The following is a 144,179-nucleotide window of genomic DNA, read 5'->3' on the forward strand; positions in this document are numbered from 1 at the left end:
GCTAAATGCAAAAATGAGGGTGATGTTTGTTTCTTTGCTCATGGATGTTGTCATCCCTACAAATGTAACAGTGTTATTGCTGGGTTATGCCTTGAAGAAGGTAAACCAGATCCTGGAGCTTTTAACTGAACACTATCATTTATTTTCATGTCAAAAAAACATAAATAAAATGTGTTTGAATTTGTAGTTGTATATTTGTTTTCTATTACGGAGTATTTTGTATGGTGAGATATACGAAACATTTGTATAATGATAAAGCGCACACTACTTTTAAAAGTGTATGTGTAATTTACATCGTTGTAATTGTGTACTCCGTGTAAAATATCACTGGTACAATTAGAAAGACATCATTATGTATGCAGGGTTGGTAAGATATAGGTTGACAATGTCCACCTCTAGCCTCTTCTAATTTAATGTGACAAATTAATCCTATAACTCTAGTTTATTTTCCATCATTATTGTTTATGATGCTTCATTTTTTTTTCCTTATTTAATGCGTCGACAAATTAACCTTATAACTTATGTAACTTGTGCACACAACTGGACATTAGTCTCTATATAACTCCGGATCCGATAATTGTTGGTTTACTAGCTTAATTCCAATATATTGAATAACAAGATCACCATGTCTTTTGCACTAAAGCACAAAATGATATTCAACTTTGATGTGTTTATTGCGTTGAATGATCAAATTTACAACAAAACAAGTGGTAGAAATATTGTGACAGATGCTCGGGACAAATTTAACTTCGCAACAATGGAAAACGAACCATGATGTTTTGGCAATATTATAAGCCAAATAGCTTAATATTATGCCTATGAAAAACTTATTGGACACAATTGTTTGTTTGTTTGAGCAACAAGCTAAAAGTTAGATTTGAGCAGTCAAAGATCACATAACCTATTGTAATAAGCCGAGAACTATTAATTACTTCCAAATTTACTTATAACATTTTGACTGGACACGCTTGCAAATGCACATGTTTGACCGTTGATATCTTTTATTATATATTTAAATAATTATAAAAGTTTATATTAAGAAACTATACATTAAATAGGCCCAACAACATTTTACATGATTACATTGACTTTCATATAATAGTAAAAAAAAATGATCATAGTAAGATGTGTAAATAGTGTAAAAAGTCAAACCGTTGCGAGTAATTTGGAACGAAGAGAGTAAGATATTGTAACACTATGTGGCGAATCTTGAACCAAAAAGTATGTGGGAAGGGGGTAAAGTACAAACTTAACCATTGAATTCATATTTAAGACTATTTTTTTAAAAAAAAAACAACCCCTATATATTTTGGTCTAAACTTTAACAACACCCGATTAATGGGGTTCATGCTAAGTCTAGCCGAGAGGTAGTTATCTTTGACTAGGTTCACACTTCTTAAAAAAAAAACAAAAAATAAAATAAATGGTTTTTGACTTAACGAGCAAGAAAATAGACTAAATTATCAATAATCATACTTGTAATTAGCCCTTAATGTTAGCTACACTTTTTGACAAACCTCAAAAGTGATACCCAATTTCCATTTAAATACATAAAGTGTTATCCAAAGACCAATACCCTTAAGACATAATAATTGTCTATATTAGTCCCATTTATGTATTAGTGTCCTTATAAATCCAAACATATACAAGTATCAACCCCACTTAATTGAATATTTAGGTAATCTTACTAGATATAGAAGTTAATCTATCTCATGTTAATTTATTGCGAGATATTCCAATTTAACCCCAAAAAATTTAACAAGTCACCCTTAATCTTGAATATTAAATATTAATTTTTCAAATTGGTTGATCTATAGCAACAAGTTAATGTAAAAAAATTTCCATGAATAAAAAAAAAAATCAAGAGATTAAACGCGTGATGTTTAATTATCGTCTATATTTTCCTAACACTATTTAATAAAGTTCTTTGAAATGAGCAATCCACCTTATAGCACAAGGTACAAGTCTTACTTTATTATGATAACTAGATATTCCATTCCTATAATCCTATAACAAGTGTAATAGTTAGTGGTAATATTTGACAAAAGCTTGCTAAAGTAATCATAGCCCTAGAAATCAAAGTATGACTCGGAAGGCTTTGCTTTAGGAGTCCTTTTCATAGCCAAAAGATTAATCACACTTACACATTAATAATACATAATTAACTATTAACAATTACACTTATATTGTCCTAATACATCACAAATTAAAGTGTTGCAGTTGAGTCCAAAACCCTCACCTATTGCTTTTACTTGTTTTCGTACATGATTGCACATTGCTTCAAATCCGATAACGTTTTTTTTTTGGTCGAAAACTCGAGATTGGGTTAGTCTTAAGTGTACTTTCGTAATTAACTTTCAGCTAATGATCTTTCAAATTAGCAAAAACTAATCAAATTTAGAAGATAATTTCTGGGACATTTTGTGAGAAACTACCTTTTAAAGCATTTTTTTTTTTGCGAGAAACTACCTTATAAAAAAAATGTTGTAAAAAACTACCTTATAAAAGCTAAATGTTGTAAGATACTGCCCTTGGTCAGAAAGTGAGAGTTGACTTAATTTTTCTGGCGTTGACCTAGTCATGTGCCAGTCACGTGACGTTTAATTCATCTTTCCCCATTTCCCCCTAATTTTTCCCCAGCCTATCCATATAATACCCAAAATGAATTAAATGTCATGTGACCGGCACATGACTTGGTCAACGCCGGAAAAATTTAGTCAACTGTCACTTTCCGACCAAGGGGTAGTATCTTACCACATTTAGCTTTTATAAGGTAGTTTATTACAACATTTTTTTTATAAGGTAGTTTCTCGCAAAAAAATTGCTTTAAAAGGTAGTTTTCACAAAATGTCCTAATTTCTGCCTACCTTAACTCTTAAGATAATTAAACTACATGCTTTTCTTGATTTTAGACATCTTTTTCACCCTTTTTACTTTAACTTTTTATTTTATTTTAATGTAATAATTGTTTGGTCAATTAGTGGGGGGATTAGATGAGATGAAAAACAAAATATTTATGCTTTACTTGTACAGAAGTCATTCTCTGCACTTGATGATTCACTCTTCTTTTCTTCCCTTTTGTTTTGGGTGGGGAAGAGAGTGTCCTTTACTTTTTGGGATCCTCTAGTTTAAGAACTAGTATGTGTGGATTAAGCTAAGGAAGAGCTTTTTCTAGCGAAACCGCGCTTTTTACGACGAGTTTAGATAAAAGGCCAACATTCCTTTCTCTTTGAACTAACACTGCTGCTGCTTCTTTAAAAAAAAGTTCCCCTGTTTCTATCTATGCCTTTATAAAACTTGTGTACAACTTCAGATCATTCTCAAGTACTCAACTCTCTGTTTGTCTCTCTTTCTCTCTGCAGGATTGGCGAACCACGAAAGTTGATGAGTTTCATCTCTGTATGTACTTAAATGGTTTTCATATCTGTATGTACTTGAATAGTTTCATCTGAATAAATTGGTGTGCGCGATGTTTTAAGGGCAGGTTGACAATCTAGAGGGGGAAGATGGGTACAGCGCAGATGCAGTGTCTGCAAACGAGCTGGGTTGTGTTTGCAATTCTTGCATTGATCATCAGCTCAAAGTTGGGTGTTTCTGAAGCTCAACTCTTATCGAACAGTAATGAACCAGGTACATATTGCTGAAATTATTGCCTTCTATTACTGTAATAACCTGCTGAGAATTAAACTTCCACGATTAATAAAGAATATGCAAAGCATGATATTAGAATTTACATGAATTTTCTCCTCAAAAATAAAATTTAATCAGCAATAGTACAGAGGAAACAAAATTAGGAGACATGATTTTGTAACAAACATAGCATTAGTTAACAATTAGCCATACAATATGCAATGGCGGGACTCAAGGGGTGTACAAGGTTTGTAACAAATATACTAATTAGCGATCATGGTTCATACAGGGAGTACATCGGTGCCAATGCTAGATCCCTTCAGCCGTACCACATACAAACCAAAAGATATAGTACGGGTAGATCCACTGGAACAATTCAGCAACTACAGAGGAGGCTATAACATCACAAACATCCATTATTGGAGTGTAAGCCCACCATCTCTTTCTATAATAACTCTATTAACTAAGTTCATATATTAAAAAGTTAACATTTGTCTAACATAGCAACTTGTTTTCAGTCGACTTTATTTACTGGAATTTATGGATATGCAATCGGACTGTTATGGCTTATCACAGGCATTGTGTATGCCATATATCTACTAACAGCTTCTTGCTGTAGAAGTACAAGCAAGAACCAACAGCTGAAAAACAGAACACCATGTCACAAGCCGTGTTATCTCTTCCCTCTCATCTTCACCACATTTTTTGCTATCCTAGCAATGTAAGCCCTAAAAACATTACCATATTGCAAACTACGAAATATATGCCAAAATCCAAATGCATATGATAAGTACATTCCTATGTCGTGTTAATGATATAGAAATATAATTTCAGAATTGCATCTGGGGTGGCTCTGGAAGGAAACATGAGATTTCATTCTGAAGCAAACACAATTATGAGAGTTATAATCCACACTGCAGATCAGGCATCCAATACCATATACAACGCCACAGGACCGATGAGAAAGATTGGTGCAAACTTACAGCAACAAGCAATGGATAGTATTGGTGGAGTGGATGGGGCTGATACTACAGATATGGCTGCAGCGGCTAGCTTCTTGGCTTCGACATCTGACAAGCTCGATTATGCAGCAACTGGCATAAAGAAACAAGCTCAGAAAAATAGGCTCTTAGTAGAGAAGGGTCTGACAATATTGTACGTAATATATTCCTTTGTATTTCCCTTGCCCCTAAATTCCTTTTACAGTCTCTCTCTCTCGCTCAGTTTTCTTATCCACATGAGCTTGATTGCAGGTATATCTTGACCATCGTCACCATATCCATAAACCTAGCTGCTGTGATAGCTCTTACAGGTAACTGCTTCAGATCATATAAATACGTAGTTTACAGAAAATGACAGCTTAGAATCACACTTCGTTGGAAATAAAGATAATGTCAAAACTCTATTCTTCTAATCATCTGACAATAACTTGTCTTCAACTTGCAGTTTTTGGTATACTGAGATTTCGACGAGTACTATACATGTAACTACATCAAACCTCTAAAATAACCCAAGTTGTTGAAACAACAAATTTAGCAGTACCAGAAAGTGCTTACTGGTTCTTTAAATTTCTGCAGGCTAGTCGTATTCTGCTGGATTCTAACAACCCTCTGCTGGCTATTCTTTGGGGCATATTTCTTCCTTGAAAAGTAAATTTCCACTCTTCTAATTGATTATCAAATCTCAATACCTGTAGCTAAGTGAAGATCCCATAACCTAAAGCAGAGTCAATAATTAAATAACTATGCAGGTTTTCCTCCGACACATGCCAAGCTCTTCAAGACTTCCAACAAAACCCAGATAACAGTAGCTTAAGCTCAATCCTTCCTTGTGATGAATTTCTTTCAGCAAGAACCGCATTATCTGATGTTGGCATCGGAGTCTATGAAATTGTTGACCAGGTAATACATAATATATTGAGATGATACCATACAATCAGTGATGCTCATCACCTTTTTCATAAAATCAAGTAGCACCTGCAATGCCAACTAACTCGTTAAAGTTCAGCTAGACACCATTAATCCTGTACATATTTTATGACAGGTGAACACAAATATCTCTCTTATGAGGAGTTCTTCGTTCCCAAGTCTCCAATACGTATGCAACCCTTTCTCTGGACCACCTGATTTTACGTATCAACCAGGAAACTGTGCATCTGACACAATTAAAATAGGAGATAATCCACAGGTATGCCAAGAATTATTAACACCACTACACAAGAATGCAAATACTTCAATAATTGGTGGGCTAAAAAAAGCCTCATTTTTGCAGGTGCTGAAGATGTTCACTTGTTCAGACACCAGCGGGATAAGTTGCCAGGGAGGAATTATAACCGGCAGTGTTTACAATGTCATAGAAGCTTACTCAACTTCTATACAAAATCTGCTAAATGCATACCCAGATATGGAGAATCTAGTAGATTGCCAGCTTGTAAAACATGCATCCTCAAGGATCCTAGTCAAACACTGCAAACCATTGAAGAGCTACGCACAGACAACCTGGGTAGCAATGCTGGTACTTTCAGTGGTTATGGTGATCTTGGTCCCAATATGGGCAACTACTGGTTATCATGAACGAAAACATCATTTTGCAGATGGTTCCATACAGCCAAATACCACAGATGCAAATAATCTGGATCCTGAAGCAGCTAAAGCAACTATTGAACACCAAATCCAGTAGTATAATTGAGATATAGCCACATAAAGCAAGAGAATTAAGGCTCTGCAATAATATAAGAGTACGAGAGTAGGGATGCCTGGAAGAAGAAAGCAATACAGGAACTCCTACACACAGACAGGCTAGAAAAACTGGAAAAGTAACCCAACGGCACCAAGCTCTCCAAGTAATTATAGACTTATAGCGTTGGAGAGAACTAAAACACACTATTTACGTCTTTAGCATAGCCTGACAACCAACATTTTTGTTCAGAAGAAGTGAACAACAATATTTTTTATAATGATTGTTGATAGATTACAATATTATAATGTACATATAATACTGGGACCAACCCCATGAAAGGAACACAATGTGTTGTAATTGTATTTTGTAACACTATATTCAAGAAACTACACAACTTTTATAGTGAAAATAGCCTGTCAAAGAAGAAAAAAAGGAAAATTAAGATAGGCTCTGTTTTTTGGGAGGGGGGGGGGGGGGGGGGGGGGGGGGGGGGGGGAGGATCGAAGCCACACCACAATGCATAATCTGGCGGCAAGAAAAATTAACCCAATAAACTGTGTGGTGCAAATATGTATGAGGATTAACTATGAAACATTCAAAAGTAAGTAAGAAAGACAAGATACAGAAGCACAGAAAGAGAAAATGCATTGGAGTAGCTGCATAGAACACAGGTTATCAATGACACAAGGATTGTAGAATTATGAGCGCAGAACGAAGCACACTTATTGTACAATATTTGAGAGACAGACAGCTTCTATACTCTTGAGTAGAATTACAAGTATATCGCTCAGAAAAAGAGAATAGCATATTATCTGCTAATAATAGAAAGTTAAGCAAGAGAAAAAAGTACTCGCAACTTGCAATAAAGATCTAGAAAGGTCAAGTACTTACAATATCTTGTTGTAGATCAGAACAGAGAAAAATTTAGAATGTTTAATAAAGTAATACTTATTCTTATACTCAATAAGGGGTATCAATTATCACACTTGATCAACCAGAGAAGAAAAAAAAAAGAGAAGAGAAAAACTAGAGTAGACACTGATAGAAAAAATTGTGCCATGTATATAAATCATGAGAAAGATTTTCTCAATAGAAATATAACAAAGAAGTTACAAGGAGCCAGCTGTAGATTTCATTAATTCCACGAAGACAAAGTAGCTATGCTGTAAAACCTCAAGCTAACAATTCAGGTCGAACTACCTCCATCCTGCAAAATAGGTGCAATAGGTAATGAGTATGTTGTCCAAACACCCTGTTTTCTGTTGAGCTGCAGTTATGGGCAAGGGGTTCCCAAAAAAAAAGTATTGCAGTGAACATAATTCAAGCACAATGGCCAATTATAGAGCCCCAATAAGGATCCTCGTCATAGGAAAGACTTAAGATTTGGATCCAACTATAAACAAAATTCCAAAGCAAGCTATGTCTAAGCAAATATGTCTGACTTCAATAGAAAGCAAAGGTAGCAGGAATCTTTTTAAGTATAAATTACATACACCCCATATACTCATCCAAACGAATAAGCATATCCTTTTCAGAAATTCAGAGCCCATCAAAGAGTAGGAACATGTTTTATCATTTACTGAACCCTCACTTATTAGAAGTTTAGAACATCTCTGCAATCACTTACCCTATAACCCAAGAATATCTTTTATACATCATTGGAATCATTGGAATTTAATTAAATCTGATAATCCAAATCAATAATATCTTTGCCTCAACGACCTCTGGGATGGTGACGATCTCTATATGTACGCTTTTTCATACTAGATTCCTACTTTTGTGAGCGACCCCAACACCCTTAACATTTGTTGCTTTAATGTAACAAACCAACAAGGAAAACCTAAGTGCCAGGATTAGACAACCTAGAGATAAACCAATATTTAATCAATTAATCTTCATCTTCTTCACAAAGCATACACTTGCTTGCTTTATATAAGCTGCTTCTAGAAGTTAATCATCGGAGACGCATCATCTAAATGGAAGCTACCATTGACAAAAGACATTAAGAGTATAGATTTGGTCCTCTAAACAGCCTAAGTAGTAAAGGATAGGAAAACTTCGATGTTCAAAGCTATGGAGTTACTACCTCATGCCTGCTGAGCCACTACTCCTTAGTTCTCACTCGACACCACAACATGCTTTCATTTCTCAAGTAAAAAGTCTATGACACCTCCCAATTTTGCTACACTATACCACATTCTTGTAATCCACTACAATCACTTAAAATTATATACCAACAGAAAATAATCGACACGACAAATGTGACAAGACTGACAACCACAAAAGAAAGCTAATCTCAACCATAGTCCACAATATATGCCAACAACCAATACATAATTTCTACTTCCATTAATATAAAAGCAGCTCGTCGCATCACAAATTTACAGCAAATTTACAAAAACATCTCCATGTAAGTATGTAACACAAGTAAATTATACTCATACAAACCTTAATTCATATCATTTCACAGAACCCCAAAATTCATGCATAATCCAATAATAAAGACAATGCATACACCAATATTACAACTTCCACTCACATAAATTAAAAATTTCTACTCTATCAAAGATATAACCAAAAAATTTCAAAAAAGTACCTGAGCATTTGAATGATGAGGAACAGATTCAAGAGTAGAAACCCTAGCTTCAAGAGCGCCAAAATTGTCCTTCAACTGCAAATTCAAACGAAAAACAACAAATTTGAAATCAAAATTAAAATCTAAAAGCAAATAGAAAACCCTAAGTAAAATGCATGAAATCAAAGCGAAGAAAAATTGGAAGTTGAAATTGGGAGAAAATACTTGATTGACGAGAAGGTAGCGATCTTTGAAGAGGTCACGATGAAGGTAGTAAGCAATGGTGCCGCCGGTGAAGAGAGCGCCGGAAGTGAACCATAACAGCCGTGTTCTCATCATTTTCCGATCAAATTGCTTTTAATCCTTAAAAAGGAATATTTTTGTCTAAATGTAAATTAGAAAGTCAATTTGGAGAAATTTGTAATTTTAAGGTGAGTTAAAACAAGTAAGGGTAACGGCTCCGAACCCAAAACCGTGAATCTCCCGGACTGTTAGTTTTTGTTCTTCATTTGATGATTAAAGTGAGGGGTTTCAAACCAAAATTTATCCGCTATCGTTATACTTATCCGCTATCGTTATTGTTTATGTTTTTTTTAATTATTATTTAATCATAATTACAACATTTAGCTCAACCATACAAGTATAAATTAGCGTTTTACACCTGAAATGAACTTACTAGACCTAATTAATTACACATTGTTTTTCCATCTAAATTAGGATCAGACTTGAACCGACCTAGGACTTTTTTTTTTAAGACTATTTGTGATTGCTAGATTCGTAATAGTGTGTATTTTTTTTAGTAGGTAATTTTCATAAATTTTGTTCATTACGAAAGTAAAGATAATTAGCAATAAAAGCCGCATAATAAAGCAATAAAGAGTGATCCTCAAACTTATTTTTTCTAATCTAATTTAAAATACTCGTAAGTAAAAACAACGTGATCTAAGCACAATCTAATTAGGTCACGTTCTCTTCACTTTATTTTTGCCGATATAAAATCATTTTCACATATTAAAACTTATATTTGTTGATCTTTATTACTCGTATATTTGTTTTATAAAATATTGAAGATGAGGAGTATGATCAATTATTTCCACCCTGAGCTGTGTGTGCCATCTCATCAAGTTAGTTTATAACTAACTCTTTCTGGAAGTTTCTGCTGTAACAAACTCAGGCACGAGTTTGTTGTGAGTGCTGACCTCATTTCTTTTTGTAATAGACTAGTACTATATATGTTTGTTCTCTGAGATCATGCTTTTGTAATGCTGATAATATTCTTCTTTCTGATTTTTCCCTTAATACATTTTCTCTCATATTTCTCTCTCTAAACTTCTTGTTCAACAAGTTTTCTGCATATTTCTTCAAATTTCATCATGGTATCAGAGCTACTGATCGATTCTTCGGTGCAATTTTAGTTCAATTTCTCCAGTTTCAGGCATTAATTCTTCATCTTCTCCTGTTTTTGGTTCGATTTCTCTGTTTTCTTCTCTATTTTGGTTCTGCATTGTTCTTTTGTTTCTGGATTTCTGTGTTTCTTTGCGATTGCGCTTGATTGATTATGGCTGGAAATACTCTATCTCTTAACTCCTGCAAATGTATATTTTTTGCATGTATATTAGAATGTATATTTTTTGCATCCTTCTGAAAATCCTGCAAATCCTCTTGTTTCTGTTAAATTCAATGGTGATTGTTATAATGATGAGTGGCAACGAGGTATGATCATTGCCTTTGCAGCTAAGAATAAGCTTGGATTTATTGATGGAACCTTACCTAGACCACCTGCTACTGATTTGCTTGAGTCTCAAGCTTGGGATAGGAGCAATGCGATGATAATTGCTTATATTTTGAACTCTCTAGATTCTGGAATTGCCAGAAGTGTTCTATATTTTAGCACAGCTAGAGAGATCTGGAAGGATCTTGAGGATCGTTATTCTCAGAGTTCAGGTGCTCAGTTGTATTCATTACAACAAAATATGCATGATATGAGTCAAGGATCTAATAGTATTGCAGAGTTTTTCACTAGCATCAAAGCAATTTGGGATCAGATCTCAGGAATTAATCCTATTCCTTCATGTACTTGTGGCAAGTGGAGAAGTAGAGAAATGTTAGTATGCTTGTTGATAATCAACATCAAGCCAATACTATGGCATTTGCAATTGACAGTAGGAGATTTGATTCTTCATCAGGCTCTAGACCTGGTGTTCCCAAGTATCAGTCACCTAATACTTGGAATAGAAATTCTTCTACATCTTTTCAGCAAGGTTATAACAATAACCTTGGGAGGGGCACATCATCTGGCCAGAGAAGATTTTCTTCTTCTCTTTTCTGTGATTACTGCAAAATGCCTAGACACACTGTTGATAGATGCTTTAAAATCATTGGATATCCTAGCTCTAATTCAGCTACTAAGAACAAAGGGAAGAAAATAGCAGCAATTGTTTACAGTGATGATGCAGATGATGATTCTTGATTAGGGGATTTTTATCCACCAATCACCGTCTGACAAGTGGACCAACCAGGTTCCGCCACGTGTTCTTCACGAAGGCCAACAGGAACCTGCCACGTGTCAATCACAGATACGTCCTCCACGGACCACTTAAGACACGCCACGTGTCCACCCATGCCAAATGGGACAACCGGCCATCAAGGCCCAATTCAGTCTAGAGGCCCGATCAGCCCTAGGTTTACCTTAAACCTAGAGAGTTGCACGCTTCCCAAGGCTATAAATACCCGATTAATCCTCATTAATCAGGAATCGAATAATTAAGAGATCAAGCAGAGAAGAGCAGACTTATTAACAACCGGCTAATCTCGCTAACAACGCAGACTACCAACACTAAGCACTCTCATCTAGAGAGATCTCATTACTTTAATTTCTGTATTGATTACTCCTTAATCGGGTACTAACTTGACCGTTGGAGGCGGAGCTCTCAGGAGTCTCCGTTATTTTGCAGGTACAGGCGTCCGGTTCCAGTCTCGGAATTGTAACTCTCCCGCAGGACATCGGAAAACCCCGAAACATTTGGCGCCGTCTGTGGGGAGAGTACTTCAGAGATGGCATCCAAGTCTGTACCGACTCCAGAAGAGAGGCGTCCCCTAGACGACCCTCAAGTTCAGTCGGACCATGATACCGAAAGTGAATTTGAAGTTGAAACTCATACAGCTCCAGACGGGACCCTAAGGGCCCGACGTACCCGTCATACCGAAATGAGGGAACGGGAGTATCTTCAAACAGGAAGCGAGCCAGCAGGCGCACCGCTTGCTCGGCAACAGCCGACTGATGGGTCTGCTCCCATCACAAGGAACGAACTCATGACCTTCATGAGGGACTTCAAGGGAGAGATCCAAGAGTTGATCAACAAAAAACCGCCTGCTTCAGTCAAAGAGCAGTCGGCCAAAAAACCTTCCACTTCACTGAAGAGGAAGCCAGTTCAAGGGCGAGAGGCGACTCCCCATCCTAAATCCAAGAAGCGGGAGCCGTCTGCTCTTGATTTCACAAAACTCCGTTATCCTACGGGAAATAGGAAACCGGTTCGTCATATTCAGGCGGACGGGTCAAAGCAAACGTTCACAGATGCTCGGCACCTGCTAGAGCAGAAGAAGAGTGACCGATTATCAGAGTCGGCTTCTACTTCAAATTTTCAGGACAGTTTGCGAAATGCCTCGATGAGGCCAACTCAGTCGTACCATGAGAGTCAGTCAGGCGGCACCTCCCGTCAGTCCGGCTTTCATAGTGCCCAGGCGGTACCAAACTTGCCATTTGTGCCGCAACAACAGTATTTTATGCAGCCACCTCCATTTGGTGGACCTGCAGCAAAAAACGTCCAACCTATGGACTGGCAGCTACGGCTGCTTAGACTTGGTGAACAGCCGTCGGCCTTCTCCAAGGAAATTACTGAAGCCGCTCAGCCGGCCAAAGTAAAAAATATTCTAGTAGGCGCCTATGACGGCACTACTAACCCAGAAGACCATCTGATGGCATTCACCAACCTGATGTACCTTCAAGGGTTGGATGACCCCACCTGGTGCAAGTGTTTCCCAGCGACTCTCAAGGGAATCGCACAGCAATGGTTCGGCAACCTGCCGACTGGTTGCGTAAACAACTTCAGGACGCTTGCTTACTTATTTGCCTCCAACTTCGCTATGAACATCCCTGCGAAGAAAACGACCCTTGATTTGGGAACAATTCAGCAGGGTGAAAAGGAGGGGCTTCGTTCCTACATCAGGCGGTTCAACCTGATGAGAATACAGATTCAAGGGTTACCGGATGAGGTAGCTTATACTGACTTTTTTAGAGGTCTCAAAGACGGGTCTACCTTCAAATTTGATTTAGTTCGAAAAAGGGTGGCGACTCTTCAAGAGGCCTTGATTGAAGCAGAAGCCTATATACAGGCGACTGATCTGTGTACGATGAAACAGTCGGACGGGAAGAGGTTCGACAATAGAGAGGGACGACAGAAACAGTCGTCCAACAAAGATGAAAAAAGAAAAGAGGTCTGGGCGGCTGATTCCCCTAAACAGCCGGCCCAGAAAAAGAAAAAAGAATTCAAACCATACTCCCCAAAGTATGTGTTTAACAAGGATAACCAGTTTATCCTAAAAGAAATAAAGGGACGGCTCTCAATTGAGAAGCCGCTCCCCATGAAGGGTTCTGCGAGCAACCGGAACCAAGACAAAATCTGTGCTTATCATGATGACATTGGTCATCACACCAATGACTGCATCAGTCTCATGCGGTACCTAGACCGCTTGGCTGATCAAGGTGATCTTGACACTTATGTCAAGAAATCTACGGGGAATACTTCCTCAAAAAAGCAGTCGGCCAAAAAGAATCAACAGGCCGACAGTTCCGATACAGATGATGCAGTCGTCTACACCATTGCAGGCGGCTTCTCAGGAGGCGGCCCCACTATTAGGGGCAACAAAGATAATATAAGGCGGTTAGATGTAAATTCCGTTCACCAAGAACGACCGTCCAAATATACCTTTCCTGAGATTGTCATCACTGAAGAGGATCTAGGAGGAATAAGAGGGCCGCATGACGACCCTCTCGTCATTGAATGTAAAGTGGCCAACCAGAGAGTTGGCCGAATCCTCATAGATACCGGGAGCTCTTCAGATCTCATCAGCAGCAAATGTCTGTCAAAACTGAAATATCAGACGGACTGCATACATCCGGCCTCCCACCCTTTAATAGGTTTTGGAGGAGGAGTCGTTCACCCCCTGGGACGAGTGGATCTACCCATTCGCCTGGGCGAAAAAGGGGAAGGACGACACATGGTAGTCCGGTTCCTAGTGGTAGAGGAACTCTCGGCCTACAACATGATTCTGGGTCGACCAACCCTGAATAATTCCAAGGCTGTTATAATCCCGTCACTTATGCTGCTTAAGTTTGAAAGGGATAATGGAACAGTCGGCTCCCTAAGGGGAGATCAGAGGATGGCCCGAGAGTGCTATCTCTCGGATGTCAAGCCCACTGTTATGGCCACTGGGTCAAGTGGAGAAAAAACAGACCTTGACAATGTCAAGGAGAGTGCGCCTGTTCAAGAAACAGACGACAGAAAAAGAAAGGCGTCCCAGACTGAGTCCGCAAAAAAAGCAAGAAAATAGCAATCATTGGCAGAGGACCGGCCGGATGAGTTCCGCCCTCAGCCGGCTGGTGAGCATGTGGACCTGATATTAGACGACTCCCATCCTGACCGAACAGTCAAAGTAGGGACGACTGCTCTGAGAAACCTTGGTGACGACTTTCACAACCTGTTGAAAGAATACAAGGACATCTTTGCATTTGAAGTCCATGAAATGCCAGGCATTAGTCCTGATCTGGCAGTACACAAACTCGCTGTGGATCCGAAAAAGAAGCCGGTACGACAAAAAAGCAAGAAAACGCAATCATTGGCAGATGCACTTTCGAAATTAGCATCATCCGCCTCCTCCGATACTCCTCGAACTGTGTTTTGGGAAGTAATGGAGAAGAGAAGCATCGAAGAAAATCCTATTGGAATTCTAGACAGAAGCTCAACCTGGATGGATCCAATCAGGGCATATCTGACAAACGGTACACTACCGAATGATCCTCAACAGGCGGCAGCACTGAAAAAACGAGCCTCCTGTTTTGAAATGATACAGGGAGAACTTCACAAGAGGGGGCACCTTCAACCTTTCTTAAAGTGTGTTACTCCTGAAAAGGGACGAGAGATACTAGATGATCTTCACTCTGGTTTCTGCGCTTCCCATATAGGTGGTAGGATGCTTGCTCAAAGGGCAAGGCGGCAGGGCTACTTTTGGCCTACTTTGGAAGCAGATGCAATGGAGATGGTGAAAAAATGTGACAAGTGCCAAAGGTTTGGCAAATTAATTCACCGTCCGGCTACTGACCTCACTACCATTCACAGCCCACTACCGTTTGCTAAGTGGGGCATGGACATTCTGGGTCCATATACGCCTGCTACAGGCGGCAGAAGGTATATACTTGTTGCCGTTGACTACTTCACTAAATGGGTAGAGGCGGAGGCTGTAAAGGGAATCAAGACGAAAGATGTAATTTCATTCATTTGGAAAAGCGTCATCACTCGGTTCGGGGTTCCCATGTCTATGGTTTTTGATAATGGTCCCCAATTTGAGACGCCTGTTCTCAAAAGCTGGTTGGGAGACCAAGGAATTGCACATTACTTTGCATCTGTCGGCCGTCCACAAGCAAACGGCCAGGTAGAAGCCTTTAATAAAATCATCTCAGACGGTCTCAAGAAAAAGATTGAACGAGCAGGCGGCCTATGGGCAGATGAACTACCACATGTTCTTTGGGCCATTAGGACGACTGAAAAAGGGGCGACTGGAGAAACTCCCTTCCTTCTAACTTATGGTGCAGAAGCTGTTCTTCCAATAGAACACTACGAGCCGACTCTTCGAGTAATGCTATATGACGAAGAGGCAAACTGGGAAGCTATGCGCCTGGCATTAGACTCACTTCCTGAAAAGAGGGGCAATGCTGTTTTGCGCCATGAGATCTATCGCCTGAGAATGACTAGATCATACAACAAAAAAGTACACAGGCGTCCACTCAAAGTGGGGGACTTTGTACTTAGAAAAATGGAAGCAGTTGGTAGGGCTAATGAGTCTGGCAAACTAACTCCCAACTGGGAAGGACCCTACCGAATCTATGAGGAAGTCAGGGACGGTACCTACCGTCTGGAAACATCAGACGGACAACCGTTGCCTCGAACCTGGAATGTAGATAACCTTAAAAAATATTTTTTCTGAATGATGTAAAGTAAAGAGCTACTTAATAAAGTTTGCACTTACTATTCAATTTTGTATTACGAGGGGCATGCCGTCTGTACCTTTACAGTCGGCTACTCTCCATTGAGTTTTTTAACTCTATCTCCAGAGGGGCGTGCCGTCTGTACCTTTACAGTCGGTGACCCTCCATTGAGTTTCACTCTTTATCTTTAGAGGGGCATGCCGTCTGTTCCTTTACAGTCGGCTACTCTCCATCGAGTATGTTACTCACAATACTTAGCTAAAAAGATTAGGGCCTGGCCGATCCTGTAACTAACAGGCGGCTACCCTTCTTTTACTTAGCACCTACGTTCACCAAGAACTTACCAAGGCCACCGGCCGAATGATCAGACCAGGCGCCAAGCCACCTGATCAAAACTACAAAACTAATTCGACCTGTCCCAACATCATAGCAGGCGTCCGACGGCATCCCTCCGGATGAAATTCGTCGCAGAGAGCAGCTCCCTTTTGGGTGGAACATTGTTCTATAAACTAATTACACGGCACCTATACGACTGTCCCCAAGGGCAACCACGTAGCCGTTTTTGAGACAAAGATAACTCTATCACTAACCAAACCAATGGTAGCAGTTGACATCTAAGTCAGATAACCGCCTGTATTACTTGGGATAAATGCAGGGGGTACCTATTGAGTTAATAGCCAACAAACATTGGCGAATCAAGGGGTCTAGCCGGCCTACGCCGCCTGGTACCTCTACTTCTCAAACAAAAGTGACGGCGACTGAGTAACTCCAAAGTTAACTCATAGTCACTCCTTCAAATTTAGTATGGAACCCAAAAAGTTTGAGTCGTCCGCCTGTTTTAAACAAACAAGGGCACTCGAACCCCTATTCCTACTGGATAACCTATTGAGTTAATAGCCAACAGACATTGGTGAATCAAGGGGTCTAGCCGGCCTACGCCGCCTGATACCTCTACTACTCAATCAAGATTGTGACAGACTAAGTAACTCCTAGGTTAACTTAATAGTCACTCAAACTTAGTATGGAGCCTAAAAGGTATGAGTCGTCCACTTGTTTTTAATAAACAAAGGCTCTCAACCAATACTCTTGCTAGGTTAACAAATAACAAATTAAAGGCCAACATTGGCAGTAAGGGGAAACAACCGGTACCCGCCGCTTGTTTTCCTACTTAATTCCCTGGCTACTAGGTAATTCTATTTACTTGGTCAAATTAAATAAAGAGTTCGAATACCGATTGATTAAATGGCCGACTGATCATCTATCCTGGAAACAGACAACCAGTCGTCCAGGGGCATAGGCGGCATACTTACTATTTGTACCTGTCTTAACGTTCGGCCATACACAACAGTCGGTCTAGTGAGCAAATTTCAAATACTTAGACAAATTTGAACCAAAACAAAAAATTTGATTAAAATGAGCCGGCCATAAAAGACCAGCAGAATATTCAAAACCCCGGCCCCCTGGCCGGGTAATTACAAAGCAAACGGCACGCAGGCCGTGAAAAGAAAAAATACTTAAAGCTTAAGAAGGGGGCAGTTCAGTATCAGCAGCAGCCGCCTGGTCAGCACTCTTCTTGCTGGACTCGGCCTTAGCTGCACCATCTTTTGATGCCTTACCCCCAAGTGGCACAAGCGCCACAACCGGCTCTTCCTCCTCCAACGCACCGTCCAACGCCTCTTCTTCAGCAGCCGCCAGGATCTGTTGATTATATATTTCCGAACACTAGCGGTACGTTCTTTCCCATGAGGCAAAGTCGGCACTGGGGAACAGTCGTTCCCAGGTCATGCGTTGGATTTGGGCGGAGTCTTCCACCATCTCCCGGACGAGCTCTTGTTTCTCTTGCTCGGCCTTGTCCGAGAGCTCTTGGGTAAGACTCTTCTCCTGGTTCACCAGGCGTTCTTTTACGTTAGCCAAAGATTTCTCCATGGCTTCGTAAGAGTGCATTTTTTGGCGAAGGGGTTTCAGCTCGGCTTTAAGGTTGGTAACGGTCCCCTCCAGCTCGTCAACCTTCTTTTGGGCCGTCTCTAGCTGAGCCCGAACAGCGGCGGTCGCCTGCGCCTGATAATAAAGAAGATCAAGGGTCAGTACTTCATTTTGGGCAATTTGAAACATTGCCTTATCACAGCTGGAGGCGGCCATAGCCTTTGCGGCCTTTACCTCTTTGTTTTTCCGATCAATCGGCTTGCGAAGGCTGTTGACTCGGAGCAGGGCCTAAGTACAAAGAAAAATAGGCGTCAGTTTCCAATCAAAAGAGTTAACAGGCGTCCTGGAACTCAAAAGCTCAAAAAGGTGCTAAGTATACCTCAGCTAGGACCCCTGAAATTCCATCGAGGTCAAGGGTGCCGGCACCCTTGACCGCCTCCCTGTCAGATGGAGGAACTACTTTAACCATAGACTTGGCTACCTCAACCAAGTCTAGTCCCTGGGGGCCGGCTGCATTAAGCGAAAGGAAAAAACAAGTTAGACCTAATCAAGAAGGAAGCAAGGGTGAGTTTTCACAAGCAAGTGTCCATACATCTAGGCGGCCCCGCCTGGGTTTTTGAAGAAGTGGCCGGCTGCTTCTCAGCCGCCACTGTTTTCCTGGAAGACCCAGGAGAGCTTGCAACAGTCGTCCTCCGGGCCTTGGGGTCCGGCTGTTGCGAGGAAGAAGCCCTTGGAGTGCCAGACTGAAAACAAAAAGAGTTAGTATATGCATAATACAACTAAAAGGAGAAGAGTTTTCAGAGCTTACCAAGGGTGCCTCCTTGCTGGGGGAGTCGGCATACGACTGTTTCATTAGCGAGACCCGCAGCATGGCCGCCGCAGTCTTAGATGCTGTTATTTTACTCATGGCGTCGGCTGAAAGAAATAAACAGCAAAGTTAGTAAAAATCCCAAGTAAACAAGGCGTGAAAAAACAGAGTATTCGTCAGGCCGGCTACCTCTAGAGCACCGACTGCCGAGGCCACAGGCGGCCAAAAAGTACTCGTCATAGAGCCACTTGAAGCTCGGGACGCAGTTTAGGGGTACTTGCTCTCGTACCCCTGAAGTAGAGTTCACCCTAGTCTCTACTTTGAAGAGTCCTTTGTCTAGGATCTCTTTTTTAGCCTTTGGGGGAACAGGCGGCATGCTGCGGCCGCCTGCAAGAAGAGGCGGATCCCTGTTCCACTTGTTAAAACGTTTGTTCAGCTCCGTGTCTGAACTCTCGATAATAAGGAAGGTGTTCCGCCAATCCTTCCATTTGTTTGCCTTACCTCTCGTCATGAGGTAACCCCTATGGCTTGTTAATTGATACCAGCCGGTACCTCCCGACTTAGGGGTCCGGCTGAGATAGTTCATGTGGGCGAAAGCCTCAAAACTTGGCTCCACCCCGTTCAGTTCGCACCCGGCCACATAGCCGAGTATGTTTACCCAAGAGTTGGGGGCTAACTGCCATAACCCCAGATCATACCCATCTAAAATCCGCTGAACAGCCGGATGTAATGGGAAGCGCAGTCCAGCTTTGATGGCCGCCACATAGCAGCCAAAGCAGCCGTCACCATAGCTGGTACCAGCCGGCCAGACGACAGTATCTTCTGGATCCGGCACAAACAGTAAATACTCCGGGCCCATTTTGTGGTTAGCAATAAAGCTCGCCACGTTGTCTCGCATGGTTGCAATCCGGCCCCGGGGTACCCTGCAGTAGTAGGGGGCGTTTTCCTCTCTGTAAGAGGCGGACGGCTCTGCCCAATTATCCCCCTTCTCCACTGCATGAGAACTTCTCGCCTCTTGTAGGCGGCTATGTTTTTCTTCTGAGCCAGAAGAACTATGGTCAGAAGAGCTGGATTCGGACTCGTCCCCTGACGAGTCCGAAGAGGACGACTCCTCCCCTCTCCTAGAGGGGCCCGCCTCCTCTCCCTTAGAAGGAGCAGAAGGAAAATTAGACATGTTCACGGTAAGATGGGAAGGGAACACCTTGGTCCCTCTCTCAGAACTGTCAGCTTGACAGTCGCCTCGTTCTACATCTGGCGCCTGGTCAGATGTTTCACTAAGGAGCACCCTTTGGGAGGAGCCGTCTGAGTTTGATATCATAGCAGTCTTTTTTGTTCTGGCCATCACGTTCTGCATAGACACAGATTCAGTCGGACTTTGTATAAAGGGCAAAGATGGGTCCAGAAAAGGGCAGGCGGCACTCCTAGTCCTAGATTCAGCCGTCCCCGGTGACCGGCTGATCACTAACTTAGGGCGTGTCGTGTGCTTCCATGGTGCCATTTCAAAAAATAAAAAGAAAATTAAGAGTAAGAGAACTGAGTTACCTGAATGGGTGACGGTTGATGAAGTCCTGGAAGTTCGGGTCAGTCGGCTTGTCAGAACAGGCGGTAGGCAGAAAAAGTCCGAAAATGTCAGAGCAAGTTCAGGGGTCCGAATGTTCTCGCAAAAGTTCTCAAATGTGAAAATGACCGAAGTCAGCACTTCCTTTTATAGGCAAAATGAGAAGGCGAAGGGTCGCTTCCAAATTCAAAATTTGGGCGGGAAAATCTCTCGGCCGTCTGCAAGGTGACACCTGTAACGGGCCGTCGCCTGTCACCGTGCGACACCTGTCACAGGCGACACGTGACCAGTCGCGTGCCACCTGTGAGGGGCAAATGATTAGGGGATTTTTATCCACCAATCACCGTCTGACAAGTGGACCAACCAGGTTCCGCCACGTGTTCTTCACGAAGGCCAACAGGAACCTGCCACGTGTCAATCACAGATACGTCCTCCACGGACCACTTAAGACACGCCACGTGTCCACCCATGCCAAATGGGACAACCGGCCATCAAGGCCCAATTCAGTCTAGAGGCCCGATCAGCCCTAGGTTTACCTTAAACCTAGAGAGTTGCACGCTTCCCAAGGCTATAAATACCCGATTAATCCTCATTAATCAGGAATCGAATAATTAAGAGATCAAGCAGAGAAGAGCAGACTTATTAACAACCGGCTAATCTCGCTAACAACGCAGACTACCAACACTAAGCACTCTCATCTAGAGAGATCTCATTACTTTAATTTCTGTATTGATTACTCCTTAATCGGGTACTAACTTGACCGTTGGAGGCGGAGCTCTCAGGAGTCTCCGTTATTTTGCAGGTACAGGCGTCCGGTTCCAGTCTCGGAATTGTAACTCTCCCGCAGGACATCGGAAAACCCCGAAACAATTCTAATGAAGCAGTTGAGACTGCACATATCTCTTCTGAACAGTACAACAAGATGATGGAGGTGATGAATGCTCAGCAATTGGATCAACACACTTCTTCTAAATCTAAGATTACACAGAATCTTGTGTATTCTAATCACAGTTCAGCTCATATGGCAGGTACTTGTTTACTTTCCTGTTCAAATTCTAAGTGGATTACTGATTCAGGAGCAGCTGATCATATTTGCTGCAATATTAATCTATTTCATTCTTATGAGAAATTCAACAAAACTCCTAATACCATAACTGTTGCTAATGGTAAACATGTGAAAGTTGAAAATATTGGAAATATCAGATTTCAGAATGGCATAGAATTGCAGAATATTCTACATGTGCCAGATTTCACTTTCAATTTGATCAGTACACATAAGTTGTGTAAGGATCTTGATTGTGAAATCAAATTTACTCATGATACTTGTCTTATTCAGGATCTTTCCCAGCACACTACACTTGTTCTTGGTAAACTGGAATCTGGTTTATATGCTGTGAATGGAGATTATACTGTCAATAAGAAGTGTGATAAACTGGTTGCTGATGCTGCACAGTTGAATAACTCTGAGGAAGCTAAGCTTTGGCATCTCAGGCTAGGGCATCTGCCTTTCAATAAGATACATCATGTTCTTAGTCATGTGTCAAGTTGTTCTGGTCGAGACACTATTTGTCAAATCTGTCCTAAGGCTAAGCAAACTAGAATTCCTTTTCCTATGAGTAGCATTAAAACAACTCATAGTTTTGAATTGTTACATATAGATACTTGGGGTCCCTATAGAGTTCCTACACATGATGGTTGTTCTTATTTCTTGACTATAGTTGATGACTTCTCTAGACATACTTGGACTTTTCTTATGAAAGCCAAGTCTGTTGTTGTTTCTGTAATAGAAAACTTTTCTGCAATGGTTAATAATCAGTTTAATGGCTCTATTAAATGCATTAGGTCAGATAATGCAAAGGAACTTTGTGAAGGTCCTATCTTACAGTTTTATAATAGATATGGAATTGTGCATCAGACTAGTTGTACAGACACACCACAACAGAATGGTGTGGTTGAGAGAAAGCACAGGCATTTACTTGAAACTGCCAGGGCCTTGTTTTTCCAGTCTAATGTCCCTATTTCTTTATGGGGGAAATGCTTACTCTGTGCCACACATCTGATTAATAGAATGCCTCTAATTTCTATTGATTTTTGTTCTCCTTATGAGAAGTTTTTTGGAGTTAAACCTAATTTAGGACATCTAAGAGTTTTTGGATGTCTTTGTTATGTTTCCACCATCAAATCTCAGAGAAGTAAATTTGATTCTAGAGCTTCACCATGCATTTTTCTAGGATACCCTCCAAACCAAAAGGCTTACAGAGTCATGAATCTTGAAACAAGGCAATTTGTTATTTCTAGAGATGTCTATTTTCATGAAAAACATTTACCATTTCATTTTCCTGACCACAACAAACCTCAACCTATTTTCTTACCCTTAGCTACCCCAAACACATCAGATTTTTCACCAATTATCCCTGAGCCATTTCTTTTTGATACAGATCCTGAGTCTGCAACCTCTTTCACTCCACCAAATATTCCAAACTCCCCACCTCATTCTCCAATTTCTGTTTCTTCTCCTATTTCTACTTCTCAACCTCTTTATGTCACTTCATCTCCACCTGTAAGACAGTCTCACAGAACTCATAAAACACCCTTTTGGCACAAAGATTATGTTACTGCTAATGCTCATTGGTGTAATATAATTCAGTACAGTGAGATCCCTTCAAGTTTTAAAGTTTTCATTGCTCAGACTGCTGCTATTTCATAACTGTAGACACCCATTTGTGTCTCCCCAAAACCAAACCCAGTGATGAATACCTTTCATGTCGAATCATAATCGAATGAAGCGAAAGTGTGGAAAGTCTAGTGTTGCGGATAGTTTTAATTCTTTTCTCTTCTCTCTGTTTTTGAAAACTTATTTTAAGAAAACAACCAATCCAGTTTGATTGGTCCATGATATGGGTCCAATAATAATGTAGTTGGATGGGGTTTGAAAAGAACTTTCCAACGATATATTATAAGCCCAATTCCGATGAATATCGAGGAAGTTATGGCCCAAATACTAAACTGGGCCCGATTTGGTTTTTATATGCGGCCCAATGATCTAGAGGAGGGCCTATTATTAATTATCATTCCTAAAGCTATTAGAATTGATTATAGTCTTTTAGAATACTCTAGGAGGTTCTTTTAAATCCTAATGGAGTTAGGATTGATAATTATGTTTTAAAGAGTTTGAAATTGAATAAAACTACTCCTTTTAAGAATCCTTGTTTTGTACGAAGTGGAATATATTCAGATTTTATTTTCGTGCCTCATAATATTTATCCAAATTTTATATGGTCAGATAGATCTTGAAATTATCTTTCCAATGATATATTATAATATTAAATCCGAATTATAACGAAAAAGATATGAATGAGACATGAAACTTTATCCAAAACTGACACCCTTCCACTATTTCGGTCATATATTTTTATCTACAAAATATTTTAATCTGATTCTAATTGTGTTAGAAAGTAGACTTTAAGAGATTTCCAACGACATATTATATGCCTTATTTGGACTTCCGGATCAAAAGATATGATAAAAACAAAAACGCGTTAAAAACAGGCTTGGCGCCTGACTCCAGGCATTGGCGCCTGGAACCAGGCCTGGCGCCTGGCTCCAGCCATTGACGCCTGGTGCTAGCCATTGGCGCCTGGCGCCAATGGCCAATTCCTGGCGCCAACCTCGTTTTGCGTGTGCCAGACTCTGTTTTGATAATTTATCTTTTTGGCTGATTTTCTCTATAAATAACGTCGTAAAAACTCCGTTTTCATTCACCAACTCTCATCAAGATTTTCTTGATTATTCTCTCTCTCTCTCTCTCTTTTTCTAAACTAGTCTTTTCTCAAATACAAAATTCCGCATTCACAAGATCTAGAAACACCTAGCCATATTCGAAGTTGCCTTCGCTCTAGACGTGAAAGGTTTAATTTCTGAGGGTTTGGTCCCAAATCTCTATTTCAATTATTTAATTTAATTTTTTTTATTATTATTTTCCTTGAAGTTACTAACGTGTGTATTTTGTTATTAGAAAGAGGTACGAGGCATCAAAGTAAGTGCTTTAATGGTTTTTATTGATGTTATGATGTAGAAATCATGTTTATATTGTTCTTATGATATTCCTAGTATCATGTCTAGGGTAATTTTAATATTAAATATGATTGTTATGATGTTTCCTATGTTCTTCCTAATATTTATGATTGTTAGTATCATGTTAGGGTTAAAGATTTGATTTTTATTGCTTAGTGACATGCTAGGGTTTGTTATTAATCTTGTTAGTATCATGCCTAGGATCTTGCTATTATTATGCTTTAATATTAACATGAACATGATTATGATTATAATTATTATAATTTATGATAATGATGATTATGAATATTATTATTATTATTATTATTATTATTATTTTGATGATGATTATTTTATTTATGATGATTATTATTATGACTATAATTTTATTATTCATGATTTATTATTTATTATGTTGCTTGATATTTATTTTTATTGCTTGATCACGCCTTTTATGCATGTTTAAAGGGAATTGGTACTTGTAATCACGCTTAATAAGATAATTAATAATCTTGTTAGGGTTAATGTGATTATAATTTCAAGTGATCGCCAATAATAGATTTATTTGTGCATTTAATATTCAACCAACATAGATTAAACAGGTTTAGGGTTAATTCTATTGATTGCATATTAATTAAAAAGTGCACATGAATACGATCAGAATAAAGTAGAGGCCTATTATTAGAGCAGGTTCAATCTCTTTTAGGTTGGATTTGTACCTTCATCCCCGAACCCTTATTTGGTTCTAGACCTTATGGAGTTGACGATCTCTTGGATCGTTAAGGGGTGTAACCTTCACCCTGTGAACGGTTTACAAGTTCCTAAAACTTGTTGGCGACTCTTTTGCTCTATCTTCTTCCCTTTTGGACGCCACCGTATTTTAGTGTATGATCACAGTGGGGTTCAAGCTAGTGGGATTAAAGCTTGAAATTATTCCCTACAAGAACCATCTAGTTATTTTGAGGCATCTCAACATCAGGGTTGGGTTGAGGCTATGCAGAAAGAATTGGATGCTTTGGAAAGAAATGGGACATGGAAACTTTGTTCTCTTCCAAAAGGGAAGAAAGATATAGGGTGTAAGTGGGTTTTTAAGGTGAAACTCAAATCAGATGGGACAGTAGAAAGACTCAAAGCAAGGTTGGTAGCCAAGGGTTACACTCAGGTTTTTGGCATTGATTTTGATGAGACTTTCTCACCTGTGGTTAAGATGGCTACAGTCAGATGTCTTTTGTCTCTTGCTGCACATAAAGGCTGGTCTTTGTACCAATTAGACATCAACAATGCTTTTCTTCATGGTAATTTGCATGAAGAAATTTACATGAAGGTGCCTGAGGGCATGCTTAATCCTCATAATCTTGTTTGCAAGTTAGAGAAATCTATCTATGGCCTTAAACAAGCTTCAAGGCAATGGTATGCAAGGCTCACTCTTGAGTTACAGTCTAAAGGGTTCAAGCAGTCCTTGAATGATTATTCTATGTTTCTCCAACATACTGATGCTGATCTTATCATCATTATTGTCTATGTTGATGATATTATTATTACTGGTAGTAATGATGCTGTTATTTTGGAGTTAAAGCATCATCTAAATTCTGTCTTCAGCATTAAGGATTTGGGTACACTTCACTATTTCTTGGGGATTGAAGTTCTTCATATACCTCAAGGGATAATTATGACTCAAAGGAAGTTCTCTACAGAGTTGTTACAGGAGTCAGGCTTTGATGTTTCCAAAGTAGCAAAAACTCCTCTGCCTCAGAAATTGAAGTTGGCAGCAGGAGATGGGGATTTTTGTTCTGATCCTTTTCTATATAGACAGTTGGTGGGCAAGCTCAATTTCCTGACTCACACAAGACCTGATCTTGCTTTTGTTGTACAGTCTCTAAGTCAATTTATGCAGCAGCCTAGAGTACAGCATATGGAAGATTTACAACATGTTCTTAGATATGTTGCCTACACTTTGGGTCAAGGAATTTTGCTCAGGGCTACAGAACAGCTCACTTTACAAGCATATTCAGATTCTGATTGGGGTGCTTGCCCTGATACTAGGAGATCTGTGACTGGTTACATCATGATGCTTGGAAATTCTCCCATTTCCTAGAAATCTAAGAAGCAGAGCACCACTTCTAAGTCTAGCTCAGAATCTGAATACAGAGCCATGGCGGCTGCTTCTGGTGAAATTGCTTGGTTGGTCAGATTGCTTACTGAGCTAGGAGTACTTCATTTGCAGCCTGTAAAATTGGGTTGTGATATTCAGTCTGCAATTTGTATTGGGAAGAATCCTGTGATGCATGAACGTACTAAACATATAGAAATCGATTGTCAATCCACTCGAGAGGAAGTCTTGGAAGGTCTTATTGAGCTCACTTATCTCCCTTCTGCAGAGCAGCTTGCAGACATTTTTACCAAGGCATTTCCTGTTCATCAGCATTCATATTTGACTTCCAAGCTTGGTCTGGTTTATTCAACCACCTCAAGCTTGCGGGGGGGTATTGAAGATGAGGAGTATGATCAATTATTTCCACCCTGAGCTGTGTGTGCCATCTCATCAAGTTAGTTTATAACTAACTCTTTCTGGAAGTTTCTGCTGTAACAAACTCAGGCACGAGTTTGTTGTGAGTGCTGACCTCATTTCTTTTTGTAATAGACTAGTACTATATATGTTTGTTCTCTGAGATCATGCTTTTGTAATGCTGATAATATTCTTCTTTCTGATTTTTCCCTTAATACATTTTCTCTCATATTTCTCTCTCTAAACTTCTTGTTCAACAAGTTTTCTGCATATTTCTTCAAATTTCATCATAAACTTACCGATTTTTACTGAACTTCAATTAATTTTACCGTATTATTTTTAAAGCGACAATAACACCCCTTTAATCTTCAAGTTTTCCATTATACCCTTAAAACCCCAAATAAGTGAATCGAGTTCTTAGAGAAAGTCAGAAAGAAGTATAGAGGTCAAAGGAGAGAGATATGGAAGAAAGTGGAGTGAATCCAACTTCTCCAGGGGTCTCCCCTGTTCAACTCAACGATTGCCTCGAAGATCTTCTCAAATTCATCCTTCAATCTTCCATTAATGGCACCCTTGGTTTTAACCTTGGCTTATCTCCTGACTTTTGTTCAGGACTTCTTAATCATGATGATCACAATGCTGAACATGTTAATCATCCTTTCCCCTCTTCTAATGGTAAGCTGTTTCCAAATTTTCATTTACGGGTTAATAATTGTTATCGACTTTTGCAAACAACTACCTTTTCTTGTCGGGTTTTGGGCCCAGAATACTCGCATCATTTTGACTTTTTACACTATTTATCCTTAATTCAACTCAATTACTATAGAATTATATAAGATTGTTGTTTCATTGCTAAAAATTAATTGGGTTAATGCAGATTTTTCAGAGGGGGTTCCATCACACCCTTTATACAAGAAATTTGCTTCTGCTTTGCAACAATGTATCATTTCTGGGTCATTCTTTTCAAGTAGTGAAAATGTGCCAGAATTATTATTTGAGGATGAATCATTGCAAGATATGAAAATTCAATGGAATGAGTTGATTTCTCAAAAAGGGTCTGAATTATTACATGTAAGTTTCTTAATTGAAGTGATGTATTTAGGATTAGTAATTGTTAAGGTATTTTTTTTTTTTTTTTTTTTTTTTTTTTGATGAAAATATAATTTCTGCAGATGTTGAACAGCATCAAATTTGAACTTCATGTTCAGGAGCCTTATTTTTCGCAATTGAAAGGTATAATTGGATCAGAAAAATGTACATTCTCTATTGCTGCCTTGTTATATATGAAGTGGTTATGTAGTTATGATGGTTTTGAACTTTTGATGATGTTGCAGATGGCATGAAAACAGTTGAAGGAAGGTGTGCAGTTGGAAACTATAATCGGTATACTTCATTGCCCTTGTTGGTTTTTATTGTGTGATTGAATGTTTCGAAAGTATTTCGTATTCTAATCCTCTAGGGTGCTGGAAATGATATAGTTTCTGTTATACGAAGTGTTAAACAATGCTGATAAAGAGACTTGGGAAGCTTTATCTAGTTACGAAAACTAATCACTCATAATGATATCTGATTCCACTTCATGTTAGGATTTCAATCATACTGATGTTTTGTATTTTGGTGTATTTGCCTTCTTGCCTGTATAGAATTCAATCAGGAGATTTGGTTTTCTTCAACAAGTGCTTGATGCTTGAGGTTCAGGTATTGATGTACTATTGACGTCGTTATATTTTATTTGTGTGATCAAATTGTGTATTGAGCCCTGACATGTGAGTACTTCCAGGATGTCCGCCATTATTCTTCGTTCTTGGAGATGTTGGAAGCAGAAACTTTGAAGGTTGTACTTCCAGGGGTACTGACGTTTGAAGAAGGTAATACTTTGGAACTTGTATGTTACTTATTCACAACTGCTACAAGTTTATTCTACGTGTATAGACAGCTAGATATAGCAGGACATGGGATATAAACCAGTCTAGGGAAAGAAACTACTTTGTATCAGAAAGTATTAGAATTTTTATTGAGCTTTCCATATCCAAGTGAAAACTACTGTGAAGTTCCTGATGTTTATACGGTGTATTTACTATTTAGCGGCAAAAAGATATTTTTTTTTAGTTGATCCCAATCTGTTTGCCTGCAGCCTAGAGTGGATAAGGATTTATTTGTGATCATGTGAGAACTGGACTGGACTGGACTGGACTGGACTGGTGGCCTGGCCTGGCTACTGCAGTACTGCTGCCTACTGATTACAAAGAATAACTAGGTTTTTATGTAGACAATGGGGAAAAAAAAAAATTAACTTGGCGCAACATAATTAATGTATTATTTTGGTGGATGCGGTTGATAAACCTTGGGGTTACTCTGTAACAACTCAATATTGGTGGCAATGTGGCATATATTTAGCATCTCTATGTATGTGAGGCTGTGAACAGAAAGCTTTTTTTTCCATGTATTTCTTTTACATTCAACATAAAAGGGGAATTGATTTTTTGATCGATCATAACAGTGTATCTTCCTATGATATCTCCAAAAATTCAATTTGCATTTGGCATTTGGCATTTATGGAATTGGGGCATTTCCATTCTTGCAACAGAAATTCTTACAATCTTATATTCTTAGAGGATATAAATGTTATGTTGTAGAGAACATTTCTAGTATGGGATATTATACCTTGGTAGGAAGTATAATTAGTTTGGAAGGAGTACCAGAGTCGTAATATAGAATCTTAGGTCTTTACGTAGTGTTCCATTAGCTTTTGGCGGGCTTAAGATTGTTTTGTGACATTATGCACTATGATAAAAGTGGAGTAAGGAACTTCCCCACCTTGGGAGCGACTAGTTTCACTGCTGAGGTTGTGACAAATCTAATATCATTTAATATACATGCTATGAGTATTTACTGATTGTTAGCCATTCTGTTTGTAGGTGTAAAAATTTACAGAAATTTCTACACCGAGGAAAAGGAGCAGTCAAATGGCGTCCTTGCAATAAGTGTTGACAGACCAGCTTCTCAGCCTTATGCTGTCTTATCTGATGTTATTATGGCAAGTTTTTTTCCTTCCTATCAGCCTCAATTTTTTGTTACTCCTGAAAAATACTACCCTCCCTGGCTCCCTAAAAGTTTGATTTAATTAAAAGTCTTCTAAAAAGGAAGTAATGTGCAATAGATGGATAGAATAATGCATTATTAATTTCAGAAGGTTGTTTTTTGTAGTATCTTAGATAGCAAAGTTAATTTCCCGATAGCTTTAGTATTATAGAGTAAAATTACAAATCGGATCAAGCTATGCCTCAGGTTTTTGCGTGTAGTTTGTGACTAAGAATAGTTGCATACAGTTGGAGTCTAATAGTATATCATCAGTATCATTTAGATTATTGTTTTTCAAGCATAATTGACACGGATATTGCCTTATTTTTAGAGTGTTTTATTAGATGAATTGAGAACTGGATTCTTCGTTTTCACTTTTAAGAATTTCCTTAAATTTTAAACTATACACTGAGCTAATAAATTGATATATTTTGTTGAATAAAAACAATTTGGTAAACCTTAGCACATAAATATTGGTTGTTGATATGAAATAACCTGTTCGTTTATTTCTGCCTTCTCATGTTAGTACCTTTTTTTTAAAAAAAAAAAAAAAAAAAAAATCATGTAAATACTAAATAGTACTATGTTGTAGGTCTTGTAGCATAGTGATTTAGTGACGTATTACTATGTTGAAACTTTTTTTCTTACAAAGATTTGTTCCACTCCCCTTAACTGTTTTTTATCCCCTGATCAGGGCCTTGGTCATAAGGGCATACAGAGCCTTTTAGGACTTAAGCAAACTGTTGGGACAATTTCAGATGCACTTCCACCTCCAAGATCAACTCTCCTCTCATCTTTTGCATTGCCGCATAAATCAAATGTATGGATAGTTAATTATGGTTTTTCTCTTATGTTCACCCATTTACATGTACTGTCTTATTAGGTTTCAACTTGTAGTGATTTTCGCCTTCACATGGCCAGAGACTTGTTTTGGAGATGGATTATATAGATGATAGTGATGTCATCATAGTGATGCTGTATATAGGTTTTGTACATAGATCAAAAGGTTTTTTACTTTTTCAATAGCATTATTTCTCCCTTTTTAGAGAAAGGCTTTATATCTGATACATCAAAGTATCTGAAAGATATTTTATGATAAAAATAGTTTGACCATCCAACAGTTACTTTCTGTTAAGCCAGAAACTTTGACTGTATGTTAACAAAAAGGACCTCCTGAATTTTGATCACACTATAATATCAGTATGTGTTTCTGGGGTTTAATTTATCCATCAAGTATATATATTTGTAAATCTTAAATATGCCTTTATATTTTGATCATTGCTGCATATTAATCGATTTCTTGGTTAACTCGAGATTAAAGGTTGTGCCTTGACTGAAGGTGCCAGAGCATTGACTAAGCATGTCAATAGATGCAGCAGCAATTATTGGGGTAAAGTAGAAGGAAATGGTGAGTATAATTTGCATGTGACTTTTGTCTACCTTTCAATTATCTTATATAGAAGTTTGGTTCAGGATAATGGTTGGAATGTTGGATGTTCTGGTTCGTCCTTATATCTAGCCTGTATACTTGATTCTCTGACTTATTTTTTTATCAGTACGAGACTAAAACTCGGTCCACAATTTGCTTCCATGTTGCTTTAAATGGACAATTTGGTTATATTTAGTTCAATTATGTGCCAGGCTGAAGGTTGCATTCTAGAGTTTTGTTAACCTGAAGATTGCTCACTTTCTGAATCTGCCTCAAACAAGCAGTCCATAATTTTGAATTCTTCTTTTACTTTCAGATTTCAATAAGAACCAGCTTGCCAATGAGGTCATAACACGTATCATAGGTCATTGTCAATGGTTGAATGTGCATATTGTCCAACCACATGGTGCTGTTTTTGAAATACGAAATTCTCAAGGTTATGGTGCCCGGTGGTCTGCAGATGGTACCAAGGTAATGCTTTATAGTTTCATGCATTTGCTTATATACAATTGCAGCTGGATTGTGAAATGAGCCAAATTATGGTTATCCATTTCAAAATTATGTCAATCAACTTGTCATCACATAATCCTCATACGTCTTAAACTTTTTGGAAATTCTCGAAGAATATATATATTAGACTACTAAAGGTTACACCAACATTATACTTCCCGGACAAAATTTAGTGTTCTGCCTCTATTGACTTTATATTTCCCTACCTGGTTACATGAGAAAAGTCCACACCACAACCCAAAGGTGGCAAATGCCACATTCCACAATCTACCTGTGGAGTACACTGATTACGCTCTAGATTTGCAATGCAAAGCCATAAAATTTGTAAACCTTTATCCCTTTCTCTGTAAACCTTCATTGAAAGAATGGCAATCTGATTTTTGCTGCAAAAATCCTAATATAATTTTGACATTTCATCACAGCCCACGGTTTTTTGTTAATCGATCTCTAATCAGCTTTGAATGGTTAATGATTGCACTGAAATTTCTGTGTCAATTGTACAGGAATTTTATACTTGTCTCATCTTTGTGATGATACTTTGTTTTGACTCTGAATTCCTTGTTTGTAATCAGTTCATAGGCTTTTTGGAACCATACATGGTTAATGGACATTTGAAGAAATGGAGGCACTAATTCGTTTGTGAGAAATGCGCTATATATCCGCTCCCAATTAATACTTCAAATTACAGATTGTAAACTTATACTGCATCTGTTTGATACTGTGATGTGCTGAGACTGATATCTCTTCGTACAATAAAATTACTCTCGAAAACCTGCTGTCTGACTTGCTATGTCATGAATTTTCTCTTGCTTGATTTGTTTCTTAGCATTGTAATTGTGCTAATTCCATACAATGTTTTGAGCTGCGACGTTCATAGGTGCATCATGAGATTGATATTAACGGAATTATAAAACATCTGCAGGGCTGCATTCTGTAGTGAACTAGTCATGATAAGGTTTTCAAGTATTTCAAGTTCATACTTGTGACTTTACTCCGTATGTGTTTATGGTCTTGTTTGGTAAAGTCGATAATCTGTATTAGGTATAGTAGTATTTGCACACACTAGCATATTTAGCTATAGTAAGCTTGAGACTTGGATCCCTCCAAGGGTGATGGGGCGGGTACAATACTTATTCGCCCCGGCGGATCTCTACTTAAACTTGATCCACTTACATCCCTAGAGGGCTAGAGTAGAAAGTTGTCCTCCTCACTATTATCTAACTGTTGCTTCTATATGGACAATACACCCCACTTCACTTCAAACTTGCTAATTGAGTTTACATAAATGAACAGGCCTTGCAAACATAAACACTATCATGTTGTTTCTATCACATCTCTATCAAAATCATAATCATAGGTCTAAACTTGTACTGTAATTCCTAGTAAGTCCAACTTGTAATTCCTTGCAATAGTATTAAAACCTAAAAGGGATAATTATTACTCTCTCAGATCAATAATAATCTACAATTTTGACTTTTTTCACTATTGACATAATAACTTTAATTTGACTATGATTTTTTACTAACGTATACTACAAAATATTTATCATTTAAAATTTTTTAAATAGATGTTGATATAAATTTTCATAACATCAACTTTTATATATATATATATATATATATATATATATATATATATATATATATATATATATATATATATATATATATATTTTGTTATTAATGGTTAAATATTTATATTTAAGGTCAAAATAGAGCGTTGGTAAGTGTGTTAAGTTTAACCGTGTCAATTATTATGAAACAAGGGAAGTTGAAATAAAATTTATACCCATATAAGGTGATCTTCAACTTAAAGTGTTCTTCTAAAAGATTAAATTGACTTTTATATCAATTGCTTTATAGACGGTCAAGACAAGTGTCAATTTGGGTATTTGAGTCGGCTTAGATAAGGTAAGGTAAGGTCAAGTTAGTTATATTTTTAAAAAAATTGAGTTATGCTAAATTATTACGTCCATATAAATTGGAATCTGAATTCGGTATTGTTCGCGTCGGTTTCAATTCGAGTCGATTTTAACACCTTTATGTGGAGTGTCAAAATCTGGCCCAACATAACCTTAACATTGGTAAATAATGGGCATATTTAGCAACATCGTTTGAGTAATTTTTAGGTAACTTTTATTGGTTTGACTAAGGGCATGTTCACATTTACTTAATTTCATTTCAGTTCAGTTTAGCTCCAATCAGTTCAGTTTAGCTCCAATCAGTTTTGTTCAGTTTAGTTCAGCTCCAAATTTACCTCACTCATAAAATATTAATTTCAGCTCAGTTCAGTTCAACTCCAATCAGTTCTGTTCAGTTTAGTTCAGCTCCAATCAGTTCAGCTCAATTCAATAAATATGAACAAACCCTAAGTCAAATCACTACTTAGAATAATAAAAATGAGCGTTTGACACGAAAATCAAAAAATTTAAAATATTTCGTTAGGTTTTTGACGGCAGGTGGTAAAAAAACAATTTTTAATTTTTTTGGTGGTAAAATAAAACTTTTGAAATTTTTGGTAGTAAAAAACAATTTTGTGATTTTTTTTTTTTTTGTGGTAAAAGTAAAAAAAATCCTAATTTTTATATGTTAACAACTAGTTTACAGCTATTTACAAAACACTCATATTTTAATTATCATAAATAATGATATTTTGATCATCTATCTTCAGTGTTAACAGTAATACTTGCACAGTTAACTACTACTTCTTTCATTATATATTAGGTTCAACTTTGAGGTATTACATGTGAGACATAATTTTTTTTAAAGTTGCAACTGATATGTAACATGAGAAAGTAGTACAACTAACGGCAATTTCTATGGCTATTTTGCCGAATGCACCCAACGTTAAAGGTATAGTTGTTGTCAAACTAATCACATCCATGTCTACCCATAGGCACGTCGATTAAAAGAACTATATGATAATAATGACATTACAAATAAAGTTACTTTACGTTACATTTTTCATACAATCTTTGGTTATTTTGGAATTTTCCAATAATACTCGTACGAAGTACTTGGTAGTTGGTATCATTAGATATATGGTACAAATATTATAGAGGAACACCTTTAATTTAGGGTTACTTCGAGTAGTTTTCCCATGCAACATAAAAATGAAGACAAGTTAGCGTAGAAGAGAAAGGAAAAAGGGGTTGGGCAAGACTTATAAAGGGTCCTATTTATTACAATGATAGCAATTTCATTATCGATCATCATCTTTGTTAGTACTTCTTGTCTATGTTTGAGATTGAAAATGATGGAGAGTTTGCAATTGAAATTCAATTCATGTCTCATTTATTTAGTATTTACCATCCAATATTACCAATTTATCACATACTAATTAATACGAGTAATACTTTGATAATTGAGTTATATGTTAAAGGACCAACTCAAACCAAAAAGGTTAAATTGATGGTTGAAGGCATGAAGCCCATGATCTGTTTTGACTGTTTATATACACTATCACGCCCCTTCACGCAAGAACTTGTTGGACGTGAAGTGTGGTTGCAGTATGACTCCTCCTTATACTTAGGGCCTGTTCTCATTGACTAAACTCAGCTGAATTGAACTGAACTGAACTGAACTGGATATTTTATAAGAGAAGGAAATTAGGAGTTGAACTGAACTGAATTTCAACGTATGAGAACAGACCCTAAAGCTTAAATTCCACTTTGAAAGGAGGGGGTGAAAGGAGGTAGTTGGTGGCTTATGTGATGGTCGGATAATCCAACAACTGAAAAACCAAGAGTTTTCTTTAACTAAAGAAGTTACATCAAAAATATTATCTCCTCTATTTCATTGTTAAAATCCGATGATTCAAAATACACATTCGAAACTAGAACTCGTGGTAGAGATTTGAACATGTACAAATATTACAAACCAAGAAAAGGTTAAGAAAGATCTTCACTTTGTTTTTCTATTTGAATTGTAAAGAGTACAATGAGATGATTAAGAAATGAGTAGGAAATGATACTAGATTGTCATTTTCTTATTATGACATTAAAAGGATCATAAGAATTACCAAAAGTACACATCCCACTTGATAAATGACTAGAGTGAAAATATGTGTTATTGGTAGTGGAGACATGTTATATCATGCCACACACAAATATTTTGTGTTTTTCTGCTTAACTTATATATTTGAGACATGGCATGTGATTATCTAGAAAGTATAATGTTTTTATATATTTTGTAATCATATTAATAGGAGTTATGCTCAAATGAAGCATAATATAATTGCTTCTTTCTTTTGACATGTTGGCAATTAATCAATTATTTAATTAAAATGTTAAATAATAATTCTATTGATATGATTTACTCAAATAGTTTTTATATGTACACCTTGTATTATCCCTTTTCATTTAGCTAGCTAAGTTGGGGTCTAATTTGGTCGGTTTTCTTGATTTGCCTACATGATGAATAACAGTGTTTATCCTGTTTCAAGCCCAATAGATATCTGTAATTAGTACAAGTTGTACTTTAATTGGTGTAATTTGCTTAAATTTTTAAAATCAGGGAACCTATATTAACAAGTGTTGTTGTGTTTTATGACTTGAATCTACAACAACCAGCAACTATTTAAGCTAGAACAACCCCTTACTCAATGCTCGTTACACTTTATTATTAATCAATTCGAAAACTTAATTTTGTAATACATGGGGTTACAAAAATTAGGTGTATTACTCCATATGACCATATTATTGTAATCGTTTACTAGATCAAAACTCCATTTTGTTATGACCTTAATGTGGTGCTTCTTCAACTCCTCACCCATCCACAGTTCAATGGTTATATGCAATTGGCACAAAAATATATCCAAAGTTCATTACGGAGTAAATATTACTCTAATTTATTAGGTATTGTACTCGTTTACTAGATCAAAACTAAAAATCTTGTACTATGTCTCTTAATTTTTCTGTAAGAAGAAATATATATTATAAGTACGATTTTATAGGATTTTAAAAATTTTATTTTTTTTAATAGAATTTATGAGTACAGTCCATTGAAGATATTATTAGTCAAGTTTGTGCATTGGAGTTTTAAGAACCATAAATAATAAACAGAAAGTTTTATATGTGGCTAGCCACATGGTATGTCCACTTCTCATAATCACATATAAGGCAATTGATTAAGTAATAGGGGATAACGGTGGTAAGCAAATGAGGTTACCTTAAGTTATTTAAGTTACTTAAATTAGAAAAAGGGATTACTTTCTTATATATGTGGAATTATTCTTTCATTTTTTACAACAAAAAATAGAGGTTACTCGAATGAACAAATGAGGATACTTAATTCTAAATTACTTGATTTTACTCGTATAACGAATTGAATTTGGGTTACTTTTATGGACAACATGGAGTTACTCTTATGAAATGATGAGGTTACTCATACATATAAATGAAGATTAATCTTATAAACCAATGTGGCTACACCATACAAGACTTAGGGCATGTTCACATTTACTGAACTGAAATGATTGGAGCTGAACTGAACTGATTGGAGCTGAACTGAACTAAGCTGAAATGAATATTTTATAAGAGAGGAAAATTAAGAGCTGAACTGAATTGAATTGAACTGAACTGATTGAAGCTGAACTGAACTGAACTGATTGGAGTTGAACTGAACTGATTGGAGTTGAACTGAACTGAAATTAAGTAAATGTGAAAAACCCTTACCCAATTATAAATGATGAGTAGAATTCATGATAACAAAGAATTTAATTATTATAACTTTTTAAACAAACATGATTAAAAAGAATCTTTAAAAAAGTATATCCAAACAACTAGTGTTCTTCTCAATGTTAACTCAAGTCAAAAAACTTTCATTAATAATTGTAACAATAAATATGAATGATTAAAAAGATTCCATATACGGAGTAATAAAATTATAAAATCTCTCAAATTAAAGGTATTTATACCAAATGATTAATTAGATTGTAACAACCTTAACTATTCATAATAGGGTAACAAGCAGGGGCGGATCTAGGGGGGGTTCAAGGGGTTCATTGAACCCACATATTTTTTGGAAAAAAATTATAAGTTTTAATTAGGTTTAAAACAAATTTTGGTGAGAATAATTATCACACGAGTAAGTTTGGCGCATTGGTAATTCTATGGAGAATAGAGCAGCGCGCTCCTTTAGTACCTTAGGTCTTGGGTTCGACTCCTACTGCCCCCCTTTTTTGTACTTTTTTAATAAGTCATATTTCAGAAATCAAACATCAGACATTTTTCCCCAAATTTCCAAACACCAAAACCCTAACTTTAAAAAACTCCTTACATAAAGATCGGCACGCCGACACCGCACACTGAGACACCGACGGCCGACCGGGCTACCGGCGAGGCGGCGACCACCTCACGGAGATACGGACGAGTGGACTGTGGACGACTGGACGAGGGACGACTCACAGACGAGTTTTGATTTCGAGTTCTTCTCTTCTACAATTGTGACTTTGTGAGTCCTCTTAATCTCTTATTCCTCATTTCCTCTACTCCTATTAAATCTTAATCTTGGTTTGCTTCATTGCTTGTTTTATTTTTTAAATTGGTTTATGGTTTTGATATATTGTTGAATTCTTGAATTGTTGAGAAATTGAATTGTAGAAAGTTAGAAGTTAGAAACTTAAAATTATAAATTTTTATTTGTTCTGTTAATTGAAATTTGATAATTAGAAAAAGTTTATATTGTCAAATTTGTGTTTATTGGGGACTTGTGAGTTTTTTTTTTTTTGAAAGGGAAGTGCTCAGCGAGCACAATTAGAATTAATCAGCTGAAATCAACAGCAGCCAAGGCAGCAAGGCCTTGTTTATTGGGGACTTGTGATTTTAATTGATAATTAATTGTGTATTTTGTGTATTATTGTAGATTGTAGAGCTTTTGTTACCATGAGTTTAGAGTCTTTTTGGAAACGTGTCGGGAAGTCACAAAAGTCCTCTACTTGTTCTTCACCTAGTTCAAGGAATCCTCCAATAGAAGAAGATGTTGTAACTCCTATTGATGATGCGGATATTGAGTCTCCTAAATTCATTTGCGGCATTTGATAAGCAAAAGTTGATGAGACTTGCCGAGTTATATCCCGAAGAGTTTCCAACTAATGACATGACAATGACTGCTCTTCGTCATGAACTTGGTTTCTATATTAATGACATGCGTACAGATGCAAGGTTTGGAGACTTGAAGGGTATAAATGAGCTTTCTATGATGCTTGTTGAAACAAATAAGCATACTTCTTACAAATTAGTTTACTTGTTGATAAGACTAGCATTGATCCTTCCGGTGGCGACTGCAAGCGTGGAACGAGTGTTTTCATCAATGACTTATGTAAAAAATAAGTTGCGGAATAGTATGGGTGATCAACTATTGAATGATAGTTTAGTTACTTATCTTGAGAGAGACTTATTTGCAAGAGTTAGTGATGATGATGTATTAGCACGCTTTCAAAGTATGAAAATTCGAAGAATGCTTTTGTAGTTTTTTTTTTTTTTTTTAGTGTGTAATCCATCCATTTGTAATAAAAATTTGAATATTTATGTATTGAATTTTTAATCAATATATGATCATCGTTTTTTTTTTAAGATTTCGAACCCACGATTCGGAATTCCTGGATACGCCACTGGTAACAAGAAGCTTGAAGTTGAGTATCTAAGTTACGCTAATTAATGATAAATCAATGGCAATATTTATAATTAATAATCTATATCTATATCTATACTTCTATACTTAAGTATTTAAAAACACAAACCATCATCTTTAATTATAATGCCACATGAAAATTTCATTTTTCATCAATGACACATGTCACCTCATTTGATTTTTCTTTTTTAATCCCCTTTCTCATAAAAAAAAAATTTATTCAATACATGTATAAATGTTGTTTGGTTCACTTTCCCCCAACTTAATTTCTTCTACAATTAAATTTAATTTCTACCTCTTCTTCTCCTTTATATATTATTCATTTTTCAATATACATATATTAAAATATAAGTATTTACATTGTATACCTATAAACAACCCGTGCATTGCACGGACCAAAAGGCTAATTAAAATTAGAAATCGTTCACACCATCTTAGATAAGCATTATTATCACAACATGACATTAATTGGTTGAATAATTTGCCAATCTTGACATTATTAAGTTCTGTTTTCTTAAAGGTAATGAGTAAATAGTACGATGTAATGTAATGTTTGGTGCAATTGTTTGCTGTAAATTACTCCATTATCCGGAGTCTAATCTAATGAAATTAGTAAGTCATCATTTAATTGATATAATAATTTTAGCAAATTCTTCTACAAATCTTAGTTATAAATATGAAGTATATATTACAACAATTCACTACAATACATAATACGGAGTAAAATTATAAATTAATAACATTCAATTCAATAACTAGCTGTATACTTCAAGATAATATACTCCCTAGTCCCTCCCACCTCATCAAAAATGCACCATTTGACTTTTCATGGTACAAGTCTCCAATAACACGATTTAAAGTGTAAATATTCCCAATTTCGTACACATACAAATTCCTTTAAAAAATTACGGACTACATACACTGAAACGAATCTAATAAGATTTCATATAACTATATTATTTCTTATAAATTAATGAAAATTTGTGATCGAATATAATAATAAAGTTTGTAAGTTTTTAAGGGGACAATGGGAGTAGTAAATTCATGCATATATACCATGCACTTTTTATAGGAAAACACATGCATATATACTTTTTAACGTACAAATTGTTACCCATGCAGTCTGAATTTAACTTGAATAGAAAAAAAAAAAGAAAAAAAAAATCCATGCAACTAGGATAATGCTGTTAAATCATACATTAATAGGAAAAAAAATATATCATCATATACTATAAATTTAGGCCTTTTCAAAACCAATGATTCTTTATTTAGAAACTTTTCTTCACATATTAAGGGCATAAGCTAAGATTGCTAAGATGCCTCATAGTGACTCTCTTCTACCCAAAAGAAGTACATCATTTCCACTACAACTTCCTGGAAAATGGTTGATGAACAACCAAACCATTAAAAAGCCCTTGAAAAGCTATGGAGAGTCAAGTAGTTATGTACCGCGATCTACTAGTAGTTCATGTGTAGGATGGGTCTTAACACTACTCCATGAGTGTTCAAAAACAATGTCACAAAAAAACCCTAGTAAGAGCCAACAACTTCTATGGGTGTTAAATGAGGTTGCTTCCGCGTATGGAGATTGTGATCAAAGATTAGCATATTACTTCTTACAAGCCCTTTTTGCCAAAGCCAACAACTCGGGACTTCAACTCTATAACACCCTAAAAATCGTTGAAGAAAAAAACTATTGCTTTGATACATATGTTAAGCTTATGTTGAAGTTCCAAGAAGTGAGTCCATGGACAACTTTTGGTCATGTTGCTTCAAATGGTGCAATATTGGAAGCCTTAGATGGTGAGAGTAATTTGCATATAATCGACTTAAGCAACACCCTTTGCACTCAATGGCCTATGTTGCTTGAGGCTTTAGCCACAAGAAATGATGAAACTCCACATCTAAGGCTTACACTAGTTGTATCTACAAGCTTAGAAACAATCATAATCAAGGAGATTACCAAAAAGATGGAGAAGTTTGCTAGGTTAATGGGTGTTCCCTTCAACTTTCATGTGATTGGTGGATTGGATCACCTTGAAGAGATCAAAAAAGAAGATTTTAGTTTACAAGATGATGAGGCGGTTGTTGTGAACTGTATTCAAGCTTTGCAAAGAGTTCGAGTGGAGAAAAGAACAGATGTAATTGACATGATTCGATCCATCAAGCCTCGTGTTGTGACTATTGTAGAGGAAGAAGTTGATCTTACATCCACAAGAAGTGACTTTGGTAAGTGCTTTGAAGAGTGCTTAAGATTCCATAGGCTATACTTTGAGATGCTAGAAGAAAGCTTTCATCCAATTAGCAATGAAAGGCTCAAGCTAGAGAGAAATAGGTCAAGAAATATAGTTAACTCCCTAGCTTGTGATGATGGTGAAATCGAAGAAGAATATTGGAGGCCAGATAAAGCAAGCCAATGGACTAAGAGGCTCAAAGAGGCACTTTGCCCCTTTCACTTCAACGACGAAATTCTAAGTGATGTTCAAGCATTGTTAAGACGATATAACACTAGTTGGAGTCTAGCTTTGCCACAACAAGAACATGAAGTAGGAATTCACTTAAAATGGAGAGATGAAACGGTTGTTTGGGCTTCGGCTTGGAAGCCTATTGCTCCATCACCTCAAAATCCATCCTAGGGCTTTGGTTGGCATACTTCTACAACCATTTCTCTCTATTTATGCTACTTCAATTCAATTATTACTGTGTCTCATTGTTTGAAGGTGATTTATAATTAGTTATTGCCTTTATTTCTTTGGATTGAACTAGTTTATTTGTTTCTTCTTTTCTCTATTACATTATATATTCAAGTCTAGCTATATATCATCAAACATGAATATTATATAAGAACATTCATGTACTATTACACACATGATCCCAAAATATGTCATGTATATCACATATAATAATGTATATATATCTAGCTAAATTCAATTATTTTCTTCTTGAGTTTATGATGAACAAATTAAAGTTACATTGTTAATCAGATCATACTAATAGAAAACATGAGATCTTTTTTTTTTTTTTGGCCATCACTTACATTTGTGTGTTTTTGTAAACCATCTATATGTTTTGGCTGCTTTGTGTTTTAGCTTTTATTGTTTGAAGGTATTTATTTGCACCTTTTCATAGAAACACAAACCATGAGATCGATGGAATATTTATTTATCCATTAACTACTTAACTTTATATGCCAAAGATTTTATGTCGGCAAAAGAATAACTAACATTGTAACAAGATATTAAATGTTTTGATTTCACTTGACATACATTTATATTTGATCATGCTTCAATCATGTAATAAATTTGTAAAACATATAATAGCAGTATATATTAAAACGATATTTCTTTGTTATTATCTTTTAGATTTTGAGTATTCAATAACTATCAGAGTAGCGGATAGTTGTCAATTATTAGATGTTATAAGTTAGTTGTTACAATAGTAATTGGTAATGAGCGTTCTCAGCAAAAAGAATATTTATTGAAATTCTAAAGGAGAAACTAATTCTAATACTCGTAATTCAATCTGTGTGTCATTCGCTAATAATAATTCAAACCTTTCGGTTATTTTTTAATAATCCAATTCTATAGAAAGTAAAAGTTGTCAAATTTGTTTAATAATTTACTTAGCTTCAAATTGATCAAACACTAATTGCTAACTTTTTTTACAGAGGTGAAAATCCAATTACTTGATTAAGCTGTCACCCAAAAAAAATAAAAATAAAGAGTGAAGCTCACAACAATCATTGAACCTTGAACCACTTGTACATATTCTCCAGCATATGACCATTGAACTACCTATGGAAATTCTAAATAATAATGCTAGCTTATTTGTTATATCTTAAATTGATATGAGACTCTATTAATTTTTGGGCCCTGTGCAGTTGCTCACCCTGCACACCCTAAGGGTCGGGCCTGATACTACCTTGCCGAACACAACACTCCTATTATTTTATTTGTGTTGTGCTTCTTAACCTAATCAAAACGTCAAATACTATTTTCTATATAAATTAATTACTACCGCAAAACAAGACTTTAACAACCTTTGGCGTTTTCTTTATTTGAGGGGGAGGGCCGGGTAGGGTTTGTATTTACGAAAGCTTTAGAAAAGATCATGAAAGAAATAGGGAATAGAATGGTTTAGTTAGATTCATCAAAATATGAAATTAAAGCTATAGTGAAGCAAACAAGCCAACTCATCAAGCTCAAAATTTTACGTGCTCAAGTACTTATGGTCGAGTTTGACGTACAATGTCTAATCTAGATACTAGATAGAGGCTATATATTTGATTATACTTGGGTTATTCATTTGGAATTTTCTTGCATGAATCTATAAGTCTATTCAGTTAGTTGCAAAAGGTGCAAAAAGGGGAAAAACTAAACACATTATTTGTAAAAAAAATGCTTCATTTTGTTCTACTAAAATACTTGTTGCATAGCCTACATTATCCGTGCTAATTATCGGTAATCTAGTCATTTGCATAGCCTACATGAAACGTAATAGCATAAGTGCATAACCCATTAGGCAATTAGTATTGTAGGATATTATGGACTGCTTTATGGTCATTCTAAACTTAAGTAATCTTTGTCGCTACCCGTGTGGATATTGTAACATCTTCTACCAAACGTCCTAGTTAGATTAATACTTCCTCTATTTTCTTAGTGTCAGAACAGCTTAACTGTTATATTTGTCAGTGTATAACTTTGACTAATAATATCTAGTGAAAGTATGTCAAGTATTTTTTTTTTTTTTTAGGGAAGAAAGTATGTCAAGCTTAGATGATGGTTAAACCGTTTTTTATGTTCAAATTTTCCATTTGAAAAGTTTTGAATGATTATTTATGGTATTAGAACTTAGAAGGTATCAGTAGGGGTATAAGTAATTCGATTTGGATTTTTTTTGAATTCGGATTGGATCAGTTTGGAAAAATTAAAAAATATGGATCCACTACTTTAAGCCCATTTTTTTTCAATGTATCCAACCACTATCCCCTTTCATATATAAACTTTTTTAAAAAAAACCTAATTCTCAATTCTCCATTCTCAATATCTTACTCGCTCACAAAGAATGTAGTTAACAAGAAATGATTGTAGGAATTCTAGGTAAAGTTCGGGTTTTAGTTTGAATGTTGCAAAAGAAGGGAAAAAATTTCGTTTTGGATTGGATTCTAATTTGAAAAATCGAATTAATTCGGTTTGGTTGGATTGGATTGAATCTTAAATCGGTTTGGATTCGGATTGAGATTTCCAAAACCGAATTATTTCTTTGGATTCGATTTTGGCTATAATCCAAACCGCAAACCGAACTTTATTTCACCCCTAGATATCATTACTCCATTTCATTATTTTTCCAACTGTAATTGCCAAGGCTTTACCTAAGCCAATCTATTGTTGTGGAATTTATATTTGAATTTGAGAGAACTTATTTTCAAGTAGCAAAACTTTTTTTTTAAACCTCTGAATTTATTTTGTAGTTCGCATGATATAAGTCAGAGAAAAAAATAAAATAAATAAATATATAGACCTTTAACTAAACAAGTCCTAACTAGCTATTTTAGAAGAAGAAAAAAAAAAGTCCTAACAACAACAAAGAGTATGGAATTAAGGATGGGAGGATGGCCAATGACTTGTTTTTATCATTCCAAATTGAATCTACCTTACTTCAACTATAGTCAATCATTTTCATCCTAAATATTTATCCACATTTTTATATGGTCTAGGTGCAATCAAATCAACTTCGAGACTCAATTGAATAGTCAATTATATATTTATATATGTCTATTCAATTTTATAAGGTCAATCACATTCTTCTTTTGTTTTTTACCGAAACATTTAAAATTTTGTACGACTCACACAAAATCTTCTTACTGCCTTTTATGCTTTGTACGTAAGGAAAAATATAGTTATGTGACATCTTGTTATATTCATCTCAATTTATACACTTTTAAAATAATATTTTTATAATTTTCACTAATGTGTAATTAAAGATATAAATGATATAAAATATGCATTGACAAACATAAACCCCAAACACTGCGGAGTAAAATAAAAAAATGAAAAATTACAAAATTTAGAGTGCATAGGAGAAACTCAATAGATTGAGAGTTTGAGACCAAAATGTAAGTATAGCTCAAGAGTTAAAGCTCAAAAGGCCCAAGAAGCCCAAAAACCGAAAAGCCCAAAAAAAAGAAAGTTCAGAGTTTTATTAACCCTTTTCCATCCCCTCAATTAGGGTTTTAGATACTCGACTGCGGAACTTCGGCATTTCCCTATTCTCTGCCTTCCAATCATGGTACTCTTTCTCTCTTTTTCTCTCTCCTAAAATCTTCAATTCAATTGCTTTGTTTCTTGATTCAATGGTATTACTGCAATTTAATCTGTATTTATCATGTATTTTATTTTTGCCAAATTTTCTGCTGTAATTTTAATCTTCAACTTGCTGTTAGGTTTTGATTTTGATTTTGATTTTTGCTATTTTTGAAACTTTTAATTTGTTGAAATAGCTGTTCAGAATCAAGCAGATTTATAGTTTAATTTTACAAAATGCTATGTTATACTAAATATGATTAATTTGATATTCATCTTTTTTAGATGGTGATTCTGTTGATATTGAGATTATAGCTTTTGAATTTTTTTTATAGTTGATATGATAGTTCTAATTTCTGATTTAAGTACACAAAATATTTCTAGGTTATTTCAAAAGTGTGATTTTTGCTGGGTTTATTTGGGGTTTTTCTTGTTAATATCTTCTAATCATATTAGTGGTTGTTGAGAAATTGGTAATTAGTATTGTAATCAGATGAATTCTGTAAAAAAAAATGTGAATTTATGTATTGGGTTATTGATTTTGTTGGAATAAGTATTGATAAGGTCTAATTTTGTGTTTATGATGAAATGCAGCCGAAGCAAATTCATGAGATAAAGGATTTCCTTCTGAATGCCAGAAGGAAAGATGCGCGATCTGTGAAGATCAAGAGAAGCAAGGATGTTGTTAAGTTCAAGGTCCGTTGCTCCAAGTATCTTTACACTCTTTGTGTCTTCGACTCCGAGAAGGCTGACAAGCTCAAGCAGTCTCTTCCCCCTGGTTAGTGCCTTGTCGATTTTCCTCGTCCTCTATATACTCGTCTCTGCATCTTAGATTGTTTTTTGGCTGTGTATTTGTATGTATTTCATTCGATGATTTGCAAGTAATGGCTATATGAAGATAAGATTTGTTTGATCTTTCTAAATCATTGTGATTCAATTCCTTTTAGAATACACATTCTTTGTTGCATATAGTCTTGAGAGGTAGACTGTTGTATCATCAATTTGATGCTTGTTACAATTTAATTCGTTGGCAATTTCTCCTTTCGATTCTAAAGAGTGGACAATAGAGAGGTATGAAGGAAAGCGGTATGCCCTAGTATTAGATGGCGACAAATTCTGTAGCCTTTGAGTGATACCAATCCGTCATAAAGTAGAATTGTAGGCTATGTCTGATTTTTTGTTCGTCACCTAATTAAGTCACTAATACTCCTTACGTTGTGTGTACGTTAGTTTAGAATCTTCCTTGTAGAAAGTTGGAACTTTTATACAGGATGAGGCGATAGGCTGAATGGATAAACTTTTGTTTAAAGTACACTGTTGCTTTAGGTGAATTTTGTGATCAAGGCTATGGGAGACGAACAAACCTTTCTTTTTTCTTTTAATGGATTCTGTGTATGTAAGTTATCTGGGTTTTTTTTTGCTTATTTTCCTCATCCGTTGTGCAGGTTTGAGTGTCCAAGATCTTTAAACGAGAGGAGTTGCTGTTTTCACATAGTAACTGTTAGACAATTAAAACCAGCTGTTTTTGTTTTATCAAGTTTTGCTATTAGTGGAATGTTTTGTAATCCCTTTTGAACAAGCTGCTTGAGAGAGATGATTTTGGCCCCTAAACTTTATTGTATTGACCTTGCAATATATCAACACATGCTTCTGGTTTAATGAATTTATTGCTTTTGATTGTGAAAATGGTGTATCGACCAGTTCTGGTAAAGCCTCCTTGGCTTATATAATGTCATTTTGCATTACATTTTCTGTTCGCAGTCTACGACTGACTGGTTAATTCTTTGAAATGCGATTGGTTGCTGCTATTGATCTTGGGACTGCACAGAACTGCTTAGGTTTTTGCATAGTGAATTAAGATTTCTTCGTATGAGAATGATTGGATTAACCTCTGGGATTTCAAAATCTGGAAAATTTCAGTATTGACCTAGTAAATCTTTTTTTATTAATGCTCTTATATAAAGCCATTGAAGTTTGTTAACCGAAATGGCTAAAATAGTCTGTCTTGTTATAGAACTAGAGCTATCAATAACGTTGGCAATTTGTGAGTCTACTAGGTCTAGTCTCTAGATAGATGATAACAAAATGTTAACACAGACCAACAAGAAACTTGATATGACAATGCTGTCTAAAAGCTAGGTGCTGTTATTGATCCCTACCTGAATTGATCGTACTTGAAACCGACTTGAAAATCTGATTTGACGACTTTAATTCGTGAGCAAGCATCATCTCATCTTGTGCCAAGTGATATTGATCCATTCATGACGACTATTCTTTTGAAAAGTTATAAGGAGAATACCTGTGTATTTGTGGCATGATATTTGAAGTTTTGAACCAACACAATAGTCTCTGTTTTACCTTCCCTAACTCCTCCCATGACCCCTAACCTTCTAAAGCGATAGCCTTTCGGTCTTGGAGCTTGCCACACTACGTGATCATAACTCCTTTCTAGTCATACTGTTCTAATATCTGTTTCTAAGTGTTGCTTTGTTCTGTAATATTACCATATTTCATATCTTGCCTTGACTTTTAAACGCGCTGCCTCTTGTTGCCAAATCGTTCTCACCTAAGTCACTATACTGCTCCATGGTTGCGACTTTGTTAACTTTTAGTTTCGACTTTGGAAAGTTAACGTAGGTAATTTCAGGCATTACCTTCAGGAACTAACTAATTAACTATTGCATCAGCAGAGAAATAGTACTGAACTACAAAGTATATGCAGCAGTAGTTACAAAGAGGCTTTTATTGTTCACTGCCCACCAAATAATCCAACTACTTTTACCTGTAAAAACTAACAAGTTTTCTTTTTTTTTTTTCTTTTTTTTTTTTTTACGCATACAAGTACTTTTTGAAAGTATTGTATTTAATCTATCCTTTATACAAATTATGGACTTGGTTACTCGGGTTTGACATGACTATGTGTTCAAGTATCTGACTCGGATTTTTATGAGGTAAAATGAAAAGTTCGAATAACATAACTTTTATATAGGGGTGTACTCAATATTTTTAATTTCATTAGTCCGTTTAAGTATTCTTGAGCTCTTATTAGTTATTACTGCTGAGTTGATCGACACGATGGTCACGATCCTTAAATTAATATGCATATGCTAATTCACAACAAAATTATTGAGTTTTTTTAGTAGTGCCAAACTAAAATTAGCAAAAGAATAATAAAATGAGCTATCGATTTAGAGTATGTTCTTTTTAGCTTAGTTTCAGTTTAATTTAACTCCAATTAGTTTAGTTCAGCTCCAATCAGTTCAGCATAATTCAGTTTCTAATTTCCTCCTCTTATAAACAATTCATTTCAGTTCAATTCAGTTTAGTAAATCAGAACAGGCCCTTGGTAAATACTCCATCCACAAGCTATATGTTGAACTATTATGCATGATTCTACGATATGCGATACTTGAGTCCATAATTCTGATCCATACAATTGCAAACCTATTAATCACCTGGTATATGTGGTCCTCAAATTCAACAAATTCAATATTATGAATATTTATTATTAGTAATGTTTTCGTACATGTATTAACACTTTAACAGGCAAATCTGTTTAAAACACTAAAATAGTTATGGATAACTGATTTTTGTTGGACATTTTGTACCATTATGCTGTTATTCTTTTCAACCGTTATATTTAATCAATTGCACTACTCATTATTTGGAAATTATTTGGAATTTGGATGATACTTTTAGGTCTCCAAATCCTATTTGATCTCTATTTTCTTATAAACATTGCCAATTTCTAGTGGTCGTCATTCAAACAAACATCCAAGGTTGTTAATTAAACGAATAATTAAATTTTATTAAGTCATGAATGATTCACTTCAATTTATTTCAATTTTTTATATTTACTTTTGTCATGTACAAGTAAAACGATTCAAAGCATACTAGAAATATAATGTTAGAGCAAAACTTTTTATTTTAGTTTAATTTTTTTTTTAAATAAGAAATATATTGTTAATTTTTAGTCAAATTAGCGAATCAAATCAGACCAACTTTCGATCACACCTTAATAAAATCGTACCAAAATATCTTATTTCATGAGAGGATATGATTATATGTTATCAATGTCAACTACAAATAATGTAAGAAAATACTTCCTAGTCCAAATTAGTGAGTAGTTATAAAAGTTATTCCGTAGTAGTTATATGTACTTTTAATAATGTCCATATAAAAAAGTACGTCATATTTTCTATATTTTCTAATGATTATTATAGTGTGTTACAATACTATTGAAATCAATTAATTTTTTTATTTTATACTCTTACTCCGTAAGAAGTTGATAGAAAGATCGATAATAATTTAGAACAACAAATTTTATAATATCTTGAGTTAGCTAATCATATTGCAAATCGTTAATTTTAAATTCAAAACTATTCTTTTAAAATTATTATGCCTACATAAAATCTTAAAAGATAGTGATGTAAACATAGGGTCTAATTTGATTAACTGAACTAAGCTGAACTGAACTGAGCTGAACTTATTGGTGCTGAATTGAACTGAACTTATTGAAGCTGAACTGAAATGAATTGAATATTTTATGAAAGAAGAAAATTAAGAACTGAACTGAACTTACTAGAGCTGAGCTGAATTGAACTGAAAACAAGTCGAAGAAAATAGGCCTATATTGTACTGTATTTACACGTCAATATACTTGTTACACTAGTTTTAAATCTCAACCAAACTCGACCAAAACAATCCTAACCAAATTGGATTTGAGACAACTTAATATCAAATTGGTCTTTAAAAAGCTAATTATCCAACTCAATTGAAATGACATCCTTATAAAGTGCCTAAAAAAATGATGAAATTGAATGGGTGGAAATTGTTTGGAGTGACTAGTGAGTAGATCTAAACAACAACTAATTAATGCAACTTAAGTAGTAAAAACCGTCGGTGGTGATTATGATTGAAATTGGAGGACCCAATTTATAAATTTATTTATCTTTTCAAATCATAGTAATAATTAATTGATTTCAATTATAAATTGTGTACCATATGTTTGATGTTTCCATTTATTTAAATATACGACTAGTAGTAATTTTGTAAGTGTGATGTTGATATTTTTGCATTTGGCACACCAAAGATGCCACGATGAAGTTGGGTTGCTTCACGTTTATTGCAAGATCCAAGGAAGACTAATAACCAAACATGGCTTTTAAAGTTACGGCACACACGTGTGGGGTAGGACCTGTAATTTGGCTCTTCAACATTAATCAATGAGGCAATTAAACTTATAGAGTATAAAATAAATTGATAGACTTAAGGAATAATATGAGTACATGTCAAATACGGACTAGTTTAGTTAGCAAAATTGTTGAAAATAACGCATGAAATTCGCTTGTCATCGTATACCTAATTTTACGACATCTCTATTCATAAAGAAAAACTAGAGCTGTCAATTCGGGTAAACGGGTCGGGTTAGTGTGAGTCGGGTCATCTCAGGTTGGGTTAATACGGGTTAATGTCATAACATATATGGGTCGGGTTCGGGTTGGATCATGCTTGCGTCGGGCCACGTCGGGTCATACATCTTATCGGGTTTGGGTCGGGTTAGTAAAATGTCGGGTTACATTCGGGTCGGGTGAAATCGGGTTAAATTCGGGACTTTACGGGTTTAAACGAGTTAGGGTCGTTCTCGGGTTCGAGTCGGGTTCGGTTCAAGTCAATTATTTACGAGTTATAATCAGATCGGGTCATTCTCGAGTTCAAGTCGGGTTCGGTTCAAATCAATAATTTGCGGGTTATAATCAAGTCGGGTCATTCTCGAGTTCGAGTCGGGTTCGGTCAAGTCAATAATTTGCGGAAAACATGTTTCATCCTTGAAATTCGTCCCTAAAAACATGTTTTGAAACTAAACTCTTAAAATTCAAAGTGAAATATTGAAGGAATAGAGTTAGGATTCAATTTCCGTTCCAATACCAACATGAGATAACGACCTATACATATTGATTCAATAACAAGTCGGGTTGAATTTGGGTCGAGTCAATAACAAGTCGGGTTGATTCGGTTCGGGTTTGTAACAGCTCGGGTTGAAATTCGAGTCGGGTTGAATTCGGGTCGGGTTAGGAACAGGTCGGGTTGAATTTGGGTTTTGACGAGTTAAACGGGTTTGGGTCAATTTCGGTTCAGGTCGGGTTCAGTTCAGGTCAATAATTTATGGGTTACATTTGGGTCAAGTCGTCTCTAGGTCGGTTAATGTTCGGGTTCGGGTCTCAAATACTCGGGTCAACTCGGGTCTATGGTGAAGGAATTGTGTCTTCGATAAGTGCAATTACTAGATATATCAAGGATCACTATTATGGAGATAATAAGTTCATTCTATTGGGGCGTCATCCTCTGTTGCTATACTATGAGAGATGATCTTTGGGCTAGTCAAATAATCCAAAGCCCTTTAGAATGTATCCTATAAGGTCACACACAAGGGTAATGGGTTAAGCAAGTTAGAGGCCCATTAATGGGCCTCATGAGCATTTAATTAGTCATAAGTATGATTGGGCTAAGTGTAGTTTGAGTGGGATTAGGAATTGGGCTTTGACTTGGACTATTATTTAGAGATATGATCTATAAATAATAGTCATGCCTAGGGTTGATCAATTAAGTCACAATTAACATACAGTAAATTGTGAATCTAAGCAACCAACATCCAAAGCCCTCTCCCCTCTCAAACTCACGGCCCTCTCTCTCCCCTCTCACCCACGGCCGGCCACCCTAGTGGTCCTCGTGGTGTTGCGCGGTGGTTCTTGGCTAGTTTGTTGTTCGTTCATCTCCGTAGAAGGTCGATTGAAGAGTTCTCTCGCGACTAACTAGCATTAGTGGAGGTCTTAATCTGTGCCAGTGGACCAAGTAGAGGAATCACACTTGAGGTTCTTTATCTCCCTAACTCTTGCTCGATCACCGGTGGAATCACGCTTCAAAGGTATAATTCTTACTTCTTTATGTGTTATGCATGAGATCCTTGGTTTGGTACTATATGAATATGATTCATGTTAATTTCGCAATTAGTATCTATAATCTCCTACATATGGTTGGTTTCATGTCGGGTTAGGTCGGATTCGGGTCACTATTTTTTTCGGGTTTAGACGGGTCGGTTAATAGGTCGGGTTAGGGTCGGTATTTTGGGTCGGGTCAGCTTTTGACAGCTCTAAGAAAAACTATATTAATCTGTTAAAAACCCAACTCAACTAAAAGTTTAAGATGATGGTTGAGGCAGGGTGGATGAGATTTGGAACTTGTGACTTTTGTGTCGCCGACTCTGATACCATATTAAAGGATCAAGTTAATCAAAATTAAAGCTTAACCTGGTGATTGAGGCATAAAGTAAATGAAATTCGAACTTTTAATATTTGTGTCACGCTAAAGTATACGTTTTCCAAACAACACATGTGAGTGTGCCACACTGAGAAAAGAATAGAGAGAGTTAACACTTTGGCCTTGTTTAGTAGAGAGTTTAGCTTATTTTGTATTAGAGGTTGGGTGTCTGATAAATAGCTTATCAAGAGCTCTTTGGGCTCAAAAAGTTCAGATCTCTTAGAAAAAGGTCATTGTAAGAGATTTTTAAAATTAGCTTATTGAAAAATTTAGTTTTTGGCTATTAAATACACTAAACAACCAGCAATTAATAGCTATTTTACAAACACTTTTATACAAACAGTTAATTATAACTAACTAATCAAAGCAATTAATACAATTAGCTATATCAATCAGTTACTACCAGATAATTATCAAATAGGGCCTTTATAAAGAATTACACAATGACATATGTGTATGGTACTTAGGTTTTCCTTTAAATTTTGGCCAACCATTAAAGGTAGGTTAGAGTAGCCAGGTCCAATTGTCCAAGTACGATCTATATGGCTCGACCTAGCAAAGCATGCAACCATCTTTGGTGGGGGGGGGGGTGTTAGAGAATCTCTCCATTGGGGACTTAATAGCCAAATTATTTGGCATGTCATCCATTTTAGGGTCTGTTCTCAACTTATTTTCATTTTAACTTCAATCAATTCACTTAAGTTCCTAATTTATTTCTCTAATAAAATATTTAGTTCTATAAATCAAAACAGATCCTTAACCAAACTACTCCGGCCGTACACATCTCAAATATCTCATAAAATTTGCTTAACCAAACAAGCACTAATTTCTTCCTAATGTTTTTTTCTTCCTACCTTTCCAAAAATTAATAAAAATAAAAAAACACTAATTTTAAATGTTGTGTATAGTATGTAATTGTTATGGAAGAAAATTACATGTTATGGCCTAATATAATAAGGCGTTGGTCTCTTATCTTACTCAAATACTATTTTGTAATAATTTGAGTTCAATAAGTGTAGATTTAGATCAGTAAAAATAAATTAAACTTATAAGCTGATGATTTTAAAGAGAATATATAATAAATATTAATAATAATAAAATTTAGTTCAACAAACAAATTTAAAGTTCAATTATAATTATTTTTCCTTCCATTAAAATAAGATAAAGAAAAAAATTTCTAAATCATCGATTCCAAATTGTATTATTCGAGAGATTGGTATATACACCCGGGTGCACGGTGCATCCAATGATATTTATTTGCTCATTAAATACATCAATAATTATCGAAATAAGTGAACAATACCCTTGGGTGCACCGTGCACAATGCACCCAGGTATATACAATAATCTCTAGTATTCCTCCATAACTTAATCCTAAAACCAAAACTCACACTAAGCAAGACATAACAACTCTCAGAAATTAAGTGATAAGATTGGGTTTAATTTTGTGTTCAATAATGGATACGAAAGTAACAAAAAATGGAAAATTGGAAGCAAATAAAACAACTAACAAGTTATAGCTAGCATCGTGTTAGGTGGGATGCCTAAATTATGTTGTTCTTAGCTTTGTTAAATTGAGTATGGTGGGGGTATTATTATTTGTGCAATTCTTTGAAATTATTTAATTGTAATTTTTTGTACAACGTTAATTGGTACTTTTGAGGTCTATGATTATCATCATATTAGGTTTGTGTACGTAGAGACAAATATGCATAATGTTTTTGGGTGAATAATAATTAAATTTATAGCATTCAAGTATAAATGCATAATGTTCTTTGTTATCAATTGTTTTCATCATTGATAAAATACTTTATCTTGATACTCAATTGTGTCCCCAGATGACTCTAATTAGTGTTCGTAACAAAAGAGATATGATGTCTCTGTCTAGGTCCGAGGTGTTTAATGTAGCATATCTAATATGTGTCACCCGTTGAATATGAGATACATGCAATACATTATACTTTGTCTAAATTGTGTCATTGTGTGTGCTTAACTAACCTAAACATACATCATGTTAAAGAGGCATGAAGAAATGCATTTGCATATGTAATCAATTCCACTAATAAAAATGGTGTGTTGAATGCGTAAACCACATAGGGTATATGATAATGACTAAGCTAGATATGATGATGACTACTTGCTATCTAAACATGAATGTTTTATCACACAAATGTAAATCTTGAACAACCTAAATAAAGATCCAATACATTAAAATTATTCTTATTCTTGGCAAGGAATAGTGATTGATATCCTTTCTTACTCATACATTGATCTTTACTACATGAACTAAGGGTCTGTTCTCATTGACTGAAATGAGCTGAACTGAACTGAATTTATTTGAGCTGAACTGAATTGAACTGAACTGAACTAAACTAAACTAAATTTAATATTTTATAAGAGAAGGAAATTAGGAGCTGAACTGAACTGAACTGAAATTAATCGTATGAGAACAGGCCCTAATTCTTCCGTTCTCAATTGTTTAATTGGGTGTAGTTGATGTGAGTCAAATTTATTGGCACTAATAGCGGCGTATATCCATTATTTCCTATCCCCACCTTATAAAAAGTATGAGATAATTCTAGTAAATAGTGTTTGGACAAATATATCCTTTAAAATATTTATTTACTTATTTGTCTTCATTAACGTAATTACTTTTTCTTTTAAACTCTTAAAAATAGTCACGAACATTTATACCCCTAAAAACATTAGTTTACATATTTTGCCTCATCAATGTTGTCAACAATTAAATTTGTGACATAAGGTAGGTCAAACCGAAAGAGCTCCTTGAACATGACTAGCTATGTAGCTGTCTTAGTGAAATAAAAAATTGAGTTGTCTGAAATCCAAAAAATAATTAAAAATCAGATCGGGTTCAAATTTTAGTGAAAGTAATTATATTAAGACTCCTATAAAACTTATTTCATTGTCTATATTCACTAAAATCAAATCAAGTTTAAAATTACCCTAAAAATTTAATAAATTTAAAAATTACTCTAAAATTGTTCATTTATATTAATATTATTGTAAATTAGGAGTATAAACAAAAATTAATGAACAAGTTGAATTGATAAAGGAAGGTATGTTGGCCTAATCAGAGCATGCTGGCAGAGTTTGATAGACAACCTTTATCAGGTGAAATGTACAAATAATTACTACAATGATTAATCATTAAAAGTAGATTAACTAGAACCCTCATCAATAATTATAATACTGTAGATCTTTGCTTCTTCATGTGAATAATCATTTATGTGATCATGCAAGCGTCAAAAAATAATTCCATACCACAACTACTGTAATTATTGTGTCATTTATAAATAATAATCTATATTAATTTAGATTAAAAGTGACCCACCATCAATTATTATAGTGGTGGTTCATAAACTAGATTCTCTGATCGAATTATCTAAGCTTGGCGTCATTGTACTACTTACTCATTTTGGAGCAATTTTCATGGTTTTGGGCTTTTGACAATCTACCTTCTCTTTCTATTTTTACTTATCAGAGTGTATCCACACTAACGCACGCTATATAAATTACATAACATGTGTATTTAGGAAAAAAAAAACAATAGAAAATGTGAAAGTTATTAGAAAAAATGGAGAAGTTGATGTTATGTAAAAAATGGAGAAGTGGAAGTTATTATACTGAAAACTCTGCAATTATGACTTGTGATTCCATTTTTGTTAAGAATTATAACATATGAATTTATATAATGTGAAGCTAATGGTTGAAACCAAGATCAATTTATATTATATACTCTATCATGCCTTCTTCCTTCTATGAGAATTGTTTAAGCTTAAAGTGTGATTACAACATGGGCCCCTTCATACAAAATGTGAAATACTCCCTCTGTTTTTAAATACTTGCTCCATTTTTATTTTTTGCACTATTCATTTATCCTACTTTGACTAATTTTTGTGATTTATACATGATAAGAAATATAGTTTTGTGGGTACTTGTTGGAATCATATCAATGAATAGATTATTAATTTTCAATTGTTAGAAGTTATACCTATTGATAATTAAAGATATTAGTGATAAAAAATTAGCATCGTCATGCGTGTCCAAGAGAAATGGAGCAAATATTTAAAAAAAAGAGGGAGTATTTCACTTAAAAATGGGGGTGGATGAGATTTAAACTCGTGATATGTATCACGTTGGCTCTTATACCATGTTAAAACCAATTCAACCAAAAGTTTAATTTGAGCTGATGATTGAAACCAAGGATCGATTTATATACTCTAAAACATCGCCAAGATATGATTTTTGGTGATAGTGTTTTATGATAGTTGAAGAGAAAGCATTCTTCCATCCTAAAAGTTGGACAAATTTGTTAGTACTACTATTTACCATATTGCCTCGAAGTCATATTGAATAAAGTAGTAATTAATCTAACAAACTTATGAACTTATCTAATCAGTTAACCAAATCAGCTAATATAAACAATTAATAAAAAGTGCTAAGATTTCATTCTCCTCACCTTATTTTCACTTAGTTAAGATCTAATAAGTTCAAATAAGTAGATAATGGTTAATTAAGGTCTGTTTTGATTTACTAAACCGTAGCTGAACTGAGTTCAGCTAAATTGTTTATGAGAGAAGGAAATTAGGAACTGAACTAAACTGATTGGAGCTGAAATGAAATTAAGCTGAAGAGAACAGACCCTAGTTTAAATGGATAGAATAAGGTTGATAAGTTCAGATAAGATAAAAGTTAATAATTTTTGTCTGATTCATCTGATTGCAATCAAAGGATAATCTTTTTTTCAATCTCGTATTAATCTTTATTCATAAAACAATTTGTAGTATACTAACTCACAAAAACTAGCTATTGAACAAAATCCACCAAAGGGGCATTTACTACACACAAAGAAGGTTATTTCATAAAAAACATATAGAAATTAAAGAGGAAGGGTTGGAATTTTGGAAAGTTATTTTTGAAGAAATTTGCTATTTTCAGCTTATTAAACACTAATTTTAAAAGCCTTTTATCATCATTAAACACTAATTTTAAAAGCTTTTTATCATCATGGCCAAAAAACAACAATGAAGAAGAGGCGGCTATGGTTTAAACTAAATACTAGCTAAGGTTAGATTTTGAAAATAACACTACCTTATTATCAAATAGGACCTAAGGGTTGTTCACATTTACTGAACCGAGCTGAACTGAACTGAACTGATTGGAGCTGAATTGAACTGAACTGAGCTGAAATAAATAGTTTATGAGAGAAGAAAATTAGGAGCTAAACTGAACTGAACTGAACTGATTGGAGCTGAACTGAACTGATTGGAGCTGATCTGAACTGAACTGAAATTAAGTAAATATAAACAGGCCCTAAGTCAATCCGATGACTAGACTTTTCGGCTTATCCAAGTGACTAGACAATCTACAAAGATTCAAAGAACAAAAACCATGAGTCCATCACAGATATACTAGTAGTTGCATAAAATTTTGTAGCTTAGATTTAATTGTATTTGAAAGACTAGAACATGATTGAATGAAATAGAATGAGTATAAATAAGGATAAACAATATTCCTCAATGTAATGTAAGAGCATGTGCACAATCATATACATACATATATATACTTGGTATAAATCACACATTAACACTATTATAAGTGTAGAAATACAGAGAAGAAAAGTTAGAATTTTGGTGTAACACGCCCATAAAACAACTAAACTATTGCATCCCCACAAACATAGAAAACACTATACACCATCTCAAGCAACCGACAAGCTTCTCTGCCATCCACATGCATCCCAGTTGCACTCTCCAATAAATATTGATTTGTGGGAGCTAAATACAATATTAATAATTATACTTTGGTATTTGTTATTTTTTCACAAAAATTGTGGTTAAATTAGACTTTGGTGTTGGAATTTGTGTAATTTGTTTCAAGCATGGACAGAATATTTGTAACTTCCAAAAAGAAAAAACAATTTTTTTTTTAACAAATGTAAATACTCCGTAGTTTTTATTTTTATTTATTTTTGTTTACACAGCTGCGACTAAATTATAAACATTGAATTTATTATGAAACGAAGTATATAATAAATTGTTTTTCATTTATATCAATGTTATTTTAACCTTATTTAAGATGTTATGGACCTTATGGTCACCAAATTGCAACATAAAGATGTTCTCTTAGCCAAATTTAAGGTGCTTTGGTGCAAATTTTTTAGGTTTGATTTATCATGATATAATTTAATTCTAGTTTTGATTTGTTGTAATTTTCTTGTATTTTAGTTGACATCAAAATTAATAATATAATTTGATTTTTTTATTTTTTTCTAGAAGTGATAAATAACACAAAGTAAGAATAAATAAAACATAACAAAACTTAGCTTGACAATTGCTTAATAATAAAAAAAATATCATCAATATGAAATACAACTCTTTAGGTTTTATATTATTTGATAGAATATATACTTCAATTATCAGGTTAAGTTTTTGGTTGATATAATTTTTTAACAAGGTATCAGAGCTATTGTGATACAAAATTCATGGGTTTAAATTTCATATACTCCTCCTTTTTAGTGTGATTTATTTCAAACCGGTATGAAAAGAACCAAGTCATATCCATATTTCAAGTCCAACGGAATCATGACGTTCAACTAATCTTTTGATTGAGATAGTCCTTTAACAATATCAGCAAGTATACATTATTCTTAGTGTAAATTTATTTGATTAATGAGATAACTATTTCTTAGTGTAGATTTATTCTTTAGGGTGTATTCTATTTACCTAATTTTTACCAATTTAAACTTATTTAAACTTAACTGAAGTTATCTAAACTCATAAAAACTTATTTTAGTTGTAATTTAATTTGGGTAACCCTTATCAAACTTATTATTATTTTTTTTTTAAATTGAACTTTAGTGATCTTATTAAACTTGAAATAAGTTAAATAAGGTGAACAAAACAAACCCTTAATCTATATTGCCACGTACAAAGTCTATCATTTTCATTTATCAAATTGTTTGGTAGGGATGATGGGAAACTCAATATAAAGCCACAAGTTTGAGCCATAACAAATTTTACTTTGATTAGATATTGCGATTTAGTATATTTATGATAAAACCTAATTATGTAAAATTTTGTTACCACTGTCTCAATATGTACGTGAAGGGTGTCACGTGATATATATTCTGTATTAGAAACACTTTTTGATGTATGAATAAAATTATAGACTTTTTTTTAAAAAAAAAAATAATTTTTTCAACATCTAGCTTTGCCTACTTGATCGAACTCCCTTCTTTATTTTATTGATTAATAATTAAATTTATGACTTGACAAACGTGATAAAAGAAACGCATCAAATAAAAGACAAAAAATGAATAAAGTAATTGTTAAATATGTATAAATTTGCTAGTTTATAATCTTTCTACTCCCTTTGTCCCTATTTTATGCCCCATTTTATTGTACACGGTCTTCAAAACAAGTCTTAAAACGTTAATATCTTTAATTTCGTACACGTAAAAATTATAAAAATGTAATATTAATAAAATATACAATAATACGAATCTAAGCAAACTCATGACTATATTATCTTTTATAAACCAACGGTAATTTATGGTCAAAATTTTTAAAAGGAAATTTTTTAAATTATCACCAAAAAATGTAACCATTTTCGAACTAACCACCCGTTTAATTTTTTATTTTAAATTACCACCCCTTAAATTAAATAAATGCTCAGATTACATACCACCCATTTCAAAAATCCGGTGGATTTTCCGTCTGTGGACCCGATCTAACGTTTATTTGACCCTTTTGACTGATTTTTTCCCTCGATTTTTCTCTTTAAAAACGCTATCTTAACTTCAATTCACATTTTCCTCTTTGAAATTTGTTAGAATTTGGTGAAGGAAATGTGAATTAAAGTTTGGAGAGCATTTTTAAAGTGAAAAATCGGGGAAAAAATCAGGCAAAAGGGTCAAACTTAGTGTTAGGTGGGGCCTACAGACAGAAAATCCACCGGATTTTGTAAATGGGTGGTAATATGAGCATTTATTTAATTTAAGAGGTGGTAATTTAAAATAAAAAATTAAACGGGTGGTTAGTTCGAAAATGGGTACATTTTTGGGTGGTAATTTAAAAATTAACCTTTTTAAAATTTACCAAAAAAAAATGACAATAGGGCAAAAATAAAGGGGAATATTCAAGTTGATTTATGAGATAAATCGGAAAATATATATCTCCTCTCACAATAAATTATTTTTCATTTATTTTTTAAATAATAAAAGTAAAATTATACCGTGATACAGAAATCAATGTATAAAGCCGTGAGAGGTAATAAATTAAAATGTTAATCTCACTAAACTAGTAAACAGAACGGAGGGAATAATCTTTTACCCATTTTAAATCCATACCTTGTACCCGACTTTTGTGAACCAAAAACCCTCATATAGTCCTTGTCCACGTTAAGATGCAAAAGAGGAGTTAACACCATCCAAGTGATATGATTGGAAGTACCTAAACTGAATAACAACAATGTAATTTAATATAAGGTCTTAAATTAATACTACCTCCGTTTATTTTTATGTGCAACTTTGAGTGATAATACGGTTCACGAGGCAAAAGATTGAAGAGTAAATATTAGGAGAAGTTAGTGGGTTTAATTAAAAAGCAAGGAGAGAGAAAGTGTGGACCACACTTTTTGTTTGTGGTGGGAAAGTTTGGCAGAAAAAACCAAAGCATAATTTCCCACCCAAAACCCACCGAAAATTTGGGGTGAAATTTTACTTTCCCCCTCCTTTTTTAAAAATTTCATACCAAAGTCAAATTTTCCCAAAAAATTTAGGAGGCTATAAATACAGCCATGCCCCCATTTAATGTCACCATTCATTCAAGCATTTAAGGAGGGAATAAATCATCCTCCATTGTCAGGCATTAATTACAATCAACATTGTTTAAAGGTGGGTGAAACATTCCACCAAAAACACAGTTTCATCCACAAAAGCTTATCAAATCCTAGGTTAGAATAATTACACACTAACTACTCCTTAAAACTTTACAAAAAACAGGGGTGCTCTGTTGTCCTTCATGCACAGGTGGGTGTAGTCTTCATCTTCAACCCACACAACTCAGCAGGGCCCTGACTTCATCCTCCCTGTGCTGGAAAAGAGGAATGGCAGAAATTGATGACTCTGTTTTTTTTGATATTGAACACATTCTCAATGAAGAAGAGCTAGCAGAGCTGTGGTTCGAGGAAGAAGAAGAAATGCAGGATGCAGGAATATGGGAGTACAACTCAGAAGATGAAATGCAGGATGGCAACCAAGAAGAACAGCAACAGCAGCCACAGACAGAAACTAATGTTCTCAACACACAAATGCAACAGCAAGGTCATGAAGGGACTGGTCTTGTATGCAGAAAACAATTAACTTTGCAGCAAAGAAGAAAGATTGTTGATGCAATTTTGCTGAAAATGAGCAATGGGACTTTACCAAGGGGTCACATGAAGCAATTAGCATCTGAATTTAATGTCCACAAATCAACAATCACAAGAATCTTTTCAGACATAAAAAAACAGCTGGCAACAGGGGACTTGATTGATGTCAGGACCAAAAAATTTGGCAAAACAGGGAGAAAGCCAATGGAGATTTCTGATGAAACTCTCCAGTCAGTCCCATTACATTTAAGGCAGACAGAAAGAAGCTATGCAGGAGCATTGAAGATCAGTCTAACTACAGTTCACAATTTGAAGAAAAGAGGCAGGCTAAGAACACACACATGCTGCAACAAACCATTGCTCACATCAGACCACAAGGTTGCCAGACTAAGATGGATTTTGTCACATATAAATCCAATTACAGGGAATGAGGACCCCACATTTGTTGACATGAGGAATGTCATACACTGTGATGAAAAGTGGTTCTACTTGAACCCTGACAAAAGGAGGTTCTACCTACTGCCATGTGAGGAGGATCCCTATATGGCAGTTCAGTCAAGAAGATTCAAACTAAAGGCAATGTTCATGGCAATCATAGGGAAGCCATTATATGGCATAAATGGGGAACTTTTACATGATGGAAAGTATGGCATCTTTCCATTCACTGTCCAGCAAGTAGCACAGAAAGCAAGCAAGAAAAGACCAAGAGGGACCATGGAAACCAAGGCACTCCAGAACATAAACAGAGAAGTAATCAGAGAGATGCTGCTAACAAAGGTTATTCCAGCAATCATATCAAAGTGGCCTGAAGGTCTGCCCAAGGATGTGGTCATCCAATGGGACAATGCAAGGCCACACCAAGTTCCTACAGATGATGAGTTTGTGGCAGCAACAACAGCTAATGGCTTTAACATTCAATTTGTTTTCCAGCCAGCACAGTCTCCTGATTTGAATGTCCTTGACTTAGGGCTATTTAGGTCTATACAATCATTGCAATATCAGTCTTTTCCTAGGGACTTAGAGGAGCTAATTCAAAAGGTCAAACAGTCTTATGACACTTTCAACCCTCATGTAAACAAGTACATCTGGGTTACATTGCAAAAGTGTATGATTAAGATACTCAAGGCAGAAGGTGGTAACAAGTACAAAATACCACATATGAACAAAAAAAAGCTGGAAAACCTAGGTAGTCTTCCAGATTTGGTAGAGGTTCAGAAAGAGGATGTATTGGAGGCTGTGGAGTACCTAAACACCATGTTTAGGCCAGCAAATCAAGGCACTCAAGAAGACACAGAAGATTTGGAGGTGGATGCAGATTAGGGGAGTCTTTACAACAACCAGACAACACATGGACTGCCACACATAACCACTTATCATAGTAAGTTTTATTGGTTTTTTTTTTCCCAAAAACATTTTGAGCAATCCAGTGGTTAGGTGTATTTTGTTGATTACAATTACCCAAACAAGTCAGGCAGTCTGAAGTATAGTCATTAGATTATCATACATATGGTCTTTTGTAAAGTTTTATGTACTAGTATTTTGTACCCACATTTTTAGTTGATTATGAATGACAAAGATAAACAATTTATGTGGGCACTAAATCCATCAGAGGGTTATAATGTTGAATACTACACATATGCACAAGGGTACCTCAACAACAACAACAACTTTCATGTTGATGGAGCAAATCACCTGTGCATATTGAAATTCATTGGAGTCCCTTCATCATGTGGATATGGGTAAGCTAAATAGCATATCAAAGTAGGGGACTCTTTAATAAACAAGAAACAGAAGGCAACATCATGGGACTCCTTTTAAGGGACTGACTAGGCAACAATGAACATGCACAAGACACCAGCCTCATCATTCATCAATCAAGTCCACACAGCCAGCAATAAAGACAACATGCAACCAGATGTATCAACACACACATGCAACCAGCAATAAATCTCCCAGATGTAACATAACCAACAACCCAACATTACACAGCAAACCCTAGTATCCAGCCTACATCAACACAAACATACAAATAAACCCTAACATTTAACATAATCAACAACCCAACAATAAACAACAACGAGTCAAAGTTACCCATAACAGCAAACCCTTAGCAGCCAGAGTAGATCAACACAACCAACACCCCATCATGAAACCACAACCAGTCAAACAATCCCGCAATAAACAGTGAAACCCTAGTTTCAGCCATAGATCCACCGGCACAAAAATTAGGACTCTTTTAAATTTTAAAAAATTTAAAAAAATTAGGAATAGGAATCGTTACGCAAAGGTCAGTGCTCAGCCTCCTCATCAGAGGACAGCACCACGAGGTCGGACTCCGGCAAATCAGGCAACCCGCGCAAACGCCTCATCGCCACCACCGCAGCCTTCCTCTTTCGCCAAAGCTTCGGAGGAGGCCTGGAAACCTTAGATCCGCGCTTGGGGGTGGGGGAGGGCGCAACACTGACCTCAAAATCGGACTCCAGATCTACATCTTTAACCTGAAAATCAATTTTTTTTTTGGCATGGGACTCGCCTTCACCCTCCTCTTTGTTCGTCTTCTCCCCCTCGTCGATATTTTTCAGGACTTCCCCCAAAGCTTTGAAAGTCGTCGAAGAACAGCAACTAGGGCCTTCCTCAGAGTTGTAAAGGCGGCGAGGAAAATCATTGCCCCTGTTGATGTCGTTAATGAGGGACTTGATGAACCGAGCCTCACTCTGTGAATCTGTGCCAATATAGGCGTCAACAAGTGGATCTAGGTCATGTAACGGAATTGTGAAGTCTGGATGCCTCTCGAAAGGGGAGGGAAAGGGGGAAGACATAATTGTGGGACTCTGAATTCTTCAGGAAAAGGGCGAACGAAACGAAGAAGACGAAGAACAGGAACCCTAGAACACGAAGAACAGGAAAACAAAGAAACTGATCTAGGGTTCTATAGAATTCTCTAGATCAGTTTAGAAAAGGTGGTTGGGAAGATGTAGAGTTGTGTCGGTTGGGGGGTAAATTGGAGGGAGTAATTAGGTTAGGTTAATTTAGGTGTGTTAAATTAAGTTAGGGTTTTGGATAATGAGGGGTAAAAGTAAGATGATTAAATTTTTTAAGTGGGGGTAATATAGTAAATTCAAGGGTTTTTATTTACCAAAAACAGAATGAAAAAGGAAAGTTGCACATAATAGTGAACGGACTAAAATGGCAAAAGTTGCACATAAAAATAAACGGAGGTAGTAGATAAAGAGAATATCCAAAACAATTCCAGCCTCCCATGTAACCCATAGGCTTAATTATACTCCACTGCTTAAATCTGCAACAAAAATACAAATAAAAATTCTGGTTAACTGTTACAGATGTACATTTCATAATAATACCAAATTAAATTCAGATTCCTCTGGTGTAAAAATAAAAATTAATGCTGCAAAATATTTCAGAAGTGTTCATAAAGTTTTCCTGCTTCATTACTCAGTAAGCTTCTTCTGCCTCATTGGCTTGCAGGTGCAAAAAAAAGGACCCTCATTTCTGTAATTTTGTGGGCCAAAAAACTTAATTTTTTTTTGTGATCTTACAATTTTTATGTCTTCTTCTGAGTTTGTAGTTCTCAACCCCCTTTTCTCTATTTCTCTCTCTAAATCTCTTATCTTTCTCTCTCTAAATTTTTTGCATTCAAACCCCACTTTCTTCTTCTTCTTCTTCCTTCAATCTTCCTTTTTCTCTGTTGAAAAAAAATCCCAGGAATCAGAAGTTTCTGTCACCATCTTATTTATTAGCTACTGTAAGAAGTTTGCTATTTAAGTTAAATATACAATAAAATTCTGGGTGTTGAGAAAATCACATGACTTGAGTGACTCTTAAGCTTCTTGCCAACCTTCACAGTTTTCATCTGGGTTCTTGGGCTTTGTAATTTGGTGAGTAATTTTTTAATTTCTGGGATTATTGCATTTTTATGGTTGGATAAATAGAAGCTTTTTTTAGTTGAGTTTTTGTGATTGATCTTTGTTATGTTATTTTTGTGGTGTTTTTGTAAATGGGTTTTTGTTGAATTGTCAATTTCCTGTGAATTTGGACCTCAAGATCCACTTTTCAATCTGGGTTATTGAGCTTTTTTTTTCAACTTTTCTTGATTTTTTTTCCATTGAATTTTATTGGCAATTGTGTTATGTTATGTCTATCTAAGATGTCAGAAAGCTGCTTTAACCACTGCCAGTTCACATGTTAAGTAATTTTTGGATCATATCAATAGAGAAATTAATGGAATAGGAAAATTATTATTGTTAATTGACCCATTAGAGATAGAATCTTGGTTAATGTAGACTTTGGCATTGTTGTTGTAGTAGATGTATGTTTCTTTTGTTTAGTTATGTTTATTAATGAATATCAACTAATTTCTGGTGTTAATTGTGTTTTTTTGTTCAATTGATTTTTTAGATAGTTTGTGGGGTTTTGTTGGAGTGATGCACATTGAAGGTTACAGCAATGGCTACTTTAGTACCTGGGATTTTGTTAAAGCTTTTACAGCATATGAACACAGATGTTAAAGTTGCTGGTGAACATAGGTCCTCTCTATTGCAAGTTGTGAGCATTGTTCCTGCATTAGCAGGTGGTGATTTGTTTCAAAACCAAGGGTTTTATTTGAAGGTTTCGGATTCGTCTCATGCTACTTATGTTGCACTTCCTGATGAACATGATGATCTAATTCTTAGTGATAAGATTCAATTGGGTCAATACATTCATGTTGATAGGCTTGAGGCTGCCTCCCCGGTCCCTATTCTTCGAGGCGTGAGGCTGGTTCCCGGGAGGCATCCTTGTGTCGGTACCCCGGAAGATATTGTAGCTACTCATTCTTTAGGGTTCTTAAATAATTCTTCTCCAGGGTCAAAAACTAGTGACAAATCGAAATCTGCTGCAAAGTCATTGTTTGGCAGTAAAGAGAAGGCTCCTCCTTCTAAATTGAATAGTTTTGGAAAAGATGAGAAGGTAGATAAGAAATCGTCAATTGTTCGATCAAACTCTATATCATCGAAAACCTCTGTGAGTTCTGTGGATAGGAAAGAGGCTTTGGGAAGGTTAAAGACTTCGGGTTCTCAGTCTATACCGTCATCACCTACTAGTTGTTATTCGCTTCCTACTTCATTTGAGAAGTTTTCGAGTGGTGTCAAGCACCAGGCAAAGATCAAGAGTGATAGAGGGACTCCTAAGCTGGGTTTAATGGAGAAGGTATCTGCCAAATTAGGACTGGCGGAGAAGTCCAGTTCTGCTCGTGCAGCGAGTCCTGTGACTAAGAGGCAGCCTTCTGTGTCTACACCGAAGAAACTGGCTCATGTAATTGATATGGGACCGAAAGCATTGAGGAGGAGTTGGGAAGGAAGCATGGAGACAAAGAGTAGAGATAACTTGAAAATAAAAACTGGGAAGCCTGATGCGAGCCCTGCAGCTCGTTGTACTTCTGTAAGTGCTTTTGTTTATCTTCTTTGGTTTCTGCAGTATTTATTTTCATCAGCATTGAAGTTGTTTGAAAATGTCGAGACACTAGACTATTCTTGTCCAATTTGTTCCCTGCCTTTTGGGCCAAGGATGAGTGATGGGTTATACATTCTTAACAATCTACTCTGATTAGTTGTAAAAACTGCATTTATACAGCTTTGATATATGTTCTATGTTATTCTCAATGGTTAAACATGAATTTTGTTCAGAGTTCTACCATGTGCTTAAATATACAACCAATATGTTGTTTGTAGACTGCATTTATGGCATTTAAAGTCTGATTAATGTTAGTGGGCAATAATTTGCTCATATTTGTTCAGGTGCCTAAGAAAAATCCATCAGATGAGCGGTCATCAGCCAAAGCAGAGATTAAAGTCCAAAAATCCTCGAAACTATCAAAGGTGGAAGCTAAAGATCAAACACCTGTGAGAACTTTGGTTTCTAATGGAGCAATTGAAGATCTTGATAGATCAAGCAAACCGAGAAATTCTATTGGGAGGAAATCAGTGGATAATAATGCTAGCAATGGGTTTCCAAACAATTTGGTGAAGGTCTCTGCCGGTAGTAGGAAATTGATAGATGCTAGTGTCCTGTGGTCATCTCTTCCTTCCTCTGTCACGAAGCTCGGAAAGGTATTTCCTTTGCAGTTGTCTGGTTTGCAAATGATCAGATTCATCTCATAGCATTATTTTTCATTACATTACAGAATATGATACGGTTTTAGTGATTGTTTGGCTCTCATTGATACATTAGGAAGTTGGGAGAAACATTTTTTGAGTTTGATAGCTTAAATGATAAGAACACAAGTTATACAACATTATAACTTGTGAAATTCTACTAAACACAACATGGCCAAAGTTGCTTACCTAGTCACCCAAGCAGGACTAACTTTCGACAAAAAGCTTTTCTTGCTGTCAACCTAATGGTTTTATATGAAACGCCCTGCATGCAACCAAATGACCGCTCAATATAATGTTATTGATGCAGCTTATACTTAAAGTTGGATTATTATATAAGTTTCAGCATATCTATATATGAACCTTCAATTTAGATCAGAGCCATTATAATGTTTTAAAGTTTTTTTTGATATGTTTCCTTCAGGAAGTTCTGAAGCTTAGAGATTCAGCACAAATGGCTGCGATAGAGGCAATGCAAGAAGCTTCAGCCGCAGAGAGTATACTTCGTTGCTTAAGGTATTTTTATCTATAAATTATTATGGTGGTACCTTATTATCCTGTATTTCTGTTATATCTGGATTATCCTTACATGCGAGGGATATCTGTCATTCTGTTGATTGTAGTGTTTTTCTTTTGGTGATAAGCTGTGTTTGTTGACAGAGACTAATTAGTATCAAGTTAAGCTTGACCTAGTGGTAAGTATTGCACCTTCCAATCTTGAGGTTGGGATCCTTTACCCTTACCCCCAACTCCTAAAAACCTAGCCCGTTAACCCAAGCTAGGTTGACCTGTACAAGGTTATGGCCTGGTAGGGCTGTTTTTAGTCTTCTTACCAACCAGAATATATGTAATATGGAAATACTGTAGACATATTAGGAGGCCAATTGACCTGATGATCAATAGTAAAGCTACATTACTCGGACTCGAGTACAGTTGTCAAGACCCTTTTGTATGCATTGAGTCCCAAGTGTCAAAACGTGCATTGCAATAGATAATATTGATTCTTATGTGCTATTTGTATAAGTAGCACATATTAGATTTAGTTTACATTGTCAATAGCACTGCCTTTGTGACAGGGTGTCAGTCATGTGAGAATTAGATGTAGATTGAGTACATTAGCTCAGGCTGATGGGTGTCTCAATAGAGAGTAACGTGCTGGTTCTGGGGTTGAGTTGCTCACACATCCCAAGCCGCTAAAAGAAGACAGTAGTTTTCCCTTTGATTGTGGTTGTCTTTAATTTTTCACCTAGTACACAACATGATGTTCAAACTTAGATATTGTATTACACTATAAATGGATATAATTGTTCGCTTTGTGGTCTACATTTGTACTCTGGTAATTTTGCTTAACTAATTCCTTGTTTCTTCCCGATTGTAGCAAGTACTCCGATTTAAGCTCATCTGCCAAAGAAGATGACCCACAGCCAGCAGTGGAGCAATTCTTGACTCTACACTCAACTTTAAAGAGTGCCCTTCTCACAGTCAATTCCCTGTCTAAAAATACTCTAATTGGCTCATCCCCAGATAGTCAAGAAACCTTGTCTGAAGAAACACAAAAAGTAATGTCAGAAAGGAGAAAGCAGGCGGCTTCTTGGGTTAATGCTGCCCTAGCCACAGATCTATCACCATTCTCTGTATATAGTGATCGACCAACATTAACATCGCTTCCAATATCCTCCCAACCTCAGAATCCCAAACAAAATTCTGGAAATCAAGCCTTTATAGTTCTTGAAAATGCAAGCAAGAATGCGTCTCCGAAGCCTGTATCTAAACCTCGCTTATCAGTTAGCTCTAAGACATCTTCTCCTGGGACTCCACGTCGAGCTAGTGACCAGCTGTTAATTAGCCAAAAGGCTCGTGCCCCACCGCCTCCTCCAGAGTGGGACCGAGGAAACGGGCTTGATGAGTACGTGGATTTGGCTGAGAAACTTCAGTCTGAGTCACAGAATTGGTTCTTGGGGTTTGTGGAGCGTTTTTTGGATGCTGATGTGGACTCTTCTTCATTGTCAGACAATGGTCAAATTGCTGGCATGCTTACTCAGCTGAAGAGTGTCAATGATTGGTTGGATGAGATAGGTGGAGGCTCAGCCAAGGACGAGGAGCAGGAAGAAGAGGAAGAAGACGTGGCTCGTGTATCAGGTGAAACAATTGATAGGTTGAGAAAGAAGATATATGAATATCTTCTAACACATGTCGAGTCAGCTGCTGCTGCACTTGGGGGTGGTTCACAAACACTCCCACCTGTTCGAACCACAGAAACTAAAGGCAGAAGATAACCATTTTTTTTTCTTCAGATTTGGTTGGAACAAAGCTCCCAAGTCAGCTAAGATGCAGAAATACTGATATAATTGCTCCCCTAGCCGTCTTTAATGTGCAGAAATTTTCCCTTCTTTTTTCTGTATAGTAATCACCCCTTTGAAAATCAAGGTATACATGAAGTTTGCGGTCATCTATGGTGTTGAAACGGGTAGTTTAGGTCAGGTTTACGGCTTCTATGGGCTTTATTTTGTGGAATTTGTATGCCCATTGTACACTGAAAATAGTTTCAAGGAGAAAATTAGAAAGCTTGTTTCTCCAAATGCAAGCCTCTCCTGTACTGGTTCTGCTAGTAATTTGGTAGATTGTTAGAATTTCATTTTAGATTGCAGAAAGAGTGCATATATTGAATTGATTGGATATATATTAATTTTATAAATGAATATTCTCCAAATTACAAGCAATCTTGTGTTTAATTTTGCTATGTCATTGTGCTCATAAAGAACACTGATCGGGATTCCATTCTAGATTTTGTGTTTTTTTTCTAAGATTCTGTTAACTAAACTAGTTGATATTCATATTTCTGTGTCAATATGTAATGTTCCGGAAATCTGACCACCAGCCAATAATTCAACTTGAAGAATTTTCAAAGTGCAAGTGGTCCAAGACTAAGAATGTGATCAACTCTTTACAGTGGTCCATGAGATATGCTGTAAAATGCAATCTTCTAGCCTGTTTGCACCTTCTTTTAAGGGAGATTTCTCCTTGGACCAACTTGGGTTTTCAATGAATGAATTAGATGGGGTACTTTGAAAGAATCCTTGTTGTTTCGTACACATTTCAATGTATCCTAATTTCATCTCTTTAAAGATAATAAATTCTGAACTTAGTTGGAAACTTGTTTATCTTCAAGGGATTTTGTAATACGAAGTACTCTATTAGGCTATTAGCCCCTCATTTGACATTTCTAGCAAAGTAGCAAAAGCTTTAAATCTTTTGGAAAAGTCGGGGCCTATTTCGATTTACTGAAAACAACTGAACTGAACTAATTGGGGTTGAAGTGAATAGAGCTGAAATGAATTATTTATGAGAGAAGGAAATTAGGAACTGAATTGAGCTGAAATGAATTATTTATGAGAGAAGGAAATTAGGAACTGAATTGAAATTAAGTTGAACAGATTAGGTCCTAACTCTTTCTATATACGGTTGTATCAATTAAATATGTACGAGTATTCTTATTTTATTTTTCACCAAAAAAAAAAAAAAAAATACTTATTTTATTTAAGTGAAAAAAAACAATTTTAACTTATCAAAATATTTATGATTATTCTTGTTTAACATATTTAAATCAATCTATACAATATTCCTGAAGTTTACATTGATGATAACTATTTCAAACCAAATATTATATTATTTTTGTTTTCAACAAATTCATCTATTCAAGACTTCCTATTGCGAAGTATTATTCATTACTTCAAAGATAGATGGACTTTTAATTACCCAAACAAAACACTCACAAAATCAAAAGAAGAGAGTAGGCACTGTTGGTAAAATGTCACGAATTCACTTCCAATATCTTGTACCATTTCTGCTAATATTATGTGGACTATTTTATGAGAAAAAACCAACACCACAAACCCCAAATTAGTATCACTAGCTAGAATTATTCGGAGTTACTAAATTCTATACTTGAAACAATTAATCTTCACAAAACTCCCCAATAGAAACTTTCCCATCATTGAGCAATATAAGATGAAGACTAGAATAGTAGATAATCAGGACTTGATGTTGCCAGCACAAAGTTTCACATTACACAATCTCCAGTCAAAAGCTAGACAAATGTATTTAGGTAAGTTTTTAAGACAGCTACCATTAAGTCAAAATTACACAATGACGAGCAAATAACCTAACCATCCATCAACTTAATCTAGAAAACGAGGTGCAACTGCTGCACAGATCGAGGTCCTGCACTCCTGCTTATACTTGGGTTCAGCATCTTCTCCAACATCACATCACTGCACTTATCATTAAACGTTAAAGCCAGCATATATTCAAAACTTGTTTTCTGGTAATGAAATTGAAAGATTAGATTATTTTGTTGGACAACATTACCTTGAGCTTGTTGATTTCCGAAGCCATATACTTCAAATCATGTTTAGTGAATTCCTTTGGGCATTGATGTTTGTTAAATTTCTTTGTCCACTCAGCTAACACTTTGTCAAGATTCAGATTGCAAAGAACAGACAATGAATATCGAAGAGATGATATTCGAGTAATACCACACTGAGTCGCAAGGGAAATATAGTCTTCCTAGATAAATCGAAGTAAGACTAGTATTTGGTATGCCGCTTTAGTACACAAAGGGGGGCAATCTGGCAAGGCCATGAGGTTGTGATTTTAGACTAAAAGGATTTGACAATGATTGAGTATATATCTTGGGTCGATCATCCAAAAGAATAGTAACATTGATCAAGACGTGGCCCACATGATTAACTCAGGGTGACTCAATGTAGGGGTTTAGGTACTCTAAGCGGAATTCCACTAATCATAATAATACGCACCTAAAACAGGATCACATGTATAACGCATAAAAATCACATGCATAATTCTACCTTTAAAGCATCATTTCCACATTGCGATTGACTATCAATTAGGGAGAGAATATAGCCCCTAACGCTACTCCTCTACTTAGTTCATGAGATTCGATTAAACGTCCACTAATGTTATATATTGGTCGAATGATTGAGGAAACACCACGATCACCACCTTTGTGGACGACCGACACCGCCACAAACCACCACCAGCGCAACGAGAGAGGCGGACGTGAGAGAGGGAATGAGTGAGGGGTTTGCTTCGTGTTTGCTAATTAGGGTTTGTTGATCAAATGATTCACATCAGCTGTTATATCAAACCCTAGACACCTAGTCTATTTATAATCATATTAGATCTAGACTAGGTAGGAAAACCCAAACCCACTAAAACTCCTCCAATGGCCAACCACCTGGAGGGAAAGACAATTTTTAATAGCTGGACTCGAGCCCAAACAACTGTCCATCGTTGAGAAATGAACAGTTACTATAACATAAATGAACATTTATTAACTTGACATATTTTACAATAATTCTGTATTTTTTTTAATAGCAATAATTTTGTATTTAATTTCTGAATAATTAAATGTCCATTTTTATGCAGATTTTCATTCTTATAAATAAATAGTCATTTCATGCAGTATGATGTCCAGACTTATAAAATAACTGTTCATTTTCTTTTTAAATTAATACAAATTTTTGTGTTTGTTCAGTTGTATAAATTATTCATATTTATAGTATAGGACGTTCAATTAACATTAGCATTAATATATTAGACATTAACATTTTGTTCATTATTAAGAAAAACATATTGTTGATTTATTTAATTGGTATTAAATCATATACTTCAGTGAACTGCAAGATATCCATTCAAGAGAATTGAACAAATCAAAGTATTTCACTTAATAGAAAAAATGTTGATGAAACAACAACATTATATGTTCATTTTTATTTACAACTAAAATATTCAATAATATAATATTAGATCTACAGTATTTTTTTTTTCATAGTCTCTTTATTTTATTTTTATATTATAAATGTTCAAATTTATATATTGCAATGTTCATATATAAATGTTCATTTTTTTTTCTAGTAAATGTTCATTTGTGTTGGCGCGATTTTAGGTAAAAATTTACGAGGGAGAGGCGCATTATGGGCTTTTTCCTCTTACGTTCAATCTAGCCCCTTTGTGTGACATTGTCGTAGTATCCATTCAATTTGGGCTTTGGCCTATTAGACTAGTTCAAAGATCATTAATTAGTACCTCTAACTATGATATTATAACGACGACCCAAAAGAACAAACTTAATTATCTCCATATAATTACATCCATTATATCAATATATATATTAAAACTCAATGGCAAGGATTGTAATCCTGCCATGTGTCGCTAATCTCGCTAATCTCAATATATATATTTAAACTTGCAAACCGAAATAATTTTGGTTAATTTCTATAGATTTGTGATTTTTTAAATAAATTTATAAATTAACAACTTAATAAGATCCAAGCAAAAATTTGCCTAACAATAGTCTCAAAATTAATCTTTACATGCAAATTACATAAACAACATTGAATAATTAGGTCAAATTTTAGATCCATCGACCATTACCCAGAAAAATACAATACATAACCTATAACAAAAAATATGAAATTAAATTGTAAATATAGCATAAAATAACTTAAATTTCCAACTTTAACTAAGCATTTCACCTTCTATTTCTTCCCCTACTATTTGCTTCTTGGTGGAATCCTAGTGGATGACCATCTCAAGGTACTTGTAGATGACGACGAGTCATGAAATGGCTGTAGCGCGGTTGTCGTGGATTCTTTAGTCAATATTGTGGACAAAGAAAAAGAAAGCGAAGAAACAAGGAAGCTAAGTTGTATTTTTTTTATTTATTTATTTTATTTTTTTTTTTTTTTTTGACAAGCAAACAAGCAGAGAGCTTTTATTAACTACTCGAAGGGCTTAAATCAGCCAAGACAAAGTTCATAATACTATGAGGAACTTCGAAACATGGCTGAACAATTTGAGGCAATCTGTTTCAACACAAAGCTTTGTGAAACCAAATTCAATAGCAATGAGCAAGCATTGTCTCATGGCAAGAGCTTCAGCAATGTCAGGCTCGAACTTCCCTCCCAATTGAAGACAAGTAGAGGCAACTACATCCCCAACCTCGTCTCGCATAACTCCACCAAGTCTCGCATACTATGATCAGGGAATGCCGAGCTGCCACAGCCTCTTTGATAGCCCTCCACGCGAAGAGTTTGATCTTTGGTGGCACATCAGCGTACCATACAACATTCCAATCAAAATTGCAGCTTGGTTAGAGGTGGTGGCCTTGTTATTTTTTTGCTCCATGGTAATCAGATTATAAGCACTTCTTACAGAGTAGCGCCCATCATTAGTAAAGTGCCACATCCAAGCATCCAGCCTATTATAGAGAGGGTTAGGTAAACTGCAGATTTCAGTTACCTCAACTGTGGAAAAATACTCCTTCAGAACTTGAGTATTCCATGAGTTGTTCAGCCAGAGGTCTCAAACAAATATTGGTGCCCCTTCTCCCACATTCTGCCTCGGTATCACTTTAAAGTCTGGGAGGTTTGGATCCACGGATCTTTCCAAATTTGGATGGTAGAGCCATTTCCCACTGTTTTTCGAACACCCTTCCTAAGCAAATCCCGAGCTCCTAAAATCAACCTCCATGTATAACTCGCGTTCGGGCCAACTTTAGCATAAAAAAGGTTCGAGTGAGGGAAATATTTTCCTTTTAACACTTTCGCCACCAAAGAGTTCTCATTTGTCGAAATCCGCCAAGCTTGTTTAGCTAACAACGCCATATTGAACTTCTTCATATTTCTGAAACCGAGGCCCCCTCCTTTTTTTGGCGTGTACAACTTGTCCCATGCAACCCAGCACAGTCTTTTCTCCTCCCCCTTTTTGGCGTGTACAACTTGTATTATAGGATGGAATGAAAAACCATTCCCATTGGAGATACCCTGGAACAAAGAGTGGGCTCATACAATCAATAAAAATATCAAAGGGTTTCCTCGTACACTCGATAAAAGAGCAAAGTGTTGGCTCGTAAATGATTTATGAAAAGGACAAACATACAACATATGTAGATTTTTCTGAGACCAATTTAGTTCGGAGATCAGAAGCCAAATGGCTAACTCACCTAGCAATAAATAGGTAATCATGGTAGGCTCTGCTAACCATCAGTTTGTAGTCCTGATTTAGCTCACGTGATGAACTGAAGCTTCCATCGCTTCGATTATTTTTTATCAGCAAGAGCTGGAGGATCTCGATTCACAATTTCAAACCCTGATAGTTTGACCTTGCGTTTATTAGCTATATCAATAGCAGACTGATGGATCTTATCAACCATGATGTTTCTTCTCGTTTCATTAATGTCGTGTGTGTCTGTAAGATAGCAGATAAATATTTTTTTTTTTGCGATTTTATTTTGTCTAATGAGAAGCTTATGGTTAAACCTCTCCAATAGTCCAACCACAAGAACAGGGCAAAAAGGATAAAGATTAAGGACAGTGCAGAATTTAGATCTTCATGCTGAACAATAAAAATCTGAACATACCTATCTCACATATGCTTTGCTTGGGATGCTGTTGACAGCTCTAGGATGCAGGTCAAGAATACCTAGCAGAAACAATAGGAAACGATCATTAAAATGACTAAAGAGAAGATAATTTGCTCTGCTTCTTTTTAAAAGATTACGGGAAATATTACTGAAATCATTCATGTCTTACCAACAGTGTCAATGGTCCCAGATTCTAAAACATGCTTTTCAAAAGCCAATGGTAACTCCGCAGCAGCTAATCCTGCATCATTTCTGCAGAAGAAAAATGATACTGACAGTAACTAAACAATTTATTTTATAAGCATGGACAACCCAGAAGGAAATGACATGAGGGAATAATTTTACAACTTTGAATGAAGAAATTAATTAATGTAACAACATACAATGAACTTCAATCAGGAAAAGGCTAAAACATATATTATATACTGCTGACAATCAGTGTACATCTAGGATGTTAACATTGGATAGACAGCTATTCACTGACTGGGTAAATCTACAGCATGCATACCAAAATCATTAAGCATTTTCACCTGTTTGGCATCAGGGCAGCAGCTGCATGACCTCCATCCCCTTCAGAGTCCACTTTGATGCTAGTAGGAGCAGCAATGGCAGTAACGACACCAATTGGAAAACCCATAAAATAAGAATTTTAAAAAAATTTAGAAAAGCAGGAGCAACACATTTCCAGTTCTGTGAGGGCATCAAAGTTATACAAGAAAAGGTGCGCCTTCAGCTTCCAAAATAGGCCCTTTTTTCTATGTGCAACTCCACAAATCCAGAGTAAGCTCCATAATTCATATGCACACTAGACAGGTCATCTTTATCTCTGGCATATCCAGCAGATTTTGCAGCATCTAGAAAAGATACAATTTGACTATCAAATGTATTCTTAAGAGCTTTTTCCAAGGGTTTCACTTCCAGCTATCAAACGGCTGCATTTTTAAAACAGTACTCAAGGTTAGAACCTCACAAGTATCTTCCTCCCACAATGAAACCAAAAAAAAAAAGGCCATTATGAAAAAGTAGTGATGGAAAATTTAGCCATGCCTTCCTACGCAGCTGATACCAAACCTAGTAGGCTCTTCTGATGTGAACATTATTACTTCCAATGACCTTTTTGGCTTAAATCCAGCCTCGTAAATCAATGCTTAGAATGTCCTGAATAGATACTGGCTGCTAAATAGTGCTAATATATGATAACTTGAAATGATGAAAGTATAGGAAAAAGAAAAGAAGAATCCAGATATATATTCACAGAAAGAAACAGGAATAAAACCTTTTTTTTTTTTTGACACAGGAGTAAAACTTAATGAAGTAGCTAATTGTCGTTTGCCAACTGATTGTCAGCATTGTTAAAGAATAACAAAATGCCTAGCAAATTTGATGTAATATAACATTGACCTTTATTTAGCATGAGTAGGGCATACTTAGAATACATTTCCAAGCTATGTGAAACTCATGCTTTATAATCCTACGATTCTGTGTATTTACCTAAACTGGTTTGAATAGTTACACACTTACACCTGAAGTCAATATCTGACAAGCGAAACTTACTTCTTCAGCACATTAATGTCTTCTATTGCACCTAAGACACCAACAACTCCATCATACTTTCTAGAATACAGAATTGCATCAATGTGAGAACCAGTTCCAACAGCAGCACAGGCAGTATGCTACAGATGGCTGAATGCGCGTTGTAGTAGCTTCTACAAGGATTTGTAATATATTCTGGCCATGAAATATTGGCCATGGACAATTAGGCAGCAATTTACATGCTCCACATTGAGTCACAACAGACCATAGAGCATAGAAATAATGTTGACCATGGGCTACAATTTACATTTAATTCAAACAAAGGGTTAGGATCATATGACAAAGCATTACCTTTGAGGTTTATATAAAAAAGTTTGAGGGGACATCTCAACTTTGAAAATAGGTTAGGAACAAGGAGGAAACACAGAGAAAACAGCGGAAAATTGCACATTCCCTGTCTAAAAGGAAGAAAACATCATTCTTCATTAACCCCCACATTAACAACCTCAAAAAAATTCTTTCGGTGGAAAGAGGGGGTAGAGGGATGTTCCCATCCAAAGATTGAGTCAAGGTGCTAGTCACAGACCATAAAATTAGAAAAAGATTCAACAACTTACCATTGACTAAATATGTTAACAATTGTATCCACCTGACCGAAAGGCCAGCAAGTCCCATCAAGTTCTTGATATACCTGGAGAGAGAATACACTATATTACTATTTACAATAACTGGATGCTCAAGAGTATATATGTAATAAATCAAGAGAAAATATTAGGTAATATAAATATCAGTCCTTGATGGTAGGAAGGCAGAGATTACAAGATTTCCAACAAGCAATTTGCACCTTCACCAGTTACATGAGAAGAATCAAATTTGAGCATATGGCTAGTAACAGGCTGTCAGGCTAGAATTCTAAAGAATGTCTAATGCAACAGTTGCATATATAAACTCCAACACACATCTCTGGGGTAAAGTACCATTCAAACAAAATAGTAAGTTTCTGAAAACAAAATTGATTTAAACTAAGAGAAAAATTCCACACATTAATTAAAACAGGCATACTTATTTTAACACAGAAACTGAGCTATAATATTAAGTGGCTCCAGCCGAAGGTGAAAGTATCTTACAAAAGCCCAACGGCAGCGTCATAGATAAATAAATACAAAATAAGCTAAACCAGAAACAGACATTTAATTACTACTAACTTCACCCCATTTCACATTAATATTGATAGAATAATCATCTCCCTCTATTGTCATGGAATCACTTGATGCCCCGATTTGGAATTCAGTAGAGGACGACAAGACTTTGTCAGAATTTCCATTCCATAAATTTGCTTCAATCACCAGAGAGGATTTTAGTGGAACAACAACCACTGACCTAGATAAGGCTATCATCCCACTATTCCCTATTTGTGTCGAATCTTCTTGATTCCTCTGAAAAAGCACAACCCGATAGTAATCTTTTTTGTAGCGGGATGTATAGTCATAATTGTTGTATTCAGCGATAAGACTTCCATACACCTTTGGATGAAGATCGACATGCCCATTCTTCGATATATATGAGACACCAATATTTGCTTGTACAGCTTCTGAAAAGACACTGTAATGTAGAGCTACAAAACACTTATTACCAAGAACAACTGATGATAATTGATTGCCAAGGCATAGAGAGCTATAGTCACGGGATTTCCAATCCCATTCCACACAGCCTCTAATGTGGAAACGATTTTCAACATCCTTAAGATCAATTTTCATTTCTAAAGACTCACAATCATCATACACACACGAACCATCTAACACGGGTAAAGTAGTCCTATGTTCCGATAGTGTAAAAGCATGCTTTGCTTCTCTTTTGAAGACTTGGAAAGTACAAACAGGAGATGATAGTTCAATAAGGCCATAAATTTGCATAGCTTCAAAATTTTCTCGGCCTATGAAAACAGTAAATATCTCTACGACAGGAGATGCAAAAGGCATGTTCTTGTGTGCGCGCAAAAACCTAAAGAAACAAGCAAACACATAAGTGATGTTATTTAAAACCATTATCATTTCACACTCTACATAACAAGGATCCAACTTAGAAGAGAGTCAAACACATCCAACAAATTTCCATAACCAAAAACAAGGAAGAACTGCATACCAAGGGAGCCTGATGTTTGATGACTCTTCATGAACAAAAGCCTAAATACACGGAGAAATCAATATCAGATCCATGCATAAAAGTAAATAACAAAGAATAAATGACAAGCATTAAATTAGTGTGGTATAGACAATATACCTCAATCATTTGTTCATCACTCTCTCTTTTGGTAGTTTCTTGTGGAGATATTTCATCACTGAAGGACTAAAAGAGGAGGGGGGGATTCATGTTAAACTCAAATGACAGAAGAAAGTAGACAAATGATGAATTGAAAGACAAGATAAGACTCTGCTTGTCAAGAGGGAAATAACAGGGCAAAAATACGAAAAAGGGATAAAAGTACCTTGTCCCCAAGCTCGATACCAGTGCATCTTCCTTGTGGCCTAGGTGAGTGCCATCCCACACGAACAGTGATAAGCATGTCATCTACAATAAACATATCCTCAGACACCAGTCCATTTTCGACTCGCAATTCTACCGTTTCTTTAAGAATCCTACGTTCTGTTCCGAATTCTGACAAGTCCAAATCAAGAATAAAGGGCGAATACGGTGGCACACCAACCCAACCTCTAGAAAGTCTCATGCCTCTCAATCTTTTTCTCGGACCAATATCCACTCGTTCGAATTCATTAGATTGCTTTTCAAAAAGAGTATACTCTTCTAAAGCGTGGCTCCCAAAAAAATTGCCAAACCGAGCAACAATTTTACCTTTGACATTAAGATAAGGATGATTTTCTTCATCTAATTTATTGCTCTGTTTAGGAGTAAACAGAATTCTCACACGACCATAAACAGCAAACGGCATGGAAATATAACGCATCGAAAGGGCACGGGCACCAAGCTCATCATGAACATATACTAGTTTTACTTGTCCAAAGTCAGTGATATCCTCGTCACAACAAATGTGCTCAGCAAATAGTTTCTTACCTCCTGCACAAACATCTACTACAACCCTAGTATTGGGAATTGACATGCAAATGTCCAATGGTGAAGACAAACAATCTGGGCTGATGAGTGTTAAGGTGCCACTTGGTCCAAGAAGTTGAGCATTGTCACACTTACGGTTGTAGAGATCATGGACAATCTTTTCTCCAGAAGTTGTATCAAAAAATTCAGCATATATTCTACCATAAATAGTGAGTGGTGTGTTTTGATCTATTATATCAGGTAGAACTTGGACAGAAAGTACCTGAACCAAGGGTCCTGTTATAATAGATTCTCTACCATAAACCTTCTCGCGTTCCCTTCTCATATGGAGCTGTTTTACCGAACATTCAAAAATGTCTTTGCTGAAAGTTGGGTATTGCGAAGTTTCTAGTATCTTCTCCACTTCTTCCCTAGAAACATTGTTGTATTTCTCTATCAGATTCTCCAAATCCATGAGTTCCTGCAAACAAAAACGAATTTTAGGGTTGTGCAATACAATAGCATTATACTAATTATACAATAGCATTATACAATACAATATAATTATACTAATTATACAATACAATAGCATTATACAATACAATACAATACAAAAACCACCCAATTGCCCCTACAAAAGGCTCCTTACTCCCAAACATTATACTAACATTAAAGGGTTGTGCAATACAATAGCAACCAAATTTAATTCAATTATCTCAGAATTTTAGGATATTCAATTCAATTATCTCAAAATTTTAGGATATTCTATTCAATTATCTCATAATTTTAGGGATATTTGATTCAATAATCAAATTAGGCTCATAAATTTCTTTGCTTTTGGTTATGATGGTTTCATAATCTTAGAATTTAGGACAAATATTTCAGATTTTCGAACCCTAAACTTACTTAATGCACTGACAATTAAATTACTGTGAAATTGATATGATGATAACAAATACAAACAACTTATCTCAGAAGCTGCTTCAATGGAGGATACAAGAACTAGATTCAACGGAGAACGCTTCAATGGAGAACGTTGAGTGCGCTACAATGGAGAACGTTGAGGGAGCGATTCAATGGGTTGGACGCCTTCGAACCTAATTGGTATACACTAGACCCTAGTGTAGGTACCACACCCTACCACCCCCCCTCTAAACGATGTACAGTAAAAATCAAACCACCATTTATCTTTTTTTACTTTCTCTCTCCTCACCCATTTTCTGCATTTTCTCTCTCTACACCCATTTGCATCATTTTCTAATCCAAAATTTTCAACAAACTTTGCGACAAATTATCCAAAAAAGTTGTTCAACTACTACATACTTCAACATCAAGGTCGAAATTCAGAGGAGTAAGTGATTTTGCTCATATTTAATTCGAAAAAGAGTATAAACCCTAATTTTTATAATTTATTGTTGCAATTATGTTATAGGAACATTTACTATTTTTAGTTTTAAAACTAGTAATTTGAACAAGTACATTTTGAATTTTGAGTATGAAGTATTTCATTTTTTTTTATTGCAGTATGAAGGAAATAGCTTCGGAGAAGAACATCAAAAAAAATCTGGAGAAAAGTAAGCATTAATTAAATTAGTTCGTAGTGGTTTTTTTTTTTATAAAAAAATTATAAATGTTCATTTTCATTTTGATAAATGTTCATTTATATATTAGTATACAATCATTCACATGTTAATAAATTATTAATACAAATATTTATTTATATATTACTACATAGTCATTGTAAAAATCTCCTATTGTAGATCAAGAATTTTTAAAAGATATTAAAACTTATGGTATAGATGTTAACATTTCTACAATTCCGAGGTAATATATGAACATATACTGAATTATAAATGTTCAATTGTATATTTGAATCTATTTGAGTTTATATTTGACTTTATATGCCAAAATAAAAAATGTTCATTTTTATGAAATGCATAAATATTCATTCATGTGAGTTGAGAAACTGACTTATGCATACTATGAAATCTTTTGATCATATATGAAATTCATAATGTTCATTTACATACATAGTAATGTAAATCAATGTAAGTATTATACTATAATCTTAGCAATTTTTATTGAAGAACTAATAAATTATATCCGTACATTCTTCAGTTTTGTTGCAGAGCGAAGGAAACCGTTTCAGAGAAGAGAAACAAAGATTATAGTTCGCAGATATTTTTATTATTATTATTATTTCTTTTTTTTATTTTTATAAATGTTCATTTTCATTTTGTTAAATGTTCATTTATATGTTAATAGATGATAAATGTTAATTTACATATTGATAAATGTCCATTTTCAATATATATAAATGTTAATTTACCTATTGATAAATGTTCATTTTCGTTCTTATTCATGATCAACAAGTAAATGCATTAATTTTAAAATGAATATGTGCATATACTTAAAAGTTCATTTTTATACTACTAATTAAAGCACCCAATTATATCATGAATTAGTTATTTTAACAAATTTAATAAGGAATTTCAATAAGAGTGTGTGCTATGTTGTAGTTTTCATGGAAATGATTCTTACAATTACAATAAGGAGTGAGTGCTACCTTCAAAAAATTTCAATAACAAGTACAAAATTATAAATTTTATACATTTTTCATCTATAATAATGTTCCTTAATTAAATGTTCAATTATAAATAATTGTATGTTCATTTACAACTATTAATAAAATATGTTCAGTTTTGAAATATTATATGTGCAAAATGACGTCACTTGGAGAGGGGGGGGTGTAGGTAGCAGAAGCTACACCGGGGTGTAGTGAAAAATTTTCACTTCGAACCCTATTAAAAGACATGACCCGCCAGTGTTATTAGGGTTAGATCCGTCTGATAAATAAATGGATTGGGTCTTTATATGATAGTTCAATTATGGAGCACCGCGGGCCTTATAAAGGTTTAAAGTAACCCTGTTTTTAAAAGTGTTTCGACCCCGTTTAATTCACCTTAAAAATAAAAATATTCAATAAAAATAATTTCAGCTCATAAAAAAAAATTCTGTTAAGCAAAAATAATTACATTTCGGTAACAATAAATTCAGCTTAGTAAAAATTAGTAACATTAAAGAAGAAATATAACAGAGATTCGGTAAAAATAAAGTTTAGCAAAAATATTTTCATTTAAGTAAAATCAATTTCTGTTCAGTAAAAATAATTTAAATTCAGCAAAAATAATTTTAGGTCAGTAAAAATATTTTAAGTAGAGCAAAAATAATTTCAATTCAATATAGATAATTTCAATTCAGAAATAATAAGGTGAAGTGAACGGGGCCTTCGTATTAGTTTATCTTTGTACTTTCATTTCTCAAATCTATCTTCACACACCAAAGTTTGTATCAATAATTTGTAAGTTTTTTTAGTTTTTTTCTAAAAAAAAAAATTCGAAAATGGCCGAAATTACATTAAGTAAACTGAGTTTGCAACAAACGAAAAGAAAGTATGGTAACACAAGTCAATTACAAGTTATCATGTGTTAATTGTTGTTAGATGAGTTTTCCTCAAAAAAAAAAAAAAAAAAAAAAAAAAAAAAAAAAAAAAAAAAGTGGATAGGGTAACTCTTTTGTCATGGCCTTTATGGCAAATTAATTGTGTCCAGTGAACAACGCAATTGCATAGGTAGTGTTACCTCTGCGGTTTTAACATCAGCTCATAGTCACCTACATTTTATTTTGAATGCATATATACTATCAAGTGTAGAATTGTATGAGTTGGTTAGTGATCTGTGTAAAACAGTTAATTATTAGTGAATAAATTTGAAAGTGACAATTTTAATACATTTTTTTTTTGAAAAAAAAATATATCAAGGGCTATTAAATTACTAGATCAACCGAAGAAATTTCCAAGATGCGAGGCGAGATTATATCACTTCACACCCGTTGGCCAAACTCCCAAGCTTGAAAGTGAGCCAATTCGTGTGCTATATTATTACCCCTCGCTTTACAAAAGACCATGAAACACTAGTAAAATTAGAACATACCCTTGTGTCACGCTATGTTCATGGCCCAAAATACCGCTTCCACCTCTACAATCTTAGGCCTTGTTTGGTTGACATTATAAAATGGGGGAATTAAAAATTCATGGGAATTGATAAAGTGGGTAGTTGTTTGGTTGACCTAAAAAAGTAAAAATGGGGGAAGTGGGAATTCATGGGAATTTCAACTTCCCTCAAAACATGGGAAGTAAATTACCTAGCCCCCCCTTGGTAAACCACAATTCATGGGAATTTCAATTTCCCTCATTACCAACCAAACACACTTTAGAAATTCCTAGGAATTTTATTAAGGAATTAACTTCCCATGAAGTATAAATTCCTATGGGAATTAAATTCCCACATCAACCAAACAACACCTTTAGTCTCTCATATCTCACACCATTTCACAGTAAATCCTCAAAGCACCACCCCCTCACTATTCTTGCAGACTGCACCCAACCTCGTCCCCACCTCCCCCAAAACATCAGCATCAACAATAATCTTATCTACACCAGATGTCGGAGGAGACCAGTCCATCGAGACACTCTTTCCACCCCGGCCCCTCCATTCCCCATGTTATTCAACTTTTCCACCTCACGGCCCTCCTTACTAATCTTCAAAGTATACACAACTATTTGCTCAACATTCGGATTTTCACCCTTAATCACCCATTTAATTTGTTCCCGCATTAAACGCTACGACCACCCTTCTCCTTTGCCCAAATCCTCCTCTGTCCTCTGACCAAGAATTCGTGGGTCTTGGGTTAGGGATGTCGCTTTGCCAATTGAGGGGATGCATGAGCTAGCACCAGAGGTGAAGGGGGGAGGGGGTGACGGTGGCTAATAAGTTTGGAGGTGGTGGTGTGGGTGGCTGGTTGATGGTTTTGTTTTGTTTTGTTTTTTTTTTAAAAAAAAAAACTATAGTAAGTTGAAGTTAACCATTTAATAAAATAAGGTTATATAGTGACTTATAAGTGAGAAGATTCTTAACTAAGGCCCTGTTTACTTCACCTTAATTTTGCTAAACTGAATTTTTTTTTACTGAACTGAAATTATTTTTGCTGAACTTAAATAATTTTTACTGAACTGAAATGATTTATTGCTGAACTAGAATTATTTGACTGATTTTCTAATATATTTTTTCTTTATAGTTACTAAATTTTACTAAACTGAACTTATTTTTACTGAACATCATTTTTTTAAGGTGAAATGAATAGAGGTCATTTTATATAATTAAAAAAAAAGGTCACCATTTCAATGTCTCATACATACAAGATCACCATTGAGAATTAAAAAAACACACACACACACAAAATTTTGCTTCTTTAAATCTTCTTTAAATAAATAGAGGTAATTGTTTGCATAATTTAAAAACTTTAAAGGTGCTCTTTATTACTACAAACAAAAAAAAAATGACTAAACAAAACAAATGCTTCCCATGTTAATCGCAATTTCTATCTTACTCCTGGAGTACCATGCACGCGGTACTCCAGATTTATAAATTCACGTTATTTTGATTATAAGTTCTTATTATTTCAGTTTATATATATTATTTTTAAATTAACGTATGTTATTTCACCTTTTTTCTCAGTCATCTTCCTCCCCTCTCTCTTCCTCTCTCAACTACTCCAACTCAAAATCACACACTTTCTTTTCCTTTCTTCTTCCAATTTTCCGGGTTTCCTAGAAAGCAACCTCTCACTCTCTCTCTTCCTCTCACTACTCCATTTCTAAATCAAAGACATTTTATCTCTCGTCTTTTCTTCTTCCAATTTTCTGGGTTTCTTAGAAATCAATTGATTTGAAGCCATTTAAGGGTTCAAATGTGTTCATGTCAAGAAATTTAGTACCTCCTGAAGTGTTTGATTCTCGTTAAACTCAATGCTGCTAATATTATTTTGATGTGAACTTATTATTTTTTCAATTTATATACATGTTATTTTTAAATAAGTACTTGTTATTTTATGTAAAATAAAAATAGCATGAATTTTTTTTTTTTTGACAAAAGCAAAATAGCATGAATTGAGGTTGAAGTAAATAAGTAAATAACATATTGTTGTAACAAAATAACACACACATATAAGCAAAATAACATAAATTTTATGCAAAATAACTCAAACATATTGGGTAAGGATTACCATGATCCATTGTACTCCAGGAGTATATAATACTAATTGCTTTAGGAACCCTTGGTTGACTTTTAGATAAATGTACCTCTTATGCACAAAGTAGAATAGTACAATAAGTAGGTAAATAAAAATAAGAATAGTGTATCATTAATTCATTGGTAAAGCTAATAATATTAAGAGGATATCAATTAGAAATTATTACTAATACTGTTTTACTAAAAAAAAAAATTATTACTAATATGTAGTATGTGTAATTCTAAAACAAACACAATTTTGTAATTGGCATAAGTTACTTTTTTTGGGAGTGTAAAGCAAGACAACAAATAATATAAACGGGATTTGATCTCAGGTTTTGAGTATTACCCCTTTAACCAACTAAGTTAGTTGATCATTCATACTAAAAAAATTTATTAACCTTATAAAAAGTGGATAGAAATTCAAAGTGCTGGGATCTTAGTTCACAATGCACTCATTGAGATAAAGGTCAAAGTCGTTTCACTTGCTAACACCTATTTCCATCTATAAAGATCTCAAATACCTTAGCTTACAAGAGTTAATTCCTGTTTTGTAGATCTCTTCATATATGGAGTAAAATTTATTGAAATTGAATTATTTTAACCTCACATCAATAAACAACTTGAAAATCAATTTCTTATCGAGGATGTAAAGTAGTATTTGAGGAAAAAAATTTACTCAATCCACATAGAACCTTCGACTCTTTATGTAAATCAATTTATCTATGTCAATCAAACAACACTTTCAAATTTACTGGTCTACTTTTAATAAATCACTAACAATACGTTAATTTATTATTTAATCACTCTCATAATTGGCTTACACAAAGTCTTATATGTGGCTGGCTACATCTTGTGGCAGGGGTTACTTTGTTAGTGTAATGGGGGTTACTTGATCAGTGTTGAAGGGGTTACTCGATTAGTGTTATAGGGGTTACTCAGTTAATATTACAGGAGTTACTTGGTCATTTTATATGAATTACTTTGTTTTTTTTTTATAAGTGACCACACAGTATGACTGACCACACACAAGACGGGCTGATTAGCTTATTATTCCCCATTCGCCCATTAGGCAACAACGTTGACTCAAGTAATAAATCTCCAATCTCAAATCAAACATCAAAATTTGACACATCTTTTTTCCCCAAAAGAGAATAAAATACAAAGTTTCTAGACAGTTCGAAATTGAACCAACTAATCTAACAATTATAGCAATCAAATTACAAAGGTACAACCTTTGCAATTACACTTACTAAAATTTCTCTCTCCAACTCAAAAATGGCGGAATTTCAGCTCTTACTCTTGCTCTTCTACTCTTCTTTGCTGTTGTTATTACTTCCCTTTGCTCAAGCTGAAATCTTATTTGAAGAGACATTTGATGGTATAACTCTTAAATTGTATCAATTTTCAAATTCCAATCATTATAATTTTTTAACCTTTATACTTCGTATGATTTTTGTGGGTTTAAAAAATTTACTAAATCTTGTTATGATTCTTGGGAAAACTTGCTTTATTTCATTGTAGTATGATTTGATCGCTTTGGGTTTTATGGGATTTGTAAGGGCTACTTATAAGAAACTAACATTGAAGGAACAGTAATAACATTTATTGATGCGTGATTTTGTCTTGAATTCCGAAATAAATGTTATGTTGGGTGTACTTAGAATTATGATATTTGTAGTAATATTTTAGATTTTTGGGTGTGTTTTTCTTTTGTTTATTTTGAAGTATAAAAAATTATAGAGGGGGGTGAATGGGATCTTTAACATAGGTTAAGCTTGTGTTACTTGAAATTATTGCTGAAAATTCTTAGATGCACCCTGCCGGCACCCGGCTAGGTGTACCCAAAGGGTAATTTTTTTGATCATTGGTTCAATTCTTGCTCATTTGAAATTCTCCAAATGATCAAAAATGGGGTAATGAGGAATAAAATACCCTCGGGTGTACCCAACTCTAGGTGTGTCCGGGTGCATGTTTGTATTTGAAATATGGGAATTTACTGATTTAATAAATGGTGTTGTGAATTTCTGTAAAAGTGAAGATGGATGGAGGGATCGTTGGGTTATATCGGACTGGAAAAGGAGTGAAGGAAAGGCAGGTACATTTAAGCATACTGCTGGTAAATGGGCTGGAGATCCTGATGATAAAGGTAACAACTGTTGCTTTCGAATTATTTTATTTATTTACGGTGCAGTGAAACTTTTGTATTAATGTATTGATCAAATTGTCTCTAGTAGTATTGAGCATTCAATGAGTTGGATGTTCGTTTCATGTAATTTATTCTTAAGATGGAGGCATAACAATATACTCGATTTCATGTTGTTTATTTTATGATCAGTTAGCCTTTATTTTGTATCATCATGTTTTTGGCAAATGGTTTTGATTAGTACAACAGCATGAAAGGTTGCCAAAAGGCCCAAAATGTGTCAATGAAAAAACGGTGAGAGAGGACTTTGAAACACGTGAATGTGAGAAAAAAACTTGCATGATAATGCTTCATACACACTTGGGGGGAGGGGGGTGGTGCAACATGTATTGTTAGTCTATGGGAAACAAGCACTTCTGTTCATGATCTTTTGATAGATTATGTCAAAGCAAATTTAGTGCACCTTCGTATGACTGAGAAGAGTTATGTTCACCAATCGATAGGGTAAGATGAATTAAAGTTTAGATTTATGTTAATTCTACCTAGTCTAAAATAAGAAAAGTGTTTGTTTGATTGTTTCCAATAACCTTCCTAAACATTTTCACAAAAACAAGTGATGATTATATAAACATAATCTTGCTTGCTTAGATTTTATATAAGCATTGGTATATTGTATATATCTGCCACATCCAAGATATGGGGGCTGCCTAGAACTGGCTGTTTTGTCCATTGTCATCTTTCCTAGAAGATCACAAAGCTGAAAACATCCAGCTGGAGACTTGCTTATGTTTAGCACACCAAACTTGGAATTTTAGGTATTCAGATTGTTAGCATCTACGGATCTACCCAACTGATTTGATGATCCTGACTCCCGTTCATGCATACTTTACTTCTTGTGTATTCATTGAAATGAATTTTTATAATCTTGCAGGTATCCAGACTCATAAAGATGCAAAGCATTTTGCTATATCAGCAAAAATTCCTGAATTTAGCAACAAGAATAGAACTCTTGTTTTCCAGTACTCAGTGAAATTTGAACAGGATATTGAGTGTGGGGGAGGTTACATAAAGCTTCTTTCTGGTTATGTGAATCAAAAGAAATTTGGTGGAGATACACCATACAGGTTTGTTATCTTTCCTTGATAAGCTATATTTGGGCTGGCTGATGTTATCTTTTGTAAACTATCAAGCTGTCAGTCAAATTACTTATTTAAAATATTAGTAAGCTGTATGCTCACACATATTTCAAGACTTCTGCTGAAATTACAATGAAAACCCTGTAGGGTAGTGAGACTGAAGCAAAATAAAGAGAGAAAAAACAAACTGAGATCACTGCTTAGATAATTTGCTGTCCGACGATAAAGCATTTATATGGAAGAAAAACGTAAATCATGATTCTGATTCTGCAGGTCAAGGCCACCACTGTGATGACAAATATAAGTGGCAAATTTGAACATGATAAAAAAATTTAGTGCTTTAAAGTATATGACAAAACAAGATGCAAGACATTTAGCTTATAACAAGAACAATTCAAGAATTAAAATATTCACAAAGTAATTATCCAATGAAACAGAAACCCGACATATTGAAATGAATTTATCTAATGGCTAAGGACACCTCTTATTCTCCATATATTGAGAAAAGGTTCATTTTTCTCTTGTTTATAGTCTCTCAATTCAATATCTTTGTTACTTTTCTAGTCTACACAGTTTGAGTATAGATTTGGCATCTAGTGAAGAACAATGAAACAGTTGTTTTATCGGGGATGTGGATAGATTTGGTTGTGCTTGTATTGCCTTTTCAAATATTGCGCGTGCCATTGTGAATGGTTAGCACTTTTTTTGTTAAGGGAAAAGCTTTTGGACTCAATTTTTTTCAGCCATTACAATGCTCGATAAGATGCAGCCTAGGTCTTTCTTGTATGATATCTTTTGCCTAATCTCCTTCCAGTTTTATTGATGTATGATTTGCAGTATTTGTAATTTTTGATCATGGGATACACATTTCTTAGTTTCATTTTCCTTCTTGTAGTTTGATGTTTGGACCAGATCTATGTGGCACACAAACCAAAAAGCTTCATCTTATAGTGTCCTACCAGGGGCAGAATTATCCACTCAGGAAGGATCTGGAATGTGAAACTGACAAACTAACACATTTTTACACCTTCATCCTTCGGCCAGATGCAACATACAGTGTACTGGTTGATAATCGTGAAAGAGATTCAGGAAGCTTATACACAGACTGGGATATTCTTCCTCCAAGAAAGATCAAAGATGTTAAGGCAAAAAAGGTATGAACTTGTAAATAGTGAAAGCTAAAATGAATCTTGAGCTACTTGTTTCAAGAAGCAATTATTAAACATTTTCTATGTAAATTTCTCAGTATCATTTTTTAGAAGCTTCCATACATCGTGTTGCCATGCTATCTTTTCATAATTGTAAATGAGCAAAGTTTAACAGTGTTCATTTAAAAATATTTTGAAGCAACCTCTTTTACTCCTTTTCCTTATATTTGGGATACTTCATAAGCTAGCAAGGTTGATCTTTAACACATATCTCTAATATTGTTGTTCAGCCTGCAGACTGGGATGATAGAGAATATATAGATGATCCTAACAATGTTAAACCTGAGGTACAATTCTGTCTACAGTAAATAAATAGTAATCTGAATATTTGAATCATGTTGCCTTCTCTTTTTATTTTTATAATGTTCTTTGATCAGGGATATTTTGTTGATGTTGCAGGGCTATGACTCAATTCCACCTGAAATACCTGATCCTAAGGCCAAAAAGGTTTGCAGCTTTAGCATTGGCTAGCACTAATGTATTTACTGCTAGGATTTAATATGGTTCTCTGCTCTTAGTCATCCATCAAGTATAGACGTTTTCATCCCACCTTTTCATTAAGAGAAAAATAGTGTGTTGCAGTCCAAAAGCTTGGGTGGTTACTTTGCAGTTTCGGGTACATTGTGCAGAAAAATGAATAACCTTAATGACTTTGTACTACTTTGCAGCCTGATGACTGGGATGAAGATGATGATGGAATTTGGCGAGCCCCAAAGATCCCAAATCCTGCTTACAAAGGGCCATGGAAGCCCAAGGTGATGCCGTGTGCTACTTGTACATTTTTTATGTTTCGCAAGTATCTTGTCTTATGTTAGACTAAAAAAATCACTTGCTGCAGAAAATCAAGAACCCCAACTATAAAGGAAAATGGAAGACTCCATGGATTGACAATCCAGGTATGGTTCCTTCTTTTTCAAAATTGTCAAAGGTGTCTGGAGGAAGGAGCATATCCTTGGTAATATTCTTTGAGAAATTTTCTGTTTCTATGGGTTGTGGGAGCAGGCAAAATGCTGTTCATATTTTTCTCTGATATGTTCACTGATTATTGAATTCTATTGTGTTAATGACAGAGTTTGAAGATGACCCAGATATTTATGTGATAAGGCCTGTAAAATACGTTGGCATTGAAGTTTGGCAGGTTAGATTTGAACCTTATTCTTAGTGATGCTACTTCTTTGGAGAATGGACCTTAGTTAGTTTCCATTCTCATAATACTGATAAAGTGATAATAATGTGTATTAAAAAAACCTTACTTTTATTTGCTTGCTAAATGCTGACTTGAAGACCTTTCATTGTTTGTGCACTTGCGTGTCCATCTGTGAGCTGTGGCTAGACTGGCTGCCAGCTTTAGAAATCAAAATACTAGTATAACTTCAACTACTGAAGCTCTCAGTTATTGAGGAAAGTTACTAACACTAAACACTAACAAACAGTACATGATAGAACTATCTTTATTCCGTACATGACTTCAGAATATCAGTAGTGTTACAAATGTGATTAGGAAAAAAAAAAATCTTTTATACTTGTGCAAAACCCTTATATGGCTGAGTGCAAAATTTTCTGTTTCTTTTCTCGTTTATAGTGCTGGTTTCTGATGTGAGACGCTGCCTTCACATTTGACATCTACTGTAATTGCAGGTGAAGGCTGGTTCAGTATTTGACAACATTTTAATCTGTGATGATCCGCAATATGCAAAACAAATTGTTGAGGACTACTTTGCCAATAACAGGGAGGTGAGTTGTAGCTTGTTTTCGTACTTAACAAATACAAGTACTTGTTTATATGGACACTTGGACACGTACCCCTGTCGGACATGGGTACCTCAATATTGATGATAATAATTGATATTGTATCAATTGATCCGAAAATTTTGATTAGGTACCATTAATATCAATATATATAATATCTGAATTATACCATTAAACTGCATTACCTGATGATAATAATATCAAATTACCACAAATTTTAGGTTCAATATCTACAGTGAAATCTGTTTGTTACCTTCTGCGACATGGAACTGTGCTGTTGCATTAACTGCAGATGTGATACAATGACAGGCTGAAAAGGAGGCATTCGAGGAAGCTGAAAAAGAGAGAAAAGCTCGGGAGGAAGAGGTGATAATAGTGTTTTAAATTACCCTATTGTGGCCAATGGCTAAAAGGTAGCTGCTTGTGCTTGTTAATTTCTGAGATGGTTAGTACATCTTATGTACAGGAAGCTCAAAGAGCAAGGGAAGAAGGTGAAAGGAGGAGAAGAGAAAGAGACCTACGCCGGGGAGACAGAAGACGACATAAAAGGGTATTGCATTTGAAACTCTAGCTTAAAAGTTTTTGTTGTTCGCTTGTTCATTAGATGATGCTTATTGTGGATTGATATTAGATAACCTAAATGTTGTGTTTGTGCTATTGTTCAATTTTAGATGTAATTTCAACAATGATAAAGTCAACATGAAAAGAGGCTATAGTACAGGTGCAATCAATTTAAAGCATTGGGATAACACCCTTAAAAACTAAGTTTCTGTAGATGAGTTCATATAGAAAGCTAAGAAGTTGAGCTAGTTTAGATAAGTGTAAGTAAGCTCTGTTAAAGGCTACCAAGTCCATTTCGCAACTAAAAATAAATTCAGATGAGGTTGATTAAGTAAGGAGTTTTCAAGTGAACATTAGGATGCTTCAGAGGGGTCTAGGTTGGATATGTATAACCAGTGGCGGACCCAGGAATTTCCGACTGGTGAGTCACAATTGATAACCAAATATGTAAAAAGAAAAAATTTACCAAAATTCCCAAGAAAAATTATTTACAAAGATCATCCAAATAGAAAATTGACAAGATTACAGTACTGACTAATAATTAACAAGCTTAAAATTGACAAGACTAAAATTAACAAACTAATAATTAACAAGCTAATAATTGACAACATGACAAGCTTAGCTCTCTAATAATTAACAAACTAATAATTGACAAGATTAAAATTTGTACAAGCATTAGGTTCACATTTCATCAAAAACCCAACAACATTAACAAAAGGTTCAAAGTTAGTATTTTTTTTTAAAAAAAAAACTTAGAAAATAATTTATTTATTTATTTTTTTTTTAAAAACTTAAAAAATATTTTGGGTCCTGGTGAGTCATTTGACCCACCAGGCATAAGGCCAAGTCCGCCAATGTGTATAACATTATTCTTATAGTCACAAAAATAAACTTTGCTTTTACCACTTCTTAAAACACTTTTCCTAGTTTGCTAAATTCACAACAGCATAATCAAGAACTCATAGCATAGTTTATGTAGTTGTTATTGTCTTCTGTTCAAGGCTCATAATCAAGTTTCTAACCTTTATTTACTTATTTATTTTTATTTTTTTTTTATTTTTTTGGTGTGCAGCATGACCCCCGTGATTACTTGGATGACTACCATGTAAGTGGAACTTGTTATGTTATATGTTAACAAAATTGCTGGATTTGTTGCCCACTCAGAATAACTTGCTGTATATAACCTCCGTTTTAGAATGTTCTTAGCGTTTACTGTTTAGTGTATTTACACACAAACAAAGTCAATTGGATACGGAATGTTGATTCGTTGAGTGGGTAAAAGAGTGTATAAAAAGATATGGGAGGTTTAAAAACAAAAAGGTGGATAAAGTCAGAGAGAGATTAACTGAAAAAAATTTAAAATATCATGGAAATAAGAGAGGTAAGATAGAAGGGGTTTGCCAAAAATGAAATAAAGTGAAAGTGTTGAGTACTTTCAGAAACATGTGTAAACAGAAATTTTCAAAACAGAGGTAGTATGTGAGTATATGCATTATTGCTGGATTCACTTTGTTTCGCCTTTTTTGAGCTATAATTAATATTCACCGAATTTTTTGTAGGATGAACTATGAGAACTTAATCCATCATTTTTCTACATTGGAGACCTAAAACAACAGAGGCTGTTTACAATGCTGAACTCTTATATGGTGCTCTGATGATCCTCAATTTGTAACATTTTAATTTTTGATGTGTATGCTTAGTCAAGTTATTCAGAAAGATATCCTGCTGCCATTTTGTGGCCTTGAGGATCTTCTTATGAACTATGACTAATGTATTCAAGTAATTTGTACTCCGAAATTGGGGTATGAAGAGTAGACTTGAATAGAGCTATTTATAATTTCCTTTTTCTCAAGTGTAAATCTGTAAGCTTTGATTGTTAATCTGATTGTATGGAGATAAAGTTAATTACAAGTGAAAATAGAGATATATCCAAAGCATTATTTATTGCTTCCATGAAGACCTTAGGATACAGATTGAGGAGAGAAGGGGGCTCATTTTTGGGTTGGGGAGGTGTAGATAAGGGAATTCCCTCAAATGAGTCCCATGAGGTTTGACCTGTATACCTCAGGGATATAAGGTGGGAGCAATGCCACTATTCCATCACCTCAATCTCATTTGAGAAGGTTTGATCATGTGGAAATGAAACATAGAAAATTTGGGATACATGGATGTATAATGTATGTATAAACTATAGCAACTGGTTTATGGCTTCAGGGCTACCTGAGTTCAGATCTGATCACCAAATATCAGTCTTTTGCAGTCTGAAGCATCCAAAAAACAGGTTAAAAAGGCTCCAACACAAAAATAAACCTAATCAGCCTAGAAAGTTAAAGCAAAATCAGCAAAGCTTTTGAAAAGTGAGGATGATCACGCCTTTTTCTTTCAAGAAAATCCAACAAATGTTTTATGGAGGCACGGCATGAACATTGCAATTCCATGGATTTGCCATCCTCGTATAGCCCAAGCACAAACTAAAAAAGAGCTCTATTTAGTACATTATAGCAACAAAATCCCAAAAGATTGGAACCAACTGCTACAGCTTATCACACTGTTTTATCTACAGACAAATTATAAACTAAAAATTATCCTTTGCTTGGCGGATGATGCGCAAAGCTTCAGCATCATCTGCTGAGGCCGGAATGTTTAATGATTGCCTGATCTCAGTACTTGAAGCCCGAAGGAAAGGATTGCAGGACTTTTCTAACTTCAGAATAGTGGGTATCTGTGCAAAACAATAATTGCTATGCCGTGAATTGTGGGTGTAGAAATTGATTACCAGCTGTAAACCTTAAATGACTCATTGCAAAGTAAACTGCTAGAATAGTGATTTAGAAAATTAAATTTTAAGTAGTTCAAATCAGTAACTCTGCACAGCTCTAACATACACACAGAGGAAACTAGTAAAAATCCTTTTAGCCAGTATACAATGAATACAGTGAAAATCAAGTGACAAGACGTGCTAAGTAGAGTAGTATACTAGCAGAATTCAAGGGACAAAATAGTAATACGACTAATTCCTTGTATCAAATTTATAGCAACCGTTAGGCATATGAGTTAAAATCAGGTTTGTACAATGTAGGTCAGTTAATGAATTACTTTGTTATAAGATTAACAAACAGAAAATGGCAAAGATTGATCATATTTAAATATTGTGAACAAGATCAAGACATTACCGTTGGCAACCCTTTGTTGCGTAATTGTGCCACACGTGAAGCATAAGATTGAAGGACTTCATTATTTGGCTCTATAGACAATGCGAACTTTGCATTGCTCTGTAAAATAATTGTCTTAATCATTTGCTCCACCGCATTTACAACAAACATATCAAAACAAAGGAAATGGAACTTACCAAGGTATACTCATGTCCACAAAATATACTTGTATCATCAGGCAACGACATGATCTTTTTAAGAGAAGCTAACATCTGGAGTAGAGACATATATACTTTAAAACATTAATAAGACCATAGATAAATAAAATTCAACCACAACTAAGATAAATTATTCCTCACAACTCAACTCTCAACTTAAAAGCACTAGAATTTACCTACTAACAAAAGCAGACAACAGTACTTAGGAGCTTAAACAAGCTATAAAAAAATGAATAAACTTCCGGGGAAAGATATGACACAATGAAAAGTCTTTTCCAGAACAGAGATTCCTTCCAAGATTCAACCCCCGCTATTTCAATATCAATAGCATAGAATTGTTCCAGATTCAGGAAAATGGAAGTTAATGTTCAATATACCTCTTCAGGTGTTCCTTCAAAAAGCTTCCCGCAAGATAAACTGAATAAGGTGTCTCCAGTAAAAATTGTTCCAGATTCAGGAAAATGGAAGTTAATGTGCCCTGCCAGAATATAATTGGCATTACTTTCTTAAAAGACAATAGCCAACAAGAAATTTCATGAAAATGATTATATATTTTGTTCATCTAAAATCACTTTTTGTACATTAAGAAAAGAAAACCAAGTCATTGAATATCAATAATTTTTCAAGCGACCCACAGCATCATGAATCCCTATGATGTTCAAACATACAACTTAAAATAGAACTAAAGCAATGCGAGACAATTAGCTCTGATCAGAGGCGTTCCTACATTCCTTCAATCTCTCTGCTAATTTGGTCCTATGTCATATTTCTTTTTTTATTGTTTGGATTTATTAAGTATATTATGCAAGCGCTGAATGTAACTGCAGTTCACAGTCTCCATCACTTCCATACACAGCCAGAATACAAGCGTAAAGTGAATTGATAAGCATTCCAAATCCTAAAAGGCATTGTAGCGCTTGATATTGACATTCAAAGTCCAAACATCATTCATTATATACTATCTTCAAGAGCTCAAAAAATCAGCATGAAGCAGGGAAGGTAACTGGCAAACTTTGCCAAAAGCTAAAGTAAACTCACCACAACTAAGATCATCATTTATGGTAAAAAGTAAGAAACAGCAACAAGCCCAAAATTAATACTTTCATACATTCACCATAAGATGAGCATATATTGCAAGTATAACTATAAAGCACAAGCCCAAAATTAATATTTACAGCAACAAGGCTGATGAAGGTTAGAAAATACCTTTTGTATGGCCAGGAGTTTCAATTACATGAACTTCATGGCCTGCAAACATCCACCTATCACCATCATTTAAGGCGATATCAATTCCAGGAATTCTATCTCTGTCTTTCCCAGACCCAATCACCTACAAATAAAAAGAAGACTGATGCATCATACAAAGAATTGAAAAAAGGAACTGAGTGTTTCCTGTCAGACTATCACTGTATGCGACACTGCTACAGTTTACTGAATTGAGATCAGTGATGGCTGCTTTAAATTAGATTGACAAATATTTGCTTTTTGTAGTCTCCAAATTAAGGGCTAAACGCCTAAACATGCAAGTGTTGGTACTTGTGGAAAACTTAGCACAAAATGCTAGTGTTTACAAGTAACGAGAGAAATGTATGCTTACATATGAGAATGATAACAAGAAAGACGACACTACAATAGGTCGATGGCTAAACTGCTAATACTATCAGAAATTTGATTTGCAAAAACAGTAAAATTCAATAATTAAAAAAAAGATCCTCCTCTTCCTTGAAATAAGACCTTTCTTTATACTAAACTTGAACTTTAGATAGTTAATAGAATTTTACTGTGAAAGAAAAAAAATTTAGAGTTGTAATATTCAATATTTCAATGAAGTTTACGAAAAGAAAATCAGTGATGAAATAAAACCTTAAGTGGTCACTAGCACTTTTTGACAACTAATAGAATCTTCCAAACTTGAATATAAAGACAAATAAAAAGCTCCATTTTTACTGCAAGACATAGGCCTGTTAACATTTGTCATCAATATCCTCCAACAAACAGATTTTGTCCTATGTTAACGAGAGCAACATTGCATGAAACACAGCTTGGCCGCAGGATATGCAGACATGCAGTTATGCACAGTTCCTCACCCTACTTTGATCTCTATGGGGAAAAAAAAAGTGCAAGAAGATGAATAGGAATAAAAAGTAAAAGGATAAATACTGGCCAAGATAAAACATTCATAAGGACTAATTCTAGGCAAACTTCAGTCCTTGGTTCACCTCTATTTTAAAAGGCAAATGACCCTCTTACACCACTCTGGGTAAGACCCTCTTTAGAAAAGATCTAACTGACTATGTTGAGAGACTATAGATCAACTTCTAGTTGGTAGAATCATTGATTACATTAATCATCACAAAAATATACAATTACAAGCTGATGCTTCATTAGTATAAACATGTGCCACATTTCATACCTTTGCACCATACCTTTCTTTCAGCTCAATGTTCCCGCCAGTGTGATCATGATGATGATGAGTATTCAGTATGTAATTCAAATTTCTATTCTTTTTGGTCAGTGCATCAATAACAGGTACAGCTTCAGAAGGATCAACAACCCCAACGGTCCCAGTATTCTCATCATGTATGAGATAAGCATAGTTGTCCCTAAGACATGGGATCTGAGGAAAGAATATATAGATCAATGTTAGTCATAAATATATAGAAAAATTGAGTCAAATGAATTAGCTAAAATAACAAAGGTTAATTATAACAAGGGTCACTATAGGGTAGCTTTAAATACCAAAAGGTGCTACAGTGAACAATATATGCAACCTCTTTCATAAAGGGGTCATAAATATTGTGAAAATGGCAGAAAATCTAATCTCATTTGCAAACAAAGCTGTAGAAGGATTGCAAAGTTCTCAACCCATAAACTATACAGAAATACAAATACTACGTAGAAGGATTGCAAAGCAGTAGAAGGCAGCAAATGACCCTGTATACCTATATCCACAATGGCCATGTTTAAAATTCTTTCTGTTCAGAAATCACTATAGTTGCAAACTAATCCCTGAAATTCCACGCATCTCTCACAACCAAAAAATATAATTGGATGCCTCTTAGACACTCTTCTCAACTAGGGAATCTGAGGACTTCTCTCAGGTTTAGAACCTAAGCAAACCTCTAAACAGAAAAGAGAGAGATCCTGCTATTGGCCAAAGCTATTTAGCCCCCTTAATAACATGACACATGCCTTGCAAAGATGGTTCCTAAGCTAAGAGATCAGGTCTGGACAGGATTAGAATATTTCACAACTTTTCCACATGGATACATAAGGGTACCATCAACCTCCTCCCTAGCACATATTAGTATTATTTATACTAATCATTAAAAATTTATATATAAGCTCAAGGCATCCAGCAACAACAACAAAGCCTTGGTCCCCATATTGATTTCTTACCTATGAGTTCAGCACAAAACCAATAAATTGGATACCGTTGGCTAGCACCTGAAAGAGATTAACAGAAAGTAACCACAGACTTACCCTACTTCATATCATTTTAATACCAAGACTTTCACTCTATAAACTGCCACTTCATGTGGGCGGAGAGGCATGAAAAAACCCTCTTCCTACAATTAACAAATACTCTGTATTAAATTCCACTTTGTTGCCGCAGTACAAAACGACCTTATTTGCAAAATTGCATCTTTAATGAATTGCCTACCATCCACAATTCCTTAAAGGCAACTGTTTAAGTCTACTTGAAAGAAACTCAGATGATATCTTTCAAAGCTACTGGAAAAAGGCAGTGTGTCGGAAGTATCTAATCTTGATGGAGTGCCCCTTCTAGGAGATAAGAATCTGGTTATACACTTTGTATTGTTCCTACTTCCTATAAGTAAATCCTATCACCCCATTCTCAAAAAATGCTTGAGAAGCCATCACCAAATACACTCTTTTCAAAAAGAATTGATGCAAAATGAAGCACAATTCTCACAAAAGCATATGATGTCAGTGTACCACTATGCACTAGCCATCAAATTCAACACATGTTAAGAGTTTAAGACTAGTTTTAACCGTGCACTTTAGCAATCATTGCGAGATTATCTCACCAATTCAATTTGCAGTGCAGTAGATATACAAGAAACATTGCACAGAAGCCGTGTGACTCCCAGTGACTGACCAGCTCCATGCAATGTCTTAAATGGAATAGACAAGCATCGCATTAATCCATACAAAAGACCTTTCCTGAGGCACAGTTGCCTTGCTCCAGGCCATAAACTAACCCCACCTCGTACCTGAAAAATCACCACAAAGATTAACCACATTAGTTTTATTGCACTGTCGTTAATAGCAACAAACACTTCCATCAAATCTCAATTACACAATTCACTAACTACTTAAGACATGACGTACACTAAGCCAATCACCAGAAGATTTAAGCCAACAAAAAAAAAAAAAAAATCATAATCAAATCACCTTGCTTTTCCAACAACCATATACAGATGTTGCCACCTACATAAGCCAATCAACCAGAAAAATATGATCTTTGTGGGAAATACATATACTACATTATACAAAAAACTCGAGATCCCACTGAAATCCGAAAATGGCACCGGATCATTCGCATTCGATTAGGGTTTCCAATTTTCACTGTTATTACCAATTCAAATCACAATGTACATTATTACAATCAAATAAAAACCCTTCAAGATACCAATTTTGCTCGTTTTCCACTGCCAGCTAGTACTTTTCTTGTACTGTTAAACCCAAAATAAGATCAAAAAAATCATAAAACACATTTCAAAGTCATCTTCCTACAAAATTTAAAACAAACCCAGTAAAATAAAATCACAATTTCTTAAGATTCCAAAGTCACATTACAACCAACAATGCCATAAAATCCTAGAAAAAAGTGATTAACATGCAAATATAAAATTCGACAGAATTTTGACTTAATGCAAAGTATTTATGTCAAAAAGGGTCAAAAAAATCAAATTAAATTCAACCGATCCCAAGACTTAGAATAATCAAAAACATCAATTTAATGACAATTAAACACAGAATTTTCAAATAAATACTTGAATTAAATAAGAACAAATAAATGAAGAAAAAGAGAGAGAGAAAAACGAACCCTAGAACAAGGAAGGGAAGCCATAGCATGTGGAACCTTTGAAAACATCTGCTCCCACGCACTTATGACCAACCCCAATCAGAGGAGAGAGAGAAACGCGGGATTAGATGAAAGTTGGGAAACAAATTATGGGTATTTACTTTTGGCACGTCTATTTTTTTTGTGTTTGGTTTACAACACTCGTTTTGTACCGATTACGATTACGAGTACGAGTAATGTGTCAATTATTCTGGGACAATAGAGTAACTCGTGTATTTTATGGAGTACGAGTAATTTGGAGAGTTATAGTCATTGTATGATAGTAGGAGTTGTTTTGATAGAAGAATACTCCGTGACTAATTGGATAAAATAAAGAAAAAATAGGTACGATGTGTGGATTAAAAAAATATGAAGTTTGTGATTGTGGGAATATAAGGCATCATAGTCTTGGCTTGACTAGAAAGTGAAGGTGTAGCTTGTTTTGGGATGTGTTTTATTTCGTCCAATAAAATAAACAAATAACATTAGATTAAGAGTTGGTGTTTAAATTTCTCAATCTCAATTGTAGTAATTTGTACTCCGTATTGTCTTTTGACTCATTTGAAAAAGAAAAAAAATACAAATAAATAAATAGAAACTTTAAAAAAAATAGCAATTAAGTTGTTTGACCAGATGAATATCTTGCTTCCAACCAAAAAAAAAAGCAAGAAAGATGAATATCTTGCCGACTTATTTTATGAGTATCAAAGATATCCCTTAAAATTATTTTCATGATTATAATAATACTTTTATTTTTTTTTCCTTCAAAAAAAAAAAATACTTGTAAATTTTTTGAGTGAAGGACATTTTCACTTGCTTTTAGAATATGGAGTTTGGTGTGAAACAGTCGTGATCTTTTGATGGAGTGGGAGGTGACCTAAATGTGATCGATAAGTAAAGAGAATCCCGTTTTGGTTGAACTTTTGAGACGGGTGACCAACTAAAGCTGTCGTTATACTTACATCTTTCGATTTTTTATTAAGAGTAATTGCACTTTAACTTTTACGCTAAATATAATTTTTATGCTATGGAGAAATGATTTCATCATGTGAACCTCTCACAGGTTAACTCGGCTCAATCATGTCTAAGTAGTAATTTGTAGTTGAAGTTGTCCCAATATTTTAAGAATATCAACCTCTTTTACAAAAAAAAAAAAAAATTAAAAAAAAAAATTATTTATTGTTGAAATTTTCTATTAATAAAACATAATACACTAATCAATCAATTTGTTGCAAATATTTAAAAAAAAAATACTATAATCGTATACTACTATAATTAGATTATGTAATGACTTCGAAGTGGTTCTTGTTGGATTATATAATAACTTTATATGAAAAAAAGTATACTCTAGTTAAAAACTTAAAATGTGTTTAGGTCCAATGTACTCCAATTGGGCCGGTACACAAATGATTCAATTACAAAGCCCAAAGAAGGTTCAACCCTCCAAGAGCATGCCAAGTCAGTTAAAGGCTCGGTCAACATGGCAAGATCATTTGATCTCAAGACCCACTTTATCTGTTTGAGTAAGGTATAAAAGCCTTTACTTCTCTCTCTCTCAATTCATTCACTTCAAGGCTCAAACAATTAATTCTCTTGCATAGTTTTCTCTCTCTTGAAAACAATGTACTGACTTTGGCATCAGAGGGGTCTTCCTCGGCACAACCCTCGAGACCAATTTACGCACGTTTGCTGTGCAGGAAAACCTCGCCATGATCATCACTTGAGCTGAGTCCATTCTTCAGCCCATAGGAAATTACGAGTGTATCGGCTCAAGGGAGGTGAGCGTGCTTAGTCGCCTCACCTACCCCAAAGGGACTACAGCTTACCCTACATCGTCCCAACCAAGGACGAAAACCACTTCCACCTCTCCGAGAGGGAGAAGTGAGGTCCCGTCGGCTGGGAACAAGGGGAAGTTCGTCATGGTTACCACTACTCCATTCCAAAGGTGGAATCTGGAAAAGCATGTGTCAATAGTAAAAATAACCATTTGAAAGTCCAGATGAAGGACCCATTTTTTTTATCCGAAACAATTTGGCGCCGTCTATGGGGATGACATTGAAAAACAAGCCAAAAATCAACCATCTTAGCAACATGACTAAGAGCAAGAAAAGCGCGAAGAAAACTAACCCTTCTTTTGAAAGAAGGCTCCTTCTTCGGTATCATCTTCAGAGGCTGCCTCGTTTGAGAAAGCCGCATCGGAGAGGTCACCATTTCATCACACTGAATAGTCGTCAAGCTCTCATTAGTCGAGTTAGTCAAATGCTAAGAGTCCAACTCCTAGCGTCCAATCACGATCTCACCCGAGAGGAAACACACCTCAAATGGGTCCCACCTCAGAAAAGGTGGCAAAGGCCTTGGCGCCTTGGCGGTCTTCATGGACCTCATAAAGGCACAAGAAGGAAACTTAATGCCACCTCCCAACCAATCAGTACACGCCGACACCTCTCAGCAGCCGAGGATCCTGAGAAGGATAACTGGCCAAGGGGAATGCGAACGAGTCCCGTCTCTCAAGGAGCTCGAAGAAAGCTGGGATGAGGATACTTGGAGGACTGAACGGGAAAGAATCGAGGATTCAGAAACCCGAAGCTTCAAAAGCAACACCGCCTTTGCGCGGTAATAGCCTGATCGCCAAAATGTTCACGAAATTACGAGTGTATCGGCTCAAGGGAGGTGAGCGTGCTTAGTCGCCTCACCTACCCCAAAGGGACTACAGCTTACCCTACATCGTCCCAACCAAGGACGAAAACCACTTCCACCTCTCCGAGAGGGAGAAGTGAGGTCCCGTCGGCTGGGAACAAGGGGAAGTTCGTCATGGTTACCACTACTCCATTCCAAAGGTGGAATCTGGAAAAGCATGTGTCAATAGTAAAAATCTCGACACATATCACATAATGGTACTTCGGATCCGAAGGACCATATTGCTTCCTAAGAGGGGCACATGTACTTGAACCCTAGATTCGAAGCGACCTAGTGCAAATATTTCCCAACCATTCTCAAAGGTGTTACACAAGCATAGATCACTAAGGGAGTAAAGGAAGGCTCGATAACCGGTTGGAAAGATTTATCCAACAAGTTCAAGAGCAAGTTTTCTATGGAAAATCGTCGAGAGAAAACAACTGTAGAGCTGCAACAAGGGGAGAACGAACGCCTCCGAGACTATCTAACTTGCTTCAACAACAAAGGTGTGTAGGGAATAATTTCAAGCGTTAATCCCCTAGCTTGAACCCCATTGTGATCATACACTAAAGAACAAAGGTGTGTAGGGAATAATTTCAAGCGTCCAAAGGGAAGAAGATAGAGCAAAAGAGTCGCCAACAAGTTTTTTACGAACTTGTAAACCGTTCACGAGGTGAAGGTTACACCCCTTAACGATCCAAGAGACCGTCAAATCCACAAGGTCTTGAACCAGGTACAAATCTAACCTAAAAGAGATTGAACCTGCCCTAATAATAGGCCTCTACTTTATTCTGATCGTATTCATGTGCGCTTTCTGACTAACATGCAATCAATAAGATTAACCCTAAACCCGTTTATCTATGTTGGTTGAATATTACTGCACAAATAAACTATTATTGGCGATCACTATAATCATATTAACCCTAACAAGATTATTAATATCTTATTAAGCGTGATTACAAATACCAATTCCCTTTAAACATGCATAAAAGGCGTGATCAAGCCATAACATTAAAATCATCAAGCAACATAACAGTAATAAAAAATATTTATTATAATCATAGCAATCATAATCAATAATAATCATCATTATAACAATTATAATCATAAATCATAAAGTATAATCATAATAATAATAATAATAATCATGATAAAGCATAGCAAGATCCTAGGCATGATACTAACAAGATTAATAACAAACCCTAGCATGTCACTAAGCAATAAAAATCAAATCTTTAACCCTAACATGAGACTAACGATCATAAATATTAGGAAGAAAATAAAAGGCATCATACTTTTAATCATACTTGATATTAAAGTTACCCTAGACATGATACTAGGAATATCATAATAACTATCTAAACATGATTTCTACATAATAACATCAAGAAAAACCATTAAAGCACTTACTTTGATGCCTCGTACCTCTTTCTAATAACAAAATACACACGTTAGTAACTTCAAGGAAAATATAAACAAATAAATTAATTAAATAATTGATATAGAGATTTGGGACCAAACCCTCATAAATTAAACCTTTCACGTCTAGGGCGAAGACAACTTCGAATATGGCTAGGTGTTTCTAGATCTAATGAATGCGGAATTTTGTATGTAAAAAGCTAGTTTAGAAAAAGAGAGAGGGAGAAAATAAAAAGAAAATTGATGAGAGTTGGCGAATGATTAGAAGAGAATGAGAATGAGTTGAAAACTGGTTGTAGGTGAATATTGATGAAAACTGGTTATCGAAAACGGAGTTTTTAATACGTTATTTATAGAGAAAATCAGCCAAAAAGATAAATTATCGAAACAGAGTCTGGCGCACAAAAAAACGAACCAGCGCCAACGATGGCTGTTGGCGCTAGGCGCCAAGCGCTACAACTGGCGTTTGGCGCTGATTTCAGAAATTCACGCGTTTTCTTAAAATCAGATAAAAATTGTCGTACAAGAGGATAAAATTGTATTTTCCTCAAAAATACTCTTTGATTTTAATTAAAACTCTGAAAAATCAACAAAAGTCAATTTATCAACGCTAATTGAATTAGGAATGAAAAGAACCTTCTAAAAGAATGAAGACTAAAACCATTCCTAATTGCATTAGGAATGATAAATCATATTAGGCCCCCCTAGATCATTGGGCCGCATATAAGGCTCAAAACGGGCTTAGTTTAGTAATTTGGCCATAACTTCCTCAATATTCATCGGAATTGGGCTTATAATATATCGTTGGAAAGCTCTTGTCAAGCCTTATCCAACTACACTACTATTGGACCCTTTCCATGGACAAACCAAACTGGATTGGCTGTTTTCTTAAAATAAGTTTTCAAAAACAGAGAAAAGAGAAAAGAAAAACTATCCGCAACACTAGACTCTCCACACTTTCACTTCATTCGATTATGATTCGACGCGAAAGGTACTCATCACCGGGTTTGGTTTTGGGGAGACACAAATGGGTGTCTACAAAGTGGCAAAGGCCTTGGCGGTAGGGTGAGCATGGGACGGGTACCCGTACCGTTAATAATAACGGTTCAGGTACTATAACCGATAACTAAAATCCCTAAAAGTGATATCCATAACCCGAACCGATAAGTTCAGGTACCCGGACTCAGGTACCCGGATTTTCGGATCAGTTATCGGGTACTGTAGACACCCAAATGTGTCTCCCCAAAAACCAAACCCAGTGATGAATACTTTTCACGTCACTTGATTATCAAATGAGGTGAAAGTGTGAAAAGTCTTGTGATGCGATCGTTTCAATAAAATACTTTCTTTTTGTTTTTTTCGAAAATCTTCTCAATTTATGAAAATAGCCAGTCCAATTTAGCTTGGTCCGTAACAAGGGTCCAATAATAGTGTAGTTAGGTCGAGCTCGTAAAGAGCTTTCTAATGATATATTATAAGTCCAATTCCGATGAATAATGAGGAAGTTATGGACTTATGGCCAAGATACTAAATTAGGTCTGAAATGGCTTTATGGCCCAATGATCTAGTGGAGGGCCCATTAATTATTATTCCTAAAATTATTAGGATTAATTCTAATCTTCTAGAATAGTCTAGAAAGTTATTTTGAGTTCTAATAGCATTAGGATTGATAATTATTCTCTTTAGAAAAATAATTATTTTGATTCGAAATAAAACAAGTGTTTTATTATGATAAAATTTGATTTAAAATTAATTAGCACAGAGTTTAATTGCTTAATCATATTAAGCAGAGGATTCCGTACAAAAACGCGTTTTATCTTTTAATTAGCGTCAAACGACAAAGCTATCGCCAAACGACGGAATCTGTCGCCATGCGTGATGCTTGTCGTTTCGTGCTGGGCTCTGTCGCTGGCGACAGAGGTCAGTTTTATTCCGATTCAAATTCTGATTCTTTTCTATCGTTTCCGGAATATTTTCTTAATCATAAACAGGGGTCGTATTTCCCCGTTTTGATTCATTCACAATCATCCATAATCATCCTTAATTCTTTAAAAGCTAATAGCTTATTATCCTCCCTCTTACCTTACCTTTTTACAAAATTCCGCATTCACAAGTTCTAGACACATCTAGCCAAGTTCGAAGTTGCCTTCGGCCTAGACGTGAAAATTTGATAATATCTGTGGGTTTAGTCCCAAATCTCTATTTCAATTATTTAATTTAATTGTTTGATTGAATATTTTCCTTGAAGTTACTAACGAGTGTATTTTGTTATTAGAAAGAGATAGGAGGCATCGAAGTAAGTAATTTTATTGTTCTTTTGATATAGAAAGCATGCTTATATTATTTTAATTCCTAGTATCATGTTAGGATGCTTTTATTGCTTTCTAGTATCATGTTTAGGCTGCTTCTTATTATTTCTAATATCATGTTAGAGATAAAGCTTTGATCTATATTGTTTAGTGATATGTCAGGGTTTGTTATTAATCATGTTAGTATCATGCCTAGAATCTTGCTAATATTATTATGCTTTATAGAGAGTGTTATTATTGTGATGACGATGATTGTTGTGTCTATAATTAATATATTATTGTTGCTCGATATTATTATTGTTATTTCTTGATCACGCCTTTTATGCCTATTTAAAGGGAATTTGTACTTATAATCACGCTTAATAAGATAATTAATAATATTGTTTAGGCTAATATGATTATAATTCAAGAGATCGCCAATAATATATTTGTTTGTGCATTGATATTCAACCAACATAGATTAAACAGGTTTAGGGTTAACCTATTGTTTGTATGTTAGTCAGAAAGCGCACATGAATATGAGAAGAATAAAGCAGAGACCTATTTTTAGGGCAGGTTGAATCTCTTTTAGGTTGGATTTGTACCTTCATCCCCGAATATCCAGTCATGGTTCCAGACCACTATGGAGTTAGCGATCGCATGGATCATGAAGGGGTGTAACTTCACCCTGTGAACGGTTTACAAGTTCCTAAAACTTGTTGGCGACTATTTTACTCCAGCTTCCTTCCCTTTGGACGCCACCATGCTTAAGTGTATGATCACAATGGGGCTCAAGTGTGGGATGCTTGAAATATTCCCTACAGGTACTCAATAAGATATCCAATAATGATAATTAAACTTAATTATGTAGTTATTATGATATAATTTACCACTAATTAACAACAATATCATAAGTTTTTTTACCAAAATTATTAATAATATTACTAATCATTGATATTATAAGGTAATTATGAAGTAAAGTAAGAGTTTTTAGATTTAAAAAAAAAAATAGATCTAAGTAGGAAAAAAGCAAAAAAATGCTTATTGGAACGGATCGGGTAATCGTTACTTTTAAAATGATTCTCAATAACCATACAAGATAACAAATTATCGGAATGAGTACCCAAACCGTTATGGTTATCGGATCGGGTAACCTAATTTTCGAAACGGTTATGGATCGGTTTTTCGGGTTTTCGGTTTTTCGGGTTGTTTTGCTCAGCCCTACTTGGAGGTCTTCATGGACCTCATGAAGGCCCAAGAAAAAAACCTAATGCCACCTCCCAGCAATCAGTACACGCCGACACCTCTAGCAGCCGAGAATCCTGAGAAGGAGAACCAGCCAAGGGGAAGGCGAATGAGTCCCGTCTCTCAGGGAGCTCGAAGAAAGCTGGGAAGAGGATACTTGGAGGACTGAACGGGAAAGAAAAAGGAATCCCTAATTCTTCGAGGATTTAAAAACCCGAAGCTTCAAAAGCAACCACACCCCCTCCGTGCGGTAATAGCCTGCTCGCCAAAATGTTCACGAAATCACGAGTGTATCGGCTCAAGGGAGGTGAGCGTGCATAGTCGCCTCACCTACCCCAAAGGGACTACAACTTACTCTACATCGTCCCAGCCGAGGACGAAAACCACTTCCACCTCTCCGAGAGGGAGAAGCGAGGTCCCGTTGGCTGGGAACAAGGGGAAGGTCGTGATAGTTACCACTTGTTCTCCATTCCAAAGATGGAATCTGGAAAAGCATATGCCAATAGTAAAAATCTCGACACATATCACATACGATGATACTTCGGATCCAAAGGACCATATTGCTTCCTACGAGGGGCACATGTACCTAAACCCTAGGTTCGAAGCGACCTAGTGCAAATATTTCCCAACCACTCTCAAAGGTTTGCACAAGCCTGGATCACTAAAGGAGTAAAGGAAGGCTCAATAACCGGTTGGAAAGACTTTTCCAATAAGTTTAAGAGCAAATTTTCTACTGCAAATCGTCGAGAGATAACAACTGCAGAGCTGCAACAAGGGGAGGACGAAAGCCTCCGAGACTATATGACTCGCTTCAGCAACGAGTAGTCCAGAATCACAAGTCTGGACCAAGGGATAATCGTTTTTACGCTGCGTAATGGGCTACGATTTAGATAGTTCTTTGACTTCATGGTCATGCACACCCCGCATACCTTGGAGGAAGCTCTTGACGCTTCAGATAAGTACATGTGAGCTGAAGATAAATGCTAAAAATAATTGAAATTCATCTTCGTTAGGAATTTAATTTAAATTATTAATAACATTAAAAATAAAATTAAAAAAACAAGTTAAATTTTTAATCCAAAAATATCTAAAGTGATTTTAATTAATATTAACATTTAAAAATAAATCCAGAATCATTTTAATCGCTCATTTTTAAAAATTATGGTTGTCATTTTTCAAACAACAATCATGCTGGAATCATTCGACTGATTGTAGGTTATTTTTTTTTGTAAATTTTTAATAGGACTAATGTAGGTTAGTTATGATTGACTAATACATAACAATATTAAAATATAATAAATAGTATTTGTAATAAAGAAAATAAAAGTGATGTGAACAATGCCAATAATTTCCCTACTGAAGTTGGTTGTGAGCTTTATTGAAGTTTTGTTCTCATGAGCCCCACTAAAGCTCCATTTCCTCTCCTTTTTTTCTCTCTCTCTTTTTTTTTTCAAATTGACTTTACTATTTGTGCAAAAAAATACCAAATTATCTCAAGACAAACGAACAATGTTAATCCTTAAGACAAAATTAAGGATGATAAACAAACAAAAAAAGTCCCTCACGTAGGGTTCCCAAAAAAACCTCTACTAGGGTTGAGTAAGTGCCTGTTTGTTGTTCGATTTTAGTGATTTCAATTACGTTGTTTCATGTTCGATCTTGCATACTCTAAATTGTGGATTGGTTGATGAGCAAAGCCATATAATGTTGATGCATGAGAAGAGTCTTGAAGGGATTATGGAGATTAATCGACGATGTTGCCATAAGGTCAATTGATACAAACTTGTTTATCTTTCAATTTTTTAATGACGAGGACAAACAGAGAATGATGGAAGGTAGACCCTAGATTTTTGACAAACAAATACTATTGCTGAAATCTATTGACAGCGAGGAACAACCATCCGAGGTTGTCTTTGAAAAATGCCCCTTTTTCGGTCAGAGTACTTGATGTTTCGTTTGGCCACCGCAATGCAACGTTCGCTCGTGAAATTGGTGATGCGTTAGGGGGCTTTATGGAGTTTGATGATGAAGATCCTCTTGGTTGGGATGAACTTATGAGAGTTAAGGTGTTGGTGGACATAACAAAACCTCTCTAAGAAGAGGTATCAAAGTTGTTACTAGCCTGTCGACGGCAAAATGGGTGGGGTTTAATTATGAGAGATTGGGGGATTTTTGTTACTTCAGTGGAAGATTGGGGCATCTTGATAAAGATTGTCTGGAATAAGAATATGTTGAGGAGGAGCAATCCCTAGTATTTCAATATGCCTCCTTTCATGGTGGCTTCTCCGCACCAGCTTCCCCAACTTTCTTTGGTGGATATGGAGAGAGAGAAGAAATGGGTGGAGAATCTGTCTAATACGTGGCATGTCAAGATAACGACATATAACAACCCCAATGCCATCAAACTTGCCCCCCTAGTGCTGCTAGAAAACTGATTTTCACTCCTCCAAATATTGGGGTTACTGAAAAACCAAAGGCAAGATATGAAAAACTCATAGCTATGATTGATGATAAGGGGAGCATGAATGTTGTGCTACGTACTGTGGCTGATGATTCTGATGGACAACAAGATGTGCAAGTGAGTACTAGTGATGCTTATGTGGCGAATGAAGAAGGGGAAAAGGACGGAGGGTGAAATAGGTGCCTTAAATTAATTTGTTTTGGGGGTGGGAAATAGATGGATAGTGGGGTAATGCAGAAGGACAGTGGCACTACTATGGATAGGAATTTTGCTACTGATTATATGGACACATCTGAAAACAATGTGATCATACCAAAGAGTAAAAAAAGAAGGGTCAATGATCGTTCATTTCATGATGAGGCTAGTGATGTGCTGCTGCGGGAAAAACGAGGTAGAATTTTGTCATAAAAGTTGTCACTTTCAAATAAAATTCAAGTAAAGGGACTTGGGAATTACCAAGCCCTCAAAAAGCCATGAAAATTTTAAGTTGGAACTGTCATGGGCTTGGCAACTCAGGGCAAGTTCGTGCCCTTTAAGATAAACGTTGGAAGGAAAGGCCGAATTTTGTTTTTGTTATGGAGTCGATGATTGATACACTAGTAGAAAAAACTAAATGGGAAGCCCCAAATGGCAAGCGGTTTTTAAAATCCGCTTCCAAAAACCCACAAAAAAACCTCTGATATGGAATGGTAAGCGGTTTTGGGTTGAACCGCTTGCCATTAGTTATAGTGATAGTTCTATTTTAAATAAAATAAAAAGTAGATGTGGTCTCTTGTTCTGATCATCACTTTGAACCGCTTCCTATTTGGGGGTTTGAACTGCTTGCCATTTAGTATTTTCTACTAGTGATAGTTCTATTTTAAATAAAATAAAAAGTAGATGTGGTTTCTCTAATGTCTTATGTCTAAGTAGTGTTGGTAATTCGGGAGGGATAGGTTTTTGGTGGAAAGACATTAATGCTGATGTATGTGGTCTCTTATTCTGATCATCACTTTGAGGTGAAAGTTTTAGATGATAATCATACCCTGACATGGAGAGCAATTGGCATTTATGGTTGGCCCAAACAAGCTCAAAAGCATAATACATGGTCGTTGATGACTTTCCTTAAATCATGTAGCACTTTACCATGTATTATGTTGGGTAATTTTAAAGAAATTACTAGTTTAACTGAAAAGAAATGGAGTGTTCTGAGAAGCTAAAGATTGATGGATGATTTTAAGGAGTCCATAGATCAATGTCGCCTTCGAGATTTGGGTTTCACAGGTAGCATCTTCACTTGGCCGTGAGAGGGGTAATTCTATGTCCAGTTATGTTCGTGAACAACTTGATCGCTTTCTTGCGGATGATGGTTGGATGACCTTGTTCCCCGATTATGAAGTCCGAAACTTTCCAATTTATAGTTTGGATCATGTTTCCATTATGTTGTCGGTAAAGAAAATAAATGATCTAGGGATGAATGGTAAAAGCTTTAGGTTCAAACCATTGTAGCTTTCTAGAGAGGATTGTGGTGAGATTTTGGACAAGAGCTGGAATGCAAGTTTAGAGCTGAATATTGATAAAAAAAAAAAGTGCTCGATGTGGAGAAGATATAAGTATTTGCGTGGGCTAGGAAGTCATTTGGGTCTATTAAAAAAAAAGATCAAAGATGTTGAGAAGAAGCTTCGAGAGTTGAAAGAAGGGGCAATGGATGCGCAACACTTAAGCTATGCTAAAATATGTCCGTACAGCTTGATACTCTTTATGTGCAAGAATAATCTTTCTATTTTGCTAGAGCATGAGTGAATGAGCTTAGAGATGGGGATAAAAACACAAATTATTTCCATCACAAGGCAAGTCAACGTAAGGCAAAACTATTGAATTAATGGGCTTCTTGATTCAAATGGGGTTTGGTTACAACGACGAGTTGACTGGGAGTGTCTTATTGAAGCCTATTTTAGGGATCTTATTGCTATGAGCTCCCCTACTGGTTTTCAGGGTGCACTAGATGGAAATGAGAAGGTGGTATCGGATGAGATGAATGAAATGTTGAACTGTGAGCCCACCGATGAAGAAATTAGAGACGCTCTCATTCAAATGCACCCTAATAAAGCACCCGGACTCGATGGTATGTATGCTTTATTTTTTCAAAAATTTTGGCATGTTATTGGGATGATATTATTACTTTTGTGAAAAAAATGGTGGAATGGGGATGCAAATTTGAAGGAGATCAATAATACTTGTGTGGTGCTAATTCCCAAGTGTAAGGACATGAAATTAATTACTGAGTTTAGGCCTATTAGTTGTTGTAATGTAGTTTATAAAATTATTTCAAAAACTTTGGCCAATGAACCGAAAGGGCTCTTAGGGGAAGTGGTATCTCAGAATCATAGTGTGTTTGTTCCTAAACGACTTGTCACTGATACTGCAATTGTCGCTTTTGATATTTTTCATACCATGAAGAGAGGAGGTGAAGGAAAACAGGGAAATATAGTCTTGAAGCTTGACATGAGTAAGGCCTATGATCGTGTAGAATAGGTCTTTTTGGAGATGGTGATGGAGAAAATGGGATTTTCTAGTGTTTGGATTGGTTGGATTATGGCCTGTCTTGAGAGTGTTAATTCTTCTTTCAAAATTAATGGGAAGATTTCAGGTTCCATTACTCCGACTAGAGGACTGAGACAGGGTGATCCCATTTCCCCTTATTTGTTCTTGCTTTGTGCTAATACTTTTTCGACCTTGTTAAATAATGCAGCAACAAATAATCTCATTCATGGTTCCAGAATATGTAGAGGGGCCACAGAGTTTCTCATCTATTTTTTGCCGACGACAGTATCCTTTTTGCTGAGTTAAGCTAAAATATGGTCCCTCAACTTTGCCATTAGTAGCACATTTGGTCCCTAATCTTTAAAATGAAGCAAAAAGGTCCCTCAATCACTCTTTCCTCAACATTTCTGGTGGAGGAACTTCCTAGTCAGCAAAGTTTAGGGGTGTCAATGCCAACTAAGCCAAAGTTTCAAGGACTTCCAGCGATGAGTCAGCAAAAGTTTAGGGACTACACTTGTTTTTTTCAAACAAAAGTTTAGGGACTTATTAGATTACAAGTCATTAATTAAATTAAATATAAACAAAAGCTTACTTTATTTATAAAGTGAGTTTTTATTAACCAATATTTTTAAAGTGAGTTGGCAAGAATAAAAATTGCTAATAAAATTTGATAATCATGATGTATTTTTTATATATATTTTTTTATCATTCCTTTAGTTCCTAACATTTTTTGATAATCAATCGGAGTGTCCAGGGCTTTGTGACTCCTTCCAGGGGTTTGAGGCAAGGGGATCCATTATCCCCGTATCTTTTTATTATGATTGTGGATGCTTTCTCAGCTTTGATCAGGAAAGCGTCGGATGATCGCCTTATACATGGGGCAGGAGCTAGTCGGAGAGGGCCAAAAATCACTCATCTTTTCTTTGCAGATGATAGTTTGCTTTTTGCAAGAGCCAACCGAGAGGAATGCTCAAAAATTGTTGAAATTCTCAACATGTACGAAGCAGCTTCCAGACATAAAATTAACTATCAAAAGTCGGAGGTCTCTTTTAGCAAAGGCGTTTATTTGTCGAAGAAGAGTGAGTTAATTGATTTGCTGAAAATGTGAGCAGTTGGGGAACATGATAAATATCTTGGCATTCCTAATGTGCTTGGTCGGTCTAAGAGGGTGGTTTTTACGGCTCTTAAGGATAGAATTTGGAAGAAATTACAAGGTTGGAAAGAAAAGTTGCTTTCGAGAGCGGGGAAGGAAATTCTTGTTAAATCGGTTATACAAGCAATTCCTACCTATTTAATGGGAGTCTTTAGGCTGCCTGATAGTGTGCTTGATGAGATCCGTTCATTGACAACAAAATTCTAGTGGGGCAATGCTGACTTGAAGAGGAAGGTCCATTGGTTGAGTTGGGATAAAATGTGCAAGCCAAAGTGTCTAAGAGGTCTTGGTTTTCGTGACTTAAAGGTCTTCAATGAAGCCCTTCTTGGCAAGCAATCTTGGAGGCTAATCTCAACACCGAATTCACTATTTGGGAAGGTTATGAAAGCAAAATACTTTCCCCATACCGATTTTCTCAATGCTACACTTGGCCTCAATAGAAGTTACTCGTGGAGTAGCATTTGGGGATCGAAGGCTTTAGTGAAAGAAGGATTAATTTGGCGAGTTGGGGATGGTAAGACCTGTTTCGGGGTTTTCTGATGTCCTGCGGGAGAGTTACAATTCCGGGACTGGTATCCTTGCGCCTGTACCTGCAAAACAACGGAGACTTCTTGTGGTGGAGCTCCGCCTCCAACGGTCAAGTTAGTACTTGTTTGAGGAGTGATAAATGCGGAAAGTAAAGGTGGGAGATCTGGTTCCTCTAGGGGAGGAGTGATCAATGTGTTTTGTTTTTCTCTAGGTGAGAGTCATTCTGCTGAATCCCCTTTAATGAGGATTAATTAAGTATTTATAGTCTTGAGAAGCGTGCCAATTTTAGGTTTAGGTTAACCAGGGCAAATTGGGCTTCTCTCGGACTTTGGGCCTTGGTGGCCATTTTGCCTATTTGGCATATGGGAGGCCACGTGGCGTGGCCTGATTAGTCCATGTTGGACCTCTTAGGGTGACAAATGGCGGACGCTGATTGGCCCACGTGGTGGACACGTGGCAGGTCCGGATTGGTCCATTTGTCATGGGTAAATTTTACCCTAAACAAGACCATAGACATTTTTGAGGACCCATGGCTTTCTGATGAAGGGGGCAGATTTATGCATACGCCTAAGATTGATGGTCTAAACCATGTCTGTGACCTTATTGACGAGAGCACAAATGACTGGAATTACGAGCTGATCTCTGCCAAATTTGTTGAGCGAGATGTGAAATGCATCCTTGCTGTCCCTCGGTGTGATAGAATTGCAAATGACCTCCTCACTTGGGCTTTCTCCTCGAATGGACATTATTCAGTTAAGTCTGCTTACATTCTTGGAATGTCATGCAATTTTGATGCCATTCATCAGGCGTGGGTGGATGTTTGGAATATAGCTACAATTCCGAAAGTCAAGCATTTTCTCTGGCGTGCTTGCACCAACACTCTGGCTACCAGGAGCTTACTGTATCACAGGCATATGACGGATAATAACTCATGTCCTTGGTGTCCGAATGTGTCTGAGACCTTCCACCTTACTTTCTTTGCTTGTCCTGCTGTTGCGGATTTGTGGAGAGAATGTAACTGCTCTGACTTGGCTGATTTTGATCTCACATTGAACTTTAAAGATGTTCTTGTTGATTGGAGAAGGAAAGATGCGAAGTTGTGCTTAATTGGGGCTGCTCTCATGTGGTTTATTTGGGGAAGGAGGAACGACAAAGTTTTTAATAACAAAGAAACCCCTCACCTGGTAATTAGTGACAGAGTGGCGAAGCTTGTGGAAGATTGTGGCAAGTATACAGAGCAAATTTATGTGATTCCCAGCAAGCAAAGAAGGAAGAGCTCGCGACATTGGCGTCATCCACCTATTGATTTCATCAAGCTGAACTGTGATGCATCGGTTAAGGATAACGGTTGGATGGGATTGGGGACCATGGCTAGAAATGAAGAAGGTGATGTCCTTTTTGCTGGTGTTCGTCGCACTAGAGGTTTTTGGTCCCCCGAGATCGCAGAATGTAAAGCTGTTCATTTCGGTATCAAGCTTGCTTGAAGATATGGATATAAGAAGATTGTGGTGGAGTCTGATAGTGAAGTTGTGGTTAATCGCCTCTCTAAAGCAACTACTTATCTCACCGATCTCGACTCAATTCTTGATGATGCTTTTTCCTTGTGTATTGATTTTGATTTTATTTCTTTTATGCATGTTAGAAGAGATGGGAATAGTGTTGCTCATCACCTTGCTAGTTTAGTACCTTTCGGGACGGAACAAGTGTAGGAAAACTTTTGTCCTTCTGTAATTGCTCCGTACGTTTCTATGGACAAGTTGTCCATGAACATTTAATAAAAAGGTCCTAAACTTTGTTTCAAAAAAAAAACATTTTTTGATAATCAAATTTTTTTTTTTTAACAATATATCCTAACCAAAATCATTAACCACATATCTTCAAATCCTAAATCCTAACCCTTAACCCCTTATATATTTCACACGCCAATATAAATTGAAATAAAAATAAATAAAACCAAAAAATGTATTGTGTTTTCAAAGTGAGTGATGAGTAAGACAAACCCAAACTTTGTAATATAAAACTAAATAAAATTATGAAACTAGAATAAAAATAATACCACCCTACTTTTCTCATAATTGATATTTTATTTTTCATGAGTTTATGTTCTAAAAGGTTTTCACTTTTTTGGGTTGTTGTGTGTCAATTTTAAGGTTTTTTCCCTACGTGTTTTGTGTTCTAAATGATTTTCAATTTTTTTGGGTTTTACGTGAGACAATTTTAAGGGTTTACCTATTTTCCCTTTTTTCTTATGTTAATTTCTAGGAGAACATAATTGCCTTAGATTATTGACTAAATGTGTGACCATTAATTCACTCTTAGCTTAAATTATCTCACTTAAATATTTTTATTTTTATAAAGCAAATAATTTTTACTAAAATTAAATTGGTTTAGTTGAAATTAAATTAGTTTAATTGAATGGGCTAAAACTTATAATCACTTTGTATGAGAGCACCATGTGTCCCATAGGTCCCTAAACTTTGGCCTATAATAATTACATTAGCCACCTCACCCGATAAATCCCTAAACTTTCATTTCTAATTTTATTAATGCCAACTCATTAGTTGAAGGTCCCTAAACTTTGCATTTAAAATTATTAAATTTGTTGCCACATGTGCACTAAGGTCCCTAAACTATGCCTAGTAAGCTAATTTGACCTAAAAAGTGAGTCATTGGTGGTTGAGGAATCATTTTGCTTCATTTGCAAGTTGAGAGACTAAATTGCTACAAATACCGAAGTTCAAGGACCGTATTTTAGCTTAACTCACTTTTTGCTAGAGCCAATGTGCAAGAATGCTTTGTTATAGGTTATAGCTAACATTATCGGCAGATAATCAGATATGAGAGGGAATCGGGTCAGAAAAGTCAATCTTAATCAAATCGAGGTAACTTTTTGCAAGAATGTTAGTACCGTTTGGAAGGAGGAAATTATAGAGATTTTAGGAGTTTACGAGGTAAAAAAAGCATGAAAAATATTTGGGCCTCCCTACTATTATTGGCAGATTGAAGAAAGTGATTTTTGCAAGACTAAAAGAGAGATTGTGGAAGAAGCTCCAAGGGTGGAAAGAGAAGCTTTTATCGAGACCAAGAAAAGAAATTCTCATCAAAGCTGTTATCAAGCCATACCGACATATATGATGAGCATCTTTAAAATCCCAAATACTTTTAATGATGAATTTCACTCTCTTTTGGCGAGGTTTTGGTGGATTTCTACGGATACAGGAAGGAAAATGCATTGGTAAAGGTAAGAGTTGCTATGTCAACCCAAGGGTAGGGGAGGAACTGGGTTTCGTGATCTCCGTTGCTTTAATCAAGTTTTGGTCGCGAAACAGTTTTGGCTCCTTCACCACGATACAGACACATTATTGCACAAGATCCTTAAGGACAAGTATTTCAAAAATTGTGATGTGTTGGAGGCTAATGTTGGTGTGAATCCTAGCTACGCTTGGAAGAGTATGTGGGGGGCAAAATCATTGCTCCTTGAAGGGTTGAAGTGGAGAGTTGGGAATGGAAGTGCAATCAATGTATGGTGTAATGCATGGTTGCCCGGTAATACATCCGTTCTTGTCCCCACTCTTTCGGTTGATAGTGACTTAAATATGAGAGTCATTGATTTAATTGACCATAGTTGCAACTCCTGGGATATAGAGGCTATGAAAAACACATTTATTCTTCTACCAAATAAGAATGGTCAACAGGTATGTCAAAATTGGTTTGTGAGTATAATTGTTATGCTGAAAAAAGTCCACCCTCAGGTTGCTCAATCTACCCTATCTGGTGTAAATTCTTGGCAAAAAATACCCTAAGGAATTACAAAAAATAAATTGTGATGCGTATGTGGGTGATGTGGTTGAGCTTGGTATAGTGTGCAAGAATGATAGGGGTTGTATTCTTGCGGCTGATGTTAGAAAATGTGGAGTTGGCTGGTCGGTGAAAGTAGCAGAGGCAACTGTTGTGTTGTTTGGTTTATAGGTGGCTAAGAGGCTTGGCTATGCGAAGGTAATGACTGTTGGATGTTCACCTATGTTTGATGATGTATTACCTCTTTCCTTATTATTTAGTTTTGATATTTCTCGGGTAAAGAGGGCAGGGAACACTCTAGCCCACTTAGTGGCAAGGTGGGATACTAGAAACTGTGATGAGTTTGTTTGTCTCGGCCCATTTTCGTAAAGTTTATTAACTTTGGCGGACTTGGATTTATCTTAAAATAATTTCTCTGTTGTTCTCAAAAAACAATGTTAATCTTGGCAATTAATTTGTATTTTCTCATCATTAACAAAGAAACTATATAACAGGATCTTTTTTTTTTGTGTAAAATACTAATTAAACAATTCCACTACTTGTCTAATATGGTTCCAACCGTTTTACTATATATTTTGTCTAAATTCAAATATGATCTCTCACAAAATATTTAATTTAATTGTTTTCCCCTTATTTTTACCACTCTTATTTGTTTTTCATAATTTTCAAAGTTCAACAAAGACATTTGTTACTTTCTCGTGACATTATTGTTTGATTTAATATAAATTGAAGTCCACTGTCATATTCCTTTTTGGAAATTATTAATCTCTCATTTTCTTTATTAATTATTGTAATACCCTAGAAATTCCTTTCCTTTAAAATACCTATTTACTCTTTTTAAAATCGAAATAGAAAACTCTAAAACATTACCACCACCGTGAATACGGCTAAGGCAATTATCAAAGACACACAGCGGAAGACTAATTTCACAACCATTCAAAACAAGTCAACTTAAGAAGTCAACCAAACGAAAGTAAAGTCAACGAAAGACAAATAAAATCAACCTACAACTTGAAACCATTGTAGGCCCTTATTAAAACTAATAAAATACGTAAAAACTTTGCGTTAGTCTCATGAGCAACCATAATATAAAATAATCAAAACATTAAACACAACATAAACTAATAATAGAAAATATCATGATTCGATCTTCACTCATGCCCCGTCATGAATATGCTTCAATACCTGAAAAGCTTATCTCTATTTGTTTCCACTACTCTCCATTAAAAATGGGTCATCATAAGGCCAAGATAAATACAAGACCAATAACACACACAATCAGCAAAGCTGAGTACATAAGCGTATTTAAACACACTAACATGCTTTCACCTATCAACACACACTTACCTCAATGCACCTGTTTACAATCACACACAACATTCAAAAAAACTTATCAACTAGACCTCTAAATAATTTATTTAGCGTTGATTACGCATCGAACGGGTTTCCCACTCAACCTCCCCCAATAAATGAGGTTACTGACACGGGAGCTAACCGTGTCAGCATCAAAACCACTCATAGGTCGCGGAATCTTGCGCATAATAATAATAAAAAGGAATGTACAGCGTCCTGTACTCCAATAGAAGTTATATTTAAATATAAAACCTCATAACTCCCCCCCTATGTTCATACTCAAGGTATATACGTTCCAAGAGTTTTGGTGCGTAATCTCTTTCACTTTACGTTATTTACAGATTATTAGACTTGGTGGTGACTCTCAAACCATAATCATTCAATCAACAATAATTATTCAATCAACCAAACACACCAATTTAATTCTTGAATAATTAGTGACCACGTAATATTTAATGTTGAACTCTTTTTAAATCTAACTCGGTGTCAAAGACACCTTGAACGCATAAAGCGCTACAAATCCTATCCCTTGGTGTTGGAAACACCTTAAGTACACTAAGGCACCAAAAATATAATTTAACCCTCGTGTATAAAGACACTTAAATAGCTCTTTCCTCATGCTTAAAGCATCAATAAGAATTATATGAACCATGAATAAATTCCTTTTCAATATCCTGAACATAATTAAACATGTAGTTTAATTAATCATGCATTCTAACATGTCATAAATAAAAAGTATGGTTCATACACAACATGCCAAACAATAATTTTCCAACCATTAATCCATCACAAATAAATCATGCTTCATAATTCAATCACCAACATCAATAATTCCAAACATAAATCTTAGCATGATACTACTTGTAATTCAATTTACCAAACCTAGCATGCTACTACATCACCCATAAATATGCTAAGTACGCGAACATATCTCAATTAAGCCCTTGAGTAGCCGATTACACTACAACAATTCCCGAATTAAGTCTCCACGGGTGGTGGCCGACAGCTGAACAGCGGCTGGTGGGTAGTCGTCGGCCGTCGGTGGTGACGTGGCAGCGGTGGTGTGAGGTGGCGGCAGCAACATCATCAACAATTGGAGATCATGAGTGTGCGTGAATGAACAAGCAAAAAGAAAAGGAAAAATAAGAAAAGAAAGAAAAGGAAAAAGAAAGAAAAGGAGAAATAAGGGAGAAAATAATTACCTTGACCCATTGACTTTTTTGTGTAGGAAATTTTAGGGGATTGAAGGATTATTTATAGTGTAGACTGTAGAGAGTAGGTTATGGTAAATTTTGGGCTTATGAAAATTATAGACTTGGATGATGAAAAAGTTGGTCCAAATATAAAAAAAAAAAAAATAGGATGATTAGGTTTATTATAAATATGAGATACATTAAATTAAATACTTATTGACACAAATGTTAATACTTGTTTTAATTATAATTCAATAATTATTTCCTCGAAAAAAAATATTATAATTCAATAGTTAAAGTAGTTTGACCCAAAATATATTTTATAAACAAATAAATAATTTATAAAATACTTTAAAATATGGGGTATTACAATTATTATACCACTAAATGTCTTTAAATATACACTTGTATTTTGACTTTTAATTTGCATACTAAAATTTACAGAAACAACTAACTTAAATCATAAAAAAAATATTCTTTTTTAATATTTCCTTCATTTTGTTATATTAGACTCTTCTTTTACTAATAGTTTATTTGTGTATTATTGTATGCATTTGATGCAATTAAAAAAAATTGACAATTATATAAAATTATTTACAAATTAACAAATTACATGACCATTTACAAATTACTAACAAATTATTTATTCAACTAAATGAGTTTTTGTGCAATTTGATAATTTTACTTATTGTTTGCGATGTCATCTTTGTTTGTGTATGCTTGTTTCTTCAAATTTTTTGGATGCACATAAGAATAGGTCAAATTTTAAAGCTATGCAAGTTTATGGTTCTATTGAAATATCATTTTCCGCATGTACATTTGATGTCTTCAAAAGAAAACCAAAGCATGATTATGTATGATCGGAAAATAGCAAAAATTTACCTTTGTTAGATGGTTCTCGTGTTTATGATGATTGTGATTCTTTGAAAATGAATATTGATGTTAATGATGTTTAAAATTGTTTATGCATTAGAGGTTATGTGGAATGACATTGGAGATATGTAGTACGTACAAGCAAATATAGATGTTTTATATATAATGAGGAATTGGTATTTTGATGTTTATCCCAAAGTTTATGGGAGTCTTATCGTTAATACAAAAAATACATTACTATCGGATTGTACTTTTTCAAAGGAATCAAGAAGATTCGTCACAACTAATAGGGAATAGTAGGATAATAACACTATCTAGAGTGGTGGTGGTTGTTGTTCCACTAAAATCCTCTCTTGTTATTGAAGCAAATCTATGGAATGAAATTTGTAATAAAGTCTTGTCGTCCTCTACTGAAAATCTGATTGGGACATCGAGTGATTCCATAACAATAGAGGAAGACAATTATTCTATTAATAATTAATGTGAAATGGGGTGAAGTTAGTAGTTATTATATGTCTATTTTTGAAGTAGCTCACTGCGAAATAGGTTTAATTTTGAAATAGGTATCTCTACCTACACCCCTTTTTATTATTATGATGTCATCTTATAATTTCTAGATTCGGATTCACATATGAATGTTCATATATGTATATATATATATGTATATATATATGTATGTATTTTCAATTTTGTATCAAGTATCATTAAATGTTCAAATTTGTAACATTAAATGTTAAATCTTGTTAATACGATGTGCTATTTTCAAATGAGTATTTTTTTCATTTTTAGTTTTGGATTGTTTTTCTTATTAATTTGTCTTATTATTAGTTAAATTAATAGGCAATGTGTATCCCGAAATGCTTAGGAGGAATGGATTTTAGAGACCTCGAAGTCTTTAATGACGCGCTACTTGGCAGACAAGCTTGGAGGTTAGTTCATAAAGATGGATCCTTGTTGAGTCGGGTTATGAAAGCAAAATATTATCTAAATTGCTCTTTCTTGGATTCTTATTTGGGGTATGGTAGTAGTTACTCTTGGAGAAGTATATGAAGTTCGAAAGCACTACTCAAGGAAGGAGTTATATGGCGCATTGGTACTGGATCGAATGTGAACATATGGAGAGACCCTTGGCTAGCTGATGCCGAGGGCCGTTTTGTCACTAGTCCGGAGGTAGAAGGCATGAGTCAGGTGAGTGAGCTCATTGATTTTAATTGTATGGAGTGGAATGTGGATCTCATTACTTTAATTTTTAATGAGCGAGACCAACGTTGCATCTTGTCTATTCCCATAAGTTGTAGAGGCCCCTGCGATGTACTCACATGGGCTTTCTCCAAGGATGGCTTATACATGGCAAAAACAGCATACATGTTGGGAAAAGGGTGCAATTTCGACGCATTTCACTTGGCTTGGGTGGAGATATGGAGCTTGGAAGTATCACCAAAGAAAAGACATTTCCTTTGGCGTCTTTGTAATAACACTCTACCAATGCGAGCTCTCTTGAAGGCTCGTCACTTGATTGAAAATGCCTTATGCCCTTGGTGTGGATTGGAGGAGGAGATTAGTGCACATATTATGTTTGATTGCGCCAGGTCTAGAGATATGTGGGAAGATAGTGAATGTGCAAGATTGATTGAAGATAGAAGTGGTACGATGTGTGACATGGTAGTGAGTTGGAAGGCCATGGATGTGAAGAAACAGCAGTGAGCTGCTAAATTGATGTGGATCCTTTGGGTTGAGCGAAATCTTTGGGTATTCAATGGTACAGCCACCCCAAATGGAGTGCTTCTCTCTCGTCTGGACAGGTTGTACGAGGAATATGGGAAATATAATAGCATGATTTATAAACCGATGCAGCCTCGACGAAGGAAGAGTGCCTCGAAGTGGACTGTTCCTCCCACTGGCTTAATTAAAGTTAATGTCGATGCATGCAACCTCGACGAAGGAAGAGTGCCTAGATTTATAAACCGATGCAGCCTCGACGAAGGAAGAGTGCCTCGAAGTGGACTGCTCCTCCCACTGGCTTAATTAAAGCTAATGTCGATGCATGCAGCCTCGACGAAAGGAAGAGTGCCTAGATTTATAAACCGATGCAGCCTCGGCGAAGGAAGAGTGCCTAGCAAATGAAGGTTGGGTAGGGCTTGGCGTGGTGGCGAGGGACCACAAAGGGGAGGTTATCTTCTCTGCATTTAGACGAGTGAGAGCTCAATGGCCTGCGAAAGTAGCAGAAGGCAGAGCTTTGTTGTTTGCTATCAAGCTTGCAAAACGGCTTGGGTATGAGAACTTGGTACTCGAATCTGATTGCCAAGTGTTGGTCAATAGGCTTTCGAGTGCAGCTGTGTACTTCTCTGAGTTTGATATAGTGCTTGAGGACATTCTTCATGTTAGTTGTGCTTTGAATTATTTTGCTTGGTCACATGTAAAACGTGAGGGCTGTAGGGGATTATAGGTACTACGTAGCGGAAATAATCATGAATTATATTCATATAGCACCTAACCAAGGATCTCATGCATAACACATAAAGAGTAAGAATTATACCTTTGAAGCGTGATTCCACTAGCAATCGAGCAAGAACAAGGGAGACAAAGAACCTCAAACGTGATTCCTCTACTTGGTCCACAGGCACAGGTTAAGACCTCCACTAATGCTAGTTAGTCGTGATCGAACTCTTCAATCGACCTTCTACGGAGAGGTATGAGCAACGAACTAGTCACAAACCACCACGAACCACCGCGAACACCACCAGGGGTGGTCGGCCGCAAGTCCAAGGGGGGGAGAGGGGTGCCGTGAGAGAGAGAGAGAGATGAGGGAATTAGGATTGGTTGCCTTGATTCACAATTCACTGTAAGTTGATTGTGACTCTTGTGTCTGCCATCCTAGGCACAGATCTTATTTATAGATCATATCCATAAATAAGAGTCCATGACCAAATCCAATTCCTAATCCCAATCAAACTACACTAGCCCAATCCTATTCATGATTAGTTAAATACTCATAAGGCCCAATAATGGGCCTCTTACTTGCTTAACCCAATACCTTTGTGTGTGACCTCATAGGATCCATTATAGCGGGATTTGGGCTATTTTACTAGCCCAAAGATCATCTCTCATAGTCTAGCAACAGATGATGACACCCCAAGAGAACGAACTTATTATCTCCATAATAGTGATCCTTGATATATTTAGTAATTGCACTTATTGAAGACATAACTCCTTCAATCTCCCACTTGTCTGAGACAAGTGCGCAATATTCAAATTCCTTAAGTCAATGTGTGCCGATTTGATAATATGAGTGCATCTCATGTCGTGATCATATTAGTCCACAAATCTTTTCTTGAAAACTGAGTGAGAATTAGAAAACAAATGATTACTATGTAATCCATTTGAGCACGGCCATGCATTTTATGAATTCTCCCTCTTCAAGGGGCCAAGACACATTCCTAATTAAATAGGTAGACTCAATCCAATCTTGTGGCAACCAAAGCTCCCACTCAATTTCAGAAATAACCGGGAAACACCCTTTATAATCTCCAGTTACGGGCAGACGTTTGAGTGTACCACAGCCATAACATCCATTGAATGAAATCAATGTTCCACTCATGTCAAAGGAATCCACTAATATATCCGGAAGCTCTATACTTGAACTTCAAAGTAGGTCTATAGTTCGATCATGCATCATTCATGCATATCCATGTGATTGACCGAGCTTCACTACGCTCCTATAGCCCATAAAACTGCGCTATCCAATCAATCTTACATGCTAGTCCATTATTAGAAATCATTTATGTCCAATTTAATGATTCTGAACTAGGAACTTAAATAATACATGAATTTTGTTCACTTGTGGGGTTTCATTCACCAGGTCATCAACCTGATGAGCCCATCAATTCATAATTATTTCGGACATTTTATTTAATTTCCAAAACCATAATTAAATAAGAGAAATAATAATTTCTATTTTAAACATAATTCTGCAAATTGATGCATTTCTCATGTAATATGTTTTCTCAAAACATATACAACTTAAATTACACAACTTGCTTCAATCCTAGGACTTTAATATGACTCTCATATCTTAGTCCATGGAAGGGGTTTAGTGATTTCTCACTCATATTAAAACTTTGCAGAACACGACCTTCCGCAGGTCAATGATCTCATAATTGAGGTGATATCTCATATCCTTTTGTTTGGATTTGTGATGTGACTCTGGCTCCTTTGTTTTTGGGCAAAGGTGACCTGTTAGTCACATAACATTTTAATCCAAACTTACTCTCTAACTATCTTACTATAGTTTAATACACAAATTCTGACATTGAGTATGCAACAGTGCTCTGCTTTGAACTCTTCAAGTTCACTGTCCTTTTCCATCCAGACACAAATATGCATTTAGATCACCATCTAGAATCATCTTGCCTGTTTGGAAAACTTGCATTCGTGTAACCTTTTGACAACTTGCTTAAATTACTAGAATTCCTTTTAGTGCTTCTCAAGCACTCAGGGACTTTTCTTGGTAATTCTCTGTATGCTTATTCTGAATTTGCTTGAATTCTACTACATATGCACGAGTCATATGCAACATCTTGTATTGTACATTTCATGGCACATATAATGAATCCTTTTGCAGAAGCATAAGGTACATTATCCATACAACTCAACTCTATTAGCTTTTGAAGGTACCGAGTCTTACTGAGTGTATTACCATGAGACATGGGAAGATATCCTATGTTAGAGTCTTGCTTCATCAACCTGTCAAGATCCTCATCAACATAAGTCTCTCGATTCATTCCAGCCATTCTTCAAGATTCACTTCATGGATTTTAATTCCCAATGTGTACTCAACATCTTCTAAGTCTATCATATTGAGACAATCTTTCTAATCACTGCTTGACTTATTCAAGCATTGATATATCATTTCATATGAATTGTATGTCAACTACATACTAGACTAAAAGACCAATTGCTCCCACTACTTGTTTCTACAAGAATTCTTTCGTTTTACTAAGGAAATCAAACTGTTTGATTGCCTAATCAAAACGAATGTTCCAACTCCCTGATGCTTACTTCAATCCATAAATGAATTTCTGAAGTTTGCAAAACTTTCTAGGAATTTCTGGATTTCAAAACTCTTAGGATGTATCATATACATTCTCACCATCAAGAACATTTCATGAAAGCGATTTTGATATCCAAATAGGCTTACCTAACTAATAGGTTTGACCCTATTTGTAAGACTATTATGGACCAACACATCTTTACAAACATGGAGTCCATACTGGATTTCATGGTTTTAAGCCATTTCCTGAGTTGAAATTTATCCAAAGCTTGCTTGTAGGCCATGGATTCTAAACATTCCAATAGGAAAATTTTAGAATCCACCTTTTCTCAGAATTTCAACAAACTGTTTGTTATTATCCCAATTGACCTACGATAGGTATGAGCAACAATAGAATCATTCTCTTCAACTCTTTGAAGTCTTTCATTCTAGTGGGCGACAGAAGCCTCGCTAGTGGAATTAGCTTGCTTCGACATATGGTTTATCAAATTAGCTGATTTCATATGCCTTCGTCTCTGATGTAGTGTTATCCACATCCATTTGTTGCTCGTCTCGAATCTCATCGAAATATAACTTTACTCCCACTTGGCTTTGTAGGAAGACATTCTTTCTATAAAGACACTATCGCGAGCAACAAACACTTTGTTTCTACGCGATTGTAGGAATAATACCTCTTAGTTTCCATGAGAAGACCCATGAAGAACTACATTTCTGATTTAGGGTGTGTTATGTTGTCGTTGTAAACATTTTACATTGATTTCATAACCCTTAATCCTGTTAGAAAAGATAACTTTTGGAAAATTTCCAAATCATAACTCTTATGACATCTTTTCTACTGCTTTGGTTAAGTTTCCTGTTTAGTGTATTCGCAATTGTTGTTGTAATAATGCATATCCTCAAAACGATATTTGTAAATCATTAAATCTTGGATCGAACAATGGCAAGCAAAGTTTGATTTATTTCTTCATAAACATACAATTTAATTGTAATGTTTCTGGATTGTGAATTAATTCAACAATTCCCTTTAGATGATCATTCCTTTTTGAGCTAAATATTTATCATAACAATCATATTGTGGTGTTAAATTGTTTATCTCAAATTGATTTTACATTTCATTTGGAAATTTTGAACTTTTCAATTATTCCAAGCTTTACTTCATTAAGTAATTATCGAAATATTTACTTAAATCGTTAGTAAAAGCGATGAAATAGTTAAATCCCTTTGCTAGTTTTGAACTTATTGATTCACATACATCATATGTATGAGTACCAAAAGGTCATTTTAGCTTCTTTTACCCTTTATACTAAAAGGCAACTTGGTCATCTTAACTTATCAAGCATGACTACTAATTCTCAAGTGATTCATAATCATATAAGAATGAGAGTCCATCCAAAACTTTGGATGTGCAAATGGTTTATGTGATCCAACCTTACTTTGTTATAAGTAAGTGTACTTTAAATCATCTAAATTATTTTGTGATCTACTTATATCAATGTCATATAACAAAATTAACTCATATCTAGCAAAATGAAAACAATTTATTACCTTGGTCATGGATCAACACTTGTCCAAGCCAAGTAAACCAAATTCAGTATTCAAAACAAGAAAACCGAAATATTGTCTCATCAAAACTGGAAATTGTTCTAAAATCATGATAAACTAATCAAAATTTAAAAATATGAAGCTATCTCTGGCCACTCAAATACTTCTAGTGAACCTTCAAGCTCCATTTCCATGCTAGCTTCACTTATTTGCAGTTCCTGCGCAACATCACTATGTTAAGCACTGCAACTTGGTATCATATACCTAAGTGAAAGTTAAAATGTTTATAACATTATACCTGAGGTTGATGCTCCATTCTTCTTGAGGAAGTCATGGTATTTCTGGCAATTTCGCTTCCAATGCCCCTTCTTCTTGCAGTAAAAGCATTCACTTTCACTTGCAACCTTGGGCTTTGGAGTCGTCTTAGGCTTTTCAGGAGCCTTGGAAAATTGCTTGCCCTTTCTCTTGGCACTAGCCTTTTGCCCCTTCTTCTTGAACCCCTTTCCCTTTTGAATCATAAGAACTTCCTTCTTAGGTTCCTTAGGGATTTGTTTCTCAGCACTAACCAACAGTGCATGCAATTGATTCATAGTCTTTGCAGTGGCAGTCATGTTAAAATTCATGATAAACTGGTTAAAACTTTCTGGTAGTGAATGGAGAATGATGTCTGTTGCCAAATCATCATTGTATGGGTGCCCCAGTTTTTCCATACTTTGAATTAGGCCGATCATTTTGAAAACATGATCATGAACTGTGGCTCCCTTCTCCATTCTACAATCCAGAATCTCACGATGGAGCTCATACCTTTCAAATCTAGCTTGTTTCTTAAACAAAGCTTTGAGTTCTTGCATGATTGAGTAGGCATCCTGGTCCTCAAAACGCTTTTGAAGACTAGGCTCCATGGTAGCAATCATCAAGCAAATGATAGGTATAGCTCTGTCATGAGCTTCCTTGTGCTTCTTGATCTCTGTCGCAGTTGGATTTTCTGGCAAAGGTCCTGGTAATGGGTTATCAATGATATCCTCTTTACCCTCAGATTTCAGAACAAGTCTTAGCATTCTTTCCCAAGTGGAAAAGTTCTCCCCTGTCAACCTATCCTTCTCAAGGAATGGCCGAAGGTTGTAAACGTTGTTGTCACTGTGATTACGGCTACCCATCTATGTCAAAATAAGGCAAAGTTTAATAATTATGTTTAATTTCAAATTAAAGTACCATAAACGATTATAAAATTTGGTAACTTTAAAACATTCATTCAATATTTAATTGATCCCTATTGAATAGAATGATTCCAAGATCCTTTATTGTGCAATAATTGACCGGACTTTGGCCCTACCATCAACTATTACATTTTCAAGGTGAGTAAACTCTTTACTGATTACAACTCTTTGTAATTCTTGGTTGAATAATTAACCATCACATGTTTAATTATTACCCTTAGCTTCAAGGTTCTAAACTCTTTAGGTAACCTTGTTGAGTATAACCAATCAAAAGTCTAAAATTTGTCTTACCCCCACTTCCCTAAGATATAATATGACACCCTGCTTTGGCATGGCCCATCATAAATATCAAAGGTTTCATCAGGTTTTTGATTGGGAAAGCAACCTTAATATTACTGGGACCTAGATTCATTATGTGGTGATTGTTTAGTGAACTCTAGCGCATCATCAAACAACATAAATAAAATCTAACATGCATAATATACTAATGCATAAATAAAACATGACAGAGTATGGCCCCTTAATCCTAAGAAAACTAATAAAGCAAAAGCTCCCACTTGAACCTTCATGGATCTCATCCACCTTGCTCCTTTGGCCCTCCACTCCATGGATTCTTGGATTAACTGCAACCTGTAATTTTATTCTATTCTATCTACTACTTAAATAAAATAAAATAAATTACAAAAATACTTAACGGTACGCATACCGTATTTAAATTACAAAAATACGAAACGATGCGCAGATCGTATTTAGAATCTATGGGCCATACTAGTCTATATAGCAATATATAACATCATATATTATAAAATTCCATATAATAAATCACTCATCATGCTTTCCTAAACTACAACATCGAATGTTCACAGTAAAGGAAACATGGCTCCTAAAATATCTCATATTTTAATTAATTAATTAATTACCGTAATTAGATAATATCATATATTATTCATGACCAATTATAAAATATCATATATTTTAATTTAGGTATGAGATAGAATCAAATCTTATTTTAATTATGGAAGATAAATCATATTTATCTTCCATGATTATCCTAAATTTTAGGAGATTCTATCCTAATTACTTGCCAATCACATATTTTAAATCAATTAATATCCTAAAATAATTATGGGATAATCATATTATTCAATCAATTATTATCCAAATAGAATCTTTTGCTCCATAATTATCCTATCTTAACAAAATCAACAACTTTAATTTTGTTTATTATCCTCTCAAAATCAAAACTTATCTTTTAATTTTAATTTTGAAAACTGATTTTATCCAAAATAAAATAAAATAAAATAATTTTTTTTTATTTTGAAAACCTGCGTCAGCCACCGTGGTGTGGCCAGCCAAAGCCGGCCATGGTGGTCGCACACCTTGCGGTGTGCGCTGCCCCTGCAGCGATGCCCGGACAGCAGCAGCAGCACACCTATTGGGGTGGTGCACTGCTGCGCTGCCCCTTTGACTGACCCGTGCCCAGCCGCCCTCCCTCCTGGACCACCACCGGTGCGGCAGTCGTCGTGGCCGCGCCACCCAACCGCGGCTGCCGCACCTCAATTCCCTTTATTATTATTTTTTTATTTGATTTTTAATTTAAAACAAAACAATTTTATTATTAAAATTAAAATTAGTGTGGTCCATCCAATTTTAAAATTAAATCATATTCAATTTTAAAATTAGGGTTCTTCATGAATTTAATCCCAATTCAATTTAACTTTTGAATTAAATAGGTTGATCATGAAAAATTCATAATTTATCATGAAATCAATTAGATTAAATTCTTTAAACATAAAACTTTCGAATTAAATCAAAATCAAAAACACAAATTTCACAAATTAGGGTTAATGATTTCGAAAATTTTGAAATATTAAGGGGGGGGGTTCGAATTTTTTGAACTTCATAGGGCAATTGTCGAATCAAATTAGGGCTAATATGGAGAAAATTAAACAACTTTAATGATTCTATATTGTTAAATCACATTTAATATAATAATTGACCCATAATTAAATTATTCTCCCTCCTAATTGAATTAAAATTGTGGATTAACAAAGGTTTAATACCCAATATATGTAATTGAAAGAGGCTAACTGATACCACTGTAGGGGATTATAGGTACTACGCAGTGGAAATAATCATGAATTATATTCATATAGCACCTAACCAAGGATCTCATGCATAACACATAAAGAGTAAGAATTATACCTTTGAAGCGTGATTCCACTAGCAATCGAGCAAGAACAAGGGAGACAAAGAACCTCAAACGTGATTCCTCTACTTGGTCCACAGGCACAGGTTAAGACCTCCACTAATGCTAGTTAGTCGCGATCGAACTCTTCAATCGACCTTCTACGGAGAGGTATGAGCAACGAACTAGTCACAAACCACCACGAACCACCGCGAACACCACCAGGGGTGGTCGGGCGCAAGTCCAAGGGGGGAGAGGGGTGCCGTGAGAGAGAGAGGGAGATGAGGGAATTGGGATTGGTTGCCTTGATTCACAATTCACTGTAAGTTGATTGTGACTCTTGTGTCTGCCATCCTAGGCACGGATCTTATTTATAGATCATATCCATAAATAAGAGTCCATGACCAAATCCAATTCCTAATCCCAATCAAACTACACTAGCCCAATCCTATTCATGATTAGTTAAATACTCATAAGGCCCAATAATGGGCCTCTTACTTGCTTAACCCAATACCTTTGTGTGTGACCTCATAGGATCCATTCTAGCGGGCTTTGGGCTATTTTACTAGCCCAAAGATCATCTCTCATAGTCTAGCAACAGATGATGACGCCCCAAGAAAACGAACTTATTATCTCCATAATAGTGATCCTTGATATATCTAGTAATTGCACTTATGAAGACATAACTCCTTCAAGGGCAAGTTTGTAGCCCATCATCTAGCCAAGTTAGTGCCCTTCGGGGATGAGGAAGTTTGGGTAAATCATTGTCCTTCGATGATTGCCCCCTATGTACTATCGGATCTTTTAGCACTTGATTAATAAAATTGCTCGATGGGTTTCAAAAAAAAAAAGGCTTTATTTGAAAAAATATCTTTCAATGTACAATATAATTAATTAATTACAATTATAATATCATTTTAAATCAATATATAATTACTGTTTCTTAAACATAAAAAGGAACTATTTTAACTTTTCAAATATACACATGTTTTTATTTATAAACAATTAAATAAATTAGGAAATCTTAAACTTCAAATTAAATATACATATCATATATAGGTGCCTTACAAAATGATTATTGTCATTCTATCTATACATTTGGAATAAATAAAAAGTATATAGCATCATTGTCTTTGTAATACAGTTGTACCCTTTTACTCTTATGATGCTTGTGTGTTTTTCTTTAATTTATACATATCTTTTTCCAATATATAAATAATCGTTTCCAACTTTTTTTTTAATTTTTTTTTATTGTCCTGCGTAATAAGAGATCAAAATATTGTAAAGGAAATGTTAGCAACACCAAATAAAATACACTATAAACAAAACAGGATTATTAAATATACATTTACAATAACAAATTTGGACACATTGCTAGAAAATGAACATAGTTCAATATGAGAACGAACAAGTATTACAATATATATGAACATCTTTCAACATAAAAATGAACATATACCAAAAGTCCAATGAACATTTTCATTACGAGAATGAACAATTTTAAAATTTAAGGAAACACTAGTGGAAAAAATCTCATTCGTAACTGTAGGGAATAGTTTCAAGCCTTTAAAAATCCCACTAGCTTGAACCCCACTGTGATCATACACTAAAGTACGATGGCGTCCAAAAGGGAAGAAGATAGAGCAGAAGAGTCGCCAACAAGTTTTTAAGGAACTTGTAAACCGTTCACGAGGTGAAGGTTACACCCCTTAACGATCCAAGAGATCGTCAACTCCATAAGGTCATGAACCAAAATAGGGTTCGGGGATGAAGGTACAAATCCAACCTAAAAGAGATTGAACCTGCCCTAATAATAAGCCTCTACTTTATTCTGATCGTATTCATGTGCGCTTTCTGATTAACATGCAATCAATAGGATTAACCCTAAACCTGTTTAATCTATGTTGGTTGAATTTAATGCACAAATAAACTATTATTGGCGATTACTTGAATTATAATCACAATTAACCTAACAAGATTATTAATTATCTTATTAAGCGTGATTGCAAATACCAATTCCCTTTAACCTGCAATAAAAGGTGATCAAGCAATAACAATATAAAATAATATGCATATCAAGCAACATAATAAATAATCATCATAAATCATAATCATAAATGTTAGAAAGAACATAGGAAGCATCATATTCTTAATCATGCTTAATATTAAAAACACCCTAGACATGATACTAGGAATATCATAATAATAATATAAACATGATGTCTACATCATAAAATCAATTAATCGATAAAGTACTCACTTGGATGCCTCGTACCTCTTTCTAATTACAAAATACACACGTTAGTAACTTCAAGGAAAATAATAAACACAACAATTAAACTAAATAATAGAGATTTGGGACCAAACCCTCAGAAATTAAAACCTTTCACGTCTAGGGCGAAGGCAACTTCGAATATGGCTAGGTGTTTTTAGATCTTGTGAATGCGGAATTTTGTGTTAAAGAATAAAGTTTAGAAAGAATGAATGAAAGATTAATGATTCATAAACTAATTTGTTGACGATTGAAGATTGTAGATGATGAATGAAAACGGAATTTATTAAAACTTAAGAACAAAAGAAGTGGTGAATGATAGATGATAATCCGTCCCTCCAAACGGAGTTTTAAGATACGATATTTATAGAGAAAATCAGCCAAAAAAGATAATTTATCAAAACAGAGTCCGAAGATCGCAAAAACAACTTGGCGCTAGCCCTGGCTCATTGGCGCCAGGACCAGTGGCTAGCGCCATGCGCCAATGGCTGGCGTCTGGCGCCAATCTTGGTTCCAGGCGCCAAGGCCTGGGGTTGGACGCCAAATCGAATTTTAACACGTTTTCGAAAATCTGATAATTTTACCGTACTGGAAGATAAAATAATATAATTTCAGTCGAAAATGCTATTTGATCTAATTAAAACTCTAAAGAATCCTAATTGAATTAAGAATGATGAGAACCTTCTAGAATGTTCTAGAAGACCAAAACCATTCCTAATTACATTAGGAATGATAAATCATATTAGGCCCTCCCCTAGATCATTGGGCCGTACTTAAAACTCAAACCGAGCCCAGTTTAGTAAATTGGCCATAAATTCCTCAATATTCATCGGAATTGGGCTTATAATATATCGTTGGAAAGGTCTTTGCAAGCCCCATCCAACTATACCACTATTGGACCCATATCATGGACCAACCAAACTGGATTGGCTGTTTTCTTAAAATAAAGTTTTCAAAAACAGAGAGAAGAGAAAAGAAAAGAAAAGAAATAAAAACTTTCCGCAACACTAGACCTTTCCACACTTTCGTTTCATTCAATTATGATTCGGCGTGAAAGGCACTCATCACTGGGTTTGGTTTTGGGGAGACACAAATGGGTGTCTACAGTAACAGGCTATTCGTAACGGGCAAAGCTTTGCCCGTTACAATTAAGATATTCGTAACGGGCAAAATAGTGTCCGTTACGAATACTTATTTATTTGTAACGGGCAAAATAATGTCCGTTACGAATACCTATATAATTGTAACGGACAAATTAGTGCCCGTTACAAATAAATAAGTATTCGTAACGGACACTATTTTGCCCGTTACGGATACTACATTACACGTAACAGACATATTGTGCCCGTTACAAATGCCCAAACTTGGCCCAACGTATGAGAGGAGCCCAATATTTAGCTTTTTAGGGTTTCACCCAAATGCCCAAACTATGCCGTCATTCGCCTCTTTCTCTCTCATCAGTCCCTCACTCCCTCTCTCTCTCCTCTCCTCTTCTCTCCTCCCCGTAATTCAACAATCTTGCCCATCAATCTCAGGCCCTCTCTCGTCTCATTTCAAAATCACGACCTCTCTCCTCTACTCCATCAATCGATCTTCCCCTTCCATTGGAGAAAAACAGCGAGATGGAACGACGAGAGAGAAAAATGGTTAAATTGACTGGGGTTGCGCCAGATCTCCTTCAATCCGCCTTTCCGCCGCCCTCCTTCACCGTTTCTCCTTAATCTCGCCCGCAATTCTCGCCGCCTCTCTTTCACTAACCCTAGGTACAAATTTTTCAATTTAATGATTATTATTTTTTATGTTTGAATTTCTGGATTCGTTTTTATATTTTTAATATACGGGTTTGTTTGATCTAATTTGTGTGACTTGATTTGGATGATTGATGGGTTTGTGTTAATTTTACTGGATATTTTGTTGTGTATATTAGTTAATTTAAACATTTGAAATCACCTGTGTTTTTTTTATTCGATTAGTTCTTTTTTATTTTATTGATTTTGATCTATTTGTTGCTATCTCTGTTTTTACTGGATTAATTAATTTAAACAGTTGAAATCAATTAGGAAATTTTAAATTGATTGATTGATAAACTGAATTTTCAGGGTTTGTGATTTTGTGTTTTGAATCCTTGTTTTTGTTGTAAAGTTTGTAAATTTTACTTGATTTGGAATTTTATGGTTTATCATGTTAGGGTAATGATGTTTTTATATATGTAATGTTGCAAATTGATAGCTTCTGCTGGTTTGTTCTTCTAATTAGGTTAAAAAAAAAAGTAGTGGCCTGGGTTTTGTTTAATTATCATAATTTATGCTATATTTGAGATTTTAGGGAGGAATTTAGCCACAGTAGTATAGCATATGTTTACTTAATACTTTTTTTCTTATAAGTCTGCTATCCTTGAGCCTAAAATATGTATACTCAACAGTGCAATCATTAACCTATCCCACAGGCTTGGGAAATTTTTAGTAATTGATTTCATAAAAAATAGTTTTTTTTTTTTACATGTTACACTTCATTTTAGATCAAAAGATGCTTAACTTACATAAATTGGTCAATTCTGAATCTTGGACTTGTATCTATAATCTATGTCTGTCACTACTCAATAATCACCAACTTCTCTTACAGTATGAAAGATCAAAGGAGGAACATGAGGAGAAGCATAAGATTCTTAAAGAGATAATTGAGACTATGAAGCACAGAAGCCACCTTGACAGCAGCATTGAATTCATCGGAAAACTTTTATTTGGACTAAACAATGGCCCTTCGGTCCTACGCGCAAAGCCAAGCCGTGGAATTCCGCTTGTGGATGATTGGGATTTCTTGAAATCAATGGTAATTAATTAAATTTGTATTCTTGGTTGATTTCATAGTAACAGGACATGTAGCTAAATTTCTGTTATTTTGAACTTAATTAACTGTGAAAACTTTCATATCTTCAGGTTCGGGTGTTTGAGAAAGAATGTGGGACCTTAACTCAATACGGGATGAAACATATGCGGGCCTTTGCAAACATCTGTAACAAGGATATTCCGCTATCAGTAATGCAAGAAGCTTGTGTTGCAGCTTGCTGTGGGCACAACTCTGGCGAGTGGCATCCATCATTCCATGGTTATAGTGCTTAACTGGCTTTTCAGTTGTTATATAATGCTACATATTACTGTATCATATGTGTGAATGTGTTGTTAGACGGTTAGACTAGACCACAACACGGTGATATACTACGGTCCAGAAAGTGACTACTCTGTAGTGTGTTATGTGGTCAATTTCCCAGCTTACGTGCTTAATCAGTGCATGTGTTCATAAATATTTTGCATAATTGGCACTTTCATGGGGTATGGACTATGCCCACTATGGTCCCTTAGGACCCTTACCCCAAGACGTGAGGTTGAATTCTACCTCTTGGTTTTCCCCACGTAGATTCGATTGGGATGTTTTAACGAGCACGAGTTCAATAATGTAGGTTATATATACTCATGCTTGAAACAAAGATTAGATGTCTTAGTTCTAAGACAAAATAGTCACTTTGCAACATTACTTTTATTCAGGGAGTAATTATAAAAGTAAAAAGCGGGTTGGTGGGAAATAGATTTGAGTTCATCATGTATTCTTGTGAGTTTTGCTCAGTTAGTTTAGGACTTTAGGTTCATGCTTTTTTTGACCTTAAGTATATGTGAAAGCCCATGATAAATGAACACTGGCTGTGGTTTGCAATTGTTTGAATTTTGGTGTACTATTTTTAAGTGGAGAAAAGCTACTGATTGAATTATTGGGTGCAGAGTAAATTATAATTGGGGGACATATCAGTCAAACATCTGTATGTGATGTGTATTGGTCTGTTACTTTTACCTTTTTTTATTTTTATTTAGTTTTTTTATGCTTTGTCCTAGATATTAGGCAGCCATTTCCTAATATCTTTCTCTGTATTATTTTCCTAATCTCATGTAATATACAGGAGAGGTTTTCTATCCAGATTGGACATCTTTCAAGTTCAAGCAAGTGACCTGTCTGGTAGTTCTTTGGAAAACAGTCCTCATAGTTTTAGAGATGATCAAACTCAGGCTAACAGCACAAATGAGGGCATTGACAGTACTCATGTACTAAATGATCCTCAAATTGAGGTTCTTGATAGTGCTCAAGTACAGAATGAGCTTGCAAATGAGATCCTAGATGATGCTCAACAAAATGAGTCTGCAAATGAGATCCTTGCTGGGACTTGTGAACAAAGTGATGTTGAAGAAAATGCTGGTGTTGGTCCATCTGCTGATGTAAATCAGTCGAGAGGGCAGTGAGCACATTAATTTACAACAATTGGAAGTTCAAGCTGAAATGACGCTGGAGCTTGCCTCAGATGCGGAGAATAGATCAAAGACAATTATGAATTTTTTGAGATGTAAATTTAAAATTTGATGTGCCATATTTTGATAATATTTGTGTGCCTTTGTGGCCTGGAAATCAGTAATTGGGTTTTTGTTTGTTAATTATTATAAATGATAATTTGACATGTCAATGGAAAAGGAAAAGGGGTATTTGTAACAAGCACCTTTTGTGCCTGTTACAAATACCCCTAATATTTTGATTTTTCAAGACATTATTTGTAACGGGCAGTCAAAGTGTCCGTTACAAATAACTGGCTATTTGTAACTGGCAGTCAACATGTCCGTTACAAATACCTGGCTATTCGTAACGGGCAGTCAACTTGTCTGTTACAAATACCTGATTATTCGTAACGGGCACTTAACCTGCCCGTTACAAATAACTAGTTATTCGTAACGGACAAGTGCCCGTTACGAATAATATTTCTATCCGTAACGGCTGTATTCGTAACGCCCGCTGCCCGTTACGAAAAGCCTATTTTTGCCCGTTACGGATAGGATTTTTTCCACTAGTGAAATTTTGTGAAAAACTACCATTTAAATGACTCGTTTTGGAAACAACTACCATTTATAATTTTTTTTTTTTTTGAAACAACTACCACAAAAACAAAAAAGTTTGAGTAGCACTACCTTGACTACTATTTCGACGAGAAACTCCGGTTGTGGGGCCCACCACTTACAATTTCCCTCCCATGAACTACTACTACTACTGAAATTTCATATTATTGGAAAATAAGACAAATAAATTATAAGAAATCACAAACTACTACTTAAATCTAATATATATAAATAAAGTAGGCATTTTTCGGGATCATTCGGCGCGCCACATAAGAAAATGTATTAATTTAACAATGAAAAATTAGATTAATAATTTATTTTATATTTAAAAAATTCACTCGCCAACTAAGCAAAACTGACGAATAAGATTTAAGAAATTCATAAACCCTAATTTTTTGAATTGAGCAAAAACCCCCAAATTAATTACCCAAACCCTAATTAAACTACTTAATTCAGTTCGTTGTAGGTTAGATTGTAGCAATTATAACCTAATTTGCGAAATTTTTGTATTTGAAATCAAACTTAAAGATGAAATTGGAAGGAAATCGTGGGAAGAAAGAGGGAAATCGAGGGAAGAGAGAGGGAAAACGAAAGTGTGGGCCCATGATGATTTCATGTCGCATTAAAGGTGGGAATTTGAAAACTTTTGGAAAAAACTAGGTGGTAAAATTTTAAAAATAAAAAAAACTTGAGGTGGTATTTTCAATTTTGACAACAATAGTTGGTGGTAATTATCAAATTTCTTTGTTAGACAACCAATTACCGACCATCCCTAACAATCAAACAATAACCACACATCTTCCATTCTAATTTTCTAACATGACCATCATGATCACCATTTTCACCATGACCATCACAATTCCACTCCGAATGTAAGAATTTATTATGCATCACAAAAATAACAAAAATCTATAGTAATTAGTTATAACTATATAAAGCTGATTTCCTTGATTTTCAATGTAAAGACAATTATATATTATATTGCGAAGGTTACTACTTACTAAATGATGTAGATGAGTTTAAGTAAGAAGGACTTCATCTACATATATATCTTCGCTTACACTAACCCAATTCAACGCAAATCCATCACAAGCCTAACACGGCACGCCAAATGGACATGAACCGTGTATGGATAATCATCAAAATTTGACACAAGTGAGACCGGTCTGCTTTACATAACATGAACAAACTATGTATGATTATAATTTTGAATAATTGGCACGAGCATGAGATAACACGACTTACGAGACACGGTGCACCTCACACCGCACGACATGGCTCGTGCCACCTTACACTTAAGCTAAACGAGGCATGAGTCCCATGACTAAAAACAAAAGGAAGATCACAAAATAAAAAATTAAACATAGACGTAAATACGTAATAATACTAATAAATTCGTCCTTTAATTGTCCTTTTATATTTTGTCAGAAGAATTAACACATCTTTTTGCAGCAAACTAAATTAGTGGTGGATACAGCGGCTCCACCACTTCCCCCCACCAAAACTTTCTCTCTCCTCTCTCAAATTCAATCTTTACGTTTCATTTTCCCCGCCATTCTCTCTCCTCTTCCTCAGTTATCAGTTGCAGTTCATCAATGGCGGAAGATCACATCCCTAACCCTAGCTCAACCTGCGTCGTCATCGGCGGCCAATCCTTCGTCGGCCGATTCCTCGTTTTACGCCTCTTGAAGCTCGGTAATTGGATTGTCAGAATCGCCGATTCTTCTCCGAATCTCAATGTTGAGCAGAATTCTCTTGTTTCTGACGCTGTTTCTGATGGTCGTGTTTCGTATTTTCAAGTTGATGTTCGTGATAAATCTCAGCTTGTTCGAGGTAATTTTTTTGGTTTTTAGGGTTCTTTGAAGTTTAATGTTGTTGATTTGTTCATTTTATGGTGATAATTTTGATTTGTTTTATGTTGTTGTTGGAGAATTAAGCTGTAGAATGATAATTTGATTGATTTGGTCGAAATTGTTCTGAATTAGAAGTGATTTGGTTGAAATTGTTCTGAATTAGAAGTGTATGGTGATACAACATTGTTGGAGCAAATTGATGAAGTTAAAGTAGTTTATCTTCGTTTTAATCGAAATGTAGTCATTTTGATCATGACCTCATTTTTAGTGTTGTGATTATTTGAAGGACAGGAAGAAAAATTCAATGCTGAAGTCTGATTTATTGATATATTGCACCTAGGGGTGGTTATTGGGCGGGTCGGTGCGGGTCATTAGCGGGGCGGGTCGGTTGCGGGTCA

General features: G+C 35.4%; 11 protein-coding genes and 2 long non-coding RNA genes across 19 annotated transcripts in view; 9 read left to right on the forward strand and 4 right to left on the reverse strand.

The window, feature by feature from the left end:
- Nucleotides 1–2,990: 2,990 nt before the first annotated feature.
- Nucleotides 2,991–6,718, forward strand: LOC110738767. Of its 2 annotated transcripts, none has more exons than XM_021919197.1 (11): nt 2,991–3,399; nt 3,480–3,630; nt 3,920–4,056; nt 4,149–4,351; nt 4,465–4,785; nt 4,884–4,942; nt 5,077–5,113; nt 5,208–5,279; nt 5,381–5,531; nt 5,674–5,817; nt 5,902–6,718. In XM_021919197.1, exons 2-11 carry the CDS (start codon nt 3,507–3,509, stop codon nt 6,307–6,309), a joined length of 1,656 nt encoding a protein of 551 aa, XP_021774889.1. In that variant the 5' UTR covers nt 2,991–3,399; nt 3,480–3,506; the 3' UTR covers nt 6,310–6,718. The 2 variants fall into 2 exon arrangements, with proteins under 2 accessions (XP_021774889.1, XP_021774888.1); XM_021919196.1 differs by having other exon boundaries at nt 3,485–3,630.
- A 420-nt stretch (nt 6,719–7,138) lies between these two features.
- Nucleotides 7,139–9,302, reverse strand: LOC110738768. The gene is made up of 3 exons (XR_002514658.1): nt 9,110–9,302; nt 8,906–8,980; nt 7,139–7,516 (listed from the first exon to the last, which is right to left on the reverse strand). It is a non-coding gene; the product is annotated as an uncharacterized LOC110738768 (long non-coding RNA).
- A 17,859-nt stretch (nt 9,303–27,161) lies between these two features.
- LOC110738770 lies at nt 27,162–32,796 on the forward strand. Of its 3 annotated transcripts, XM_021919198.1 has the most exons (11): nt 27,163–27,668; nt 27,871–28,064; nt 28,166–28,226; nt 28,328–28,376; nt 28,637–28,691; nt 28,774–28,861; nt 29,912–30,030; nt 30,769–30,894; nt 31,389–31,482; nt 31,820–31,974; nt 32,586–32,796. In XM_021919198.1, the coding sequence occupies exons 1-11, from the start codon at nt 27,455–27,457 to the stop codon at nt 32,643–32,645; spliced, it is 1,215 nt and encodes a 404-aa protein (XP_021774890.1). In that variant the 5' UTR covers nt 27,163–27,454; the 3' UTR covers nt 32,646–32,796. The 3 variants fall into 3 exon arrangements, 1 of the variants encoding a protein (XP_021774890.1); XR_002514659.1 differs by lacking the exon at nt 32,586–32,796 and having other exon boundaries at nt 27,162–27,668; nt 31,414–31,482; nt 31,820–31,952; XR_002514660.1 differs by lacking the exon at nt 32,586–32,796 and having other exon boundaries at nt 31,396–31,482; nt 31,820–31,897.
- Nucleotides 32,797–40,558: 7,762 nt separating this feature from the next.
- LOC110738544 (protein SHORT-ROOT-like) lies at nt 40,559–42,284 on the forward strand. The gene has a single exon (XM_021918944.1). It carries the CDS (start codon nt 40,961–40,963, stop codon nt 42,278–42,280), a length of 1,320 nt encoding a protein of 439 aa, XP_021774636.1. The 5' UTR covers nt 40,559–40,960; the 3' UTR covers nt 42,281–42,284.
- Nucleotides 42,285–45,841: 3,557 nt separating this feature from the next.
- Nucleotides 45,842–47,632, forward strand: LOC110738771 (60S ribosomal protein L38-like). Of its 3 annotated transcripts, none has more exons than XM_021919200.1 (3): nt 45,842–45,932; nt 46,541–46,724; nt 47,392–47,632. In XM_021919200.1, exons 1-3 carry the CDS (start codon nt 45,930–45,932, stop codon nt 47,412–47,414), a joined length of 210 nt encoding a protein of 69 aa, XP_021774892.1. In that variant the 5' UTR covers nt 45,842–45,929; the 3' UTR covers nt 47,415–47,632. The 3 variants fall into 3 exon arrangements, with proteins under 3 accessions (XP_021774892.1, XP_021774894.1, XP_021774891.1); XM_021919202.1 differs by lacking the exon at nt 45,842–45,932 and adding an exon at nt 45,978–45,999; XM_021919199.1 differs by lacking the exon at nt 45,842–45,932 and having other exon boundaries at nt 46,535–46,724.
- Nucleotides 47,633–62,391: 14,759 nt separating this feature from the next.
- LOC110738600 lies at nt 62,392–63,975 on the forward strand. Its single transcript, XM_021918992.1, has one exon. The coding sequence runs from the start codon at nt 62,392–62,394 to the stop codon at nt 63,973–63,975; it is 1,584 nt and encodes a 527-aa protein (XP_021774684.1).
- Nucleotides 63,976–66,294: 2,319 nt separating this feature from the next.
- Nucleotides 66,295–71,383, forward strand: LOC110738772. The gene is made up of 5 exons (XM_021919203.1): nt 66,295–66,551; nt 67,072–68,091; nt 68,448–68,759; nt 69,229–69,320; nt 70,183–71,383. Exons 2-5 carry the CDS (start codon nt 67,120–67,122, stop codon nt 71,078–71,080), a joined length of 2,274 nt encoding a protein of 757 aa, XP_021774895.1. The 5' UTR covers nt 66,295–66,551; nt 67,072–67,119; the 3' UTR covers nt 71,081–71,383.
- A 3,786-nt stretch (nt 71,384–75,169) lies between these two features.
- Nucleotides 75,170–78,230, reverse strand: LOC110738774. The gene is made up of 5 exons (XR_002514661.1): nt 77,781–78,230; nt 77,420–77,502; nt 77,248–77,309; nt 76,831–77,075; nt 75,170–76,651 (listed from the first exon to the last, which is right to left on the reverse strand). It is a non-coding gene; the product is annotated as an uncharacterized LOC110738774 (long non-coding RNA).
- Nucleotides 78,231–79,848: 1,618 nt separating this feature from the next.
- Nucleotides 79,849–83,117, reverse strand: LOC110738773. The gene is made up of 4 exons (XM_021919204.1): nt 81,269–83,117; nt 81,064–81,129; nt 80,926–80,966; nt 79,849–80,784 (listed from the first exon to the last, which is right to left on the reverse strand). Exons 1-4 carry the CDS (start codon nt 82,304–82,306, stop codon nt 79,974–79,976), a joined length of 1,956 nt encoding a protein of 651 aa, XP_021774896.1. The 5' UTR covers nt 82,307–83,117; the 3' UTR covers nt 79,849–79,973.
- A 5,725-nt stretch (nt 83,118–88,842) lies between these two features.
- Nucleotides 88,843–96,710, forward strand: LOC110738775 (calreticulin-3-like). The gene is made up of 14 exons (XM_021919205.1): nt 88,843–89,340; nt 90,001–90,108; nt 91,037–91,229; nt 92,137–92,395; nt 92,680–92,736; nt 92,849–92,896; nt 93,118–93,204; nt 93,288–93,345; nt 93,520–93,587; nt 94,088–94,183; nt 94,508–94,564; nt 94,665–94,748; nt 95,832–95,864; nt 96,319–96,710. The coding sequence occupies exons 1-14, from the start codon at nt 89,238–89,240 to the stop codon at nt 96,328–96,330; spliced, it is 1,263 nt and encodes a 420-aa protein (XP_021774897.1). The 5' UTR covers nt 88,843–89,237; the 3' UTR covers nt 96,331–96,710.
- Nucleotides 96,711–97,107: 397 nt separating this feature from the next.
- On the reverse strand, nt 97,108–103,358 carry LOC110738776 (hydroxyacylglutathione hydrolase 2, mitochondrial-like). Its single transcript, XM_021919206.1, has 8 exons — nt 103,204–103,358; nt 102,182–102,367; nt 100,543–100,746; nt 99,336–99,459; nt 98,507–98,607; nt 98,109–98,183; nt 97,933–98,031; nt 97,108–97,481 (listed from the first exon to the last, which is right to left on the reverse strand). The coding sequence occupies exons 1-8, from the start codon at nt 103,249–103,251 to the stop codon at nt 97,335–97,337; spliced, it is 984 nt and encodes a 327-aa protein (XP_021774898.1). The 5' UTR covers nt 103,252–103,358; the 3' UTR covers nt 97,108–97,334.
- Nucleotides 103,359–138,318: 34,960 nt separating this feature from the next.
- On the forward strand, nt 138,319–141,475 carry LOC110738777 (vacuolar-processing enzyme-like). 2 transcript variants are annotated; one of them, XR_002514662.1, is made up of 4 exons: nt 138,319–138,763; nt 139,623–139,829; nt 139,937–140,828; nt 140,950–141,475. XR_002514662.1 is itself a non-coding variant. In XM_021919207.1 (4 exons), the coding sequence occupies exons 2-4, from the start codon at nt 139,686–139,688 to the stop codon at nt 141,096–141,098; spliced, it is 462 nt and encodes a 153-aa protein (XP_021774899.1). In that variant the 5' UTR covers nt 138,348–138,763; nt 139,623–139,685; the 3' UTR covers nt 141,099–141,475. The 2 variants fall into 2 exon arrangements, 1 of the variants encoding a protein (XP_021774899.1); XM_021919207.1 differs by having other exon boundaries at nt 138,348–138,763; nt 139,937–140,105.
- A 1,874-nt stretch (nt 141,476–143,349) lies between these two features.
- Nucleotides 143,350–144,179, forward strand: part of LOC110738779 (3beta-hydroxysteroid-dehydrogenase/decarboxylase-like) — an 11,236-nt gene continuing 10,406 nt past the window's right edge. The window contains exon 1 of the mRNA XM_021919208.1: nt 143,350–143,761. Within this exon, the coding sequence (XP_021774900.1) occupies nt 143,524–143,761 (238 nt within the window). The 5' untranslated portion in view covers nt 143,350–143,523. The remainder of the gene's footprint in view (nt 143,762–144,179) is intronic.

This window comes from Chenopodium quinoa, unplaced genomic scaffold (genome assembly GCF_001683475.1).
Source record: "Chenopodium quinoa cultivar QQ74 unplaced genomic scaffold, ASM168347v1, whole genome shotgun sequence".
In the NCBI taxonomy this organism is placed as follows: Eukaryota; Viridiplantae; Streptophyta; class Magnoliopsida; order Caryophyllales; family Amaranthaceae; genus Chenopodium; species Chenopodium quinoa.

Coding starts and splice junctions, on each gene's coding strand:
- LOC110738767 (XM_021919197.1), top strand. CDS start 3,507: ATGGGTACAGCGCAGATGCAGTGTCTGCAAACGAGCTGGGTTGTGTTT. Junction 4,057..4,148: donor CAAACATCCATTATTGGAGT/GTAAGCCCACCA, acceptor ACTTGTTTTCAG/TCGACTTTATTTACTGGAAT. Junction 4,943..5,076: donor TGCTGTGATAGCTCTTACAG/GTAACTGCTTCA, acceptor TTCAACTTGCAG/TTTTTGGTATACTGAGATTT.
- LOC110738770 (XM_021919198.1), top strand. CDS start 27,455: ATGGAAGAAAGTGGAGTGAATCCAACTTCTCCAGGGGTCTCCCCTGTT. Junction 28,065..28,165: donor AAGGGTCTGAATTATTACAT/GTAAGTTTCTTA, acceptor TAATTTCTGCAG/ATGTTGAACAGCATCAAATT. Junction 30,895..31,388: donor CATTGCCGCATAAATCAAAT/GTATGGATAGTT, acceptor GGTTAACTCGAG/ATTAAAGGTTGTGCCTTGAC.
- LOC110738544 (XM_021918944.1), top strand. CDS start 40,961: ATGCCTCATAGTGACTCTCTTCTACCCAAAAGAAGTACATCATTTCCA.
- LOC110738771 (XM_021919199.1), top strand. CDS start 46,535: ATGCAGCCGAAGCAAATTCATGAGATAAAGGATTTCCTTCTGAATGCC. Junction 46,725..47,391: donor CAAGCAGTCTCTTCCCCCTG/GTTAGTGCCTTG, acceptor TCCGTTGTGCAG/GTTTGAGTGTCCAAGATCTT.
- LOC110738600 (XM_021918992.1), top strand. CDS start 62,392: ATGGCAGAAATTGATGACTCTGTTTTTTTTGATATTGAACACATTCTC.
- LOC110738772 (XM_021919203.1), top strand. CDS start 67,120: ATGGCTACTTTAGTACCTGGGATTTTGTTAAAGCTTTTACAGCATATG. Junction 68,760..69,228: donor CTGTCACGAAGCTCGGAAAG/GTATTTCCTTTG, acceptor TGTTTCCTTCAG/GAAGTTCTGAAGCTTAGAGA. Junction 69,321..70,182: donor AGTATACTTCGTTGCTTAAG/GTATTTTTATCT, acceptor TCCCGATTGTAG/CAAGTACTCCGATTTAAGCT.
- LOC110738773 (XM_021919204.1), bottom strand. CDS start 82,306: ATGGATTTGGAGAATCTGATAGAGAAATACAACAATGTTTCTAGGGAA. Junction 81,130..81,268: donor GTATCGAGCTTGGGGACAAG/GTACTTTTATCC, acceptor CTCCTCTTTTAG/TCCTTCAGTGATGAAATATC. Junction 80,967..81,063: donor GTGATGAACAAATGATTGAG/GTATATTGTCTA, acceptor CCGTGTATTTAG/GCTTTTGTTCATGAAGAGTC.
- LOC110738775 (XM_021919205.1), top strand. CDS start 89,238: ATGGCGGAATTTCAGCTCTTACTCTTGCTCTTCTACTCTTCTTTGCTG. Junction 92,737..92,848: donor CTAACAATGTTAAACCTGAG/GTACAATTCTGT, acceptor TTGATGTTGCAG/GGCTATGACTCAATTCCACC. Junction 93,346..93,519: donor TCCATGGATTGACAATCCAG/GTATGGTTCCTT, acceptor TGTTAATGACAG/AGTTTGAAGATGACCCAGAT.
- LOC110738776 (XM_021919206.1), bottom strand. CDS start 103,251: ATGTTTTCAAAGGTTCCACATGCTATGGCTTCCCTTCCTTGTTCTAGG. Junction 98,184..98,506: donor TTGAAGGAACACCTGAAGAG/GTATATTGAACA, acceptor TCTCTACTCCAG/ATGTTAGCTTCTCTTAAAAA. Junction 98,032..98,108: donor GTGGACATGAGTATACCTTG/GTAAGTTCCATT, acceptor ATTATTTTACAG/AGCAATGCAAAGTTCGCATT.
- LOC110738777 (XM_021919207.1), top strand. CDS start 139,686: ATGAAGCACAGAAGCCACCTTGACAGCAGCATTGAATTCATCGGAAAA. Junction 139,830..139,936: donor GGGATTTCTTGAAATCAATG/GTAATTAATTAA, acceptor TCATATCTTCAG/GTTCGGGTGTTTGAGAAAGA. Junction 140,106..140,949: donor GTGGCATCCATCATTCCATG/GTTATAGTGCTT, acceptor TGTAATATACAG/GAGAGGTTTTCTATCCAGAT.